Below are 144179 nucleotides of genomic sequence, written 5' to 3' on the forward strand. Positions count from 1 at the left end.
TAATCATGTTTATGCCATTAAGAAACAATATTTTGGGACTTCCCTGGTGGTTCTGTGGTTAAGACTCTGCACTCCTGATGCAGGGGGCAGAGGTTCAATCCCTGGTGGGGTAACTAAGATCTCACATGCCCCATGGCGAGGCCTAAAAAAAAAAGAAAAGAAAAAAAAAGGGAAACAATATTTTTTACAGTAGTAGAAAATGGCATCAATATAAAATCAAAGAAGTTAAGTATAAATATTGTAATCTTAAATTTAAAATATTGTGAACTTGTATTTTCTTTTAAACAATATTTATGTATTTCCCAGCTCTGTACACTGAACAATGACCAATGCAGCATCAGTAAACATTCCTAAAATCCAGATTGTGATCTCTAAGTATTATTTCCCAATACTGGGCTCCTTGGAGAAATGGATAATTTGAGTTCTGGAGCAAAAGATGTCTAAGATGATCTTGAAATATCTTATACAAGAAAACAATGAGACTACCAAAGACTGCTGAAGTTTGTCAAAAGGATTCAGGAGCCAAATTGATGAAGTTCCTACTAGTCAAAAAGTGGCATAATTTTGAGTAAAGATAATTACTGCAATGGATTGAAACATATAAAAACATTTTAAAAAGTTCAGTGATCACCCATGGAATATGATACAGAATCAGCTCATTATGCTGAAAACTGATGAGGAATAGAGTATTTTGTCTTTCTCACATGAAACTTACTGCTGGGTAACTAAAGATTGTGCGAGGAAGTTTCTCTTTAGAGAAGCATCTCAGCCAGTAAATGAAGAAGCAATGGTAGAATATTAACACTTTATAACCACTAATGGTATAATGGATCTATTCTAAACAATGACCATCACCAGCTATCAACATCACAAAAAAGAGAAGACAATCAGACTTTATGTGCTTCCTGGTGGAAGTGCCAATACTTCTCATGAAGTAGTCTTATAAAAAAGCAAACCTGAACATAAGAAAGCCAAGCCTTGAAATCTAACTATAAATTTATAAAAAGTACAGGAGACAGAGTAATTATTAGGTCAATGACTGTTTCTTCAACAAATATATTTCTGGAAAAAGAGAGGGCAAGGAAGGAACAGAAGGATTAAAAGAAACTTAAGAGACATATCAACAGTTGCTATATGTGGACTTTATCTGGATTCTGATGTAAATCAAGAGTAAAAAAAGAAAAATAATTATGAGCCAATTACCGATATTTTGATAAAGTTTTTAAAAAGAGTCCTTACTTTTTAGAGATGCATACAAAAATATTTGTGCTTAAAATAGTATGGTATTTGAGATTCCTTCCGTAATGATCTAGTTTGGGGTGTGGTGGAATGGGTAGGAATATAAATGAAACGAGATTGACCATGCTAATTGTTGAAGCCAGGTATTCTATTTTTGTACATGTTATAAATATTCCATATTAAAAAGTTAAAATTTTTGTTTAAATGAGGGAGATGAAGATGCCATTTCCTGACATTGTAATATTATAAGGAGGACCAAATTGGGAATGGGGAAGAGATATAGAAAGAGAGAGATTAATAATTTAACTTTCAGTTCTGAACATGGCTTGAAGTTCTGAGCGACATGCGAAAGAAAATACTGAATAGTCAAACAGGTATAAGGTTTGAACCTCAGAAGAGACATCTGGACTAGAGATCTATATTTAAGATTTATCAGCACAGGGGTGGGAATTGATACAATTACTTAGGGAGAGAATGTATTGCAGAATAAAAAAAATAAAACCTACTGAATGTCTATTATGTACCAGGCACTATTCTGAATTCCTTAACTGTATTCACTTAATCCTCACAATAACCCCAAGAAGTAGATATTACTATTATCTCATTTTTATATATTAGGAAACTGAGGCATATAGGGTGTAAGTCTTGTCTACAGCGAGTTTAAGCACTGTAACCAGGATTTGGATCCTTGAAGACTGATTCTGTGTAAAAACAGAACATCCCAGGACTATGACCTGAAGAGCTCTGATATCTGGTAGAGAATAAGCCAGAAAAGTACTCTGAGAAAAGCCGCCAAGGAGATAATCACGAAATAGTTGAAAGCAGTGTCAATATAAACCAAAAAAAGAGAGCATATTCAAGAAAGGGAGTGGCCAATGGTCTTGAATTGTGCTGAGGGGTCAAGGAAGATGTGTGCTGAAATTAATTCTATCACTGATGGCCAGCTCAGCTCTGTCTCACATTAGTTTATTTCCATCAAGATACTTTTCAATAGTATGACTTATGGTGTGATTCTAACTTGATAAATAATAAAGAAGTTATAACTTCTACTGTTACATATATAATAACTTCTACTATAGCATATTTTGCCTTAAAATATGTGAAATACATAAATCCAAACACTCAAAATATAATTTAGAGAGAATTTTTCTGTGGTTAACAATAGAATTGCTTACTGAAATTATTCATCTTATGATTCTTTTATATGGGGATTTTTCCTAAGACGTTTAAAATGATTCAATTTTCAAATCAGTCGGACATGAAATTTTTAAAGACGTATCTGATGTGCAACCTGCACTATGATTTTTATGTATTTTAGTGCTTGCTAGATTAGGAAGAATTTAAACTTTCAAGAAGAATGAAGCTTAAAATCTGTTAAGTAAAAATGATTAGCTTTTCCCACCGCTGAAAGATTATCTTCTTTAAATTTTCAAATCTTATTTTCAGTTTCAGTGAATAAATTGTTAGCATTTATGTTCTTGGGTTCTTAGGGAGAATCTTCACATTCTCAGGAAATTTATTTGTCATATGGATAACTGTGAGCTCCATTTTCATCTGCATATACACAGTTCTTGAGGAATTTTCAAGCACCAGTTACACTGTACATGGTGGAAAATGAGTTAAAGATCTTCCTTTCAAATAATCTATTTGTAATCATCAGTGTAATATTAGCTTATGTTTTCACTTTGATGAAAGAAACATGTACCACAGAGTATTTTTTGGCTTGAATTTTTAAAACCTTAATAACAATTCTAGAAAATGGGAGATGATTACTTTCCCATCTATGTTTAAATGTTGGCCTAAAGATAAAGAAGCAATTATTAACCAGCTGGCTCTAATCTGAAAAAAAAAATTAGAAGAAATTGATGTGGTGCTTGACATGAACTGCATTATCTGAGGAAGCCTATGAAAAGTAAATGTACTACTTCTCTTCCTTTGTATCTACGGTAAGAGAAAAGGAAATAGTAGATGTATTGGAGTTGCCAACTGCAGGAGCAGAGCAGGCTCATCATCTAGCACAGTGACAGATAGTGGGTGTTCAGTACACAGCATAGAGCAAACAAATGAATAAATAAATAACAAAGAACCTGTGTTTACACCCATAATGAGAAGCAGGAGGCAGTGTGTTAAATAATGATAGTCAGTTTGTACTGTATGGTTTTCAAGTGCCCCACACTGTGAATAATTTTAATAGCCAAGATTCATTACTGCCTACCATGTGCTCTACTGCTTACCAGATTATTACTAATTGAAGCCTCAGTTGGTAGCATTATTATCATCATCATCTCTCACCATTTCATGTTACAAATGAGTACTCTGAAGCACAGAGAGGTTAAGTTACTTGCCCCAAATCAAAGAGCTGGTCAATGGTTGCTCTGGGCTTTGAAAAGCTTGTATTCAAAGCCTGCTCATCTAGCCATCAGGCCATATTGCCTACATTTGGTATGGTTAAAAACTCTCTATTTATTGCATCTGCTAAAATCCTTCCAGTTCATCCAAACCCTCAGGGTATGTCTTAGTACTAAACTCTTTCAAGGGGGTCTGTGGGGCCTGTCTCTGCTACCAGCAGCCTTATCGCCACTCCTGGAATACAGTTGTCTTCCAGAATCACTGACTTTCAGAGCTGAGTAGCAGCACAGAGATCAGTATAAGGTAGTAGCCAAATACATGGGTTTTGGCCTCAGGCTGGATCCAAATCATGGCCTTGCCCCAGTATCAAGAATTTCTTAAAGTTCTGTTTATTATTATCCCACCTTGGAAAAAGAGGCAAGTATAGTGAGAAGAAAATAGTTGCGTACCGCTTACCAGCTACTGATGATGTTGGTTCAAGTTCCTACTTTTACTAAACTCTGTCTCAGTCAGCAAAACAGGGCAATCTGGTCATTCAGGAGGGGGTCCCTGCTTCTAATGAGTGAGCCTTGTTGTCAATGATTCCTTACTTCTGATGAAGCAACTTTGAGAAAAGGAGCAGTGACAAGCTATCCCAATCTTCTGACAACAGAAGGGGAAAAGTCAAGATCATATTAGTACTAAAATCTAGTCTCATGGCTTTCTAAATGCAATCTGCATACTCCTGGGGTCTCCAAGACACTTACAGGAAGTCTGCAAGGCCTAAAATACTTTAATAATAAAACTAAGATGTTATTAGGAATTCCCTGGTGGTCCAGTGGTTAGGATTCTGGGTTTTCACTACTTGGGGCCCAGGTTCAATCCCTGGTCGGGGAACTAAGATCTCTCAAGTGGTGTGGCTAAATAAATAAAAAAAACTAAGATGTTATTTTTCTTCTTCATTAGGTTAATATTTACTAGTGGTGCAAAAGCAATGGTGGGTAAAACCGTTGGTCTCTTAGGAAGAATCAAAGCAATGACACAAAACTACACTGGTAGTTACATCCTTCATCATCATGCACTCTCAATAAAAATAAAATGCCAGGTTCACTTAAGAATGTCCTTTACAGGGCTTCCCTGGTGGCGCAGTGGTTGAGAGTCCACCTGTCGATGCAGGGTACACGGGTTCGTGCCCCGGTCCGGGAAGATCCCACATGCCACGGAGCGGCTGGGCCTGTGAGCCGTGGCCGCTGAGGCTGCGCGTCCAGAGCTTTTGCTCTGCAACGGGAGAGGCCACAACAGTGAGAGGCCCGCATACCGCAAAAAATAAAAAAGAATGTCCTTTACAGAGAATTCCCTGGTGGTCCAGTGGTTAGGACTCTGCACTTTCACGGCCCAGGTTCAATCCCTGGTCGGGGAACTAAGATTCCACAAGCTAAGTTCCATGGCCAAAACCAAAACAGAACAAAAAACTGTTTGAAACCTGAAAAGAATGTCCTTTATAAATCAATAAAATGATTACTTTATTAAATCTATACATCTTATTAATGTTCTGTATAATGAAATGGGAAGTACACATAAAGCCCTTCAGCCGCATTCTGAAATAAGAAGTTGTCTCTAGGAAAAGAAATTCATGCAATTGAGTAACAAATAGAACCAGCTTATGTTTTCATGGAACATCATTTTTACTTGAAAAAAAGACTGGCAAACAAATGATGGATTATCAGATTGGGTATTTGGTACACTTTTCAATTTTTTTAATTAACAGGTAAGCCTGTCACTTAAAGGAAAACAACAGATGGTATTTTTGCCTCATAAAATTTGAGAGAAAATTAAAATTTGGAAAACTTGAGTCCACCATGGTGAACTTTACAATTTCTCAACAGTTAAAATCTTTTCTAATGAGATTCATGATGGTATTACCAGAAAATTTTTTTGGTATTGTATAATGAAATGGGTCAACGTTCATAAGATCTGAATAAGTCAGGGAACAAATATTTTCCCAATGACCAATGAATAATGTTACAAAATCATGCATTAGTAAAAGATCCATTCCAAGTTTGAGATAGATCTGTAGATTTTAACACAACCAAGTACACAAAGTTAATTTATATGGTTTCAGATTCCACATTGCTATTAACCTTTAAGAAACTACTACTCATAAGGGTTTGGTATAGTATAAAAGATAAAACAGGGACAGATAGAACAAGTAAATTGCCCAATATCAGAAATAAATTGCTGAAGACCTGAGATTAGAAACTTGGCTCTTAAATCCATACCTCCCAAGTAAAAGTTTCTAATAATATTATCCTTGTCTTAGTGGTAGTTAGATCCTCAGTGGTAGTTATTAAGATCCTGAAGAAAGACATGGTTCCAACTTGATCTTTAATCAGAACATAAAAATTTAGAAAGAATTGTCCTACAAAATAATTTCCAACTTTTTAATGCTAAAATACGTTGAGGACTTCTACATTTAGTTCTTGTGTTTTGAGCATCCATTGACAAAATACTATAAAGAATTATATTCAGCCTATAGGCAATGTGCGGTATACATTTTGATTCAAGAAAACCGCTTTCAATGATCTAAATCCCACAAATTGGAACTCAAAGATCTTTATCTAAACCTTTGAAAGAGCTAATAACAGGGGTAGCCCTCAGATAAAGACTAACACAGCAGGCAATAATTTGTCCCGTCAGCTGTGGAGAAATCTGAATTATGTGTGTATGTGTGTGTACTTTATATTTTCTAACTCCTTGTTTAAAACTTCTTGTAACTTCTTGCTCTATGCATCCATTCTTTTTCTGAGTTCTTGGATCATCTTTACAGTCATTACTCTGAACTCTTTCTTGGGTAGATTGCCTATATCCACGTCACTTAGTTGTTCTTCTGGAGTTTTATTTTGTTCCTTTGTCTGGAATATATTCCTCTGTCATCTCATTTTATCTAAGTTTCTGCCTGTATTTTTATGTATGTGGAAGGTTAGTTATGTTCCTTGACCTTGGAGAAGTGGCCCTCTGTAGCGGATGTCCTGTGTGTCCCAACAGTACACCCCCCCCTCTCGTCACCCAAGGACCAGGGACCAGCTGGTTCCAAGGGTAGGTTCTGACCTGTATTTGCAGACTTGGTTACCCAGGCGACCAGATCATAGTTTTTTTGCTTCTGGTGTCTGCCTCCCTGGTGGGTGACGTTGGTGCAGAGGTTTACGCAGGCTTCCCGGTGGGAGGGGCCAGTGCCTGCTCACTGGTGAGTGGGCAGGGCCAAGTCAAGGGGCGTGTCTAGAGGTGGCTGTGGGCTTAGGAAGTCTTTAGACAGCTTGTCTGCTGAGGGTGGTGTTGTGTTCACACCTGTTGGTTGTTTGGCCTGAGGTTTCCCAGCACTGGAGCCTACAAGCTGTTGGGTGGGGCTAGGTCTTGGAGCTAATTATCCAAGCAAGATGTCTGCCTCCAGCAGGAGTTCAGGTCGATGAACACTCCCCGATATTTCCACCACCATCTTTTATGACCCCAGAGAGAGCCACAGCAGCCCCCTGCCTTTTCAGGAGACCCTAGACCCTCTAAGACCAGCAGGTAGGTCTGGCTCAGGCTCCTATGAAGTCACTACTTTTGCCCTGGATCCTGGTGTGCAGGAGACCTTGTGTGCACCCTCCAAGAGTGGAGTCTCTGTTTCCCTCATTCCTGTGGAGCTCCTGCATTCAAACCCCACTGGCCTTCAAAGCCAAACGCTCTGGGGGCTCCTCCTCCCGATGCCAGATCCCAAGCTGAGGAGCCTGATGTGGGGCTCAGAACTCTCACTCCTGTGGAAGAACCTCTGCGATATAAGTATTTTCGTTTGTGGGTCGCCCACCCAGCAGGTATGAGATTCGATTATATCGCGAGTGCGCCCCTCCTACCATCTCTTTGGGCTTCTTCTTTATGTCTTTGGATGTAGAATATCTTTTTTGGTAGGTTCCAGTCTTTTTTATGGATGGGTGTTCAGCAGTTAGTTGTGATTTGGGCATTTTCGTGAGAGGAGGTGAGCTGGAGGTCCTTCTACTCTGCCATCTGTCTCAAAACTTTGGCCAAAATGCATGATGCATGCACAAAAGATGGGTGCAGGCTATCTTTCTCTGCCATCAGCTCAGGCAAGTATTTCTCCTCTTCCATAGTGCAGACTTCGGACCGTCCCCGGGAAGGCACAGGGTTCCCCACGGTCGGACACAGGTTGCTGGGCAGCCCTCTCCCGCCCCGCACTGTGCACCTGCTGCAACCTCACGCCACCTGGCTGTCTAGCCGCTGTCCTTCCTGTATGTGTGTGTAGAAGGAGCAATTTTCCCAAGAGGAGTCTGTGTGATGACTTTCCAAAGTTATAGCTGCTTGGGATTGGTGGGAGAAATGGGGCTCAATCTAATCTCCTTTGTGAAGACAGTATGACTCCGGCTTTAACCTGTGTTCCAGATACATCCCATTTCAACTTGAAAGATAAAAATGTACTGCATTATTCCATTGCCAAACCAAACCTGAAATCAAAACAAACAGAGATGCAGAATACAAATGGCTGTGCACAAATATGAGTTGTCAGTGTCTGGTCACATCCTGCCCAACATTTAGATTCAGAGAATTTCAGATTCAGCAGAAATCTTACACATCATCTTGCCAATCCTGTTTTGAAAGATGAGGAAACTGTGGCCCAGAAAATCTAAGTGTCTTGCTCAAGTTTTTACAGGGAGTTAAGGCCAGAGACAGGACTGAAAATCACAGGCTTTTTTCTATACCACAACTTAATCATCTAATTGCTTTTTTTCCTTGATTGTCAGTTCCCTATCTCTAAACCTAGACTGAGGGTTTCCTAACCACAAGAAAAGGGACACAGCGTGCTAAAGAATTATTTAAGTAGAATCAAGGCATGCTATTTACTTAAAAAAAAAAAGATTTGTTAAATGCTACAAAGTTCATAATAGTCTAGTCATTTGTCACAGGTTCTTAGGTTTCAATTACAGGAAAACATTATTGCCACAGTCCACAAGTGCTACCCTAATTTTTCAGATTACTTCCTTAGAAAGTGTGCTTTTGATCTGCTCTTCCATAGAAGAATAAATGTGCAGACTTCAATGCTTAATAAAGTTGAAAGCTTCTCCCTGGGGTAACTGAAATTCTTATCAAAGGGGCGATAGACCTGGTTGCAGCTGCAACAAAGAAGTGCCATATAAAGCCAAGTGCAAAGCAGTTAAACATTATTGGTGGTATAGGGCCATTGAACACGGTCATATTAATTGGAATCTATTGCACAGGACATTCCACTACATGCTGGGCAAATGACCCTGAAAGTTTTGAGTTTCTCTGGTGTATAAAAAAAGTTCAGATGTAAAAATAATCATACAGATGGTGGATTCTCTATCCTTGAATGGGCATAGATACCCTGAGATCTAGGTGGCTGAAAATTTTCTTTTTTAAATAATGTCCTTTGAGTGAGTCACCATATATGCATCTTCTTTTACAACCATTTGAAAACTTGTCCTCTAATAATTTCACACAGAGCTTTCAGCATAGCAACATTCAAAAGAATGAAACTAATGAAACACAGCAACTTTTACATTTTTACTTTTGTGCTTTGGGAAAATTCCAATTAAAAGATACACGGCAGTTCAAGTGGGAATTTCTTTATTGCTTCCAAAATGAATAATCTCTAATCTAATAGAAAAATTAGAGAGATTTAAAACCAAGGTAGTATGGAACATGTTTCAGGTACACCAGTATGCAACCCTCTGCACTTATGATTTAAATTTTTGTATCCTTAGATGCTCCTATAGTTCCTGATTGCAGGTTGTATGTAAAGAGCAATCACTGTATTTGTCTTTTAGGCAGAAGCCATACCTGAGCTTCATTACAGGCTCTTTATCTTACTCTTTAAACTAAGTATTAAAAGAAAACACCACAAGATATAATACTATCAATGGGTAATCTTGAAATGTCAGAATTCTCATTAAGATATAGCTACCTGATAAGAATAATCCCTTACTCAGCTTCCCAAAGTTTGCCCAATTTTATAAATAAATGGTCTATAATACAAATCAGTGGAAACATAAGCCCTAGCTAGATGATGACCAGAGGGTGAATGTCCTTTAAAAGTATTGTGCTTTGGGCTTCCCTGGTGGCGCAGTGGTTGAGAGTCCGCCTGCTGATGCAGGGGACGTGGGTTCGTGCCCCGGTGTGGGAAGATCCTACATGCCGCAGAGCGGCTGGGCCTGTGAGCCATGGCCGCGAAGCCTGCGTGTCCAGAGCCTGTGCTCCGCAGCGGTAGAGGCCACGACAGTGAGGGGCACACGTACCGCAAAAAAAAAAAAAAAAAAAAAAGTATTGTGCTTCAAGCCAACTTTCATTTAGTCGAAACTGGAAGCCCCAACTTCTCATGAACATCAATCTTTTTATCAAGCTATATAACACATACTAAAAAGATGCTGAGTTTATAATACATCCAAGTTCTTGTCTCCCCCAGGGATCAACACATAATGTTGACTGGATTTTTGATTAACATATTTATCTAAAACATAACATTCACGAGAAGTCCAAGCACAGAAATCAACTCATTTGCAAGAATCTTTTCTTAAACTAATTAAAGCAAACAGAATAACTGTGTCTTTTTTTCTTCCATAACCATGACTAGTATCTTCTTTACATTTACCTTTCTACAAACAGGTAAAATTTCGATGATTTCTACCTTTCACAAGATGATTACTTCAGAATCAGTTGGAGCCCCCAACAGGTGGGCATTATTATTGCCAAGGAGATATTTACAACAAGAGCTCATTAGAGAAGAGTATCTATGGAAAACCTACCTCTTTGCCAAGTGTCAAATATCAATGAATATAGTATTTAGGTAGCAGCAACATGACCTCTTGAGTCACACTCCATTGGGTAGAATGGAACTGATAAAGGATAAATGACATACAAAAGAGTATGAAATTCTACTCTGGGCCTTGCTTCCCCCTGGGTAATATCTTGTATTGAGTGAGAGCCAGAACAAGATTTAAAGGAGATTACAAGATAGACATATTAGACCCTGCCAAATTCTCTCCTTATAATGAATAACTCTGGCTGTCACTGGTTTCACTAATGATTACAGTAATAATCCAATGTGACTATCACTGAAAAAATGGTTAGCAGGACATTAAATGAATCATTTTCCTACCGAGTCATTATATTGTTCATAAAGCTTTCTCTCACAGCCCTCTACTAAAATTGCTGTGGCCATAATATTCTGTGAGAGATGTGAACAAGCACTATTCTATAAGTAGTCTCACCATAAAACACAACAGTAGATAGAAATCTGTAATAGAAATAAGCTTTTCCTAGATTATCTTTCATAAATGTATATCACCTATTATTACCTCAACACTTTATCTGTATGCATATTGGGTAATCAAAGTAGAGAATTTTCATCCCCAGAGTACAAAGGTTTTCAAACAATCATGTTATTGTTGTATTATTTTTTTTAGTTACTGGTAAACTGTGATAATTTTACCTGCCTAAAAGACCTACCAGAAACCTTTGAGGAACGTTTGATGGTCCACTTAACTAAAAATCAATCATTGACAATATAACATAGTAGGTTTGGAACCAGACAAATCTAATTTGAATTCAAACTACAATACATATAAATTCTGCAACTTAGATCACGTATATAAATTCTCTACTCCTCAGTTTTTTCATTTCTAAAATGAAAATGACAACACTTTCAATACAAGGTTGTTATGAGGACTAAATGTGATAATAAATTAAAAACCCTTAACACAGTGTCAGACACATAGTAATTACAGGGATAAGCTATCAGGGCCACCAACAGACTTTACAGGTCTTTTGAATTAGAAAAAGCCCTGTGGAGACTCATTTTGGAAAGCAGAGCATGAAATGGATTTTAGCCTCCCCTGGCCTCCCCAGCCAGGTGCTTCTGTACAGTGTACAAACTGCACAGCTGTACTTAGAGGATTTGGGTGGTACTATCAACTACAGCACATGAAAGTTCTATCACTTAAATAATTCCTTGTGAATAAGTTTTCTCCTCTCTCTAGGAAGCCCCTGCTATTTTGATATGCAATGAAAATCAGAAGATGATGAGATAGATAATTTCACACACCACTGGTGGGAGTATAAATGGTGTAATATTTCTGGAGGAAAAAATAGTAAGAGTCTTAAAGAGGCTTATATCTTTTGGTTTAGTAATTCCATTTTGAGACCTTATTCTAGAAATAATCAAAGATACAGAAAAATATTTATATAGTGTTTATATAATAGTGAACATTGTAAACTATCTAAACATCTGATTATAGTTTAATGGAACACTCTGCATCATGTAAATTGCTTCTCAGAGAAGCTTTGATAAAATAGAGCAAAAAGCTTACTAAAATGTTGAGTGGAAAAAGCAGGATGCAGAATTGCATATTTATATGATTCCATTAAAAAATATATTGAAAAAATCCTGGGATAAATGACAACAAACTATTCATGGCATTTCTCTCTGAAGAGCAATCACAGGTGATTTTTGTGTGTGTGTGTGCCGCATGTCACGCGGGATCGTAGTTCCCTGACCAGGGATCAAACCCGTGCCCCCTGCAGTGGAAGCGGAGTCTTACCACTGGACTGCCAGGGAAGTCCCTTCAAGTTCTTCTTGACACATTCTCCTTAGATTGAGCATTTTTATTATTATAAGCAGAAAAGGAGTTATTTTTTTAATTTTTGAAAAATTAAATTGCTTAGAATAGGAGCTACATTAGCTCATTAGCATGGTCCGTTAATGGGTTAACTAATATAAAGCACAATGAAGGTTTAATGTGGTGGGAAGGAAGATAACAGGAATTCCTAGAACTGAGACTATTTTGAGTAGTCTGAATTACAAAGGAGAGGATGGCTGAGGCTTTAACTTGGTTGGGCAAATGGACAGTTAAACAGTGTGAAGGATGTCTGCTTCTGGTCAAGGTGGAATAACTAGGACCAGATATACCCTCCTGAAATAACTAAAAGCCTGACAAAATATATCAAATGATAGTTTTAAAGACATTGAGCCTTACGCAGGAAAGGATAGTGACCTCTGAGTCAGAAAACAATAAAATGAGTTTTACAATTGTGCAGCTTACTGCCTTGAGAAAGTTTCCAGGCTGTGACACAGGGAGAAATACCCAAGTGGTCCTTCCTGACTTGGAGAATTAAAACTGGGCTTTTGAGGGACCCAAAGAGCTAGAATTCACAAAGTAGAGTCCTAGAGAGGAGAAATCTGCATTGAGAGAGAATTTCAGAGGTCTGCACAGATTCCCCCTAGAGTATTTAGCTGAGTACTGATCAGTACATACATTAAGGAAACTACTGGAGACCAGGGAAAAACATTCAAAAGATTAGAGGTATAATCCTCAGACCTCACACAAGGCTGGAGAGAAAAAACAATTAATATAAACTGATCTAGAAATGACATAGATGATAGAATTAGTAGATAAGGACATTAAAATATGTATTACACACATTGTAATGTTCAACATTCCATATATTCAACAAATTAGAGGAAAGGTTGAACATGTAGAGATATGAAAGATATATATATATATATATATATATATTTTTTTTTTTTTTTTGCGGTACACAGGCCTCTCACTGTTGTGGCCTCTCACGTTGCAGAGCACAGGCTCCGGACGCGCAGGCTCAGCGGCCATGGCTCACGGGCCTAGCCACTCCGCAGCATGCGGGATCCTCCCGGACCGGGGCATGAACCCATGTTCCCTACATCAGCAGGCGGACTCTCAACCACTGCGCCACCAGGGAAGCCCTGAAAGATATTTTTTGAAAGACACAACTTGAATTTCTATAGATGAAAACTACAATATCTGAGATGAAAAATACACTGGATGGAATTAACTAGAGGAATACATTGCAGAAAAAAAAGTTAGTGAATGAAATAATGTGGAAATAGAAACTATCCAAATGAAAAATGCCAAGGGGAAGGGGGGAGACTAAAAAAAGTAGAAGAACATCTATAAGCCGCAGAAGAATTTCAAGCAGCCTAATATAAGTATAACTGAGGTCCCCAAAGGAAAGGCTAGATTGGAGGACAGAAAAAAATTAGAAGAAATATGGTGAAAAATTTCCCAAATTTGATAAATACTGTAAACCCATGAATCCAAGATTCTCAGTAAACCACAAGAACAAGACACACAAGAAAACTAGAGTGAGGCACACCATAAACAAATTGCTTAAAATTATTGGTAAAGAGAAAATCTTAAAAGCAGCCAGAGGAAAAAAGACACATTATGTACAGGGGAACAAAGACTACAGATTTCTCACTGGAAACAATGGAAACTGTAACACTTTTAAAATACTGAAAGGAATAAACTGTTTACCTAGATTTCTATACTCAGCAAAAATATCTGCCAAAAACGAAGGTAAAATAAAAACTATTTCAGATACACAAAAGCTGAAAGAATTCATCACCAGCAAGCAGAACTGCACTATAAAAAATGTTTAACGAAGTCCTTCAATCAAAAGGAAAATGATAATAGACCAAAATGTAGAACTACACAAAGGAACGAAGTACAAATGTAAGTGTACTGTTATAAAGTTGTTATACTATATAAGAAGTGATTTAATATCACTTGAAGACAGATTACGTTGACTTAAAGATGTATACTGTAAACTGTAAAGCAAACACTATATAACCATCAAAGACTTACAGCTAATAAACCAACAAAAGAAATAAAATGGAATTATAAAAATGTTCAATTAATCTAAAATAAGGCAGAATAAAGTAAACAAAGAACAGTCGGCACTAATAGAAAACAAATAGCAAGGTGACAGATTTAAACACAAACATTTCAATACTCACATTTAATGTAGATGGTTTAAACACTCCAACTAAAAGACAGAGATTGTCAGATTGGATAAAATAACAAGACTCACCAATATTCTAAACCTACTTAAAAAGAAAGTTAAATAGGTTCAATATTAAAGAACAGGAAAGATACACAATGTTAACACTAATGAAAATAAAATAAAATATTAATATCAGACAAAGTAAATTTCAGAGCAAAGAATGTTTCCAGGGATAAAAAGGGTCATTTTGTAATGATAAAAGGATCAATTAATCAAGATGACATAGTAATTCTAAATATTTATGTACCTAGTACCAGAGCTTTAAAATACATGAAGCAAAAATTGATGAACTTCAAGGTGAAAAAACTTACCATTAGAGTCAGAGATTTCAATTTCCCTCTCTCAAAAATTGACACGTAGACAAGAAATCAGTAAGCGTATAGAAGAGTTGAACAACACTATTAACCAACTTGACCTATTTGACATTTATAGATCAAACCACATAACGACAGCAGAATACACATTCTCTTTAACGAATCTGGAACATTAACAAAGCTAGACCATATATCCTGGGTCATAAAACAAAACTTTAAATGTTGAATTAATTAAAATCATTTAAAGTATGTTATCTGAATATTCATATAATAACAGAAAGATATCTGGAAAACGATGTAAAATTTGGAAACTAAAAAACACACTTCTAAGTAACTAATGGGTCAAGGAAATCAATAGGGAAACTATTTGCAACTATTTGCAAGTCTTTGCAACTGACATAATATGAGTATAGTATTGTGAAATTTATGAAATACACTTTAAGCAGTATTTAGAGGGGAATTTATAGCATTAAACACCTACTGTAGAAGAGAGGTTTCAAATAAATGATCTTAGCTTCAATCATTAGGAACTAGGAAAACAAGATCAAATGAAATCCAAAGTAAGCAGAATAAAGGAAATAATAAGACCATGGCAGAAATCAATAAAATAGGAAACAGAAAAACATTAGAGAACAAGCAATAAAAAAAAGCTGGTTATGTGAGAAAAATCAATAAAATTGACAAACCTATAGTAAGACTGATCAGGAAAAATGAGAAAGACACAAATGAAAGATCAAGAATGAGAGATGCGAATTAACTTCAGATTCCACTAAAAGGAGATACTAAAAGTATAATAATGAAGTATTATGAACAACTTTATGCCATTAAATTCAACAATTTAGATGAATATTAAACTCCTTGAAAGACACAAACTACCAATTTCCTTTGGAAATTCCAACTCTGCTCAGTTAGGCAAAAGCAGGTTAGTATATAATTGAAAGAGAACAGAAGCAAGCATGGAAAATTACAGGGCATAGTTATAATGATAGTTTTTAACACCCAGAAATTTTTAGTTCCTTTATGATAAGTTCTTTAGCAAAAAGACATCAGTAGAATCTGAGAATATAATTTTAAATGTGTCAAAGATATCATGGAAAGCATTTGTCTTTCTTAAGGCCGAAAAAAAAGGAGTCACTGTTTTACATACTTTTAAAATAAGATCTTATGCAAAAAGTAATGTTAATGCAGTGATTAAGGCAAAATTAATGATTCTTGTATTCACCAGAATTATCTTTTTATGAACTTGGATAAAATATCTATAATATTCATAAATGACATGAAATGAGTATCTATAACATATAAGGGGCTTCCACAAATTAACAAGAAAAATAAATGAGGCTATATAAAAATGATCAAAGGATATTGATACTGTGACAATTCACAAGAAAAAATTACAAACACCCATAAATTTAAAAATATTAGGGAGGGTGGGAGGGAGACGCAAGAGGGAGGAGATATGGAGATATGTGTATATGTATAGCTGATTCACTTTGTTATAAAGCAGAAATTAACACACCATTGTAAAGCAATTATACTCCAATAAAGATGTTAAAAACAATATTAAAGCATCTTCAACTTTACGAGTTATCAGAAACACGCAAATTAAAATGATGAGATAGAATTTTTCACCCACTAGATTGACAAAAAATAGAAGACCACAATAATAATCATTGCTGACAATGAAGAAATGGGAAGTTTCATAATTTCTTTTGGGAATATAAATTGCTATAGCTTGAGAAGAGCAGTTTAGCATTATCTATCAAAGTCTAAAATGCACATATGATGAAGAAAGGATGTACCTCAATGATGCAGAAAAAAGCATTTGACAAAATCAAACACGCTTTTGTGTCAAAAATACTCAACAAACTAGAAACAGAAGGGAACTTCCTCAACCAGATAAAGGACCTCTACAAAAACACCTGCAGCTAATATCAGCTTGATTGTGAAAGGCTGGATGCTTTTCCCTAAGATCAGGAATAAACAATATATCTGCTCTCACACTTCTATTCAACATCGTACGTACTGGAGTTCTAAGCATGGCAATTAGGCAAGAAAAAGAATAAAAGATGTACAGATTAGAAAGGAAGAGCAAAACTCTCTCTATTTGAAAATGATATACTCTTGTATGTAAAAAATTTTAAGAAATATACCAAAAAACTACAAGAATTAATAAAGTTCTGCAAGTTTGCAAGGATCAAGATCAATATACAAAACTCAATTACATGCACTAGCAATGAACAATCCAAAGCAAAATTAATAAAACAATTCCATTTATAGTAGCATCAAAAATAATAAAATACTGGGAATTCCCAGTCAGTCCAGTGGTAGGACTCTATGCTTCCACTGCAGGGGGCACAGGTTCAATCCCTGGTTGGGAAACTAAGATCCCACATGCCATGGTGCAGCCCCCCCAAAAAAATTAAAAATTAAAATAATAATAAATATGAATAATAAATTTAACCCCCAAAAAAGTCAAAGATTTGTACGCTGAAAATTGCAAAACATTATTGAAAGAGATTAAAGAAGATATAAATTAATGGAGACACATCCCATGTTCATGGATTAGAAAACTTAATATAATTAAGATGGCAATATTCCCCAAATTGATCTATAGATTCAACATGATCCATATCAAAATACCAACTGGAGTTTTTATAGAAATTGACAAGCTGATCTTAAAATTAATGTGGAAATTCAAGTGACCCAGTATAACCAAAACAACCTTGGAAAAAAAGAACAAAGTTGAAGGACTCACTCTTTCTGATTTTGTAATTTACTACAAAGCTACAGTAATAAAAATAGTGTGATACTGGAACAAGGATAGACATATAGATTAATGGAATATAATTGAGAGTACAGAAATAAACCATTACATGTACTGTTGATTTTTTACTAGGTTGCCAAGATCATTCAATGAATGAAACAATAGTCTATTCTTAGATAAATCACTGTTTTCATAGAGATGGACCACTATGATTTTGGGGGGTCAGAATCAAGTGCCCACTGTTGAGGTCAGGAATTCAGGGGCCCTGGGACTGACACCTCTGACATAGTGTGGGTGAAGAGCAATTCCCATACACACACACACTCCCAATGCTAGGCAGATACAAATAACAGATGTCAACTATACCAAACACAAATTTTTTTTTCTGACACTTTGAACTTGAAAGGAAGTAGAGAGGTCAGTATAGCTAAAGTGGAATGTGGAGATGAGGAAGCTTATTAGAACAGAAGTGACAAGTACATTTAAGTGCTTGTGCATAGTAACAAATAGTGAGCATTTAAAGATACAAAAGAAGTGGAAGCTAATCAATGAATCTAAAGAGTAATGATTCCCAACTCTCCCTTAGAAAGTGTATTCAATAAAAAAATTCCTTCCTTAATCCTTGGAAGATGACCCAGGCTCTTCCTTAACTTTCTTTTTTTTCTCATAGATTGATTCTATATTTTACAGGTATTACAGAGAGATTAAATATACAAATATTGTTCATGCCTTTACCACCTTTACATACATATATATATGAACATTTCAAACATATTTTGCTCTAGGGAAATTAACTTCTTCTTCTTGCTAAAGTAATACAATGTTGAATCACCACTTTAAATCACGTTGTACAGTCTATAGAGTCATTGGAACCTGAAATTCCAGTACCCAGGATTATATTAATCAGCACTTCAATCTTCATTAATGATAGGATTCTCTCCACTCACCCTTTTACCCAGAAAGAGCAAAATTGCAGGCAAGCCGCAGGTGGCCTTGGCAAAAGGGAACGTGGTAGGGCTTCTTTCTCTTGTTTGTTCACCTCCTCCCACATTCTTGGCTGCTATTGCTGACCCCTCTAAGTGGGAGTACTAGGGGGAAGGAGAGGAAAGGGAGGCGGAAAATTTCTTCCAGGATTGCTACTATTTTAAGATGTCGGGACTTCCCTGGTGGTCCAGTGGTTCTGACTCCCCGCTTTCACTACTGAGGGTGCGGGTTCAGTCCCTGGTCAGGGAACTAAGATCCCCGGTCAAAAAAAAACAATCTGCATTCTCTGGCTCAGCAGATATTTAAAGCCGAGTCCTCTCTCTCTCTCTCTCTCTCTCTTTTTTTAATGTGAGGCTTGCAGGATCTCAGTTTCCTGACCAGGGATTGAACCCAGACCACTGCAGTGACAGCACTGAATCCCAACCACTAGGCCACCAGGGAACTCCCTAGAGCTTGAGTTATTCTTCAAGATGGCTTTACAGATCCTTTGGCGACTAACCTGATAAACCCTTCCAACTGCAACGCCCATGACATAGGTCTTTCTTTCTGTACTTACAGCTACTGATCCACCCTTAGGTGCTACTAGAAATAACAGCCCATTTATCAGATTCTCTGCTGAAGACCAATCACCTTCCCAGGCAATCTTCTGGGATAAATTTCTTGCTTTGTGAAATTATAAATTTTCCTTATTGTTTAAGTTAATTGAGTCATAGTTTTAGGTTATCTGCAACCAAAGGCACTTTTACTGATAATAGTGTTACATTAACTTTTATTTTTCTCTTCCTGGTATTGTTTATTTTATGGGAAGGGAGTTGCTGATTGTGTGTTTGATTTCTCTTTAGGAAATTTCAGTGGTCCTGTTTTGGAAGCTTGAAACTTATGGCCTTCAAGGCCTCAGAGAATATTGAGAAAGCTAATAAATTGATTATGATTATGAATAAAAATTATAATAATGAATTATTTTAAAAAGTCTTTAGAATCTTATCCCCAAATAAACTAAGGGCAGGGTTCCCAGATTTTTCTTCTTAAACCTCCCTAAGTGAGTTTTTTCTGAGATTGACAGATTTTATTTTCACTGTATTTTGAAAATTAGATGCAATGCCCATGTGTTTTAAGCAGTAACTGTAGTATATTTGCCTTAAAAACTGACAAGAAACCAAAAGAACTAGAACAAAGAGCACTAATTTTGTACCCAGCTGCATGCTAAACACACAATGAACCAATTTGAACACAAATATAACTGCTATTTTCAGATGTTTGTTTAATTTCATAAGTAACACATGAATATATTCTATTATGAAAGATTCAATCTCCAAGTTCCTTTCCTTTTTATAAGTATTTGCATACATACACGCATATAACTTTAAATATTTTATATAAATGTAGTCATCATAAATATACTGTTCTGTGGTTTGCATTTTTACTTAATAATTTATTTTGAAAAATTTTCCAAGTCAGTATACAGAGCTCATTTTAACAACAACATAATATTCAATAATGGAGTGCATATAATTTATTTAACCATATCTAGTAACTGATACTTAGGTTCCTTCCAATTTTCAGTTATTACAATGTTGCAATAAACTACAGACATTTCTTTATTCATATTTTTCTGTAGTATTTTAAAAAATTGAGACAATATATACCTGGAACAATAAAATATCCTTTAAATCACTCCCAGATGCTTGCTTAAAGTTCTTGCTTCAACTATATGTAGAGAATTATCTAAAGCAGGTTATAATAGTATATCATTGGAACAAATAGATTACTGCCTGCATGGACATTACCTAAAGTAGTATACCTAAAAAATGTCTCATGTCTCAAAATGGAACTGCAACAGACAAGTTCATGACTAATGAACTTGACTAATCTAATTGGGAATGCAAGCTGATTTTAGTCATGGCCTATTAAACCAAATTTCCTTTTTCTCCTTTTCTTCCCTCCCTTCCTTCTTCTCACACTTATAGATATCACCAACAATTTATTAAATATATTCGAATACACCTTTCAAGTCTTGGTACTTCCATTACCAACTGAGGTTCATTTGTGTAATAATTATGACATATGGACAGCTACTAAGAGGTGTTTCTAATTTTCACAATCAGTTAGAAGACTAAAAGATCTTTTGAAAAGTGGTCCTCTTTTAAGCAGTTACAGAATTAACACTTGTCAAGCTGTTTGTTTTTCATTATAAGGGAAGACTTGCATTATATTTTTATTGCCTGAAACAAACCTTGGCCATGCTTTTCATGTTATCATGTAGTCTATAAATAGATTTTCTCATTCAGCAGAAAGGAAGCAGAAATTTGATAAGTTCTACATAAGGTATCAGATATTCCTGTGGTTCATGGGTCAACAAACCGAACGATGACACCTCACATATTACAGTCTGCATTAGCAGTAATTCTTAGTTTGGAAACCTAAGAAGAATATTGTAACAGAATCAAGGTCAGAAGGCATCAGAGGGTATTTTTAGACTTCTGTGGGGTCATGATCTGCTCTTTTCAGGTGTGGATTTCATGTATTAAAATTCAATAACTAGTTTTCCCAACTTCATAAAGCCCTTAAGGCAAAATGCATAATGAAAAATTCCTTGTCCTAAACAGTAACAAAGGATACATTTTCATTTTAATCCCAATATTGTTTTCAGCAGTTCTTCAACTTGTTTACTGTTGTGTCCTAGGTCTTCCCAGGCAGCAGGTTGTAAAAGGCTTCTGTGATTTGACAGTACAAGAGCCCATAATGGAATGAACAAGTTATTCCAGTTAGCACAAAGGCCAGGTTAGATATCAGCCTAGGGCAGATGTAGGTAACATTCCTTGTACACGTAAGGAACTTTTGTTAAACAAAACTTCCAGTCAGGTTGAATTAAATTTAACCATACTAGAGAAAGAAAACGTTCAGAGACTTTGTAAATAGCTTTCTTAGAAGGCTATAAATCTGGCTTAAGTCTCTCAGTTGAGTCTTTTTAAAAATCTTAATTATACTCTCTCAGCATTTTTGTGCTAACATCCAGAGCAGTCTCTTCAAACTCTGACCAAAGATTGTTTTGAAATGTAATGAGTTAGAATCAAGTTTGCATTTCTATCTGCAAAGTTGATTAAAAAAAAACCAGAGGAGATTTTCATTCTAATTCTGATTCTACTCTCAATAATCTTAGGTAATTGTCACAAGTATTTCATATCATTTGTGATTTATAAATCATAAATGCTTTCTCAAATTTTGATTGTATGATGACAGTGTTCCAATATTATTCAAATTTTTGAAGTGTGAATTTAACATGGTTTTATTAATCACATAGGAAAAGAATAAGTGACTACCATTGGCTCTTAATTTTGCAGCATATCCAATTTATTTGATTCCTGGTCAGTGGTGGCATGGGATTGGACTGTGAGAAGTGGAAGTTCCATTCATTATTCATTTTCCATGACCAAGGTTTGCCAAATTTCACCACGAACCCCTTGGCCACTGCCATTTTATAGAAAAAAAGCAAAAGGCATAGAGATGTTGAATAACTTTCCCAAGCTCACATAGCATTTTAGTGACAAATCAGAATTAGCTTTCTGGAAATTTCAAGATGTGACTTAACCTACCAAATGATCTTAAAATACCAATGTAGTGACTGAAAATAGGAATGCATTGTAGCTGATGCCATAGAGCAGTAGTGTAGAAGCTTGTCATTTTTATCATTTTTCCTAAGAGGGAAAAAAAAGAACAATGCATATAAACAGAATAAGAAATATAAATAGCCAATTAACATATAAAAATAGGTACCATTACTAAGAACTAAAAACAAGTAGATATACATGGAAAAAAGTCTGCCAGAACACACACCACTTAATAGTAGTTACCTTTGGGAATCAGGATTGTGGAAGGAAAGACTTTTATTTTTTACTTTAAACATTTTTGTATTGTTTATATTTGTTACAACCAAAATATATGATAGTCAACAAATATTTATTGAACTTCTATAGCACTGTATTTGGAATATATCAGTGAACAAAATAAAATTTCCTGTCTCCATGAAGCTTATATTCAGCTTCTGTTACACTGTAGTTCAAAAAACAGCTGAGGCATCTTTCATTTAAATTTAATTCAAATAACTGCAGCAGAAAAAAACAGAGGGAACTGCTTTCTCAAGCAACATAAGTTACACTGAGCCGGATTTGTTTGTTTGTTTTTAAAGACTATGAGGACAAAAGACCCATGTGAAGGTGGAAAAAGGAATAAAACAAAAAAATTAAAACAGACTTTGGAGATAGATAATATTGCAATATGTAAACTATATTTATTTCCAATATAGCCATGTTTTATGATTTCAAGAAAATATCTAAAGCATGAATCACAAAACTTAAAAGTAAAGCAAGAATAGGGGTTAGTGTTTTTTGTGTGTGTGTGTGGTACGTGGGCCTCTCACTGTTGTGGTCTCTCCCATTGCGAAGCACAGGCTCCGGACACACAGGCTCAGCGGCCATGGCTCACGGGCCCAGCTGCTCTGCAGCATGCGGGATCCTACCGGACCGGGGCACAAACCCGCGTCCCCTGCAGTGGCAGGCGGACTCTCAACCATTGCGCCACCAGGGAAGCCCGGGTTAGTGTTTTTATTTGTACTAGAACATGGTTTCTGTAGCACATTTGAGAGACTTTTTATTTTTATAACTTGAGTGTCAGATGACAGAAGGAGGAAGAAACCTATGAAGGAAATGAGAGTATAACAAAATACAATCTGAATCGGGGCTTTGAATCTTAGGCCAAATGGTTCAGCTAATGTTGAACAAAGTATTGTACATATTCCAGAGCAGGGGCATTTACTGCACTGCAACTGAATAAACCAGGTGGCCAAGTGATTGCTTCAAAATCTCCCTTTAATTAAAAATTGATTTGCTTCTTACAAGGCTGACTCATATTTCTGACTTTTTTATTAATGAATACATATAAATGTTTCAAATGTTTCCAGGTATATACATGAACACTACACTATTCATGGTGTGGTTTCAATCAGGTTTAATTTTTAGATGTTTGTAAGTTTATACTTGAAGATTTTCTTTGCTACATGATACATTTTTTCTGAATTTGATTTTGGATGCTGCAACAAAGTTTTCAAAATGCTATGTATACATTGTACTTGTTCAGTCATACTGAAGAGAACACTAGTTTCCAAGTACTCACCCAAAACAATTATAGCTACATTCCTATTGAATACAATAAATTATGCTATAAAGAGCTACTGTACTTATGAAGGTAAATTCTGTATCATATAGTCATTCAACTTTCATTCTGTTAATCTTAGATTCTGAAATATATACATATATATATTATATTCATATATAATATATTACATATACTAGATATCACATATGTTCTTTATATATTGTATGTATATGCTTTTTCTTCATTTATTTAACTAGTGAATAAGAAACAACCAAAATAACACCAGTGGAGAAGGATTTCTTAATAATATGCTTGGTGTATTTATTATTGCTATTTTTCAAATGTTAATACTTACCAGTTAAGCTTTCCACATTTTTCAAATCACATTTTCCTGGGAATGAGGTGAATTTTGTATTATAAAATGAATCAAAATACTCTTGATTCTTTTATACATGATTCTTCTAAAAGTTTCTTGGTGAAATCAAATAGTCATCCAAGAATCGGTAGACTTTTTAAAAAAAATTCTCTACGATCTTTTATTGTTGTTATATTTTTGTTTTTACCTCCTCAAAGCAGAAGCTCTATTTTATGGAATATGAACTAAATTGATATTGAAAATCCTGAACTCATTCCTAAAACTCTGAATTTATGAAACTCAAATTAATTGGACAAGTTGGAATGATTAATTTTGCTGAGGTGTTAGGAATCAGAAAGAGTAGGTGTTGATTCTCTTTCAATACTAAATTAATTCCATGTCAATGAAAAGACACACAAAATAGTTGCCTGTTGTTTAGTAGCCTTCAATAAAGGCTACCACGGGAAAGGAAAAGAGAAATAAGTAACAATTACTGAAGACCTAAATTTTCCAAGAATTGATACAAATGTTTTTCCTTAATTCTTACAGCAGTATTATGACAAAGGAAATGTTATTTAACCATTTAGAGGTGAGGGAAAGTAACTTTTTCAATGTCACACGATTAGTAAGTGGCTGTGTGGTTCAGCCAGTATTCGTGACTTCAGAACTCAGTTCTTAATGACTGTACTCTGCTGCCCATTTGATTGGTCTTAACTTCCTTTTGTCTCCTTGATTACTGTTAATTTCCTATTTTCATGTTTCTTTTTCTTTTCCCCCCATTTCCCTTCTTTCTTTCCTTTTCCAATACGAATGGAGAAAGGCAAGTAAACAACAAATATTCCTTCACTGCATTGGGAAAAATACATCAAGGATATCCTAGATATTTTGCCTTATTTATTTTCAAATTCCTTACGGTAAGGGAGGAATCCTAAAACAGTAATCCTAAAAGGTTTTATCATTTAGGTACTTGCAGGAAATAGATGGCATACTCAAATTGGATAATTTGAGGAGATTTTTTTCAAAAGAGACTATTTTAAAAGTATCATCAGGATATAGGGAAACTACATGAGATAGTGCAGTAAGAGTTGGGCTCCCTTGCCAGTGCTAGGCCTGCAAGGGGTGGAAGGCTATGGGGGTGAGGCTGGGTTTGTGGCTTCCTGAACCTAGGGACTCAGAAAGCTTTGTGAAGAGGGCCGTCTGACAGGTACTCTGATCTTCAGTCAATGCATGCAAATAGATGCAGGATGGTGGAACCAGTTCCCATAGCTCTCTACCTTCTTACCATTTCCTACTAGGGCTCTCTTGGTAGCCTCCACCCAAAGCTGACAGGGAAAGAAGCCTGTGATGCAGTCAGTGCAGGTCAGACTCCTAAGGCATAGAGCTGGCTGAAGAAGAGTGGAGAGAGAGCCTAGAGAGGCAAACAGAAGGCATCCAGCACAAGGTCCAAATTGTGATGAGAAGAAGCAGTGCAGCTACTCAAGCTAAGGGGTATTTCCTTGTTTTCCAAAAGCTTTCATTTTTGCTAATATCAGAAATAGCTTTCCCTGATTAATCCCATCAGTATTCATGTAATTTCTTTGTACAAATTGCAATGACTTTAAATATTTTAATGTGTTCCTGATTAATTTATCATTTCTTTCATGCGTATCATTATTTCTAAGTTTTTGCAGTGTGTATATGTTATGTATGCTACTACTGAATCAGAAATGGGCAGCCTGGGGCCTCTTAGGTCAGATGGCTAGGCCCTGGTACTACAAAACACAATATTTAGAGTAGCTATGGCCCCGAGACCATACTAGCCTCAGGCAGCCTGTACCACACAAAGCTTAAGAATAAGGGCACTGGGGCTCCCCCGGTGGCGCAGTGGTTGAGAGTCTGCCTGCCGATGCAGGCGACGAGGGTTCGTGCCCCGGTCCGGGAGGATCCCACATGCCGCGGAGTGGCTGGGCCCATGAGCCATGGCCGCTGAGCCTGCGTGTCCGGAGCCTGTGCTCCGTAACGGGAGAGGCCACAACAGTGAGAGGCCCGTGTACCGCAAAAAAAAAAAAAAAAAAAAAAAGAATATGAGATTCAAGGAAACTGACCATGTCTTTTCTTGCTCTTTACATACTTAGCACTTAGTAAATGCTTGTCATGTTGTATATATTCCAGAAATGTTTAATTGATAAATGAATGAAAAATTGTTTTTATAAGAATCAGTTATTCTTAATATTACACTAGAATTTTCAAAAATCCTGTCTTAGACTCCATGCAAATGTATATTTGGTTACATTGATTATGTTAACCAATATATCTAATAATGCCTGGCAGAGGAAAAAAAAAACCTTATTTATGGATAAAAACTAGCTTTATTCAGTGGACTGAATCCAATACACCCTCTACATCTGCTGTTCCTTTTTTTTTTTTAATTTATTTATTTTATGTTTGGCTGCTTTGGGTCTTCGTTGCTGCACGTGGGCTTTCTTTAGTTGTGACGAGCAGGGGCCACTCTTCCTTGTGGTGCACGGGTTTCTCATTGCGGTGGCCTCTCCTGTTGCAGAGCATGGGCTCTAGGCACACGGGCTTCAGTAGTTGTGGCTCGTGGGCTCTAGAGCGCACGCTCAGCAGTTGTGGCACACGGGCCTAGTTGCTCTGCAGCATGTAGGATCTTCCCGGACCAGGGCTCGAACCTGTGTCCCCTGCATTAGCAGGTGGATTCTTAAACACTGTGCCACCAGGGAAGCCCCATCCCCTGTTCTTAAGACTTCTTAATAGCAGTGTGTCATTAGTATTACTGCAACTCCTTTTTAAAAATCATTAACTTATTCACAGGGAACACAATGAAAAACTCACAGAAGGAAAAAAAAAAACAAAACAGTTAAACCAGGTTAAAAGATTCATCAAACCTAAGAAAACCAAAAATTTTTCTACCTATCCTCAACTAAAGCAGATATCTTCTTTCCCATTTTTGCCCACTGCATCTACCTGATTTAATGTTTATTTAGGAGTATCTTCCTCTTAACATTACCAAGGATAGATTTAAAGCAAAACAATTTTAATCAAATTCACGTGCAGATTATATGGGCTCCAGTCAATTCCTCTTATCATAATTGACCAGAACTGTGGTACTGCCGTGCTTTATAGAATTTTAGAATAATTTTCTCTGATGCACATTTCATATCATTATGAAATAATATGGCCTATTTAAAAATATGTTTTATAAAACCAATACCCTCTCCTGTCTTATTAACTCTTGAGAGACTGGACAGTAAAAATTTTTAAAAGATATGTATTTCCATCTTTTGGGCTTTGAAATATCCTTCATATTGGAAATTGGAGAAAATATTATTAAATTTCACATGTGTTTGAATGTAGTTTTACTTATCCAAAATCTTTTTAAAGTAATGCAAATCATATATATCATCTGCAGTTATCTTTCAAAATACCTCATTAGAAAAGTTATAGTCAAAATTAGCAAAAGTGGTTAAGTTCAAAATACAAGGAATTTTATAGCAAAACTGAAAATGCCTATCATGTTTTAAGTTTGCAAATCATCTTTAAAAATTTTATATGTATCATACATCATAAAAGCATGTAAAATCAGTCCAGAGAATAAAAATAACAATAGAATGAATGTTGATAAAGCCATTAGCCTAAAATATAAAACATTGCTAGTATTTTAGAAGGTCTTTTCATGTCCCTCCCAGATTGAAAATCTTTCTTTCACCCATCCGAAGAGGTAACTACTATCCTGACCTCTCAGCTAAATATTCTCTAACTTTTCTTTATAGTTTGTATCACCCATCCCTGAGCAATTTCATGCTTCTTGTTTAGTTTTGAAAACCTGAGTAACAAACCTGAACCTAGATGTATACAAAAAGGGCTATATTGCCACTGTTACATATACCTTCCAAGGAGAATAGCAACTGAACTGCATTTGTATGTTATAATCTTGCTTCAGCTTCCCTGAGAGTGTAAATGAGCCCTTTTTTAAGAAGTCGGTGACCAAGGCCATAAGTGAATAGGCAAAACATCTGTCAGGACAGTAATGTAGGTCAACTTGGAAGATACAGACAATGCAAGGCAGACAAACTTACAAAAGATCATTACTTAATAATATCATCAATATAGCCAAAACATAACAGGAATATTTATATGTTTAAATATATATATATGTATATTTCTCTGAAGTATATAAAAATATATACACACTATATTGCATCATTGCATACATGCAATGGGAAGTGATTAGGTCCTGAGAATTAAACCCTTATGAATGGGACTAGTGCCCTTGTAACAGAGGCCCCAGAGAGATTCCATGCCCCTCCCACCATGTGAGGTTATAGTGAAAAACAGTTCTCTATGAGGAGGTGGGCTCTCACCAGACACCGAATTCACCTGCACCATGATTTTGGACATCCTAGCCTCCAGAACAGTGAGAAATAAATTTCTGTTGCTTATAAACCACACAGCCTGTGGTATTTTGTTATAGCAGCTCAAATGGACTAAGACAAATATATATTTATTTGTTTTAGAAAATTAGAAAGAGCCTCTGGAATTTAAAAATATGATAGCAAAAATGAAAAACTCGATAGAGGAGTTAAGGAAATCTTCCGGAAAATAGAGCAAAAACATTAAGAAATTAACCCTAGGAGAGAAAAGATTAAAAAAGTAGAATATCAGTTTAGGAAATACTGCATCCAAATAGTAGGCATTCTAAAAAGCAAAAACAGAGAAAAAGGAGAAAGAGAAAGTATAAATGAAATAATTCAGGAACATGACCCAAAAAGAAAGACATGAGGTATCTTGTGTCCAACACATATATATATATAAATACAGTCACGCCAAGGCACATTATCATGAAATTCCAGAATACTTGAGACAAAAATAAGATATTATAAACTTCCATAAATAAAAGAATGATCATACAAAAAGATAGGGGATTAAGGTTTCTTCAGATTTTTCAGTAGCAACATTGGAAACAAAAAGACACTTGAGCAATGCACTTCAAACGTCTGAAGGAATATGATTTCCAATTTAGAATTTCAGAGCCAGCCAAACTATCATCGGCTATGAAGTAGAATAAAAATACTTTAAGACACAGAAAAATGCAAAAATTTTCTTCCCCACATTCTTTCTGAGGAAGCAACTGAAGTAAACAAGGGCCACTAACACAGAAGAGAGGTGAAATGAATCCCCAGGATGTTGGTGAAGCGAGATCTCAAGATGATATCTGTGTATCTGGTGAAGAGTATAGCAAGTCCAATTTAGAGAAGGTAAAAACATCTCTGGGAGAGACTTTGGAATTGAATTGTTGATAAGTAGTTAGAACATTAAGTTAAAAAAAATTTAAACTCTAGGAAAATATAAAGTCATCCCTGAAAAGTAATCCTCATTTATCTTATGGCTCAGATATGAATATATGAATATATATAATTGATATAACCTAAATTTCTATAAGACTAAATTGGAGGAAAACAATAGAAAGTGTACATGTTGTAGGGGAGGCAGGAGAAAGAAGAGACCTAAGGTCTCCTCTTCCATAGCAAGAAGTCAATAGATAATGTCCACATATGATTTAGAAATATAAAAGATAGCAAAATAATAAGCTAAAAAATTAAAAGTGTTGTCTCTGGGAAAGGGGAAATAATTATAGATGGGAGTGGGGCACAACAGTTTCTAAAATTCCTTGAGAACTAATTGATTCTTTAAATTACGTATAATTTTGGCAAAAAGAAAAGCTCAAGAGGAGATATATAATTTTTAAAAAGAAAGAAAGTGTATCCTGTGTGCTCTACAGAGAATCCAGGACTGAAAGTCTGAGGTCTGGTAGCACCAGAGGTGACTGAGAGAAGTGGAAGGATGTTCAGAAGGTCAATATACAATATATCGTTCTCAAGTTTAGATTCCTATTTTAACCTCAAGTTATCAAATCATTTTTTCGCTCTTAAGCTGACTTCCTTCACCATCTTCTTTAGGCAACTCATCATCTAATTCTTATGCCCATTCCACCTTAATTAGGTTGCTAATGGTATTAAGATGTAATATAGCAGTTAAGGGCATAAACTTTAGAATCAGAAAAACTGACTTTAAATTCTAACTTGATCCTTTATTTGTTATATGGTCTTTGGTGAGTTAATTAACACCTCTGAGCTTTAGTTTTCTCTTTTGTGAAATGAATAATAATGGCCACCTCTAAGGGCTAATGAGAGGATTAAATGAAGCAATATATGTAAAGATGCTGAGTATACTGGCATGTAATGAGTGCTCAGTTACTATCAATAAACTCTAGAAGAGTATTACTGTTAGAATCAATATTTTAATTTAAGTATGAGACAATTATTTGAAATCATTATGGGCATTTTGTGCTTCCTTTTAAACTACTCATCACAATTCATTGTTGGATCATGGAATCAATTCAGTGGATCATTATTAACATTTTAAAAACTATAAAACAGAGTAATAAGGAATAGACCAAGGTACTTTGTACTAAGAAGGATTTATTTAAATGTTTGAGAAAGATTGGCCTAAATGTTGATGGGAGGGAAGCATGCTATTTGAAGTTTCGTAGTGTTTCTCTCCTTTTAAGTAAAAGAACAGTTATGGAAAAATAAAGATGATATAAATAATTGTATATGTTTCTCAAATTCTTTGCTACAATAATAAATTATAATGAAAGTCTAGGGTCAAGTCCATGTTTACAATAGGTTAACTCCTACTTTTCAGGACTACCAAAGTCCAAAAAGGAACTTTTTGGAGTTCATTGCATCCTAGCTCATCTTTTATACCTAGGAATAAAATTCTGAAGTATTAAAAACAAGTTTAGTTTATAAAAATGTCTTTAACAATATTTTTATATTTTAAAAGAATCAGGGAATTCCCTGGCTGTCCAGTTGTTAGGACTCCGTGCTTCCACTGCCTGGGACCTGGGTTTGATCCCTGATCGGGGAACTAAGATCCCACTAGCCCTGCAGTCTGGCTAAAAATTAAAAATTAAAAAAATAATAAATGAAAGAATCAGATATATTTTTATTACCCAGACCTTGGTTTTTAAATACAATTCCCTAGTGAAAGGAACCAGGTTTCCTTGGAGAAATAGCTGGTTTTCCACAACCATCTGGGGGAATGGAAAGTATAAGAAGAACCTAGAAAAATTTGTGCAAGAAAATACAGATTGCTCAAATATTGATGAGCCACATTAAAAGAACTCACAAGCCAGTTTGAAGAGGTTCCCATTGGTTAAATCTAGGACAAATTATGAATCAAAAAATATTGGAAAAATATTATCCTTAGGCTGGGATACAGAAAATATAAAATAAGCGTGAAACATCTTATAGTAATATATTTTGATAAAACTATGTGCTCTCCAGCCTGAGTTTCTGGTCTTACGAGAGCCACATCTTTGTTTATTCTACCTTTAATGGATTCCCATTGTCCTTAATATAAAATTTACAGCTCGGTGCTCTGTGACCGCCTGGAGGGGTGGGATAGGGAGGGTGGGAGGAAGGAAAACGCAGGAGGGAAGAGATATGGGAACATATGTATATGTATAACTGATTCACTTTGTTATAAAGCAGAAACTAACACACCATTGTAAAGCAATTATACCCCAATAAAGATGTTAAAAAAAAAATTTAAATCCCTTGGTTGTTTGCCAGGGATCTCTAGCCAAGTTCATCTTTTGCCACATCTCCCCTGTGCTCTGTGCTCCAGTCATTCTCCCCTTTAGAAGCCTTCACACAATCTTTTTTTCTCTGACTAGTATACTGTCCCCTTTACTACTGTCCCCCTTCTACCTAGGTAAATCTGGAAAAAACTTTTTCAGATTTCAGCACAGTGGTGCTCCTTCAGAGAGGTGAATTGACTATATAGGGTAACCACAATAGAATTGGGCCTGCCATAGAGAGTTCGCTTGCCTTCTGGTCCAATATGCTTTCACAGTTTTCTTTCATATTAAATTACTTTATGAATTTAACTCCAAATAAATGCAGGAAAAAAAAGCAACATTCCAATAACCCTAACAAATTAAACTTTTTTCATTTGTTTAAGCTCGTCTTATTCTTATCTATTTGTGCATGTACATTTTACATAGTTGTCATAATTGTGCAGATCAACTTTTATATTCTGCTTTAGTTTTTATTCACATATTTTAAGCATTTTCCATGATGTTTCATAGGTTAGGTATTTATTTTTATTATTCTTATCTCCTGCATTCATTCATCATTAGAACCCACAATATTTTGAGTACTAGGCATGCTAATGTGCAGAAGCAGAAGTAAATCATTGCTCTAGGGGAGTTTATGTCTAGTTTACATTAGTCAGACATTTTGCTTTCTATCTTTTATTAATATTATTATTATTAGTCTATATTAATAAGATAATATATTCTCCCGTGCTTTGTGAATTAGGCTAAGTAGCCTCTTTTCCCAAATAGTCCCATTGATAAATTGCACTGACTGTTACTCTAATTTCTCCTCATAAACTTTCCCTAGGAAATCTCATCTGCTTTCCTGACCTTAAATGCTAAATATTCACCGGAGTCTCCCCAAACTTAATCTCTACTCTATACTTCTACTAAAATCTTCACTGAATGTTTTGAAGACACCTCAAATGCAATTATTTCTCCAACAGAACTCCTTATCTCCCTCCACAAATCTTCCATTATGTTCTAAATTAATGGTATCATTAGGTACCCAATTGTCCAAGTAAAAACTTAAATTTATCCTTGAGTCTCTCCTCATTTCTCATCATATATCTAGCTACTAGCTCCCATTTCTTCAACATTTTAAACATCTCAATTTTATCTCTTTTTCTCCACTCTCATCACTTTAGTTCATGTTCTACTTCTCTCTCCTCTATGCTTACAATAGACTTTTAAATGGTTTCTGCTTTCTCTGCTGCGGTTTTTAAATCTTTCTTCCTCTTTACTGATAAAAATTCTCTTTCTAAACCCCAAATGTGGTCAAGTGATCTCCCTACTTCTAAACTTGCAATGGTTTGTTCATTATCTGACACCATCACCATAATTTGTTGAGTACCTGGTATATATATCCTAGGCCTTCTTCTAAGTACTTTATATATATTATTTCATTTAATCCTCACATCAGCCTTTTTGGAGTGGTCACTATTTTCATCCCAGTTTTATGAATGAGAAGACCAGGGCACAGAGAATTTAAATAATTTTCCCAAGTTTACAGCAGTAAGTGGCAAAGCCAGCAGTTTGAATCTGGAGTCATTGCTCTTAATATTACATTACAGCTGCCTTTCAGAAATACAATAATCCCAAACCTCTTAATGTGGCTTACATTATTCTTCCCAGTTGGATCCAAAACCCATCCATCCATTCATTAATATTTATTAAGTACCAAATGTAATTGGAAATTTTTAAAAAAAACTTCCTTCAAAGAGTTTATGTGTTGGTGGAAAATAATATGAGAAAAATATTAAAGGGAAAATTTTGCAATTAAGTAGTATAACTCAATGAAATAGAAATAGTCTTAATTCTATGTGAACAGAGTGAAAAGCTTCAACTGGGCTGAATTTTCCTTCTTCATACTTTGGTCATTATTCTTGGTTTTGGGGTTTGGAATGAGTCTGTGGGTTTGGAATGAGTCCTTCCTTGACTATATGACAAACTATAGTTTCTTCAAGATGCCGCTAAATTGGGCTTCCCTGGTGGCCCAGTGGTTGGGACTCCGTGCTTCCAATGCAGGGGGCACGGTTTCAATCCCTGGTGGGGGAAGTTCCGCATGCCGTGAGGTGTGGCCAAAAAAAAAAAAAAGAAAAAAGATGCTACTAAATTGTCTCTGCCCTATTGGAACATACTGGATTCTCAGCACAGAATTGGCATTCCTCCTTCGTCCATCTTACATGGTACAGAGTAATACTAGATAGTCTGTTGAATTCTCATTGCTTATTTATGGGGCTGTCCCCCACCTCAACCCCAGACTCTAAACAAAGATCAGTCTTATTTTTCTTTGTATTCCTTTTTATTACATCTAGCACTGGGTATATACTATCAATAATTGTTTAAACCATAAAAAAAAATGACAGCAGTCAATACTGTTTACTACGTGCCTGGTTTTCTTTTTTTTTTTTTTTTTTTTTTTTTTTTTTTTTTTTTTTTGGTTTTCTTTTAACATGGATAAATGGATAGATGAATGAATGAGTAAATGAGAGAAATAGTCTGGAGAGAGGCTGACTGGTTAAAGCCGTGCTTCACCGATTCTCAGAGTCACCACTAGGTTCTGCTCTCTTTGCATTGTAGTAGGCAGAATTCCAAGATGGCCTTCATGATTCTTGCTCCCTGGTTATTCATGTTCTGTGTAGCTTGAACCTGTAACTTGCTGCTAACCAATAGAATATGGCAAAGGTATAGATTTGCAGATGCAATTAAGGTTTTGTATAAATTGACTTCAATTAATCAAGAAATATTATCCTGGGTGGGCCTAACCTAATCAGGTGAGCCCTTTAAAAGAGAGTCTGAGACTATGAGGGTTAATTTTATGTGTCAACTTGGCTAACCTATGGTGCCCAGTTGTTCAGTCAAACACCAGTCTAGATGTGGCTGTGAACGTTTTTTAAAGATGTGATTAACATTTAAATGTTAGTAGATTTTGAGTAAAGCAGATTACTCTCTGAGATGTGTTTTTTCCAACACGAACAATTCTCCAATTCTCAGTGGACAGTGACTGGGTGTCCTACGAATTTAACTCAGTTCTGACACTACCTGGAGGTAGCATCGGATCCCGTAGGTTAAAGGTTCAGTCCCACAAGTCTGCCCTCACTTCAGATGCCAATCTCAAAGTCCAGGTTGTCACCTGTGCTTCTGACCAACCTATAAATTGGAGAGTCCCACAACCCCCTCCTCAAGTTTGATTAGTTCACTAGAGCAGCTCACAGAAACATTTACTTATGTTTACTAGTTTATTATAAAGGATATTAAAAAGGGTACAGATGAATAGTCACGTGAAGAGGTACAAAGCGTAAGGTCTGGGAAGGTCCCAATTGCAGGAGCTTCTGTCCTTAGGGAACTAGGATTCTCCACACTCCCAGTGATTTCAGACACACGCAACAGTAAGTGGCAGCTTGCAGCAAGCAGCCGTGAGCAGTAGCTGGAAGCAAGATCTTAGTTCCCAGTCTGGGAGTCCTAACTGCTAGACCACAGAGGTCAGCGGCTAGGACATAAACCCCCAGTTCTTGCCTGCCTTGTCGGGAAAGAATTCAGGTGAGGAGGCAGAAGCTAAAGAGAAAAGTAAAAAGTTTATTGGAAAAGCAGAGTACATGCAGAAAGAGGTACAGGCGAACTCAGAGAGAGAGTCTCGCCTTTGGAAAGTTTCAATCCTTCATAAGGGGGCAGTTTTCCAGGTCTTTGTCTTCCTTCTGGGCAATCATCTTGCTTTGTCCCCCCTGGCTAATTTGTCTCAGGACCCTCCCCTTAGGTGCACACACACCTCTCAGCCAAGATGGATCTCGATGCAAAGGAGTCTGGGGGAGTCAAGACTCATGGCCTGGTGTTGTTCCCTGACTTTTGAGCCCCAAGGAGCCTTTCTGTGCACGTGTAGTGTTTCCCTTGCCCCAAGGAGGGGAGAAGCGGAGATCCCTTGATCCTTTACTCAAACAAGGTTTTTCCCCTCTTTCTTCTTGCCATGACTGTTACCTTAAGGCATCCACAATAGATGAAGTTTGGCTATTTACCCCTGTCCCTGTGGTAGCTTCCATTTCACAGAGTAAACAGGAGGCTGATTTTAAATGTCTTAACCTGGAGCCCATCTAACTTCTGTCTCAGTAAATGTAAATAGGAGACTAGTTTTTAAGTGTCTGGCCTGAAGCCCCCTTTTTCCTGCCCTATGAAATGTAAACAGGAGGCCAGGTGTAAATGCTTAACCTGCAGCCCATCTATCTCCTGCCTCACCAGCAGGCAGATGTGTTCACCAACCAGGATAACCATCAAATGTCTCTGTTCAAGAATTTTTACAGTTTTAATTTCCAGCCTCCCTGTTCCTCCTTTCTCCTTCCCAGAGGTCAGGGGTGGGGCTGAAAATTCCAACCCTCTGTTCAGACCCCTTCGTCTTTCTGGCAACCAGCCCCATCCTGAGGCTATCTAGGAGCCCCACCCTAAGTCAACTCATTAGCAAATACGCTGGTGTTACATCTCCTTAATGAATAACCAAAGACATTCAAACCACTCAAGTTGATGTGGCAGTCTTGAGTCTGAGGGCAGCCTGGAGACAGAATGCCTTCCTTTTGGGGAAACCTCAGTCTTTTAAGGCCTCAACTGATTGGAGGAGATCCACCCACAGGAGGGAGGGTGTGGTATAATACATATTGTGGAAGAAATTATGCTGTTTTAAGCCTCTAAATCTGTGGTAATTTGTTTTTTATGAAGCAAGAGAAAAATAATACAAATTTTAAATAACTTACCATGCCCAAGTAAGGATCCTGGTGATTGATATTTTGATTATTGTGGTTTTTGTTTTTGGAGGGACATGTCATTTCATTTCAAAAATTACAGTTTTTAAAAAATTATAAAAGGTAATACAGGCACTTGAAAAAATATATATAAAAGAAACCAATTCCCCCTCCTCTCACAAATAAACAGTTCTGCAGCTTATTTCTCTTAATGATATATGTGGAAGTTTTCCATCTTTGCACATATAGATGTACTACTTATTTCAAAGGTTCCCAAACATTCTTGGTTCATTGCATTCTCAGTAACTCAGTAGTCACTACACTGCCCAAATAAATACCTAATGATTCTGTTTATTAAGTAGTTAGATCTAAAAACTTAAGAAGCATTTATGTCATAACAACTCAACATATATGTGAAAAATAAATAAGTATAAGCTAGTAGAAAGAATACTTTAATCTCATTCTTAAATAATCCAATTTCTAGCTAATGGGATGTGCCTATCCATTGGTCACTACACACCTCTCTTGGAATCACAGAGAACATTACCACCCTCATTTCCTGTTTCATATTGATTTTTGCTTTATTGTTACATTAATTGCTAAAAGCCCATGCTTGCAAAGATGCGAAATCACCAAATGGAATGTAGCATGACTTAATGTTGAAACTGAAGTACCTTGAAATAGCAGTGTGCACAATGTCCAACAGGTGTCAAGCATCACTGTGTTTACCTAAAAAATATAAAATATCTTCAGGCACTCCTGTGAATTCACTGCCATGTCCTGGTGCCTTTTGTTGCTCAATTTGGGAACTCTGGCTGTATCCCATTCCTTTTAATGGGTGCATGTTAATCAATTTTATGGATTAAGTTGTTTTAATTACTGTTCTATTAAGGGTTAACTAAGGTTTTGCTGGCTTTTATTTCTTTTCCTCTTTCATTTATTTTTTTCTTAATTATTTTTGTGAGTTCCTTCCATCTATGAAACTTCCTTTATGAACAATCCTGCAACCTTATTGAGTACATCTGTAGAATAAATTCCTATAAATTGAATTGCTGGCTTAAATGTTATGATTAATTTAAATATTAATACCATTAAAAATATGTTTCTGAAGAGGTTTAACCAATTTACATATTTGTGTATCGACATGGCATTTTCCAAATTTTTTCTAACACTTGTTTCATGAATCTTTTAAACCTTTATCATTCAAAGAGGGAAAAAGTGGTATCTAAATGACTTTTTTTTCCTTTGCCCACGCTGCAGGCTTGTGGGATCTTAGTTCCCCAACCAGGGATTGAACCTGGGCCCTCAGCAGTGAAAGCACAGAGCCCTAACCACTGGACCGCCAGGGAATTCCCAAATGATGTTTCAATATGTATTTCTCTGTTGGGAGTTTTAGTTGTGAGCATTTTTACTATGTTTTTATTTATATTTAGTTTTATGTCAACTGCTCATGTTCTTTGTCCATTTTTCTGTGGGATTATTTATGTTTCCTTATGACTTATAAGAGATCTTGGGAACTCGCTGGCAGTCAAGTGGTCAGGACTCCACGCTTTCACCACCGAGGGCCTGGGTTCAATCCCTGGTGGGGGAACTAAGATCCCGCAAGCGGCGTGGCCAAAAAAGAAAAAAAAATCTTTAATAAAGAACTTAGTCATTTTTACTCCTGGCTAACTTTGACTCTGTTTTCAGTAACTTTTTTTTCCTTTGAGAAGTTTTAAGTGTTTATGTACTCAAATTTACAGTTTTTCCCCATTGGCTTCTGGGCATTTTGTAATGGCAGAAGCAATTAAACAATAGTTTAAAATTTATCTATATTTACTTGTACTATTTTCATGACTATTTTGCACTTAATTCTTTGTTTCAACTGGAATTAATTTTGATGTAAGTAGTAAAGTAGGGAACTGCATTTGTCAGATTAATTAATGCTACCTGCTATATTAAATAACCTTAAAATCTTTGTGGCGTAACATTAATAAAAATTTCTTTCTTGCTCACACAGAGTCCAAACCAGAAAATGACAGACTTCATTTGAACTTCAAATGGGCAATCCATGCTCTTATCTCTTATTAATTATTTTTCAAGTGGGTATGTAATCTAGTCTTTTTTGCTCTAAGTTCAATTTCACATTAGTTTAGGGCCTAGGGTGGAACGAGGTTCAGTTTCTGAGCAAAATAAAACCAGAATGGTCCCTTCCTTTCTTTTTCTCTTTTTCTTTCTTTTCTTAAATATTTATTTATTTATTTGGTTGTGCCGGGTCTTTGTTGTGGCAGGTGGCCTCCTTAGTTGTGGCTTGCTGGCTCTTTAGTTGTGGCATGGGAACTTTTACTTGCAGCATGCACGTGGGATCTAGTTCCCTGACCAGGGATTGAACCCGGGCCCCCTGCATTGGGAGCACAGAGTCTTCATCACTGCGTCACCAGAGAAGTCCCTGGTATGGTTTCCTTCTTCCTTCATCCTGGGTTGCCTATCTCATAGGGACTCTACAATATCAAGACAACTAAACTCAACAGTTTGGTTTAATGTAATTTTCTTTTATATTAATTCTTATACTCAAAGTCTGATAATATATTGTGATTAAAAAAATCAAAGATACCTATAGAACAAAAGTTGAAATATTTTAAATTATGACTCCAGAGTCTTTTATCAGCTATTTATAAAACAGGGCACAATTTGTTTTGGAAACTGTTGGTTAAAATATTAAGAGTTATTTTTATGGGCTTCCTTGGTGGCGCAGTGGTTGAGAGTCCGCCTGCCGATGCAGGGGACATGGGTTCGTGCACTGATCCGCGAAGATCCCACATGCCGCGGAGCGGCTGGGCCCGTGAGCCATGGCCGCTGAGCCTGCGCGTCCGGAGCCTGTGCTCCGCAATGGGAGAGGCCACAACAGTGAGAGGCCCGTGTACTGCAAAATAAATAAATAAATAAATAAATAAAAATTAAAAGTTATTTTAGACTTTCTAAATCTCTGTTTCTTGAGGAAGAAAAACTCCTATAGTCTCTATTTAGTCAAGTTAAAATTATTTTCAAGTGAACAACTTCGAGAAGATGTAAAATGATGATAGCATGTTTCCATATCACATTTCATGAAGACAACTCAAACTAAATAGAGTGCCACAAAATTGATCGAAATCTTAAGTTCTTAGTGTTCCAGTAGCTGTGTGTACAAAGTTTCATTATGTGTGTATTTAATTATATTTTTAAGGAACATTTTCCTATTTAATTTATAATTTTAAAAATAAGAAATACTTTTCAACGTAGAAAATTTGTAAAACATAGAAAACATGAAGAAAAATAATCATTCATAATGCAACTGCCTGAAGATAACCACTGTTAACATTTTGGTAAACATCTTTGTATTTTCATGCAATATATGTATATATTTTCTGTACAAAATTGATTCCATATACAGTATTTGACAGTCTTCCTTTTATAGTTACATTATAGACATTTACTCATATAATATTCCTCTAAAACTTTATCTCTAACAGCTGTGGAATATCCATGGTATAGTTTTTAAAAAATGAAAATACTTTTTTTTCCTGAGAATCAAGTGATATGTTCATTCCAAAAAATTTAGACAGTGCAAAAAAAAAATAAAATTCATGTCAACCATAAGTCCACCTTCTAGAAATATACAACTATTAATATGAATTTCCAAGCCATATGTATATGTATTGAATCTGTGCCTTCCCGCAGTGGAAGCGCAGAGTCCTAACCACTGAACCGCCAGGGAAGTCCTGCAGACACATTATTTTAAAGGTGATTACGTTTGCTGTTTTGTGACTTTTCCTTTCTTTAAAAGTTTTACTTATTTCCCAGTTTTATTGAGATATAATTGACATTCTTTTCCTTTTAATAATGAATGTCTTTTCAAGATGATGAATATAGATCTATAACAAAATTTTAAAATTTGTGTAATATTCTATTATGAGTATAACATGGGGGCAGCAAACAGGGTCGGGAGGTAGGCTTTGAAAATGGAAATGTGGGGGACATAAATCTAGTTCTGCTAACTTAAAACTTATGAGGTCTTAGGTAAATGACTGGTTGTGAGACAGGCTGGGTCCTGGGCCCCTTTGCTGGGACCTGGGCCCCTTTGCTGCAGTGCTTGCACCTGGACACACTGCTCCTCGAGCAACAAAATACAAAGAAAGTCTATGGGACTAAAAATAACTGCAGGCATGCACAGTTAGGGCAAATCCTGGACAAAAGATACAGAGACCAACATCCCAACTAACACTTTTGAAGAGCTTGGAGCAAAAGCAGGGTACTGAGCATGCCCCATGCACCACCTAAGGGGTGGGCAAACCAACTAAGGCACCCCTCTGGCCTGAGCCCTGGACACACCCCTACCCTCACCCCATATAAAGAACAAGCTTGCCTCCCCCTCCCCTCAGGGAATGAGCAAAAAAGGGAACGTGTTGTTTGTTCTCGATCCCCCTTGCTGCAGCAGGGGCCCCAATAAAGCCTTGCCTGGGTTTCTTTTCTGACCTCATCAATTTCTGTTGATTAAGGAGGCCAAGAACCCTGGTCGGTAACAGTTGCTGCAAATCTCAATTGCTTAATGGAAATCATAAGGTCTACCTAGCAGGAGTAGTAAAGTGTTGGTGGGAAGGGGTTTGGTGGGGTTGTCCAAACTCAAAATGTTTTTAGCATGCAAGACCTGAAGAGGACCAATCTTTATTCTTCAAAGTTAAGATAATTTGGCCTTGTTCCAAACGGAACTATCACAGCCCTACCCAAAGTCACTCACATTGAGAAACAAATGCGAAGGCCAAGGAAGGAAGAAGAAAGGAAGGAAGAGAAGGGAAGAAGGAAGGAAGATCTGTAAAACAAAGTAGGACACTCATACATTGCTGGTGGGAATGCAAATGGTGTGGCTGCTTTGGAAAAGAGTCTGGCAATTCTTCAAAAGCTTAAACATGGAGTTGCCATGAGTCAGCAATTCCAATTCCAAGTGTATACCCAAGAGCAGTTAAAAGATCTGTCTATACAATAACTTGTGTTGGAATCTTCATATCGGCATTATTCCTAACAGCTAAAAAAGTGGAAACGAACCAACTGGCCATCAACAGATGAATGAATAAGTAAAATGATGTGGTATATCATACAATGGTATTTTTGATAATAAAAAGGAATGAATAGTGGTATATGCTACAACATGGCTGACTCTTGAAAATACTATGTTAACTGAAAGAAGCTAGTCATAAAAGACCACATATTATATGACTCCATTTGTATGAAATGTCTAGACTAGGCAAATCTATAGAGACAAAAAGCAGACTAGCGGTTGCCTAGGGCTTTGGGAGTTGGGCTGAAATGGGGAGTGACTATCAACAGGTGAAAGGGTTTTTTGCGGGAGTGGTGAAAATGTTCTCAAATTGATTGTGGAGATGATTGCACAACTGTGTGAATATACTAAAAACCATTGAACTGTATGCCTTAAATGGATGAATTGTATGGTGCGTGAATTATATCTCAATAAAGCTGTTGGAAAAAAGCAAACTAGGGCATTGTAGTTCTGAAGGATCATAATAAGATGGTATATAAAGTGTTGGACACGTGAAGCCCTTAGTAAATGGTGGCTATTACTCATTGATGGGTTAGTGTGTTTGCGTTTTCCTCACAGTGATGAACATTTTATAAAGAACATTCTGTGCATAGCAATATGGTGCACTTTTGAAGCCTCCATTTCCTTTCCTAACCTTTGAAGATGTAGAAGTGCTGATGGAACGTTATGTACATTTTTAAAGGACACCCCCCCCCCCCGCGCCCCCTTTCCTCAGAAAGGCTAGGGCTAGGCCAGTGGGCATTTCCTTGAGGCGGTAGAGTGCCAGCAAAGCATCCTTTTCCAGAGTTTTTCTGTCAAAACGGTAAGACAACACGCAGAAAAGAATACTTCCACTATTATTTCCAAATGGCTTGCTTTGGGAAAAACTTTTATTGTTAAAACAAATATTCAAAGTATCTCAATCATAACGCTTACGGTATTGCTGCAGGTTCTGGTAGAAAAGCCAAATTGGTTCTGCTTTTATCCTGTTTCTGGAAGTTCGCGTGCACTGCAGCAGGGGAAAACTTGCTCTCCCTCTCTCTCGTTTCCCTGATTACCTTCTAACAATGATATTACCCCCTACATTTTGCTGCGGCTTGGAAACACAGCTAAGTTGAACTGGACGTAATTAGTTTGACTTTTTAAACAGCTAAAGTGGTAACAGGTGAGGAGAGAGCTGGGCCGAACAGTGTGGAGTCAGGTGGAGGCCACCGATTTTTTTTTAAGACCGAGGCGAGACAATTTAGAGCCCACTGTACATCCATTTTTAGGCTCCCTCTTTCCCCCAAAGTTTGTGCCAGTGGGCGTCTGAAGCCCCCAGAGTGGGGGCTTCTCTGGGTGGGGAAGCTACTTCAGGGTTACCAGAACCTCAAGGAAGTTTCAGGGCAGGATGCCCGAAACCGGCAGAACGCAGAAGCGTGGGACACGCGGCGCCCGCCGGGCCAGTTTAGTCCCGGCTGGCTGGAGGCCCGCACAGGCTGGGGCTGGTAAGCTGCGGGCACTGGGGGGCGGGAACGTAGGGGCGGGTCAACAAGGTCGGGCAATTTTGTCGGGAGGCGAACAGAACGTTGCGGCGGCGGGCGGAGCCGGGGGCTAGCGATGTAAGGAGCGGGGGGATCCCACTGGGAGAATCAGGACTGCGCGGTGAGACCCCAAGGGTGTGGAGCGGGGGATCCCAGTCCCCGCCCCGTTTTCCCCGTCCCTCCCCCTGCCTCCTTCACGCCCCTCCCCCTCCTCCTCTCTGGTTGGAAAGTTTCTAGAATCTCTTCCCAGCGGCCTTTGCGGTTCCAACATGGCGGAGCTGACGGTGGAGGTTCGCGGCTCCAACGGGGCTTTCTACAAGGTACCGACCCTTTTGCCGCTTTGTCGGGTCTTCTGGGGCCTGGGGCCGGTTTGAGGGAGGGTTGGTGGTCCTGGAGAGTGAGGTTTGGGGTCGAAAATGGCGGCTAGGCCAAAGCCCGAGGCCGCTAGGTTCATCGCTTCTCCCCCCTCCACCCGCGGTTTAACGGTCTCGGGGGCCCGGGCTCCGTTATGTTTTGAAACAACACGTCGGATATCTTTTGCGTATTCCTATTTATTAATCTTCTTCTTGGATGCTCGTGTGGCCCTTGGCGGGCCGGTGAGGAGAAGCCGAATGGCGGCAGGGAGCTCCCTGGGAGCAGGCCCGAGCTCCGGGAGGTTGGGGGCAGTCGTGAAAGGAGGTGGTGGGATTGTGTGGTCACAGCCGCTCCCCCGCCCCTCGGACTGGGCCGAGCGGGAGCGCCTCGGCCCGCTGCTCCGACCCCTCCCCACCCCCTTGGTGGGGGGGGCGCCTCGCGGAATCTTAGGAATTCACCTTTGTACTAGGGTTTCGGGCTAATAAACTTCTGTGTCTGAAGGGGGAGCGGGTGCCGGATTGAGGGTTAGGATCGAAGAGAAAACTAGAAAATCTTGAAATGTGGCGGGTAGAAATATTTTTTGCGGCCTGGGAAATTGGGCGGCGCCTTAGCTCCTCTATTACGGAAGAAAAGGCGAGAGTTCTAGGCTTTAAGATTTAAAATGTGAAACGGATTAAGGAGACACAGGTGGGGAGGTGACTAGTTTCTTTATCAGTTAGTACCCAGTGTTTGGGGAAGGTGTTGACCCCCCCCCTCGAGGTTTTTTGTTTCCATCGGGTGGAAGGAGGTGCATTACTGTGGGATCGGATCTGGAAAACGGAAGAGGAATTCGAGAGTAGAGGAATTTAGTAGGGGCTTCCAGTGTAGGGGTGACATAGATGAAAATGAAATCCTTACAGTTTAGTTTTGCCATTATAACGGTCCTTTCTCCCGATTCTCCCTTTCTCCCAAAGTATGCCACGAGGTTACAAGATCAATACAAAATCTCCCCAGCTGTTGTCTGTCAGTCAGTGTCACTAAGCCAGCATCTCAAATGTTTGAGAGTCCTGGCTATTTTTATGAAGGGCCTTCTCCTAATACAGGAGTAGTATTGTGAGTACGCAGAATGTATTCTCACTGGGTTTCGTTTCAGCGTGCCTTTTATCCCGCACAGAATTTTTTTTACTACGTGGTCATAATTCCTAGTTTCAGCGTTGCTTTTCCTTTCCTAGTTTGCTAATTAGCTATGTGGAATTGGTTTAGTTATCACTTGGTAATAGCATGGTGGGGAATCACAGTTGGCTCTGAAGGATCTCCGTAAAATCTTAAGGTGGTTAGCATGAAGTAAAAACTGGGACTGCTTGGTGGAAAGGAGTCCTTTAATCCTTTAATGTGTGACTGGTTACATTATCAGTCTAGGTTTACAACTAGGTGTCAGAGAAAAGACTTCAGTAAAATTTGAGTAGATACTTAATTAACTTCTGTTCTTTATTTAAGATTTTCTTTGATGTGGACCATATTTTAAAAGTCTTTATTGAATTTGTTACAACTCTTGCTTCTGTTTTATGCTTTGGTTTTTTTGGCTGAGAGGCATGTGGGATCTTAGTTCCCCTACCAGGGATCCGGCCCATACCGCCTGCATGGAAGGCGAAGTCTTAACCACTGCACTTCCACGGAAGTCCCCTTCTGTTCTTAAACCTAATGGCTGCCTTCTCTGAACGACAGCAGATACAATTGTGGCACAATGCACAAAGAATGGGCTTATACTTTTTCTTGTCAAGGGTAGATAAGGTTCATCATATTTGTATCATTTTTACTATTTGGCTATTCAGTTCTTGTGTAATGGAGGTATGCATTTTTTCCTGGCATATCGAAATACAGAAAAGATTATTTTGCCTTAACAAATTATTTTCAGCATGTTGATGGTAGATACAACACCATTTCTTTTTATCCAAGTATATTTTATTTATGTTGTTCACCTGCTATACATTCATTATTTTTTTTAATTCATAAGGTTGAATAAGATCGTCAGTTTGAATGTTTTAGTAAAGATTGTTTACCATCTTACTTCGGTTTCCCAAAGTTTTTTTGTTGTTTTATTTTGCTTTTGGCAATTCACGAATCAAATGCCGCCATTTTGGAACTCCAAAGTATTTTGTTGTTGATACCTATCCATACTCTACAAAATCTGCTTGATTCTTAGACTTTGATTCCATTACCCATTTTTGTCTAACAAAGTAAAGAAAGGTGGTTTTTTGGCAGAGGTTGGGAAGGACCCTAGTCACGTTGTCTCTACTGAGATAGCACTTGAACGTTTGGAATTTTATGTCCTGCCATATTCCATTTGTACATGCACTATGTGTAAACTACGGTCTTCGAACTCTGAAATAGTGAGCACGATGAAGTGGAAGGAGCCGTGCATTTGAAGTTAAACACATGGGAATTCTAGGTCTGTACATACTTAAGCTTACTTAACATTGTCTAGCAATGCACCCTTGACCAAATATCCTTGGGCTATAGTCTTTTGTATAAAATGAGGCTTTTGAAGTAGTTCAGTAGTCTACAGTATTTTTTTTTTTTTTTTTTTTTTTTGCGTTACGCGGGCCTCTCACTGTTGTGGCCTCTCCCGTTACGGAGCACAGGCTCCGGACGCGCAGACTCAGCGGCCATGGCTCATGGGTCCAGCCGCTCCGAGACATGTGGGATCCTCCCGGACCGGGGCACGAACCCACGTCCCCTGCATCGGCAGGCGGACTCTCAACCAATGCGCCACCAGAGAAGCCCTACAGTATTTTTTATCCCATGAAACTGTCCGCTTGGAAAAAATATTGGGTCACCGCAGAAGCAGTTTTATTAATTTAATTACATGAATTTTTTGAGATTAATTTGCATATGGTAAAGTGCATCTTTTTTGTCATACAGTTATGTGAGCTTTGATAAATGCTAACAGTTGTGTAACCACTACCACTAGCATGGAGGGATAGAATAGTTCCACCATCCCCTTAATTTCTATCCTGCCCCTTTGCAGTCATCCTCTCTCCACACCCTCAGAACCTGGGGTGGTTTCTGTCCCCATAGTTTTGCCTTTTCCAGAATGTCCTAAACATAATCATACAGATACTGTGTAGAGTTTTCAGTTTGGCTTTTGTTTAGTGTGGAAGTAATTTTATTTTAAGTAATTTTTTTTTAATTTAAAAAATAATACATGGTCAGTGAGGGATTTTAGAAACTATCAGAAAAAACCAGAAGTTGCCTTGAGATAACAGCAGGTAACATTTTGGTGTAAACAGCAGGTAACATTTTGGTGTATTCTTTTCTTTCAGTGGTGGTTTTCAATATACAGGTGATTGTGATTTTCCTCCTCATTTTCTCCCCTTTTCTCTGCCCTGCCTACCCCCAACACACTTGGCTGTAAATGCGAATTGCCATTGAAGAATTTCAAAGTCATGGGATTAGTAGCCAGTATCATCATGCTTGAGGCAGTGCGCTGTAGATATTGATTAAAGATTTTTAGTGGAACTGAAACTTAATTGCACAAAATAATTGGAACCGGTGAAGAAGATTCAACCCCAAAATAGGATAGTTTCTTTTTTCCCCCCAAATATTTACACAAATGATTGCATACTAAATACTTTGTTCTGCATCCTGCACTTTTACTTAACAGTGGATCTATGGTAGTTAAAGACATAAAAACTTGATATACTCTTGTTTGAAGCCAGATAACTCTATAGGGGTTGGGAAGAATGGGAAATATGGTAATTAAGCACTTGATGGGGGATGTAATTTTATATAAAAATTCGCTTTTATAGCCTTTTTTATCTGGAGTGAGGCATCATAGGGTTTATACTACTGGTCATTTAAGATGCCTTTTTTCTTTTTGTTTCCTTTTTAAAGCTTTCAGATGGAATTTACATTCTCTGGTAGTGTATTTACAGAGTTGTGTAACCATTACCACAATCTTATTTTAGAACATTTTCGTTAACCCCAAAAACGCCTTGTGCCCATTTGGGGTCATTAAAGTGCTTTTTAACTGATGTATATGATTTTAAGCTTTGTAATAGCATTGCAGCTTGCATAGCCATGAGCAGAATATAATTTTAAATAGAAGTTGAAAGTAAGTCACTCAGTTTCTGGCTCTTGGAGAGGAAAGTTTCCATGGTGTTCCAGGGAAATGTGTGATCTCTAAGATGGCTGAATGAATTTTCAGGCCTTCTCTGTAGAAGATAGAATTACTTTTAGAGCTCCGTGATTTCTGGTTTTGACTGTGTAATTGATCAACTATAGAACATTTTAAAGTGCTATAATATTTGCAAAATTTCCTTTTTGCTTTAGTTTAATATTTAAATGAAATTTGAGAGTAAATTATGTAATAGGTTTATTATTGCTAATGATGATGGTCTGTAGAGTTACAGTAAAGGAGTTGTGTTTTGAAAATGTACTGACTTCAGGTTAGTGTAGAATATTGTTGATTTCTTTGTGGAGATTAGTAATTGAGGAAAAGATGGTTGCTCTCTTACTGGGGACACTATGAAGTTAAGAACATACAGTTCCAGATGTTACGAAGCTGTTTTTGTACATGTTTTAAAATGCAGTTTTTTAAATATGTAAAAGAACTAGGATTTAACTAAGTGAAAAGGCCACTTAATTTTTTTTTTTTTTTTTTTTGCGGTACGCGGGCCTCTCACTGCTGTGGCCTCTCCCGTTGCGGAGCACAGGCTCCGGACGCGCAGGCTCAGCGGCCATGGCTCATGGGCCCAGCCACTCCACGGCATGTGGGATCTTCCCAGACCGGGGCACGATCCCGTGTCCCCTGCATCAGCAGGCGGACTCTCAACCACTGCGCCACCAGGGAAGCCCTAATTTTTAAAAATTAAATTTAAATACTTTTCCTGTGAAGTTTTGTTTTTGTATTACAAGAACAATGTGTAATTAATGAAAAATCTGAAAACACAAAAGCAAAGAAAGAAAACTGTAATCTCGGCACTTTCCTGGTGGCGCAGTGGTTAAGAATCCACCTGCCAATGCAGGGGACACGAGTTTGAGCCCTGGTCCAGGAAGATCCCACATGGCGCGACACAACTATTGAGCCTGCACTCTAGAGCCCGTGAGCCATAACTACTGAGCCCATGTGCCACAACTACTGAAGCCCACGCCTGTGCTCCGCAACAAGAGAAGCCACTGCAATGAGAAGCCTGTGCGCTGCAACTAGAGAAAGCCCGCGTGCAGCAACGAAGACCCAACACAACCCAAAATAAATAAATTTATTTAAAAAAACAAAACAAACCGTAATCTTACCTATCTAGAGAATTTGTTGTCAAGGCCTTGGCTTTACTTACAGAAAACATACTTTTTCCATATTTTTCTTTCTATGCACCTTTATATTTTTTATATCTTCAGATATTTGTGTGTATTCTGCGAGTAAAATAATAGTTTACTATTATCTGTTTACTGTGTATTCTTTGAGGCTTGTACATGTATTTCCTGATTTTGTTCTCTCAGGGACTGCATGAGGTATGTGTTTTTATCCTCATTTTACATATTAGGAAACTGACAATAATGATTAAATAACGTCCCAATTACACTGTAGCTGAAATGAGATTTAACGCCAGGGCTTCTCACTTCCAGTTGCCTAGTTCAGCATAGCATGAGAGGTTCGCCAAAGGAAATCTCACGGCAGTAAGCTTATGTTTTAGCTAGGAAGACACGGCAGACACTTGACAGGATAATAACAACTCAAGAACTGAATTCTCTACCACAGTGTTAAGGATGTAGCAGACTTGCTTTTTTGTAGTTGAAGAGCAGTATGCATTCTATGATTGACCCCTAATTCTCGTACTAGCTAGTTTGTTAGGGCTTAGGTTTTTCATCCGCAGTATGAGGCACTTGGATTTCTTTTGACAGTTTATCAAGTGGTGGAATCTGCTAGGTTGTTAGTTCACTAAGGTCCTATCTAGCTCTAACAACAATAACAGCTATTATCTACTGAGCACTCAGACTATCAGACTGTGTAGGTACTTTACATGAATTTATCTTACTTAGTCCTCTCAGTCACAGTGAAAGAGATAATGTTACCCCAGTTGAGGAAAGTGAGGCTAAGCGAATCTATCCATAAAATTAATAGGCTGATTCAAGATTCATAATGATGTTTTGGACTTCAGAGAGCCTGATCTCTAACCATTATGTGATTTTTTTTCCAAGTACGAATATATGGCTTATCAAATTATTAATTATAAATTCTGATCAATACAGTGGGAGTCAAGAGGACTGAATTGGGAGGATTCCTGGAGAAATGATTTGAGCTTTGCTTCACATTACAGAAATCTGCCCTTTCCGATGGTAGCCACTCATCATGGGGCTGAAATATACTAGCCTGAATTGAGATGTGCTTTAATTGTAAAAGTTATACTAGATTTCAAAGACTTAGTATGAAAAAAGGAATGTAAGACTGCAGTTTTACATTTTTGATTACATGTTGAAATAATATTTTGGATATATAGGGTTAAAATTATTAAAATTAACTTCACCTGTTTCTTTTTACTTATTTTAATATACTTAGAAATTTTAAAACTAGACATATGGCTCAAATTATAATTTGTGCTGGATAGTTGTGATTTATACCATCCTTAATTGCTAGCTTTATAGTGTTTGTTATATGTAAGGTATTTTGGGAAATGTTTGAAATGCTTTTTTATATGTGTATATGTATGAAACGTCCTGTTCAAATTTTAAGGTGTGACACAGTAGTTATCAAAAGGCTTGAGAATATTCTTTGGCAGATGTTTAGCTAATAGTAGTAAATTCTATTGTGACGCTGGTGTAAAATTTTCTAGGACCAAATCTAAATTTTCTAGGACCAAATGTAGAATAGCTTGAGCAAAACAAAATTAAGTAATGCAAAGCATTACTTTTGTTATTTAATCTGTACGTGTAATATCTATTTACACGGACAACAATCTCTTCAATTTATTTTTCCTTACATTAAAGAGGCTGATAGCCATGGCAAAGTTGAACCAAAGTTAAATCTAAGTTAAATGTTAGTTGTTATAACTTGTCTTCCATACTCTAGCCTCAGCATTTTTTGCTTAGCTTTTTTGGGAGCATGAGTAGAGGTCTCCCCAGTAATAACTATGAAATTTATAGTTGTTGTTGGCAAAGCAACATGGCATTTCCCTGTTAGTATTTCTTCAGAATCAGGAATCTCATTTTTCGGGTTCCTATCTCCGTGCCTTTCTTATTCTGGCTAATTAATAATAGTAAAACTTCTTGGGACTTCTTGGCGGTCCAGCGGTTAAGACTCTGTGCTCCCAATGCAGGGGGCAGGGGTTCAGTCCGTGGTCGGGGAACTAAGATCCTGATGCTGCACAGCGTGGCCAAAAAAAAAAAAAAAAAAAGTAGAACTTTTCTTGCTTCATAGCTTTTTGCTTTAATAGTTTTCCAGGTTATTTTCAAGTCTTAAGTTTTCCAGTGACTTGATATGTATAGTTCATTAGTAGACCTTCAGTACATATTTGTTGAATGAACAAATGGATCAGTCATTCTTGGTTTCTAGACACTCTTTTGACTTGTTAATATTTGTATAAATGCATATATACAAAACTAAATTATTTGTGATTTTGATTCAAGCTGAACTTAAATTTTTTTTTGAGGGGTTATACATTGATCCTGGTCAAGCTCAGATATGTCCCAGAACTTAATGCATATATAGAATTATAGAGAACTTCAACTCAGCTCTTGGCAACAGGAAAGTCATTATAGTTTTGTGAGACCATTTGAAACCTCTGAGTCTTTCTATTTCAGGAACTGTTGGATATTATAAACTTGTGAAATTAATAAGCCAAGAACATTACTAGTATGTAAGCATTAGTAGATATTTATGTATTCTTATGAAATCCGCACATTTTCATTGTCATTTTTTATTCAGAACAGTTAAATGTTCAGTACTAAGGGATGCTGAAGGCTTGCCTTGAGTAACTTTTTTCCTTAAAAGAACATACTCCGTAATGATGCAATAATTTCTGTAATACATAATGTAATTAGTAAATTTGTGGATTTTATTTGTAGAACATGTGTCCATTGATTGGAAATAATTTCCGGACATAGATGTAGGTCCTTTAAAATAAAAGTGTGTATTGTTTGAAGTTAAGAAAATTTTTGATTGCAGCAGTCTTTTTTGGGGTACGCAGGCCTCTCCCTGCTGTGGCCTCTCCTGTTGCGGAGCACAGGCTCCGGACGCGCAGGCTCAGCGGCCATGGCTCATGGGCCCAGTCGCTCTGCGGCATGTGGGATCTTCCCGGAGCGGGGCACGAACCCATGTCCGCTGCATCGGCAGGCGGACTCTCAACCACTGCGCCACCAAGGAAGCCCGATTGCAGCAGTCTTGAATGTGCTCGTTACTGGAATCAAATAACAACCCAGATCTTTTAGATGTTGTATGTAAACATCAAACAAACGAGTTTATTACTTAGAATGTGGATTTGAGGTCACTAGAGATGGAAAAATTAAAAAGATGTGGGGAGTGGTAATGTCTGTATATATGTGCTGTATGGAAATAGTGCAGATTGACAGAGTATTAAGGATAATCTCAACTCTTTAAAAATATTTATACATGCATATGCAAGTGTATAATTTTATACATATGTATAAGCATATACAGACTTGCTTTATTGTAAATTTTTTTCTTTTTCCCTTGGTTTCCCTTTTCCACATGATCTCTCATTCACAATCCATTTAGGTAGCCTGTTTATAGCCAAGTATACATTGTGCCAGATTTTTCTTCATACTCATGGAATGTACATAGATGCACATTCAGATACAAACGTAGGTGTTTTTCAGTATTGCTCTATAGAAATAAGATAATCTACATCTTGGCCATTTTCTGTTGGAGTGTAATTTATTTTTTAATGGTTACATATTTCACCATAAGAATTACTGTGAAATCCAGCCATTCCCTAGTTAATAGACATTTTCAGTTTTTTTTCTGCTCCATGTGTGTTTCCATTGGATAGGTTTCAAAGAGCGAGATAGCTTGGTGGAAGGGAACTTTTACCTGTTAACTCTAATAAATGTTAACAGATTGCATTCTGAAAGGCTTAACACTTTGTATTTTCTCAATTGATGAATGTCAGCTTTTTTTTTTTTATTACATCCTTGCCAGAAATAGGCATTATAATCTTTGATTTTTGTGAATCTCTTGGATGTAAAGGTTGCAACTTTGATTTGCAAATCCCCACATGGGAATTTTAATGTTTGTTGGCCATTTGGATTTGCTTTTCCATAAATTACTTGTTTATCCCCATTTTCCTTCTGGGATGTCCTTTTTTGCTTTTTGAGATTTCTTAGGACTCATTATATGAATACCCCCTCCCCATCTATAATTGAACTCTCTGGTATCCCGGGCCATAGAGAAGTTCTGTTTTTTACATACTGAAGTACTTTTTCCCTGTTAAGGGTTCAGGGTTTCCAGCCTGGTTAAGACAGCCTGTGTCCAGATTATACATACAGTTCCTTAGGTTTTCTTAAAGTGTTTTATTTGTTTATTTCATATTTACTACATCAAGTCTTATTTTGAATATCATAGGCAGTTGTGCTAGCACCATGTATTAAATAATAATTCTCTGTTTTAAAGTTTTTTTTTGTTTCGTTTTTGTTTGCACATGGGGAAATTAGGTACTGTACTCATCAGCCAGATCTTCCTCACTTCTAAGATTGGGATGGGAGGAAGTCCACCATCTAGGAGAGCTGGGTCCCATTCAGGATTGATAGAACCTTCTGAGAATTGCTCCAATTGCTCTCTGGGGTGCTCTGGGAAGACCATAAAGAGTTCCTAAAGGAGGATATTGTGACTTGCTTTTGGGCAAGTAAAGCTAGTTAAAAGAGTCTTATTTTCTGGGCCCTCTCTTCTTTTACCTACTGCATAGTAAGTAGTGGATCTGAGACCAGTCTTAACAGTAAAACCAGTATATTGTATTGCTCAGTAAGTGTTTTTTTCTCTTTCCCTAATAAGGAGTTCTTTCTGTATCTGTTAAATGTATACACAGTCCAGAAACATAAAGTGTTTATTAAATTCTTTAAATTACTTGACATAAAAGTTCCAGGAAGATTAACCGTAGTATTTTGGGGGGAGGAGTGGCTTTAAGTATTCTTGGCACACCTTTGAGTGCCTAGGAATTACCTTAGTTTAAGAAGCTTCAACTCCTTCAGTTTGCAGACTGAGACTCGTGTAAAATTGCTTAGGTCTGGGAGTCCCTAAGTCAGTTTTCTCAACCTTATAGTTTCTCATCTGAACTATAAAGCTGAGGAGCACCGTTTTCTCAATTCTTCCAAGGATTGTGCATGGCTAGTACTATTCTAGATGCATGGGGGAGAAGTTCATTACACACAATGAATGACTTAGTGATTGGGCTGTATTCTCATAGAACCCTGATTAAGAAATAGTTTGCTGTATTCACTTTTTTTTTTTAATCCTGTAAAATGGATCATACATGTGTAGAGTGCAAAAGCAGGACAGCAGATGATACTGACTGTTGACATGTTGATTGATTTTAGGTATAAAAGTAAGCCATGGGTAGAGATGTGTAATTGGAAGTTGGGTTTTAGAGTCCAGGGAACAGGTTATTTTTCCATATGTAGATTTGGGAAATCAGGGAAGAGCCATACAATTTCATTGTATTTAAAATGGCATCCAAAAAAAAATAAAAAAATGAAATGGCATCAGTTGTAAGAGGCACTAAAAAAGAAGAAATGTTGCCAATTGATTTATGAGTGGTAGTTTTATCTTTTAAAATTCTTTTCTATATCACCTGAAAGATTATTTTTAAACATTTGCATACATAAGGAAAATAGAAGCAAAATAAATTGGCTAAAACATTTTCAGGTTCAGATGATTGTGTTTCTTCTCACAATATCTTCCTCAGTGCCATGGAGAGCATTGATGTTGCAAGCATACTTTAAAAGAGCTCTCCTCTATTATCTCCAGGATTTTCTTCCAAGAATTTTCACCCACTCTGCAAGTTTTGATGCTGGTGCTTTCTTGATTTTATCAGAAGGTGTCAACAGAACAACCTTCTGGTAAGAAACCTAAATCCTTCCTAAAATGTTACTTCATTGGTTTGCTGAATGAACTATTGAGGGGTTGCAATCAAGTGCCACAGAAAATTGCAAGCAAACCAAGTTTGAGCATGCTTAACAGTGACATTTATATCCTGGCAGCCATTCAGCTATTGGCTATTCTAAGATGCCATCAATTGTAGGAAGCATCCTGATTGCAGGGATGCAAAATTGTTAGAATTGATGGGCTGGGAAAGTAGACTGGGGCCAGAGAATGAAACACTAAACAAACTGATAATTGATCAAAGAATAACAAGTCATCATCCATTTTGTCAGTTCTTGAAAAACAAAAACCTGAGGCGAATTTTGCATAAATTATGCTATTAACTTTTCTTTTCTCATGGGTTATAGTTTTGTAATTACATTTATCCACAGCAGCAAATTTTAACTGTGGAGTTTGGGAAAATGGAGAGTTTACCCAGTCAGAGGAAAGGCCCTACAGGATCTGACAAACTTGATTCCAGTGCCTCTTAATGTTCTGAGAATTTATTTTAAACAGTTTATTTTTATTTATGTTTTAAAATTTTTATTTTATTGAAGTAGAGTTGATTTACAATGCGTTTCTGCTGTACAGCAGAGTGATTTGGTTATGCGTATATATATTTTTCATATTCTTTTCCATTATGGTTTATCACAGGACATTGGATATAGTTCCCTGTGCTATACAGTAGGACCTTGTTGTTTATCCATTCTGTATAAAATAGTTTGCATCTGCTAATGTCAAACTCCCAATCCATCCCTCCCCCACCCCCCCTCCCCCTTGGCAACCACAAGTCTGTTCTCTATGTCAGTCAGTTTATTTTTAGAAATACAGCATTTTATCACAAATTTGCTTCAATAATTGATCCATCAACTGTAATGTCTTAATACATTGGAAAAGGGAACTAAAATATAGTTATTTGACTGTTGTGCCAAATAAATATAAAATTTTTAAATGTCATACCAGTGATCCTGAGAAAGACTTTAAAGAGAAAAACTGGAGTAGATCTTAAATTATATAAGAATACTTGATCAGGTTTGAAGGAGGCAGTAATGTGACTGAGAACTTTTTGCTTGCTTAGGAGAATAAATGTGAACTAGAGGTTTGATTCCTGATGAATCCTTGCTTTTACCACTTGAGATAAGAGTCATTGAAAACATAGCCTCCATTTAGGAAGCTTGTTCTGTGTCTTGCTGGCCTTTTTTGCTCAGTCTATTGGCAATCAGTAAACTCTTCTAACAAGAATTTTGAGGTTTAAGAGTTACAGCTTTAGGGTTTAAGTGTTGGGTTTTTGGGTATGGGCTTCCACTTTAAACCTCATTTTGAGGATTCAGGCTGTCTGACTTCTGGTAGTAGTTTGCTGAGTATTAAGGTTTTTTTTATATAAATTTATTTATTTTTGGCTGTGTTGCGTCTTGGTTGCTTGCACAGGCTTTCTCTAGTTGCGGCGAGCAGGGGCTACTCTTCGTTGAGGTGTGTGGCCCTCTCATTGCGGTGGCTTCTCTTTTTGCGGAGCACAGGCTCTAGGCACATGGACTTCATTAGTTGCGGCGTGCGGGCTCAATAGTTGCGGCTCACGGGCTTAGTTGCTCCGCGGCATGTGGGATCTTCCCGGACCAGGGCTCGAACCCACGTCCCCTGCATTGGCAGGCGGATTCTTAACCACTGCGCCACCAGGGAAGTCCCAGTATTAAGTTTTTTTAAGTTTCTACTTCCCCCTTTGTAAGATATGTGAATTTAGTGTTGTAATGAATTGTAATAATGGGAGGTCATTAGTGGATTTTTGAAAAATCTGAAGTAGCAGATGAATTTGAAATGATACTTTTCAAAGGAATTTTTTTAGACTAGGATGATATGTTCCTAATGAGTTTAGTGGGAATGTTCTCAAAGGGATTCATGGATCTCTGTAGATTGCTCAGCCATCACTTAAGCAAAGCCTCTGATAAATTGATTAGTATATTAAACAAGGTAGCTGCCTTTCCAGTTGTAAATTAGATTTTGATATTTTGTTCTGGGACTTTGCCTTAAATAGGCTTTTTAGGAATGGTGCCTTATTTCTTCATAATAGTGTTGCTGCCAGACGTAACCTTTTAGAGTTTAAAACTGTGAATTAGCAAAAGCATTTTGTCATTTAATTGATAATGATTTAATTGAAAAGAGTTCCAGACAGAAGATGAGGTTTTATTTATTTTTTTAAAACATACATTCATTTATTTTTTGGCTGTGTCGGGTCTTCGTTGTGGTCCCTGGGCTTCTCTCTAGTTGTGGTGCTCAGTAGTTGCCTGGTGTGGGCTTAGTTGCCCCGAGGCATGTGGGATTTTAGTTCCCAGACCAGGGATTGAACCATCATCCCCTGCATTGCAAGACCGATTCTTAACCACTGGACTACCAGGAAACTCCCAGAAGATGAGGTTTTAAATTCAGTGTTTACAACCTCCTAGGGAGTAAAACTTTGGGGCTATAATAGATGTATATAGTTTCAGCTTCTCTTTCTCTAAAATGAGGGATCTGGAAGGTCTGTAGAAGAAATAATGTTTCTCTTCGGAGTGGTTTTCCCACAGCCATCTGTTCTGACTTTTGACTGTATTTATAATCTCATTCTTTCAATTCTTGAAGTTCATTCATACCATGTGTATTATTGCTTATCAATAGGATTTTTTCTCCCTGTGACTACCCTCATCGAGTTGAAAAACATTCTTTTCAGCTGTAGTGTTCTGTAACTTCAAAAATGTGTGTTTAAGTTAGGCAGATATCTGGAATGCACCTTGTTCTTTCCACAGGCCATTGAAGCTCCCACCTCAAAATTGCCAAGCACCTTGTCTTTTTTGTCCTGATTATTGTAGCTTTAAAATAACTTTCAGTGTTTGGTACGGATAATGTTTTCTCATTATTCTCTACCCCCATTTAAAAGTTGCCTTACTGAATGCCTTCTTATTTGTTTTTAAGATAGGCTTTGATGTAATTTTATTAAGGTTAACTCCTATTCCCTCAACAGAATTACACATTCCTTTGTGTTTTAGTAGGATCCCATTTAGGGGCATGTTGAAAATTTTAAAATATCAAGAGTGCTTTACATTTCCCTAAATAGTCTATTTCTATTCATTAGTCAAGTTTCAGATGTCTGCACGTAGGTCGTGTACATTTTTTTGTTGTTGAGGGCATTTCTAGGACCTTGCTGTTAGTAGAATATTTTTTTGTCTGTTTTATTTTCCAGTGCTTATTTTTAGCTAGAAAAGCTAATTTGGTTAACTTGCCACCTCACTGAATCTTTGAGTTTTCTTTTTAAAGTTTTATTTTAGGCTAGATTGGTTTTGAAAAAAAAAAATTCTTCAGTTAGTGCTTCCAGGGCTCAGAGATTCCTGCTATTCCCTCTGTTCTTCCCTTACTCCTAGTTTACACATCATTTTTGGCATTCCTGGGTTTTTATTGTATGATGCTGTTTGTTATTTTGTCAGGGATAGCATTCTAAGATATTTTGATTACACTTTAAATATGTTAAAGTGCCTTGTTACTTATCTATAATTTTAAATTATAGTTAAGAGTTTCAAGTGTAAACATGTACCAGGCTTTGTGAATGAACAAATTAAGGGACCATTTTATGATGGCTTGGGCTTCCATGTTTGTAGGTGTATGGGGAGAAGAAAAAGAAATGTCAGAGTATTCTAAGAAATACGGGTTCTGGACCAGATGAGTATGAATAGGAAAAGAGACCAACTCCCCGAAGGTTGGACTAAGAAGAAAGACAGAAGTTATGGAGACTTAGTCATAAAGCCACCCCCCCTCCCGCCCTCCACCCACACCATGTGCAGGAAAATGCTGCCATTGTTATTTGGTGTCTCCTGACTCAAACATTTTGGCAAAGACATAACCCTGCCGTTTGCCATCTCTTGAGTATATAGGGACCTGCCATTATTCTGGTGAATTGAAAAGTGTTGACTGTGTCCTGTATCAAATGCATCAATTTTATAGCAATCTGGCCATTAGAAACCTCTTATCCCTAGAATCTAGGGTTTGGGGATTAGAACATGTTTTCTGATTATTCACTACAGTCCAAATACTTTATTTGGGTGTCAAGTTTTTAGCTTGTTTAATCTGATGCCTGAAGATATTAGCAATAAGAGTAGGTTCCAGAGCTGTATTTTTTCTTAAAGTGTGTGAACAGTGTGTGCACCCAGACAAAGATGATGCTGATGTTTGTGGTGGATGTAAAGTGGGGGTGGGGAGCAGTATAAGCACTGATTTTTAGATAGGAAAAAACCTTTTTATTATAACGAGGAGTAGAATTTCCCAGTGATTTGGAGCTCTCATTTGCACTTACGCTGTATAAATTATACAGAAATGATAAAGATTAATGAAACATTTCAAACTATGAAAATTGTTTGTGAAGGACTAGAAAATGTTAGTGAAAGTATAAATAATGACTAATCTGTGATGGAAAGATGTTTTACTCTGATATTCATGAATTTGGTAATTCTCAGGTTATGAAAATAGTCCTTACAAATGGCAAGGGTATAATAGAGATGGATTTGCTGGTAGCATAACTATGAAAGTGCTGACCAAAATGATTGCTGAAAGTAGATGTGCGGATGAACTAGTAGAAATAGAGAAACTGGCCAGGAAGTCATTGTTGTAGCATGATCAGATAATCACAACTTGAACTAGTTGGCAGCTCTTAGTTTTTAGCTTTGGGAGGAGAAAGAAGAACAAAAAATGTCTTCAGAATTGCAAGGCAAGAGCTACTTTAAATTTTCTGGCAGCCACTATATTTCTTTCATAAGTTTATTTTCGGCTGCTTCGGGTCTTCGTTGCTGCACACGGGCTTTCCTCTAGTTGCGGTGAGCGGGGGCTGCTCTTCCTTGCGGTGCACAGGCTTCTCATTGCGGTGGCTTCTCTTGTTGTGGAGCACAGACTCTAGGCACACGGGCTCAGTAGTTGTGGTGCACAGGCTTAGCTGTTCTGGCATGTGGGATCTTGCCAGACCAGGGAACGAACCCACATCCCCTGCATTGGCAGGCAGGTGGATTCTTAACCGCTGCGCCACCAGGGAAACCCCAACTATAGCATTCTTGAAAGTATCTTGAGTTTTAGACCTCACATGAAGATATATGCATTGAAATTTCCCATAATACACAAGTTGATCACAGGTATTTCTAGCTGGAGAGAGATCAAGGCCAAATTACAGATCATAAAATTTAGTAGCAAATATGGGAGGAGGGTACTGAGAGACTGGATACATGACTTATATACATTCTGTGATTGGTGATTGAAAATAAAATGATTTTATTTTCAGCTTCATTGGTTACCTTTTCCTCTATAAGACTTTCTATATTCAGTTCCAAAGATTTTCTGGGGTGGCAGTGCTGATCTGTTTGCTTTTTGGTTTTTCCACCGTCAGTTTGTTTCTTAGTCTTTGGTTTGTTAATTTGCTTAAAATAATATCTGACACATAGTGTTTAAATATTTGGGGAGGTAGATGAGGTAAACAGATGTACTCATTTTTGCCATGTTTTAACCAAGTACTGCAAGTATGTGTATTTAATTAGTTTATAGTGTACATTATGGAGTGTAGTATGATAAAGACGTTTCAGAAAAGTTTTTGCTGAGTACCAAGTGGTTCAGAGTGTGTAAGCATTTGGCTAAGGTTGAGAACATTGCTCTTCTGATTGACAGTAGTACAGTGTCATTTAATGTCATTTGTAATCATGAAAGAGAGAGGTTAAGTAATTGCCAAGGTCAAACAGCTCATGAATGATGGAGATGGAAATCAAACCCAGATTAGCCTATTCCAAGCTCTGGGTTATTATTAGTACTCCATGTCATTTTTGTAGCTCTAATATAGTGGTTTAGAGTTAATGTAACATTTAATTGAATATTTATTTCCTTTTAATTTCTTTATAGGGATTTATCAAAGATGTTCATGAAGACTCTCTCACAGTTGTTTTTGAGAACAAGTAAGTTATTTTTTTATTGATAGAGATCCTAATTTTGAAGATTGGTAGTGCCAAACTGTTTGCTTTTGGCTGTTTCTATTGCCAGTGGAAAATGAGTGTGCTTTTGGGTGGGGGTCTTTGGTTTGATTATCTTTGAGTTCAAATAATTTTAGTTCTTGGTGACTTCACCTGGTTTTCTGCTCACAATTCACTTGGCACTTCTTCCATGACCCCTTTCTTTGTCAAATCACATGTGGACGTGAATCAGTAAGTAGTTTTTGCAAAAATAGATGGCACGAATGGGATTATAATATGCTTCTTAAAAACGCAGAATTTTGAAATTATGCTGTAGATAAGTATTAGGCTGTCTTTAATTGCTTGATTATTCATAAGGAATAATAAAAAGTTGTATAGATATTGTAAAGGTTAGGTAAGTTGTGCTAAAAACGTTAAAGACTGTGTTCTGGGCTTGGTTAGGAAGGGTTATAAAGGAGCACTATATAATTGAAGGTCAGAAAAGAAAACTGGTTAACTTTCACTTTTATGCTGCTTCTGTAACTGCCTGAATAGATATCGGCCCAACAGCTGTTTCTTGTAGAAACAAGTGTTGAGATGATTTCTGTCTTTTAGCAGCTGCCATTTAGACAGTAAAGATGAAAGAAAGCACTCAAATGTCTTACTTGTCTCCTTTTTTGCCCAGCGTTGGCACAGGGGAGCCATAGGAGTATTTTACGTGCTGCTCTACCTCCCAGGCATGTGAATGACCTATTAGAACTTAAAGTAGGAAAGCATTTTAGCTTTATCAACTTAGTTATAAAATACAACCCACAAAAAATTAAGCAACAGCTCAAGTAGTAGTTTTAACACATTCGTATTTGCTACAAAGATTAAAAGTAAGTTTTCTCTAGGTTTTAATTACAATGTATGTGTTCATTGTAGAAAAGAAATTCTATCTGTGTAAGAAAATTAAATCCTTTCATAATTTAGCTATTCAGAATAATTGAGTAGTTTTCTATATTTCTGTGAACATGTACACTAAGAAATTATGCAGCTTATATTTTATAATCTCTGAAATTGTGTTCCTTAATAAATCATTGAGTGGTAAAAGTGTTTGTAATAAGTTGATCCCACTATAGCAGTTCGTTACTCTGAACTTACCCTACTTCATTTGCAGAATAATGTATGTACTGTTACCTTAGGATGAGTAATTTGGAAGCAATGTATAATTGTCAATGATGTTAACTATTTATAAACTTCACCAAGAGCCATGCAAAATCTGTTCTACCTCAGCAAACTACTTGGAAAAAGATTTAATACAGAGGTTGTTTTTCTTTGGGGACAGCTAAATGATTGATTTGAAAAATATACAGTACTAAGCATAGACTACATAGCTTCTGTATTAGGGGTACTAGAATAATGTATTTTAAAATTGTTAATTCCTTTTCTAATCCTTCAGTTGGCAACCGGAACGCCAGGTTCCATTTAATGAAGTTAGATTACCACCACCACCTGATATAAAAAAAGAAATTAGTGAAGGAGATGAAGTAGAGGTATGTATTTACAAGTTTATTTTCTTGTGTGCATACTTTTTTGTTTCAAATAAATATTCTTGTTGGAAAATCTGTTTAGCTGTTAGAGAATAAATCTAATTCCTTTTCTCCATTCTTTCTATTGGTAATGGCTGTGTAATGTAGCAATGCTTGAGTTTTGGAGCCAGAACTGGGATTAATGTCTCAATGCTACCATTTTTAGGTTTGTAGCCTTGGTCAAGTTTTTTTGTTTTTAATGACTAAAGTGAAAATAATGTGAGAACTAAAGACGATAGTGCATTTGAGTTTTGCACAGATTCTGGCGGAGACAACTATATGACGTTGGTCATTATTTTCCTTTTTTGCTGTTTTGCCTTGTGCTTTTTCCTCAGTATCTTTGTACAGTATTAGTAGCTATCCTTTATTGTAGTGATCATTAATATAGTTCCTGTGTAACAATATGAAATATTAGCATACTGCCTTTTTGAATATTCTAGAAATATTCAGAAAAATTTAAAAGGAAAAAACCAAAATCACTGTCCAGAGATAAAAACCACATTTCATGGTTTACATATTCTCAGGCTCTTCCTTTTTTCTCTTTTAAAAAAATAAAAATTTCACTGCTTCTTTGTATCTTGCTTTTTTCACACTTAGTAGGTCTTGAATGTCTGTCTTTTATATTTGTTTTTGATTAACATGCCTGCTGTTATGTAAAAAGAAACTTGGAAATAATTGTCAAATAGAAGCATAATGAGTTTGTTGGAGATAGAAAATTTGATTTTCGATTTTTAAGAAGCTGATACCTCCAAGGAGCTCAAATATGCTAAAATGTATTTCTCACAAGGAGTTGTCTTGATAGTGTTGAAAGAGATTTTCAAATCTCATTTGTACCTAATTTATGTAGGCTGGGGTAGGAGAACTGGGAACATGGGTCAATCTTTAATGATGAAACAGCTATCTAAAAACACTTAACAGTATGTACTTTGTGCCATACACTGTTCTGAGTGCTTTGCACATGAACTCATTTAGTTACTTGCCATTTTTATTCTTCATAATTTTTTTAATGGTAAATTTTCTTTTGAGTTAATTGTAGATGTTAGGCTAGAAAGTCAAATTGTAGGACTTTAACTCCTAACAACTTGAACTCACTTTCTAAAATTTTGCCTAGATTTTAATTCTTGCTCTAGGTAATTAGAGCAAGCATCCTTCTGCTTTTGCTAAATCAAAGCATGTTATAAACTTTAATTGTGTCAGGGTGCCACATGTGTGGCGGTCATTTCTGTGAGTAGTGCTTTTCATATTTTAAAAATTGTTGTTCAGACAGTTATTGTTAATGTAAAGGCTCAGTTTAAAGGAAAAACTTGGAGCGCTGAGGGTGTTGTTACAGTGTGCTTTTCCTCAGTCTCAATCTGGGAAGATCCTGTCCAGTTCCTGGACCATCTTTATGGCTCGCCTCCCCAGTTGTATACAAAACTTTATTGAATGATTTGGAAATTGATGATTACAGAGTGTTTTATTTCACTTTCTGTTTTATGGTTCAGTCTTGGTGAAATTTGTTCCTTAAAATTAATGAGAATCATGGTCTGGAATTAAGATATTACTGTTACTTTGTAATTTTTTTGTGCTTTTGAAATTTTTGAAAATTTATATAGGGAAGAAGTTTAAAATTAATCTTGCCACCTGTGGATTTCTTTTTTTGTTTTGCTTTTTTGCCAGCGTTAGGAATTTATTCTTATGCCATGGAATGAATGCTTAGGAATTATGGTTGTTAGTGCTTTATATTTTGAGCCAAATAACTTTATGTAAGCTCCCCACCCCCCAAATTCAAAGTAACAAAGCTTAATATAAAAAGTGAAATGATACAGAGTTACATAAAGTAAAAAGTGAACCTTTCCTCTTAGTGTAGGTATCTAGGTGTGCTTATCTGCCCACCCCAGCTTAAGTCTCATTTAAGAGATGTCTCTTTAGATTTTTTTCCTTTGAACTTATAAAGAATATGTGTGCTTTTTTAAGTTACAAAAATTGGGAATACATTTTATTTGTGATTTTTGTAGTCAGTTAATTAAGATACCATAGACATTTTCAAGTCTGCACATACAGATTTAACCTCATTTTTTCTCACCACCCACCCCATGATACCTCTCCGTATAGGTGTATCATAATTAGAAGTTGCTGAAATTATTGAAAGTTGTTTCTTGCTTTTACCACCCCCCCCCCAAAAAAAAGCAAGAGTTAATGTCCTTATGTAAATCATTTTCTGTTAGTATAAATCTTGGTGGTTCAATTGCTGAATCAAAGGCATGTATATTGAAAATTTTGATAATAGCAAAATATACCATTTTGTCCTCCAAAAATGCTTTTTGAATGACCACTTCATAGTTTTGCTAATACATTAAGGTGTTTGTTTCCTCATAGATTGACTGGCTGGATTATTATTAATCTCATCTGTAAGTTTTCATAAACATGATAGAAGGAAGCTGTTGTCTTCTCTGTTTTCTGAACCTTGATTACTAGTGATATGGAGTGTCTTTTAAATTAGTTTATTGGCTGTTAGCCCCTTGTTCTGTTTATTATCTATTTTATTTTTTGCCCATGTAGTTTTCGATGTTGGAAATGTGTACATTTTATGGGTAAGTTCCTGTTATATATTGTGTTTTCTCCCAGGCATTCTTTAAAAAGCTGTGCTTTAGTGGCTTTTGCCATTAAGAATTTATATTTTTACTTATTCAGATCTGCCAATTTTCCCAGATTCAGATCTGCCAGTTTTCCCAGTGTGGCCTCCAAGATAACCCATTTTAGTACTTCTACAGAGATGCCCCCCCCTTTTTTAAAGAGTATTTAGGTTTTTAATATAACTTGATTCTTTTTAGGGTAATTTATTGCATAGTATATTGATTTTTTAATTAAGTCATTGGCTACTGTTCTTTTTATGCTAGTCGTAAATACTATAATAGCAGTGATAACAGCTGACACTAACCCATATAATATATATATAACTAACTGGCTTTTTAAACACATTCTATCAGTTTGACATAATAGTCTCTTGAGGGCCTCTTCTAAACTCTATGACTACTTTAATTAACCTTTCCAAGGTTCATGTAGCCTGAAGGTTAGGAAGTTGAATAACCAGTGTAAGTTTTTGTCCTGAATGTTATTCTTTCTAATATGTCATGCTGTATTACAGGGTGTTGTCAATTTTGTGCCACATTCCCAACTCTTGTTCTTTTGCAGCTTCTAGGAACCCTTCCTCTTTGAAGAATGGAAAGGTGACTATGATTTGGCCATTAGTAATTGATTTAGAACAGAAATGATCCAGAAGGGAGCTTTTCATTAAGCTGTCCAGGCATTTATCTAAAGCTCAGCCATACAACAGAAGACCTAAATAGACATTTTTCCAGAAGACATACAGATGGCCAACGTACAGATGTTCAACATGTCTAATTATTAGAGAAATGCAAATCAAAACTACAATGAGATACCACCTCACACCAGTCAGAATGGCCATTATCAAAAAGTCTACAAATAATAAATGCTAGAGAGGGTGTGGAGAAAAGGAACCCTCCTACACTGTTGGTGGGAATGTAAATTGGTGCAGCCACTATGGAAAACAGTATAGAGGCTCCTTTAAAAACTAAAAATAGAATTACCATATGATCCAACAATCCCATTCCTGGGCATATATCTGGAGAAAACTGATTTGAAAAGATATAGGCACCCCAGTGTTCACAGCAGCACTATTTACAATAGCCAAGACGTGGAAGCAACCTAAATGTCCATTGGCAGATGAGTAGATAAAGAAGATATGGTGTGTACACACACACACACACACACACACACACACACACACACACACACAATGGGATATTACTAAGCCATAAAAAAGAATGAAAGAATGCTATTTGCAGCAACATGGATGGAGCTAGAGATAATCATACTGAGTGAAGTAAGCCAAAGACAAATGTTTTATGATGTGACTTACTTTTTTAATATTTTGGCTGTGCCAGGCGGCATGTGGGATCTTAGTTCCCCGACCAGGGATTGAACCCATGCCCTCTGAATTGGAAATGTGGAGTCTTAACCACTGGACCGCCAGGAAGTCCATATGATCTCACTTATATGTGGAATCTAAAATATGACATAAGTGAACTTATTTACTAAACAGACTCATAGACATACAAAACAAAGTTGGGTTACCAAAGGGGAAGGGGTGGGGGATAAATTAGGAATTTGGGATTAACAGATACACACTACTATATATAAAATAAACAACAAGGACTTACTGTATAGCACAGAACTATATTCAATATTTTGTAATAGCCTATAATGGAAAAGAATCTGAAAAAGAACATATACACATATATATATATATATACACACACACAGAGATATACACATATATATATACAAAACTGAATCACTTTGCTGTATACCTGAAACTAACACAATATTGTAAGTCAGCTATGCTTCTATTAAAAAATAATAATAACTAAAAAATTCAGCCATATGAACTTCCCATTCTTGTAGGTCAGGTATGGTTAAATATTGGCGATTTCACATGGCTTACTCTAAAATTTTATTACTTTACAAACATGTTTGGCTACTTCAGGCTTGCCCTTTCCAGCCAATTTATGAGACTTAGATGAAATTATAAAACATAAATTAGTGTCTGGTAGTGACCTCAAGAAGACGTTATATGGCTTATAATAGAAAGTTGGTTTTGAAAAGTCTAAGACTCAAAGGTTTATTTTTAAACCTAATTGGTGGCTTTGTGTTGATAAAAACTGGCATATATTTTCAAATCTTTAAAGTATTTAATATAATTAATTTTTTTTGATAAGTGTCTGGTTAATAGTTGATTTTGTTAACTAAAGATTGCTAAGAAAATTGGTAATTCCCTGGTGGTCCAGTGGTTAAGACTCTGTGCTTTCACTGCTGAGGGCCTGGGTTCGATCTCTGGTCAGGGAAATAAGATCCCACAGGCTAGCTGCGTGGCATGACCAAAAAAGAAAGATTGCTAAGAAAATAATTCTCAGCTTGTAAAGTTGGAGATAATGGGAAAATGAAGAGTTCTTTAGATTCTCTTAAGCTGGATATATAGTATAATGTTCTGGGATATTGGAAGGGCAGTAGAAAGAGTTTTTACCCAGTGATTTCACATGTGAGGTGCCTTATTTTTTATTATAAGATGCCTACCTTATTCAGCAAGTTAGTAACACACACAAACGTGTTACATAGGAAGCCTGATATCTCAAGCTAATAGATAATTTTATAAGACTTTTTACGTTTTTCCTCTTGGGCTTAACATATTTGATATATAAAAACTTTTTTTTTGAATTGTGAAGTCTTCTGGTTGAAATACGGATAGGCAAGTTTTTGTTCTTGTGACATACGCCTTTTCTTCCATCTTTTATGGCAGATAGACATTATGGTTCTACATCTTTATAATTTAGTTATAATCTTGGGATAGGTCCCTTGAGAGAAATTTAATAAAGGGATTAAGAATAATTTGTTGTAGAACACTCCCTTACCTGACAATTTCTTTTTTTAATTTGGCCATGCCGCATGGCATGCAGGATCTTAGTTCCCTGACCAGGGATCAAACCCGAGTCCCCCTGCAGTGGAAGCACAGGGTCTTAAACCACTGGACTGCCAGGGAAGCCCCCTTACCGTACAGTTTTTTAATTTAGTATTTTACTTATAAGACAAATACAATATGCATGTATAATTTACATCTTACCTTTAAAAATGTATCAGTTTGATTCTTGCAACCAGTCTGAAAATTTTAGCTGTCTGTAGTTAGTCTTTCTCATAATACGAAGTCAGCATTGTTAGTCTTAGTGCTTGAGAATGCTCATACGTTAAAGAATAGGTGAACATATTCTTTATTACTTGTACCTTTTTCTTTTGGGGAATGGGCAGTTTCCAAGACTTATGAAACCCATTTGTTAAAGTATCAGCCACAAATACTAATGAGATAATAACTGTTGTGTAAGTAGATAAATCACATTAGTGTTTTCTAGATGTTAAGCTTGCTTTCCTAATGTACATTTTCTATTTCTTCATATATTGTAATGAGATAAAATAGATATGAATAGTACTCAATAAATGTCTTTCATGTAGTTGTAAAACAGGTCATTATGATTAAGCATTCAGTTTAATGCTTAACATTATTTAGAATTAGGTAAAAACTGGTAGAAATTGTCTACTGGTGGTGTTCACATTATTTCTATTTGGTTATAACTTTGAAAGGCATCGTTGAACATTATTAACTTGAATGAAAAGCTGATAACATTAGGATCCAGACTGGAATTCCATTTAAGTCATAATTTGGTTGTGTGCTGGAATTTGGAGGCCAGTAAGGTTTGACTTGGATTCATTTGGTAGAAAGAATACTGAAATAGGCTTTTGGAATTTAATTCTTCCATGAAACTGTAACCTTCTTCAATCTGGGTACTGTTGTGTTTTTAGGTCTCTCATGGGCACTCCTTAGTCTTTTTTTAAAGCTCTTTCTTGGATTTGAAGAAACTTAGAATGTTAGAGAAATGAGGGCCATTGCCTTAGAGTGTGAATTGCTTTCTTGGAATAGTTTGGGGATTTAAGTGAGTTGAAATCTGAAGTAAAGGAATTTCTGTGAGGTGCTTTTACTCCAATGATGTAGTCATAAATAAATTCAGTAATCTACATCTTGGACGTAGTATGCTAGGGCGCGGTTTTAACACTTGGTTATTAAAACGACTTTTTATTGTGTTGAGTACACTGTTCACTTTGTAAAGGATGTTATTTGACCCACAACACAAAAGTGGAGGCAAATTCATAGCATTTTGATTTGAGCCAGGAGCTTAGATTAATTTGGCTTTATGAGAGAGGCTTTGTCTTTCAGGGATCAGTTATTAATGAAGTTTACAGAGATGGATGTAAGTATAAAATGGAATCCAGCATTTTAATGTTCAGTGAGAACTAAAGCTGCAAGACAGTCCACAATGTTTTATTCTTTTTTGTAGGTAAACTTACATAGAAAGCCAGATTCCTAGACGGGTATTCTTTGGTGAAACAGAACAGGTAGTTTAAGACGCATTTTTCAGCATTCAAGCTTGAGGCACCCATCCACTGTAGATCAACAAGAGATATACCAGTCTGTTTAGCTGAACTGCCTTTCTAAGATAGTGCTTGGAAAGGGCACTTTCCTTCTTGTTCTCAGGGTTTTCTTTTTGTTTTTTTAATTCTCAGTATACTAGGGAAAATAGCACTTACCATTTGAGTCTAATGGGCCATTTTTATTGTTTTTTTATATTTTTAAGTCATTTTACATATAAGTTTACAGAAGTAAGAATAAAAGGATGGTGAAGATAAACATTATTAGATATTTTAATAAGCATTTAAACAAAGAAATCCAAGTTTTTATTTCATGTTTTCCTGGTTTTTGACGATACATGTACCTAAAATGAGCAAAGTTTTCTGAATATTAACTTATTGCTCATCAGCTATCATGCATAAACCCAGAACATACCCGTCTTGTAAATGCTGATATCAGATTTAAAGTCCATCTCTGGTATGTTCTAGTTTATCATTTCTTCTGTTTCATCTTACACACTTGAATTATCAGAATGCAGTGGTTTAAGAATACAGTTGACTCTTGAACAACATGGGTTTGAACTGCATGGGTCCATGTATACTCGGATCCCCCCCGTGCGGCTTGTGGAAGTCTTAATTCCCTGACCAGAGATTGAACCTGGGCCCTCAGCAGTGAAAGTGTAGAGTCTTGACCACTGGGCCACCAGGGAATTCGCACTCAGATTATTTTCAATGGAAAGTGCTACAGTACTGCATGATCAGTGGTTGGTTGAGTTTGCAGATGTGGAACTGCATATACAGAAGGCCGTCTGTGTTACACTCAGCTTTCAACTGCATGGAGGGTTGATACCCTTAACCCCTTTGTTGTTCAAGGGTCGATTGTATTTTGGAACTTCTGATGGCTTCTAATTTTATCGAATAGAATGTTAGCATCTTTACCCTATAATTACACCACTCTCATATTTAACCAATTGGATTGACTAATGTGCATTTCTTCGTCATCTGTTTCTTTCTAGTCACAGAAGATGGCAGAGTATTTTAGGATGTAGGAAAAATAAGGTTCCTGGATTCTGTCTTAGATTTATGTAAGGGTTCATTGGATGCTTAATAACAATTGCAAGACAGAATGAGTTTTATTCTATTCTAAAAAAAAAAAGGTAAAAATTTCTTTTATTTTGGAAGATTTGAAGAAAGGATAGAGTCAAGAAATAGTTAGATTTACTCATATAAGAAATGCAGAAGCTAAAATTGAGTTCACTGGAGCTTCATTGGTATATAGGCGCTTTTTTCCCCTCAGCTTTTCTCTAATCATGGTATGCAGTAAAGTTGATCATGAAGTTTTGGCTTATTTATTTTTAGTTCCAGTATTCCACCACTTGGAAGATTACTCATTATCTTCTTGATAGAAGCTTCAGGCTTTCCAAAACTGTTTGCCTATCAGTAGTTGTTTACATTATTTCACAAATGGCTGTTAACATGTATTGATTGGTAGATTTCTCTGTCCACCTGTGTAGGGGCAACCTTAGTTTAATCAAGATTTTTGTGAGTGTTTCTTAGTCATCTCTTCCCAGCCGCCCACCCCCCACTTTCTCATGTATTGAAAATATATCAAACAAACTGCTGTGTCGTAAGAAATAACTCTAATTCTCAACGGAAACTTTTCTAATGTATTATATTTCAAAATACTTGATAATTATAGAATACGTAAGATACAGGGTTTGTTTTGCATAGGAGGTTTTGTAAGGTATGTACTCTGCTAGATGGACTAAATGTGTGTATAATTTTTTTGTTAGACTTTTAGTACATTTAAGTTCCTCAGCAAGGGATTTAAATGTCATACCTTGAAGGAATTTTAAAATAGGAAGAAATCTTAAAAACTTTCTAAAAACAGTTCTTAATTTCAGCATTTTATAAATACTGATAACAGATTTAAAATACATCTTATTAAGGTTCTAGCTTATCCTTACTTCTGATACTTGAATCATCAGAATGCCATGCTCGAAGATGAACAGTGCTGACAGAAACTGAAAGACCTATGTTTTACACTATATAAAACTGTCTTGTAAGAAGCATTTCTTTAAAATAATACTTATTGGGACTTCCCTGGTGGCACAGTGGTTAAGAATCCGCCTGCCAATGCAGGGGACACGGGTTCCATCCCTGGTCCAGGAAGATCCCACATGCTACGGAGCAACTAAGCCCGTGCGCCACAACTACTGAGCCTGCGCTCTAGAGCCCGCGAGCCACAGCTACCAAGCCTCCGCGCCTAGAGCCCGTGCTCCGCAGCAAGAGAAGCCATTGCAATGAGAAGCCTGCGTACCGCAATGAAGAAGCTCCTGCTTGCCACAACTACAGAAAGCCTGTGCAGCAACGAAGACCCAATGCAGCCAAAATAAATAAATAAATAAACAAATAAATCTCTTTAAAAAATAATAATATTTATGTTTAGTAAAGCCTCTTGAATTTGGAATTCGATTTCCAAGGAGCCAAATTGCCCAAAGAGGGTTCAGTTTTATTTTTCAGTAGTAAAATTTAAGCGTATATAACTTTTATTAAACCATGTTTAGTACATCAGTTTCATTTTGTTCACAATATTTTTTTTTGATTAATTTATTTTGGGCTGTGTTGGGTCTTTGTTGCTGTGCGCGGGCTTTCTCTAGTTGCGGTGAGCAGGGGCTATTCTTTGTATTATTCTTCACAATAAAATTTTTGATTCTTGATTTTAATGGAAGTTTGCACTTCATTGTCTATAGTGTTGAAATCTTTTTGGATGAAGGAATAAGGGCATTTTTTTTCTTGTCAGGTGTATTCAAGAGCAAATGATCAAGAACCATGTGGATGGTGGTTGGCTAAAGTTCGAATGATGAAAGGAGAAGTAAGTGATGTTGAAACTTGCTTTGTGACTGATTTTCAAGGAAATACCTCCACTCTTGGTTCTGTAAATGTTACTCTAACTCTTAGTTGTTAAAAGCCTACTTCAGAAATAGTTAATCATGCCTTTCAAAAAGTCATGAGACCAGTAATTTATATTTGTGTTCTGGATTTGCAAACACCAAAGCTGCTCTCCAGAGGTATAAATAACGCAGGTGTGTGAGGACCACCATAGTTCATGCTTGTAAGAATGTATAATCTAGTTTAGGCAAATCAGATTGATGTAACTAAGCTGTGCTTTAGTATTTGTGCCACAAGGGGGAGGGTCTACTGGTTAAGCTGAGCAAGGTAATTAGAACTTCATTTAAAGCTCATTATTTTTGTTCAGATGGGATTTTTAAAATATTTTGATGTCTTTTAGTTTTATGTCATTGAATATGCTGCTTGTGATGCCACTTACAATGAAATAGTCACATTTGAACGACTTCGGCCTGTCAATCAAAATAAAACTGTCAAAAAAAATACCTTCTTTAAATGCACAGTGGATGTTCCTGAGGATTTGAGAGAGGCGTGAGTAATTTTGTTTACTGTTGAATTGATTTGTGAATCAAGAGGATTTTTCAGTGCTACAAAGAACTTTTTTCCCCAGACGCCCAGTCAAAAACTGTGATAGAAAATCTTTTTAACAAACAAAAGTTTTAATGGGTGGTGGTAAAATGAAGTACTGAGTTTTCATTATAATTGCCTTCTAAATTTAACCTATTATTTAGGTCTTACCCATGAATTACTTTCTCCCTAGGTGTGCTAATGAAAATGCACATAAAGATTTTAAGAAAGCAGTAGGAGCATGCAGAATTTTTTACCATCCAGAAACCACACAGCTAATGATACTGGTAAGGTAACTCCATATTTTAAGGTAGATAATGAATATTGTACAGATTTTATAAATATTTCAAAAGATAAAAGCTAACTTGTTTTATAGTGACCTTATTAAAATACAGTGTGGGAGAAATTTTTTTGCAGTTATAAAGTTAATTTGTAAATTTCTCCTGGAGTAAGGAGGAAAAATCAATATAATATTCTTTACATCATAAAATCCTTAATATATGGGATCCTGGATTCTACCTGCGCCCCCCAATCATAATTTGAAGAGCAGATCTAAGTAATTATGGAAATTAAGAAAGCAAAGTAAGATTAACTTGTGGCGAGGGGCGGTGCATGTTAGGTGAGGAGAGAAGTATAGTAGACGAAAATCAAGAAAGGCCTTATGTGGAAGGTTGTGTTTGTATTACCTTGAAAAAGGATTTAAGTTTTTGAGTGATTAACTTGTGTGTTTATAGTCTGCCAGTGAAGCAACTGTTAAGAGAGTAAATATTTTGAGTGACATGCATTTGCGAAGTATTCGTACGAAGTTGATGCTTATGTCCAGAAATGAAGAGGCCACTAAGCATTTAGAAGTAAGTGGGTTTACTTGTAAAAGGTTTTTTGCGTGTCCCATTTAGTTTCATGAGTATATTATTCAAGTTCCATGGCTGAAACTACTTGACTGTTAGGTAAGGCAACTTGGGACCTGTTTTATGGCTAATAACTGGAGTCATTGTGTCCTTAGAAGAATTACTTTTTTCTATTACTTTTGTCAAACATAGCCTTTTGTCTGCTAAATTCCTGTTATTTGTTAGAACTTGGATGACAGGTGCCAAAGAGCTTAAAAACTCACTAGGGATTTCCAGTAGAACTTTATTGCTGGTTTTTACTGTCCTGTATCAGTCACAATGCATTTCCTTAGTAACTGGTTCACTATATCAACAACTGGGTAAGAAGAGAGGAGGATACGTGGCTTATAGTTTTAAAAAAGAGCCTGTCATTGCTTCTCTCCATCCTAAGGTATTCCTGTTTTCTCCTCTTCTTCGCTGCCATACTATTAGGAGATGTGTTCCCCCCACCCCCTCCCACACGCACTTGTGCACACACGCTGTCTTAGAGAAATTGGGGTACGTTTATCTTTAGGATAAGTACACGAATGCCCTTATTACTTTAAAAGTTCGAAACAAGGGATATGTGAATGAGTTTTGAAACATAAATCATCTGAATTGGAGAGCTTCCTGTATCAGTAATTCTGGAAAATTGTTTTAGAATTACTGTTTTCTGTGACCATGATTAAATAGATGGGTCGACCTTTTTTCCCCTTCCATTATATGACCCCAAATGAATTTCCTTTATTCCTTTTTTCTTAGTTCTTTTTCTTTTTTAAAAAAAATTATAGTGAAATAAACATAAGATTTACCATCCTAACCATTTTTAAGTGTGCAGTTGATAGTGTTGAGAAGTGTATTCACATTGTTGATCAACCGATCTTCAGAACCTTTTCATCTTGCAAAAGTGAAACTCTGTGTCCATTAAACAACTTCCCATTTCCCCTTCCTCCCAGCCCCAGCTCACCACCGTTCTACTTTGTTTCTATAAATTTGAGTACTCTAAATACCTTTCGTAAGTGGAATCATGTAGTATTTGTCTTTTTGTGACTGGCTTATTTCACTAAGCATAATGTCCTCAATGTTTGTCCATGTCATAGCATGTATCAGAATTTCCTTTTTAAGGCTGAATAATTCTGGTTTTACTCACATAATCACATTTTGTTTATCATTCATCATTCAGTGGACAGGTGGGTTGCTTTTTCCTCTTGACTGTTGTGAATAATACTATGAACATGGGTGTACAAAAATTTTTTTTGATCTTTTATAATAAAGTATAATTTGCCTCTTTTACTAGTGCACAAAGCAACTTGCAGCAGCTTTTCATGAGGAATTTGTTGTGAGAGAAGATTTGATGGGCCTGGCAATAGGAACACATGGTAGTAACATACAACAAGCTAGAAAGGTTCCTGGAGTTACAGCTATTGAGCTAGATGAAGATACTGGAACATTTAGAATCTACGGCGAGGTAAGCTGTTTGCCCCCCACCTTGGGTAACTTTCCTATAACATATTACCTATTGTCTGGAATTTCAGTTTCCGAAGGGTGAAACGCTTTAAATTAATCAGCCTGGCAATCGTTGCATGTATGTAGGTGGATTAAAGGTTGTGTTTCATGTGTACTCTTCTCAAAAGTTACTTAATCAACTGCTTCTGAATTTTACTGTTTTATGTGCATTACAGATAATTTATTCAAATATTTTTTGAGTGCTTACTGTCGGGCACTGGCAGTTATAAATAGCATATAATAGAATAGCTTTTGTAGAACTTGAATTTGAATAATATTTTGTCACTGGTTAATTGTGACATCTGTGTGGACAGGAAAATAATTGGAAAAATAAATCAGACTTTTCTTCATTGAGACCATCCTTCACATTAGAGAAAATGAGTTTTTTGGGGGTGATAATTTCAAGTCTTGACTTTTCATTTGAGTCATATAGTAAATCTTACTAGAGGCCTGATTTTTACTTCCGAAACTGTTAGAAGTGGGCAGTATAACAAAGTAATTGAGATGAAAGGCTTTGGAGCCATACTGCCTGAATTGGAATTTTGTCTCTACCACTTTGAGGGGGCTTGGAGAAAGTTACTCAGCTTCCCTGCGTAATTTTCTGAATTGTAAAATGAGAATATTAATAGTGCTTACCTTACAGTTTATGAGGATTAAGTATGGTTTAAAATTTTTTGCTGTGTATAATACAGGGAGCACACAACATACTTGACCTGTGGTTATTAAAGGACAAACATTAGAAGTGGAAGTTAACTGTTACTAGACTATAAATTCCTTTTGGTGAAGACACCCCCGCCCCCATCTTCTGGTCTTTTAAAATCATAACCATTAGCGATTAGGAATTTTAATGATGTTATCAGTAGGTAATTTTTTTTTAAATGCATCTGCAGAAACAACCTTTTAAATCATTTCTTACGTTGAGAATGAAAAAACAATGCAGATAGTACAGACAACATGAACAATTTTTTTTTTTTTTTTTTTTTACGGTGTGTGGGCCTCTCACTGTTGTGGCCTCTCCCGTTGCGGAGCACAGGCTCCGGACGCACAGGCCCAGTGGCCATGGCTCACAGGTCCAGCTGCTCCGCGGCATGTGGGATCCTCCCGGACTGGGGCACGAACCCGCGCCCCCTACATCAGCAGGCGGACTCTCAACCACTGCGCCACCAGGGAAGCCCTGAACAATTTTTTTTTTAACATTCACCTGGAGAATTCAGCATAGGAGTGTGGGCCAGATGTATTTAGGATTGGGTTAAATTTGGCTACTGTAAGTAAGTTAAACTCTCTTAATTTTCTCAGGAGCTTAAAAGGGACCTTAGAGATGTCTAACATATTTTGGTTGTAAAAGACTCTTTCCTAGCTGTTCAGTGATTACTGTGACTTTTTTTGGAAAAATACTTCATGAATTATTTGACTTGAAATGTCACTCTGGTGGTCTGAGCAGAATCTTGTACTAGAGCGTAATAATTCAGTTTTTCTTATTTTATTTTTGTTGTGGATTGTGGATTTCTTCAAGGTTGAATTTCATGTTTGTTTCCCCTCTCTCCCCACCAGAGTGCTGATGCTGTAAAAAAGGCTAGAGGTTTTTTGGAATTTGTGGAGGATTTTATTCAGGTTCCTAGGAATCTTGTTGGTAAGTACTTCTGCTAAATGTTAAATAAGTTAAATGTTACTTAATTACGTATAGTGACTTAATTGAAAATTAGAGTTTTCTGATATCTTAAAGTTATGTAGAGTATTATTTTTATAACAGTTTGTCATTATAGTTTTTCTTAAGCCTTTTCATCCTTTGGCCTCTTTCTTAATATTTTCATTTGCTTGATGTCTTTATCATTCATATATCCACCAAAATTGTCATAGTACTTTTTGAGAAGGTATTTGTGGTAATTTTTTTCTTCTGTTTAATGTAGAAGAAAAAGTAAGAATGGACTAACAATAGGGTAATAAACTTCTACACAGTAGGCCTCGAGTAAGTAATAGTTGTTGCAAAGGCATAGAATAAAGTTTAAGAAGTCATAGGCAGGAGAGAAGGATGGTGATGATGATATGAGGGGAGGTTTCACTATTAAGTTTTTGACACTTAGTGAAAACTGCTGCGCCCATGGGTTATTAAGTTAAGTGGCGATTTTTGAATTTGAAGGTGCAGTTAAATGAGAATTATAGCTTGGGATTAGTTGTTTAACAGCTTTGTTATTATCCTCTACATCTGTGCTGTCTTTTAAAATGCTGTTTGAGACATATGGGAGAAGCTTTGGTCACATGTTAAATACTTAGTGATTATCCTAAAAGTTTGACATAAATAAAGCATCAACATGATGTAGCAAAATTTACTAGGGGAATGGTTTTTTATGATTTTTTTGGTCATCTATTGAATCTCACTAGTTTTTTGACCTTAAATAGTTAGAGCCCCTTGGGCTCCATTTATATATAGTTACGCCTATAGGAAGATTCTATACATGTTTTACTTGTCAAATTCCGTAAAACATTAGTAGGTGAAAATTAAAAAAAAAAATACTTCCACTATTAAAAAAGATGTTTGTTTTGGCCAGTAAAAAGTAGTGCACTTGGGATAATAGTGTACAACACAAGAATTTGGACAGTTTCATGGTGTTCAACTATATAAAAATCTTTTCACTTCTGCCCAAACGTTTGGATGGGTATGATATATACTACCAGTTAAGAAAGCTCCACTTAATCTGTTCTTAGAAACCACTGTTCACTGTACACTGAATTGCTGGAGATTATGAGTTGAGAGGTTACAATTAAATGTAAGTCTCAGGAATTGTACATAATTTTAATAAATGTTAAGATAACAAAAAGTTACCAAATGTTTATTGTTGCCTAATGAAATTGCCTTTGACAAGAAAGCTGCTTTTGAAAATGATCCCCTTTGTTGTTTATATAATACTCTATTATTGACAGCTATCAGTACTAACATTTTGGTTGCTGCTTTTACAGAACATAATTTAACTTAAGATTTCTTCACTTGTAAAAATGATTTGGAGGTGAGTGTGTCCAAGGGAGTCAGGGTTCTTTCCAGCCCAACAATTCTATAGAAGATAGCCTTGGCCTTGTAGAATTTGTGGTAGTGTTAATTTTAAGTAAAAATTCCTGATACTTCAGAAATAAGGAAATTGGGTGTATTTGTAGCTCTCAGATTTTTCTCTTTATTCATTTATCTGTGCAGTGATGTGAGTACCTGTCATGTCTCTTTTTTTCCTCCACCCTGGCTTGGTTGGCTTTGGTGATTTGGGTTGTTTGTTTACTGTTTAGAAAATAAATATTAGCAACTATTATGCGTTGGTGAAATACTCAGAAGTAAGGACTTCAGTTGGTTGGTGTGTATAATAGTAGTACTACATCTTCCTCCAAAATGTTTTCTGGTTGAAGCAGTGTTTTGAAAAATAGTACCTTCTCAGTCCAAGTGAAAGAGAAAAAAAAGAGGACTGAGACATAAATGGGAATGAGGACTACTTGGTAGGTAAGTTTCAGAGAGGATTTCTGCACATATTCAGGTTCCAAGGGTTCTAGACTTGTTGACCATTCCCACCCTTCCCAAATCGAAAGTATTACATGAACATTGATTTGAAAATTAATTGAAACTTTTCACCTCCTGGAAGCCTTCCTTAATCACTTCTCTACTCTGTCCCTTCAGCATTTATGCTCAGTGCTCAAATTATACTACAGGTCTGCTTCAGTTTGTCAATATGCTTTGGAATTTAAACTGTGGAAATGATCAGTTAAAATACTGAAGGTCTCTGGTGGGACTAAATAAAACTTGCAGGTAGGTCCTTGCCACAGACCCCAGAAGGGTGATGGATATTCACTCACCACTGGTATAGTTCACAAGAAGGAAGGGGTAAAGATTTGGGGGAGGGGGTATGATATATCAATCTGATTTTTGTTTTTTCGAAAAGATATTTGCTTATTTTTAGCAGGGTCAAGGATGGAGTCGCTGCTTGAGCTTCACTGTGTTAACATGAAGGTTGCTTTTATATGCTGCTGCTAGGGCTGCTCAGAGAAGACATACATCATGTGACTTCCCTGTCCTACTCCTTTGTTTTTTCTTTTTACCTGTTAATTGCTGGTGCTTTTAAATTTAGGGTTATTGGGCAAGGAGGTTTGAAAATCCTATAATAGTGTCTGCTGTATTGACCGGCTTATTGTTGCCATTGTTTCCTTATTTATCTCCTTCCCCCCTTATTTATTCTTTATTGAGAACTGTTCTCTCAAGCATGCAATAGGAGAAACTTACATTTTAACCTCTTTCAACCAAAATGAATTTATTGTGGAAATAGATTGCTGATATAGTATAAAATTTTAATTAATTGAGGATTTGGACTTAACAAATAAGATGTTGCTGTTAACTTAGGATACATCTATTCCATACACTGGTAGTTACTTGAACATTTACTTCTGTTACCAGGTAACACTACCCAGTATTGCTTTGTTACTTTATGGGTGTATGTTAGCTTTATAACAAGTGAGTTCCTAAGGGGAAGAGCATCTTCGTGTCCTCCTTTTAGTTTCTCCTCTAATTATTGGATACTCAATAACTGCTATGTGACAGACTTACAGGTTAAGTGTGGAGAAGGTAAATAATTTGAATTTATGTCATTTTACAGTATTTCGTATCTAGGAAGACAGCAAACCATATACATGTTGTATGTAGTTGTACACTTCTGCAGTACTTTAAAAACTTACAGGTGTAAAATGTAATACTTGTTAAATGTCAACATTTTATTTTGGTGAAGAGAATATTCATTTTAAAAGAATCTTGAAGTCACAGGTGTCTTTTGAACAAGTAGGAACTTAAAAGCCAGATGGATGACTTTGTTAGTTGTTTGAATAATAATATATGTAATATGTCATAAATGTAAACAAATTGATGTGATTAATGCCAAAATAAAAGTTTTCTTTTTGCCTTCATTTATATATCCAAGTTTTTGAAATAAATGGATATGACTTGATATTTTAAAAATAATATAGAACATATTAAAAAATACTTAGACATTGAAAATGGCTTACATTGTGAGTGGCACTGTCAATCTCAGTTAACAGTAGTTGCCTTGGGAGTACTGAAGTGAAGTTTTCATACCAAGGATAAAGTTCCTCAGTGGTCTTTAGGGTGAGTTAATTGAGAGTAAGAAGATGAAGTTTTGCTTGGTTTTTATAATTTGATAGTAAGTCAAATTATTTGGGCTGGTGTTGAAATGATAAGCAGTGTTGGTTTTTAACTTACCATTATATATGTTTTCTCTTATTAAAGGAAAAGTAATTGGGAAGAATGGCAAAGTTATTCAAGAAATAGTAGACAAATCTGGTGTGGTTCGGGTGAGAATTGAAGGAGACAATGAAAATAAACTACCTAGAGAAGATGTAAGTATTTAAAACATAATTTGCTTGTGTCGTGTGTCTCCCTCCTCCCCCCCCCGCCCCCCATTCTTTTTCTGGTTGACTTACAGTACTATTTTTTATATTTTGAAAATTGTTTTAGGAAAGTTATATCCGGTGAACTGCTTATGCTCTGCAGCAGATTTTTCTTTTTTAAAAAGTTCTGTTCCTTACAATGTTGCTTAACACACTTAGAAAACAAGTCATCTTTCAGTTGTTGGCCTTGGGCTCTTGGTTGGTTTCTCAGTATGTCAGTAAAAAAGCCAGTTTTGGGGGGAGAAATAAAAAAGACTGATAATCCAAACAGTTCTTTTTTTTTGTACTAAGAGTGTAAAGAATTTGATATTCTAAACAAAACAGTCGGCTGTGAAGGAATTCTTGATATGTAACACTTCCTTGACTTTTTTTTTAGAATTTGTAAGCCCTAACCATTTTTTAATTGAAATCTTTAAGCTTTATGTTGCTAGTAATTCTGATACCAACTTTCTGAAATTTCTTTTTCAGTCTTTTTCTTACATGTTGATGTCTTGTCCACAGTGCTGTATTTTTCCTTCTCATCCACCACTGTAAGCATCTCTCACCTTTGTGGCTCCAGTGGTCAACTCTGTATAAGTTGCATGTCTGAACATAAGGCAAGGATTTTCCCCCATATTATCTCCCAGAAAGCAGTACATTCACACCTTCCTCAGTTTTGCACGATAACTAGAGAGTTTGTTTGCCTATCGGGCAGAGTAAGTTTTTTTTTAAATAAATAAATAAATAGAGACACACACACACACACACACACACACACAGAGAAAGTTGTAGATTTTGGCTCAGATAAATAGCCTCACAGCTGGTATTTGATGTTGTAAAGATGCCTATGAAAGATACCATTTTCTTTATTCCTTTTAATTAGTTAGAATGTGGAGGTAAAATACACACTTAAAAACAAATGAGAGAAAAGAAATGTCTTACTATTATACAAATGAGTACTTGTGGATTGATTTCATCCTACACTGCTTCAAAAACTGCTGTGAACCTCAAGTAATTTTAACTTATTCTTAAGCAAACACCATGCACCAAATGGGGGGGAAACCCCATTTTTTATTGAATTTAAGATGAGGATTAAAATTGAGGGCGTCATACTGTTATAATTGGCACTGTCCCCATTTATACTTACTATATAAAATAATGGTGATCCATTTGGCATACAACCACTGCCTAAAATTGATCTGAAGATCAAGGTGTTTACTGGGCAGGGTCATTAATGACTCAATTATTAATTTCTTAGCTTGATACTAATATCTAGTCTTCCCTTAGCTTGACTTATTCCCAGTTGCTTTCTAGTATTTACTATCTTGTTGCAAGCTAATTCTTCTAGGCCCTCCTTCATAAATTAAGAAGTTATTGTACTTTCCTTTGTTTGTAGTTTTGGTCATTGTTACCTCCATTTCTGTGCCAGAGTTAAGAAATTTAAATGCTAAAAGATACCAAGCACATTATGTAAATTATGAAGCAAGTTGGGATGTACAAGATAGGAAAGGGAGGGCACACTGTGCCTTTCTATAAAAGAAACATGCTGCTCACGTTTAATCTGGTTGCTGTGTAGGAATGCATGTATTATGTGTTGCTGTTTCTTCCAATATTTTAAAGAAAAGCTGGAAACCTAAACAGTACACAAAATTTTTCAATTTTCCAAACATTGCATGTGAAAACAAATCTGAAGGTTGATATTGGCTTATTTGGGGCCACCATTTCACAATTTAAGCTGTCTAGGGGCATTCCCTGGCGGTCCAGTGTTTAGGACTCTGCACTTTCACTGCTGTGGGCCTGGGTTCTATCCCTCATTGGGGAACTAAGATCTCGCAAGCTGTGTGTCGTGGCCAAAAAGAAAGAAAGAAAAGAAAGCTGTCTAAATCCCCTGGAGACTCAGTTTATAACTTGTTTACTCTGAAGTCTTCGGTGACTCACCTCTAGCCCAATATGACCTTTCCACCTGTATACCATAGCTTTTATTGTCTATATAATTGTGTATTTAATGATTTTCTTTAAGTCTTTTATTTTGTTTTCTGGTTTATCTTATGTCTCTAAGCCAGGTTATGGAGCTCCTTGAAGTCAAGAAATCAAATCTGAATTCTCATATTCTCCCTTCTTCCCTAGCATAATGAACTGTATAGAGTAGGCACCTGGTAAATATTTAAAGTCAGTTAATTAAGGTTTTTTAAGATTAGATTTGAGTTTTTAATTGTAAAAGAAACACGGTTTATGTAAAGGTTAGAATAGCACAGAAAGGTATGGTGTAAAAAATAAATTATATTTATGTCCTGTCCATGTCTTTCTCTTTCCATCATGTCTAATAGATTTTAGACTTGTCAGGTTGCCTTTTTGTGTCTTCTGCTCTTAAAAATAATGTTGCAGCAAAGATCCCTTGTGACTGAAGAGTAAATTCCTGGAAGTGCATTTGTTAGATCAAAGGCTATATGGCATTTAAATTTTTAGATCTTGTTAGTTTTCCCACACATTCCTCCACCAGTATAGAAAATGTCTGTATTCCACATATTTGCCAATACTGAGTTTTATCACAGTTTAATTAGTGCCATTCCAGAAGATGTACATATTATCTTTCCATTTGCTTGAAAGACATTTTCTATAAACAGATTGTCCTTTGCATATTTTTTGTCATTTTTTATTACTGAAGTGTGTAAGCTTTTGCATTTTGAGTAAGTTAGTCTCTTTATGTATGTGGCAAATATTTTTGCCTTCTGACTTCTGCAGTTTTGTGTCATGTTTGGCAGGTCATAGATTGTTCAGAAGTGCATTTCTAGTTTTTTCCCTCCAGTTTTTTTTTTTTTTTTTGGTGTAATGTTATCAGGAGCAGGATCAGCGTTATTTTTTTCTGAGTGCTAGTTTATCTCAGTGTCACCTGTTAACTATAAATAATCAGTTTAAAAACTATTTTTAAATCTAGAAATTTCACTGAAATAACTTAGATGTAAACTCATATATTCAGTAATAATCATTTACTCTTTACTCCAGTTTTTTTGTTTTAATGGGTTATAATACCTATTAAAATAGTCGGTAAAATACGTGCAGTTAAGGATGCCTTTTTACTGCTCCTTTTCTTTGGAGGTAACTATTGGTTACTATCTCCAGTTGGGGGTCAAGGCATTCTATTTCTCTTAATCCTTGCAGATCAGCTGTTCGGAAAGACTTTACTGTTTTTATCTACTTGTAAAATTCTATTTATTTTTAATATTGGCTTTAAATGACAATAATACTCTTATGAATTCCCCTAAATTTCCACATCTGGGATGGCATAATTCACATTCTACCTAATATTCCTGTGCTTTTAAAGTTCATATCATTAATGCTGTACAATGAGATTATTACAGGAAGGTTTATTATCTTTTCTGAGATTGTGATTACCTTTAGAACAGGGACTTTATTTATCCTATTCCTTAGCATAGGTTCTGGCAGTTAACACGTGGATGTTGTTTAGAATTAAGTAACTGGATATGAAATTGGCTGGGAGCAAATAGTTTTCTCAGCTGTAGAATTGGGATATTTCTTAAAGTGAATTTTTAACGAACATTAAATAATGAACGTAAATAATATAGTCCCAGAAATACAGTATGTGATTAAAACTTTTAAGATCTCTTTTTTTCCCCTCCCCTGTGTCTTTTATTCACTTTATATCCTCTGTTTTCTGCATGTGAATTTTTGAGGACACTGTCAAGACTTTCTCACTTCCTAATAAGCTTAAGTTAGAGTCCCTTGTTTCATGCCTTCCTAGTTGTAATTACTTCCTTATAGTCACTCGCTTTAAGCTCCATGATAGCTGTGCTCTGTACTGTAGCTTTAGCACCTGCCCTGGTCCATTTCTTCTTTTTGATCTCCCATACTAAAATTCAATTAAATTTTTAAAAAATTATTTTGGGGCTTTCCTGGTGGCGCAGTGGTTGGGAGTCCGCCTGCCGATGCAGGGGACACGGGTTCGTGCCCCGGTCCGGGAAGATCCCACACACTGCGGAGCGGCTGGGCCCCGTGAGCCATGGCAGCTGAGCCTGCGCGTCCGGAGCCTGTACTCCGCAACGGGAGAGGCCACAACAGTGAGGGGCCCGCGTACCACAAAAAAAAAAAAAAAAAAATTATTTTGAAAATAAGTCACATAGTAGTTTCTTACATAGAATAAAAAGTTAAGCCACACTTAATTCCATATTTAGAATCCAAAGTTAAGCCAGTTTGTTTAGATAACTGTTAGGAACTATTCTGTAAAATTAAGAAAATGAGGAAAGACACTGTGATTGGGTGTTTACTTAGGATCTGTTCATTGCCCTTAGCCAGTAGGAAGCTGGAAGTTTACTTCTATAAAGGAAAAAAAAATTATCTTACTCTCCTCCTCACTTTTTTAAACCTTCCTCTTTTGAAATTCAGCTAAGTAAACCAGGTCTGGGTTAATCCTTTCATTTGTTTTAATAACTGGTGACTACTTGCCCATATCAGTAATTTCTTTACATTGTGTAAATATTGAGAGTCTGTAGATGATGCTTCTATTAATGATCACGAAGTACTCCTTCCATTACACACATGTTGAAAGTTTTGCTATCTGAGCACATAATATAGGGATAACCTGGCTAATGGGTTTTATTACGTTTTTAAGGAAAGCACTACTAAAGTGATATATCTAGTCTGAAAATTCATGCCAGTTTGATGGTAAATTTCTTTAAAAGTTGGTTTATATACTTAAAAGATTAGATTGAATTAGAAATTAGAAAACATAAATATTAAATACTGAGGATGTTGTGTTTTCTTACAGGGGATGGTTCCATTTGTATTTGTTGGCACTAAAGAAAGCATTGGAAATGTGCAAGTTCTTTTAGAGTATCATATTGCTTATCTAAAGGTTTGTATAGTGTTCATATCATGTTGCTCCACACGTTTAACTTTATATTTGTAATAAATTTTAAGTCTTTAAATATTTTTGTTAATTCAGCTTCATATTTGCCCTTTCTTTCTGCGTGAGAATATTAAAAGTCCTTTGCTGTAGTAAAATGATTGGCCTCGTGTACATTTTTTCTCTTTCCCTCTGTACTTTTACATTTCTTTCCGTACTGTTTAAGACATGGTCACTCTTGTGTTTGATGCAGATAGGACACAGAACCAGGAATGAAGGTGGGCTTTCTTGGTAACTGATATTCTCTGAATCATGTGTACTACCCCCATAGATATCAGTTGATAATCCTTAACCATTGTTTTTAATATAGTCTGTCTGGGTTGATGAATAAAGAGAAAAGGTTTTAGAAAAGAAATTCCCTATAAGTTGGAATTGTCATTTTCTACTCTTCTTATTCCTGCTGTTTTTTTCTTGTTTATAGTATCTCAACTGCTCTGTCTCTAGTTATGTTTTCCTTTTAGTCACTCATATCGTTGGCTGCTGTGTTAATATTTTGAAAGCACCCCTGATAATGTCATTCCTTTTTTTAAAACTCATCTTTCCAATACTCTGCCTTTTAGCCAAGAGCTTTCTCTAGACACCTTACGTTCACATCCTGTAATGACCTCATTCTCTGAATGACCAAGTCTGCCAGTTCATCTAGGTCACAACTCAAGTGTCATTATTTTGATAGGAAAGTAGGTTATTAATAGTACCTGTCATAAATGGTACCTTACCTCATTTAGCAGAGTTTTTACTCCTGGAAGGCTAGATCTGGTAATTTTATGTAATTATTAGCTGTTTAACTAGGTTATTTCAGCACTTGTCTGTTGAACATCCCCTAGGTTATTCTAATGCTTGTGTGTAAACATTCCCTTGAAGGAGAAGAGTCATTGTCTTTTTATTTTGCATACCTGTAGCACTTAGCATGGTTGGCACATGATGCTAAGGCATTTGTAAATGCTTGGTGAATTGAATTAGCAAATGACCTTGTAAATTGTGTTCACTAGGAATACAGTTATACTTTGCTGAATAACTGCCCAAGATCACAACCTTCTTTCATTTGTAGGACTGGAATATAGCTCAAGCTCTGGGCTTTAAGAAGACAAAAAAACACATGTAAGATTTATCCTTTTTTGTTTTGGTTATAGGAAGTAGAACAGCTAAGAATGGAACGCCTGCAGATTGATGAACAGCTACGACAGATTGGTATGGGTTTCAGACCTTCTTCCACCAGAGGGCCTGAAAAAGAGAAAGGATATGCCACTGATGAAAGTACCGTCTCTTCTGTACAAGGTTCTAGGTCTTATAGTGGAAGAGGCAGAGGTCGTCGGGGCCCTAATTACACCTCCGGTTATGGTAAAAAAAAATTTTTTTTTTTTGGTAGTGGTTTCGGTGGTCCAATACATTTTGCTTATTATTGTTTTTGGGTTGTTTTTAGGATTTATTTTTTATTTCATTTTATTTATTTATTTATTTATATGGCTGCGTTGGGTCTTCATTGCTGTGCGTGGGCTTTTTTCTAGTTGCAGCGAGCGGGGGCTGCTTTTCATTGTGGTGCGCAGGCTTCTCATTGTGGTGGCTTCTCTTGTTGCGGAGCATGGGCTCTAGGCGTGTGGGCTTCAGTAGTTGTGGCGCACGGGCTCAGTACTTGTGGCTTGTGGGCTCTAGAGCGCAGCAGGCTCAGTAGTTTTGGTGCGTGGGATTAGTTGCTCCGTGGCATGTGGGGTCTTCCCAGACCAGGGTTCGTACCCGTGTCCCTGCATTGACAGGCGGATTCTTAACCACTGTGCCACCGGGGAAGTCCTGCTTATTATTGTTTAGTTCATCACTTTATCTTGGCTTTGAGGGCAGGAGATAGTTCCGAGGTACATGTTTTGATAGTGACAGCATGCTTTATATTAATGACAGTAAAAGGTTTATAGTGTTCAAGTAAAAGGTTTGTGTGTAATGAAATGAAACATGTTTTTGTTAAGTTTATAGCTCATGATCATGTTTGTTCTAAATATTTAGAATAAATATATATGCAACTTGTTTTCTCAGGTATTTTCCCTGTACAATTATATACATTTTCCAATAAAAACCTAGCGATGGTGGTGATATTACTAGGATTTATCTTTTGCCTACCCTCTAGGAAAAGTAAAAATGAAAAAATATGCTAATCACTGTGCCATGATTACATATAGCAAATCTGTACTGGTTTTTAAAATATACTATATTGGTTCATTTGGCAGTTTTGAATATTAATATCTCACATCTGGAATTATTTTGTGAAATACAGCATTTCAATAATATGAGAGCTTTAAAAGTTAGAACCTAGTTAACATTTTATAAATGAACATTTTTTAAAATGTGTTTCACTGAGAGGATGGGGCTTAACCTATATAGGAAGGAACCAGTGGATGGTGATTGTCAGCAATTCTCTAATCCTAAATTTCTCAGTTTGTCTTCAGCTTTGGAGTTGTTCCATTTTTCTGCATTTGGACTTGGATCTTAGCAGTGACCTGATTTTTTTCTTCCCTTCTCTCTTTCCTTCTCTCTTCTCTTCTCTCTTCTCTACTCCCCTATGCTCATCCTAACTGCTTTGGGAAAAAGTTTCATAAACCTTTTCCAGAATAGAAGGCATTTAGGGAAAACAAATACATGAAAGCTTTACAGTGTGCAGATTCCACTTCCACATTTCATGTTTAACCAAAGGATCATCTGATGATGCCAGAGTTATATTAGATTTGTACTGTTTTTCATTTGTTGTAGAGTTGGATGGTCAAGTTTCCCTTCCCCTTTTTTCATTATTTTAAGGTTAACCCTGTATTGAAGCCTGAAAAGAAGAATTCCAGTTACTGTGTTCAGTATGTGAAGGACTGAGAATTGAGAACTATTAAAATCCTGAAAGCACATTTAATACAAAAGACAATCAGTAGTTAAATAGAAATTAAGTACATATTGAATGATTTTAGAGGTACAAATTACTAGTACAAATAATCAGATTTGGTTTTTTGGTTGATGAATTCATTGAACAATTTTATAAGCCTCTGGGAAGTCCACTTATTGATGAGAGGTCACTCTTTGACAAAATGCTTTTGTTGACAGAAATAAATGAGAATGGTGGAGGAATATCATTTGGATTGAAGAAAGCTATGCAGATTGTTCAGTAGATGGCACTCTTACCTCTGAATCTTTGCCAACTAGTAACATTGTATTTCTTGAAATAGCTGTTGAACTTAAAGTAGGCTCCAGAGAAATAAAAATTATTTGAATTTGGTTGTAGATGTTCTTGTTCAGTTAATAGCAGAAGGTTTTTTAGGTGGTGAATATATATATATATATAAGCTGTATAAGAATTTAACATCTCTGAAGTTATATATGTTACAATGGATGATGTCTTACAACTTTAATTGGCAGCATTTTCTTTAAATGGCACACAAAATATGACTTAATGTTGGATTTGATAAAATGTGGGGCTTTAGCTGTTAATATTAAGTTCAGCATATGTGTTCATTTAAAAGGATGTGAACAGGGGCTTCCCTGGTGGCGCAGTGGTTAAGAGTCCGCCTGCAGATGCAGGGGACATGGGTTCGTGCCCCGGTCCGGGAAGATCCCACATGCCACGGAGCGGCTAGGCCCATGAGCCATGACCGCTGAGCCTGTGCGTCCGGAGCCTGTGCTCCACAACGGGAGAGGCCACAACAGTGAGAGGCCCGCTTACCGCAAAAAAAAAAAAAAATCTATAGTTTAAAAGGATGTGAACCATCTTCATAAGGTGATTTTAGAAGTTTTAGGGGAAAATATGAGTTAAAATTCTGTTAAAAACAGGTCTTTTTATTTGTTGGAGCCATTACAAATTGAACTGGTTTCATGGATCATTTATAAAGCCTCCCCCCACCCTGACTTTTTGGATTCATGAAATTATATTTTACAGAATTGAGATTGGAATGATTGCAATGATTTTAACAGAGTATTTTTCTGTTGATTATGCAACAAATCATAATTTCAGAGGCTTTTACAATACTATTATCTCATAGTTCTGTAGGTCAGAAATCTGACATGAGTGTCATTGGGCTAAAATCTAAGTGTTGGCATGTCTGTATTTCCTTTTGGAGGCTCTAGGGAAAAATTTGTTCCTTTGACACTTCCAGCTTATAGAGACAATCTCTGTTCCTTGGCTTATTGACCGCTTCCTCCGTCTGATAAAGCCAGTAATTACAGAGAGTCCTTATGCTGCCATCTCTGGTTCTCTGTAGTTGAGAATGGTTCTCTACTTTTTAAAGATCCATGTGATTAATTTGGCCTTACCTGGATGATCTAGGATAATCCTCCCACCTCAATATCCTTAACCTTAATTACATCTGCAGAGTTCCTTATGCCATCTCAGAAATGTTTAATATGAAGGAAGTGGAACACTAGCCAGTTCATTAGCTTTTTTTGTTTTTGACCTTAATAGCTGTCTTTATCTACTGAAATCTATTTATGATTTAGACACCCTCTTTGAGTATCTTGAGTATTAGATTTAGGTTAAACCTAAGAAAATTTTTTTGCTTATGATACTGAGTTAAATACTACACTGTATTTCTAAAGGTAATTTGAAAGGAACTTCTGTTAAAAAATGAGATACTCATCTAACTTCAAATTTTGGTAATGTTTTCAGGCAGGATATATAGCTTTGTAAATAAATCCCAAAGTTCTGATACATTCCAAGGTTTTTTTTGATTGTTTTGTTTTGTTTTTTTAGCTACTCATGAAATGATAAACTACCCTTATTCCACCAGACCATGACATCAGTTAACAAAGTTCTTTTTTGTCATTTGGAAAAATAAGTGTTTTAATTCATTCTCTACTATGAGACTCATTTCTTAACAAAGATTCGAACGTCACTACTAGAAGCGTGCTATATTTTTCTTAAAATGTATGTCTGACGTATCCATTCTTATATAATGACTAGCTATATCTATATTTAATGGCATATGGAGAAAAAAAGATGATAGAAGACTTATCTTTAAAGGAGAAAGGAAGTTGGTAGGCTTGTTTTTAAACTTTACGTTTTAATCCCTGTACTTTAGTATGTAGCATTTTGTGTATCTGAAGAGCTCTTGTGTTTTGCTTTTATCATTAAATGACTATGGAGTTAATATAGTGTATTTCTAGTTTATCTGTCTTATTTGGGAGTTCAGTATAGGAACTTCAAAATCATGCAGCAAATTCACATCTCAAGAGAAAATTGATATGCATGTTGCTAGGCTTCTGGGGGCATTTAGAGATATAAGACAGAGCTCTCCCCTTTATTATATTGTAGACCAAGTGGGAAGTAAATCCACACTGGAGAAAATAGAAAACAACACATGACAATACTTCATGATAGATACACATTAAGGAAATAAGGGGAGAGGTCTGTTTTTAGTTATATTGGTTGGAAGCTACAGACATTGAACTGGGCCCTTAAGGAGATAGATTTGCATGTATAGGTTTCCCACACTATCAGAAAGTAGAGTTTTCCTGTGAAACCTTTTGTAAGCTGAAATGGCATAAAGTGAAGAAGCAATTACCTTAGGACACATCTTGCTAATAGATGCACAAAATAACGTGAGATAAAGCACAGATGCTCACCGACACAGGTCAAAACTATGTTGGCTTGATGCTGAGTTTAGTTCCTGAGGAAGGAGCTGGGGTGTGCTGCTGTCACTGTTTGGGGTGCTTGCTGCCTCTATAATGGCTTGCTGCAAAGCAAATGCCGAAGGCTATTTTCTCTTCGTGCCTTTTTTTCCTAAAGCAGAAATCCTCTTTGATTTCTTTTGGTTAGCGAAAACAGGTATTTGTGGAGGTCTTTTGTAAAAGCAAAACGGTGTAAAATGGGCTTCCCTGGTGGCGCAGTGGTTAAGAATCCGCCTGCCAATGCAGGGGACATGGGTTTGAGCCCTGGTCCAGAGACATCCCACATGCCGCGGAGCAAAGAAGCCCGTGCGCCACAACTACTGAGCCTGCGCTCTAGAGCTCACGTGCCACAACTCCTGAAGCCCGCGTGCCTAGAGCCCGTGCTCCACAACAGGAGAAGCCACTGTAATGAGAAGTCCACGCACTGCAATGAAGAGTAGCCCCTGCTCGCTGCAACCAGAGAAAGCCCGTGCACAGCAACAAAGACCCAATGCAGCCAGGGAAAAAAAAAAAGGTGTAAAATGAACTTTTGAAAAGCATAGGATACCTCTATGCTAAGAGGAAAGGATGAAAAAATGCCATCCCAGAACTAACAAAGAATAGAAGTGGGAATGAGTATGATAGTGATTGGGTCATATAAATCTGACACATTAATTGTGTTATAATAATAATGATGTAAGCTTTCATAGAATCTTTGCAGTGTTTACATTTTTAAAAGGTCACTATTGAATTTGGCCATTGGGATGTTAGAAAAAGTCCATAAACTTTTAAAGTCATGCTGAAGTTTTGTTTCACTGATAATGGCTTCAACTCCATTGATTGTCAGGTTGAAGCTGTCTTTTCTTAGAGTAACCTAAAATTTGTTCAGTGATTTCAAACGCTGTATTCTTCAAACTTAAGACATTATTGTGCGAAAAACATAATTTTATGTAGAGCTACTAAAAATACACTCCCAGTTCATGAGACCATCAATTATAAGAAATATTCTTATTTCAGAGATGTTAAATGTGAAAAAAAGGTGCTGCCTAGAATCAGTGAAATAATGGTAGAATACAGTATGCAGATAAAGTACTCATTCTTCTAAATATGATTAAATTTGCTTTTAAATATTGGATAGTGGTTATTTCTTATTATATTGGGTTGCCAAACAGTTCGTTTGCTTAGTGAATGCATTGTGCAGTAAAATTCTTGGTGAAAATGAAAAATGTGTCTTTTATTTTTACTTAAAACCAAATGAACTGTTTGGCCAACCCAATACTAACAATTTGTTAAAAACCTAAAAATGGGCAAAATTTAAAAAATATTTCCCTATATTAAGTGCATTTTCATATTGTATATGTGTAACGTTTTGTATGTTCTTTGCAAAATTCTATTGGCCATGTTTCTGCGCATCCAGACAGTTCAATTTTTAATCTATCTGACTAGGTAAATACTTTATTACTAGTATACAATATTAACATTCAATTATTTCTTAGTTAATAAATTTCAAATTCATTAACATTTTTATTTCTCTTTCTTTGGAGCAGCCAATCAGTAGGGTTAAACAGTGATTAGCAGGAAATAATGTTGAAAAATTTCACTTTTTTCTTTAATAGAAATATAGTTGGCTTATGTTTTCTTCTTTCCCAAGGTACAAACTCTGAGCTGTCTAACCCATCTGAAACTGAATCTGAGCGTAAAGACGAGCTAAGTGATTGGTCATTGGCGGGAGAAGATGACCGAGAGAGCCGGCATCAGCGTGACAGCAGGAGACGCCCAGGAGGAAGAGGCAGAAGTGTTTCAGGGGGTCGAGGTCGTGGTGGACCACGTGGTGGCAAATCTTCCATCAGTTCTGGTAGTCTTTTATATACTATGTCAGAATCCTTTCTTGGTAAACAGTATAATTTCATATACGTTAATTCATTTACCAGGGCCACTCATTTTTGGAAGTTTCTCTTTTAACTGTCTGAGGAAAATAGTAGAATATATATATACACACACATACACATAGCAACATAAGGAAAAGCACTATAGAGTGTTTCTCAGTGAAAGTTTAGCTAGAATATTCAGAATGTTCTTGCTTAGTATAATGGGCTGGGGGGAGAATTGAGAATTGTCAGGGATCCATGGACTAGATCCATAGCATATTATTGTATGGCAACTTTTAATAAAACCACTCTTAATAAATTTTTAAAAAAGGCTGGATCAAATCACACCTTTTACGGGACTTTAAAGTACTCTCTAGTTCTAGTGATATTCTTCAAGTCCTAAAGTTCAGTTTACAGACTTCCAGGGAAATAGTTTTTTATATTTTAGTATATTGTTCACTCTTATCAAGGTTTATAAAATTATAGTATGCTGAATTACAAAGTAAATGTACTTTACCTAGTGTTTATGATTAATGGATAAACTTAGTGTCTTTTGCAAAGATGCTAGCTTGCTAGCTGTTACCAAAGGAAACTTAGAAAGGAAAAATCGTGATTAGGTGAATTTCTTCTATAATTTGATTGGTGGAAGCAATAAATGCACATAGGTAAGATGGGTATTTTTTTTTCTTATAAATTATATCTTAAAACCTTTCCTTTCCCACCCTCACCCCACCTTACTCCACCTTCACTCTTTCTTTCTGGAGATGGGAGTACTACTCAACATTCATTTCCACATTTTCCTATAACCAGTTAGAATTTCAAATTTTTTAGTATGCTTTTTTGTGTAGACTTGTTTTGCTTGCTTCAGTTCATAGTAAGAGATTTCTATTATGTCATGGAGTGCAGGTGTTGAGTATTATTTGGAAATAGTTCATTAACATTGGCACAAAGAAGCAGCAACCACATTGAACTCAGTTATGGAGACAAAAAGCTGTTTCGTGGAATTGATTCATTTTAGCTGAATATTTGTTTTCATTTTTATTTCTCTAGCCTCTGGGCAGGATTAGCTAGGAATGTGAATGTAAAAAGTAGCATGTAATAATATACTAGTTCCTAATACGTTTTCAAAACAAGTCAAAGAGAAATGGTAGAAAGCCAAGTTGTCTGCCCTTCTTCTGTTTTAATATTTCATTGCCATTTAAAGGTTTTTATATTTGTTGTTTTTCAGGTAAAATAGTGATACAGAAAACATTTTATCTGAAGACAGAGAGGGTATATTTTTACCTGGGGAAAATTGAAGTTTCTTATCATTAATTGATATAGTTCAATATAGGTCGGAGTATTCCTAATAACTGCAGCTCTCTTAAACAAATATTTCTTGCCTCTGACATGCATATAGTGCTCAAAGATCCAGACAGCAATCCATACAGCTTACTTGATAATACAGAATCAGATCAGACTGCAGACACTGATGCCAGCGAATCTCATCACAGTACTAACCGTCGTAGGCGGTCTCGTAGACGAAGGACTGATGAAGATGCTGTTCTGATGGATGGGATGACTGAATCTGATACAGCTTCAGTTAATGAAAATGGGCTAGGTATGTAAGCACTTAGGGAAAAGATATATATTATTGTATAATATTGTTAATGTATGAAGCTTTTTTTAAAAAAAAATCCCAAACATATGCAATTCACAAGTTGAATTTTTCCTAGTGTTTACTTCAGACGAGGTAGATGGCTTTGTGTCTGTCTTAAATGTCTAGTTCTCAGATTTGTATAGCCAAATAATTTGAAACTGGGAGGGTTTATTAAAGTGCCCTTCAATACAAATATTCAAACTGCAAGGCACTTAATACTCTTACTGTTCTAAACCAAAATTGGGCTTTCAGTTTGCCTCTTTAAATGTTATAAATGACACTAATGAAGGTGTGTATACTGAGTAGGAATTGATTTCCAGAGGGCTAAAATGTCATTAACTTTGGTAAAAAAAAGGAAAACTTTATTCCTGAATGATGGTAATTAAGTCTTAGAGTTTGTTTAATCAAGAGTTAAAACCCTCTTAATTTCTGGATGATAATTCCATATTTAATGTAGTAGGAATGTTTTAAACTACAAAAGTATTTTTCCTGTGAGTAATGTGTATTGTTTTATTTTTCCTGTTTAATTAAAAGGTTCTTTTCCCTTCTTTAAATCTTTGAAGGAAAGAAGTTTTTTGTTTTTTTATTTTTTTTGCTTTGTTTTTTGCTTTGTTTTTGTCAGAATAGTTCATGGTGAACTTTGCAATTACAGATGATAGTGAAAAAAAACCCCAGCGACGCAATCGTAGCCGCAGGCGTCGTTTCAGGGGTCAGGCAGAAGATAGACAGCCAGGTAACTTGCGTGGACCTGTTGCCAACACCAGGTTACAAGCATGAAAAAAAATGTCATGTGTCTGCTTTCTAAATATATTATACTTACATGTACACCTGTGCATATACATTCAAGATGTGCATTGCATAAATTGTTTACTCAACTAATACGACTACTACTCTTAAGAAAATGCATTCTTCCTTCACACCGTAAATGTGTAGTAAACCCGTCTAATTGAACTAATGTTGTGTCTCAATTTTTTTACATGGAAATACTGTTGAGAATACCGTTATTTTGTCCACTTGGCAGATTCTGCATTCTTGAGTTGGGGCCTGCCATCCCAGGAACTATGTTGTAGATTGTGATTGAGGTTGATTGGCAAAACTGGGCAGCTTTTGCATGGTGCCTGCTTGCTATAACTGGGTTCAGCACCTCATTTTTGTGGGGTTTCTCATACCCACAGTTTAAAAAAAAAGTATAAATGAAAAAAATACTTGAAAGTGTCTTTTTCCTAGTAAGAGGAATGCATGTTATGTTTTTGTTTATTGTAGTGTGATGCCTTTTCCCTTACACCTACTAACTATTCAAATTAATAGTACTTACTTAGTTTTAGAATGTTAATTTAAGTAGATATAATTTTTAGTAACTTCAAAGAAACTTGTTTGCTGTGTCTATACTATCTTGAACATAATTCCATTTCCTTTGTATGGAGAATCACATGTATATTTACAATGAAGAAACTGTGTGCACCAGAAATAAACCCCTTTTAAACTAATCAATTTTGCATTCTTTCCAAAGCAAATTCTTGTGTTTTCCCCAAATAAAGAATGTAAATTCCAGTATCTTTATTTAGAATTTTAAGTTTAGTGGTTGTGGAGACATTTGAGAAGACTGGTTAAGGGTATTAGTTTCCATTCTTGGGGAAAAAAAAGTTGATGTTTTAAAGATAGTTGTAAATTTAAAAGGAATTAAATATTGTCAAAATAGGTTCCAGGAAATGTTACTGTTTTCTCTTCTTTTCTTTCTCTTTAGTGTTAGAAATATCTTTTAGATGAAGAGATTGTATTTATTTTGTTTTTTGAAGCTGGCATAGCAGTGTGTACACTTTTTGGCTGTACTTTACAAATAAGGAAATTTAAGCTGTTAGTAGGTTGGGCTTGAGATAGAATAAATTACAACATAATTTATTAACTAGGTGGATGGTGGTTCATTACTGAGTCAAAGGACATAAAGGGAATAACGTAAAACCTTTGATAAAGAAGAGGAAGAGATTTCTGCATGGTATTAATTGAAACTTGAGTAATTTAGAGTTTTAAATAATTAAGCAATGATTTGTGTTCTTTACTGCATTTATTCCTATTTTACTCTGTTCTTTGGAAGTACTAATTTCCTCTTTAGAACTCATTGCCTTTCTCAGCGTGCCCCCTGCCCCCCAAACCAACACACACACGCGCGCACACACACACACACACACACACACACAATAGGTGGAAAAAGCACATCATTTTCTCCTTTGCCCCTGGAAGGAGTTCTACGAAGGCAGCTTCTATCCAAAGTTAATGTCAACATTCTCTGAAATAAACAAATATTTGCTCAGAATTTCTTGTTGCCCTTAGTATAAATTAAGCAGTGAGTATTCTTTACTAAGAAAAGAATGACAGTATACTGGTGTCCAGTGGATTAACTTTGGAGCCCTTAAATTCTAGAGTCCAAATTTATGCTGCACAAATTGCCTCAGTTTTTTTCTAGATATTGTAAATACTTATTAATCTGTTTTGAACTTTTAAGTGGCTTTTATTTTAAAGACTGGCTATAAACAGGTTTTTCTTTGAATTAACTGAGGTTATTTTTAGTTTTACCTCCCTTTGGTAGGGGAGGGGCACTGATAAATTTTTACCTTTCCAGCTAAGTGCCTATTAATTGATAAACTGTATCAAAGTATACTATTCTCTGTACATAGTGGATGAAGAGTTCTAAGAATTGTCACGTGTTCAAATTTAGCAGTATGCATGTCTATGCATCAGGGTTTCCAGGTAGCTGAGTTCTTCCAGGTGTCACTGAGGGCTCAACCATGGAAACAGAATGAATTCATTAAGGTGCTCTCCAAATTAGAATAGGATGCTTTTGCTTCTGTGTATGTAGATATAATGATGAAGTGGATTTGATAGTATCCCTCTCCCCAATTTTGGAAACTATTATTAAATGTATTTATAAATTTATTTACAGTGAATTTAAATGACCATTTATAAAGCTCCAAAATGAGTACATTGAGTTTCTTATAATTTGGAGGGAAAGAGACAGTTTTAGACATGAAACATCTTTATTTAGCGGTGTTTCTAAAGATGTGTATTAGTTCTGAATTAAGTTGTTTCCTTGGGATTTAAAAAGATTCATTTTAATAGTTCTATCTATGTCAGAATCCTTTCTTGGTAAACAGTATAATTTTAGAAAGTTCTTGAAAGTTCTAGAAAGTTCTTGGATCTTATAAAGAAAGGTGTTAGCATGTTAATTCATGATTAAGAAAAATGAATTGTAAATACAATCCAGCTTTTTATTATATTAAAATGATTTATTTTCATATAATTTGAACCTGATGGACTAGCTCTTCCTGTACATAGTGACTTTAAATTTTAAATTTACCCGAGTTTTAATTCTTTCGTAATTTACCTGCTTCCATAATTTAAAGTACACCGTATTCCACATAATCAGGGATTTTCCTTCATCAGTTTCTGAGGGAAAGTAAATACTTTGAAAGGAAGAGGGTGATTATTTTGATATTTCTTCAAATCAGTGAATTCTAAGTTGCAGGTCCTTGAAGAGAAAGTTCTGCAGTGTGAGGCCAGTCCAGTGTACTAGCAGACCAGAGGTAGTTTGTTGCAGTTGGGTTGGCAGTAGGGTGTTAGTGTGGGTTAGTCTTTTCGCCTTTGCGTTAGTCTTTTCCCTGTATCCCTACTGCCATTGTAAACACAAACACCTTTCAGTCAGTCGCTTGAAAGATTGGCAAGATGGGGAAAGGGAGTGGTTACTGAATTAATGGTGGACCTTTTCCCACCATGATCAATGGCAACATTTTTAGGTTGGTGTTCTGTCATCTTTAGTTTGCTTGCAGTTTTTTTAGATTACTCAGAATGGTTTCTAGTGTGAAATGTGAAAAAGGAACCATAAAATACACTTGGATATCTTACTGTGCTTTTAAAGAAAATGTTAAAAAAAAAAAAAAACCAGAACAACTAATTTCTGAGTAAATCTTTTACATCTTTGATGAAAATTTCAAATTGAAGCATGCTACACCACGATTTGACCCAGTTTGCCCCATTTTTTCCCCCACTGATAAGTGCAAACACTGGGCTTACAATGCTGCATTCTCTATTCTTGGTTGTGGATTTCTATGTCAGACTTACCCCACAACTGTAGACTAACCAGAAGCAAATGGCTGGACTCTTGTTGAAGAGGACTTTAATCTAGGCTTCCTTGCCTCTCCAGCTTGAAATCTTCTGTAGTCAGCACTAAACCACAGGCACATTTTTCAGGGTTAGTTTTTGGTTGGAGGTGGTACCCAGCTTAAGAAAATTTTGAATTGGGTAACCCACCATTAATTTATTTTAAAAGTAAAATTACTCTTTATCCATAAATAAACTTTAGAAGTACTTTTTCAACACCTGTAATTTTTTTCTCATCTTCAACAGTCACAGTTGCAGATTATATTTCTAGAGCTGAGTCTCAGAGCAGACAAAGAAACCTCCCAAGGGAAACTTTGGCTAAAAACAAGAAAGAAATGGTAAGGAGAATTTAACCTGTAGGTTTTGGTGTTTTTGTTTTTGTTTTCGGTATGGTTTAGTTTTATTTTCACTTCTTAACTTACTTGTATGATCACTTGTTTCCCCAATTAGACCAGTAATATTTTAGTTAAAGACTACTCTTGATTTTGTTTTTGGCCCCAGGTAACTGAAGATATGCATGCTTGAGCCTGAAATACTTTTCATTTAGAACTCTAAATAGCATTCGTAAAATTCAGTCTGCCCAAAGATACTGGGCATAGAGACTGTTGCCTTAATTTGGGGAACAATAGGCTGAATATACCTCTTCTCATTGGTGGATAAAGACCTTTAAGTTTCAATTCTTTTAAATATTTTAAGGGATTTGATATGTAAATGTCAGTTCCAAAAAAAAGGTGAGTAAGTAGGTGGTTATTTGCGTTACTTAGGGTATTAATGTTTATATCTTTTATATGGTGAGCTTTCCAGTGGTTAAAATGAAATTAGGTGCAAGTTTTCAGTAAACAGGTACAGATTCTTCCTGTGGTTTATGCACCGCTAGATACTAGAGATAAAGAGTTGAAAAGCCCAGAGAGGTGGAGTACATTGGTATTTGTTTTGAATTTTAAGAATGTTTTAATTCTTTGATCCATTGTGGTATGTGAAAACTAAAATTATTTATTAGCTAATTAATGTTTATGTAGCTATTGTCCTCCTCAGCTATAGATTTCATTTATAAAGAAGTTGAAAAAGTTGTCTCCCTTTGGCAGGCAAAAGATGTGATTGAAGAGCATGGTCCTTCAGAAAAGGCAATAAATGGCCCAACTAGTGCTTCTGGCGATGAAATTTCTAAGCTACAGCGTACTCCAGGAGAAGAAAAGATTAATACCTTAAAAGAAGAAAATACTCAAGAAGCAGCAGTCCTGAATGGTGTTTCATAAACTGAAGAAGTTCCTAGTTTACAGTTCTTTTACATTACATTTTACAATAGTGCTTGTACAAGCTTGCCAAAGATAGAATATGGATCGCCAGTCTTTACATCGCACTTTCAGTTCCTCCATTTGGAATTCAGAAAGGGGAGGGATCCTGAAGAAATCATATGTTAAACATACTTTGACACCTACTGTGTTATAAAATATATCATCAGATGTGCCTTGAGAATAGTATATGTAACATTAAAAAAAGTTGCTGGCTATAGGAAATGTTATTTTGTTTTCAAAATATGGCAGAGATGGGGGGAGGTGGGTGGGGGGTGGGATCCCTAAGGGAATATTCTTTATGAAAGCATTAGCTGCTTTTGTTACATTTTTAATAATATGCAACCACTTCTTCACCTGAGGAAAACTAGAGTGAAATGCAGTCTAAGATATTTTGCACTGAATTGTAATTTCGTCATTAGTTTAGTCTGGAAACTGGTCTGTTTTAATGTGTTTTTAAAATGCTGTATGTAGAGGAAAATCTGCAGGCCACTGGAATACATTTGTTAAATTCTCATCTGCAGGGACACTGGGTGATATTGGCAGTGACTGTTCTACATTGAGGCTTTGTTTGGTTTATTTATTAAAGTGTACAGTATTTAAAAAATCAAACATAGCTTTAGTTAAAACACTAAGCTGAATTAGTCATGTCCATTCAGACATAACCTGAACTACTGAAAAGATCAATTTCCAGAAGGTTTATTCTGTATAAACTACATGTTAGTCTTCAGTAGAGTATCTTTTCCTTTTCTTTTTTCCCCCTTTTTCTTTTTTTTTTCCCTTTTTTTTTTTTTTTTGATTTTGGTTGTTTGATGTGCAATATGTTTTTGTATGCAGGTAGTAAATAAACTTTGATCTTCCATTTGCTGATTTTTAACTTTCTACTTTTTATACCAACTGTTGAAAAGTAGTTGGACCTACTTAAAGGCCTAGAGTAGTATTCTGATTGCTTTTTAAGATGCATTTATACTTGCTCATAAGTAGTAAAATATTAGCTGGTCAATTTATCATTTTGTAATGAATCCTCTGAAATCTTAGTACTTAAAAAAATTTAGTGTGTTAGAATAGAATGGTTTAGGGAATTGATCAGAGATTTGATATTAGGAAAGTCTTTGTAACAAAATTCTAATCATAGGCAACTTTTGGAAGGCATTGGGGTAAAATCCAGAATTTTACTTTTGCCTTTGATTCTTTATTAAAGTTATTTTTATAAAGAAGTATAATGAGCAGTTTTTAAATAAGGAATGTCACGAATTTGATTTTTGGTTCTCAAGGAAATAATTTTAAAGGTTCTTATACTAATGAATGGATTTTTGGTAAATATTTTAGCCAGATGTCTTAATTTTAGGAAGATACAAACTTAAACGAAGTGTGTTGCAAGGTGATATCAAGTAGTTGTGGGTTTATGGGAGTTGCTCTACAATATTATATAAAGACTACTGAGCAAGAAGAAAGCTCTTTCACTTGGCATCTGAAAAGTATTTTATGTGCATAATTTATGTTAATTTACGTGCATAAAAAAGCTAAGTGATGTTAATTTATGGCTGAAGGACAATTCAGGTTATAGTTAAAAATATTTGCCAGGTCAGTGTATGTAAAACCCTAGCCCTGAAATTTATTACTGTTGAGGTTAAAGTTGTGATGATATTACATGCTTTTTCCTAAAACCCTGATAACTGAAAATTTTAAGGTGTAGTGTGAATAGTGCAGTCCGTGAACATTGAATAAATAATATCAAGTAATTTCATATCTTAATAAAATTACCCACAAATGTCTTTTTTTTAATCCACCAAAGTCAGAAACATGTAAAATTGTTGGCCTTTTTATTCTTCTCTTCAGTAGTAGAGTTACAAATTAATTATAAGGTATGAGAAGAATTTTCATTAATCCCCAAATCGGTAAATATGATATAAAGAAAATACGATTTTTCATTTTCTTCCAGGTAGAATATTCAGTAAAATCCTCCTGTAAAGACTGTTTCAGTGGGAACGGAAGAAACACAAAATCATCTTAAGTGGGTTTAGCCCAGGGAGTTTTTTTAGAACTAATAACCTGATTCTAGGAAATAAGTATTAAGATTTCATTATTTACAAATGACTAATCCCAATGTCCTTTAGAAATATGTGCTGCAGAATCATGATAGGCCTTTTATCTTTTTTTTTTTTTAATAGCACATGCTCCGATTCAGAACTGAAAAGCCCACTCCCAAAGGTAACTATTCCTGATAGAGGTAGCCTTCCAAACTTAGTTTGACAGGAGTGCATCTTTTTTGGCTACAAGTTACATGGAATGTTGCTATGGGAAAACTTGCCAGCCCCCCAGCCCCGCCCCCCCAAAGGTTTTGTGCAGCTTAAGTATTGTTTCAGCATACATATATGAAATCGTGTATGATATCTGAACTAAATCATGAATTAAGAACTGAGATTACATGGGGGTAAAAATGGTCTTTTCCTGAAGACTTGGGAAGCCTAGGATTCTTGGGTTTGGCATCACTCTTTTAAGCCTTCCACGGGCCTAAAACTTTCACAAAATGGTATGGGTTTCTGTTGACAGGTCAGTCACCACTGTTAAAATTATAATAGGGATACATAAAAGTATTAATTTTAAGTAACTATTTTAATGTGGAGGTAACAGCATATCAAACCAGTGAGTTCATGAAAACTGAGACGTTGCTTAGGACAAGGCTGAGGGAGGTAGTAGCTTAAGTAAATATTCTTTAAAAAGCAAGTCCAGGTATATACAGACAAGCAAAATAACCAAAGAACAGGAAAACACTAAGCTGGTGTTTTACTATTTGTCCTGGATCTCCATTCATGTCAGCCGTTCTTCTGTGGCTGGGATCCATCACCTTTGGAAGTATTTTTGTAGCTACTGTTTGCTATGAGTCTAGTGTTTAACCTCAGAAGGGTCTCTGCAAAGTTGGTATGTTAACTGAATGTTGCTGGTAGATTGGGAAATAGTACCTACCATTTGTGTCCTCTGCAAACAGATCGACTCTTTTCAGGTTGAAACCAACTAGTTAATATTCTTATAGGCTGTGCCTACAATGAGCTTATGCCGTAAGCAGATGATTGGCGGTTACTGGAAATGAATAAAGGAAAATTACTTTTATATTTAGATTTTCTAAGGCTTCAAGGAACTTGAATTGGATCTATGGGTTTGGCAAAATTCCAAAAGGCAACAAGTAGGGTGTTCATTGTAAAGCCTCAGTCTCCCTATCTTTGCTATTTACAACTTGGATCCCCTGTACCCTTTATAAGGATATCTGATATGGTGAATTTGCAGGTCCCTTATTTTAAAATTTTAGTTTTTTACTAGGATGCTTGAATGGATAATATTCACTTATAACCCATGATTAACCTATGACAGCATTTGGGTTTTATTTCAGGGAACTGTTGCAATAAAGCAATAATTGCAATCTGCTATAGTAAAACTTTTGGCAAGTGGTGGTAATTTGAAACTGCACTCAACTGCTGGTTGAAAACGTCAGTTATGTTGAACCACAGGAAATTGCTGGGAGCTGACCAGTTTTGACCCACAGAAGAGACAACCTAATAATACGTTTTAAGGTATAATCATTTACTCCAGAAATCCAAGCAAGGGTCTAATCATCCAGAAAAGCCCTAATTATTGGATGAGGGAGGTGTATATAATGAAAATATTAATTTTGTTTTTTAAAATGGTTTATCAGTGGGTCACTTTAGATTCAGATTCATCTGTATCTTCTATATTACTGTTTCAGGGTACTGAAGCACAGAATTGGGAGTTACTATCTTAGTTGTACAAACTTTTTCTATATTCCGTTTCATCCAACTAGAGAGGCCTAGACTAGGTGATCCCATAAAGGCCTTTCCAATATAATATAACTAGAGTGTAATCATATGTTAGACCCTGTGTGATACTTAACCATGTACTCTTAAGGAGTATGCTGAATTAAAATGGTGTTTGTTTTCTATTTATATCTGTCCCAGACATTTCCAGCTATATTGTATACAATCTAAAGATAAAAGAAGGGCAGAATTATTTTTCACTAACATTCTCAATTTCAAAGTCCCACTATTAAGTATACTAGTTAGCAGTTTCTCAAATTAGGGTGAAACCACAGGGATATTTTCTGAATGTTTCGTACCCTTTTTACTTGATGGATTGTCAAATGTAGCTACTCATTTTCTAGGTTAGAGACTATTTTCATTACAGAAATTTTCCCATAGTTTTTCTAGATGAACTAATCTATGCTTAATTGTTCCCTGGAGCTCATACCTCAACCTCTTTGAACTTCATTTTTCACCTTGCTGTTTTCAGGTTGTAAAGAAAAATACGTAAATACTTCACTTGAAATTCCATTAACTGAAACAGCACTAAGGTCACAGCAAGTGTTAACTTGTTCCAGATTATACCCTAACACTGGACTACGACCTTGTCATTGGGTCAGGAATAACAGGTTAACACTGGATAGCTCTTTCTATATCCTGTTGCTAAAGCAACAGTTGGCTCTAAGCAGATACACAACACTGAACAGCAGTGCCAGCAACAAAAAGCAGAGCTTAAGTCATTTAAGTTTCCTGGTACTCAGGGTTACTCTCAGTCCAGGGTTCTTTAACCAAAAACCTATTCTAGCATTCTAAGTAAGTGCTTTTTACTTTACCTCAGATTTATAGATTTCTTTCTACCATATTCTGGCCTTTTAAGTTTTAGAGCCAACTTCTAAATTTTCATTGTAATTAACGTTTGGGGGATCATTTATGCTGAACAAAATAATGACCCCATCACACACTTCTGAAATGCAAAACAACTTTTATAGGTTGTTAACAACAGAAAGGTGCCTTATAAATTCTCACTGAAACAGTAGAACTCATTATTTTAGCCTGAAGTGTTTAAACTTAAGCTTGGTTAACTCTTAAATGAAGCATTCTGCCTGGATTAATTTAAATTACTTCTGATACAAGGTTTTCTTTTAAGGTAGAAAATAAATTTTCAGTGTGCCGAATACTACATAGCTTTTTAGTGTGGCATGGTCCAACATGTTTAGGTTTTTACCCTGCGTTAAGATACTAGTTATCCAGTTTCTTCCACTTCTCATTTTACATCTAGCTGCCTTTTACCCTTCTTGCTTCTGTTTGTTGTGATTTAGAGCACAGGAAATTAAGGATAGCAGAGAAAACTATATAACCAAGCTTCTAGAATCAGAAAATGGGCTTGTGTTCCATTTTCATACATGTTCTCAATTATTTCTTGAATGGTTTGGGTCTGTATGACTTGTTAAATGCTTCTATAGATATTCCCATCATTTGTAAAACAGCTGAAGGCAAGAGAATTTGCTTAAAAATAAGGGTGGGAAAAGATTCGACTTCAGGACCACCCATTACAGCCTACTTTCATCACCAAAGCAGGTTTTTATTTAAGTAGCATAGGACTCATCTGTTGTCAACCTAGAGGCCCAGTGAAGGCAAAAGGAAAGAGGCTAAGTAAGGAAACTAAAGCTCTGGTATGCCAGTTCTAAACATTAAGGCTGTGAATAGGCATGTATTAAGGACTAATATATAGAGAACCAAATTATAAATGAAGCTAGTAAATTGGAGAAGATATTCAGGGCTTATAGTTTCAGTAGCTGTGCAACTTCAGAAAGCATTTGCTCTAGTTTTTCAATTTCCTATCCATAAAGTGGAGAAATCTTAACAATTTAAGTTGGCTGTTATTTTTTTTTCCCCTCTTAACAGATGAGGAAGCAGAGCCCTAAGTGCATAGATACCTTGCTCAAAGTTGCCTGGCTATTATAGCAGAAGTTTCACTTGAAACCTGTACCTCCTATTCCTAGTCCTATATTCAACCATTATCTTCCTCCCTTTTAAAGAAGTCTATATCTGAAAGGACCCGTGGATAAAAAGGGCCCAAGGTAGAAGTGTAATGACAAGTACGAGACACACATTTCAGTACCACCAAGGAAAACATCCCTGGGTTATCAGATTTGTGAAAGGTACCACAGTGTGGAGGTTAACAGCGTAGAACTTCGGGTTTGAGAAAGATCAGTTTTCTCAGCCAGCATGTTGCTTTGGGCAAGTATCTTAACCTCACTGAACTTCAATTTCATTACTTGTAAAATGTACTTTAATAGTAACTACTACTGGGTAAGGGGGAAATGCTTAGCTCAACGCTAGCACATTGTAAACAGTCGATAAATGTTAATAATACACAAGCATTTTGTAAGAAAATACCATTAAAAGATGAAGGCTCTCTTACAGATCATCATACTTGCATCAATTACCATGATCTAGAGCCCTCATAAAAAAGATGACTTTTTTACCCAAGAAAAATGGTAGGTTTGCCTAACGGCTTTCAGTGAAATATGGATTCTTCTACTTGAAAAAGGTAAGCCTAGAGAAAATAAAACATTACTATGAAAGAAAAATGTGGTCTGCTGTGCTCCTTAGTATTATTGTAAAGTGGTATCTTAGAAACAGGTATGCTGTGTTTGCATTAAACACTCAAAAGTGTACCTTCAACATGACGTTTTCCTTTTTAAAGTTAATGCTTGATTGCCTTTGGGCATATCTTCTATTCGTCTGAAAAATTTGCTTTTTAGTTGATAATATCTCTTTTCCTTAATTAAAGCTCTTGTTCATAAACATTTTTTTTTGACTAGTCCAAAGGACTGAAATAAAAGGCTAGTAAGCCAAAATACAATTGATCCTCATTATTAGCGGATTCCTTATTTTCAAGTTCATACCTCCAAAGTCAACAATCACGGCGATTTCCTGGTTGGTTGTGGACATGCAAAGTGTGAAAATGAGTCACCCGGTACCTACAAAGTTATGCTCTGCCTTGTTTCAGTTTTCCTACTGTAAATAAGCATCCTTTTCATGGTCCATTTAATGCCAAGTTTTTTGCATTTTTGTCCTTTTTATTGGTGATTTCACTGTTTAAGATGGCCCCCAAGTGTAGTGAAGTGCTGCTGCCTAAGGTTCCTAAATGCAAGAAGGCTGTGATGGATTGGCATGAGTTATGATGTTATTGGCTGTGAATTTAATGTTAATGAATCAACAATATATATTAAATAAGATGTCTTAAACAGAAACACTTGTAAACAAGGTTATATATTCACTGGTTAACAAAAATATTGTGACCAGAGGCTCACAGGAAACCCCTATGAACAGTGGTTCAGGATTCACTAATTTAGTATTCTCAGTGTCTTTATACAACACAACTACTTTGAATAACATGGATCAGCCGTACCTTCATACCCCCTTGTCCCTGGAAATAGCCAAGTGCTTCGTCATACTCTAAATCATGGCAAATGAACTTGATCAGATTTTGAATGAGGAAATGGGATGGAAAATAAAAGCAGATACACCTCCATTTTGAAATGTCCCTAAACACATTCCAGTGCTAAATATGACCACCTCCATTATTTTGACCTTGAAAGTCTTTGTGTTCCCCATTAACAATTAACTTTAGGAAGATTGAAGAAAGTTTAGATTGTAGGTAGTAGTATTTATCATCTTAGAACTGAAAATTAAGTATTCTGGCTGACCACAAAATAGCTATCTTAACCTCACATGTTTTAGGTAGGTCCTCTGGTTATCCTTAGATATTTTTTGTTAGACCAATAGCTATTTACCCTGAAATGTCATTTAAATATATCAGTGTATGAATTATCGAGTCCTTCGTTATATTTTGATAACTGAGAGCTTTTCCGTTTCACTAATTGTGTTTTAACAGATGTGAAACTTGATTATGTAAAAAAATAACCAATTAAAGTAGTTTATAAATGGTCAGTCTCTTTAAGGGGTTAGCTAAATAAAATATACATACTTTCTTGATTAAAAACAGGACTTGTATTCTCAAATCTTTATCATACTGTTAACAGTTTTTACTGTATGAAATCGGAAACAATTCAGATTTATCACTGACAAAGTGATAAATACATACCTAGATCAATTTCTCAGGTTAAGTTGTGGCTAAATTCACTTTTTTTTTTTTTTTTTTTTTGCGGTACTCGGTCCTCTCACTGTTGTGGCCTCTCCCGTTGCGAAGCACAGGCTCCGGATGCGCAGGCTCAGCGGCCATGGCTCACGGGCCCAGCCACTCCGCGGCATGTGGGATCTTCCTGGACCGGGGCACGGACCCGTGTTCCCTGCATCGGCAGATGGACTCTCGACCACTGCGCCACCAGGGAAGCCCTAAATTCACTTTTAAGTTCAAGGTTCTAAGTGGCTGGGGGAGTCCTCTGTACCTTGAACAGCCACCTGTCTTAATGAGATGAGCCCCTACTACAACAACCTGTGCTAATTCCATCATATTTATCACATTGTATTTTAATTATTTTCACATTGTATTTTAATTATCAGTTTATCAATCTCCCATCAGATTGGGGATTCCTTCAGAGAGAGACTATCTTGTTCACTTTGTCTTGACATAGGTACCAAATTACTTGACAAATGAGTAACAAACACTTCAAATGGCATGCACTTATCCATAATCATGGAGTATTAACCTACAAATATTCTATAATCCGATTTTAAATCCTCAAATTTATACCAAGGCTTTCATTTAGCTTATGTTAATTTTTAAAATGTGTAGCTTTGAGGCATTTTATTATAAAAAGCTGGTACTCATATACATAAATGAATAGGAACTTAAAATTCATCATACATTTACTTCATTTTTTAGCTTGACCTTCTAGTAAATCTTTAGCTTCATTGATTTTGGCTGCTATATAAGGAGATCCTCCTACAGGAAGAAAAAAAAGGAATAGTTATAATATGGACTCTCCAATTTCTGCTTGGTGAAAAGCTATTCTCTTGCTTCAAGAATTCCTATGCTTATCTAAGAGGTGAAATGAGCAGAAATGAAATTTTGACTTTTTAAAATAACTATGACACTGGAACTGGATGACCAAAAACATGGTTAATATATTTGACCAATGGGAGGGAGATTTCCACAAAAAATGGCACCTTCTGAAAAAGCTTAAACTGATAGAAATAAAATTTTAAAAAATTCTCATACTTATGTGACTTTGAAATAGTGTAAGTTACCTTTTCATGACGATCACAAGTCATAAACACCAATTTATTGTACTGTGTTATTTTAAAACCATGAAATTTTCAGAGGTGCTGAGCTTAGTTGGGAAGACCCCACTTTGCTTTATATCCTTTTCCTGTTACCAACAGTCCCTTCACGATGTCACCTACATCTCCTTTCCTACTGAACTGCAGCAGTGATTTGAGTGATTCTCAAAGTGTGGCCCTCAGACCAGCAAGCACCAGCAATCAGTAAAAAGCTTAGTTAGGATGCAAATTTATGGGCTCCACCCTAGACCTACAGAATCAAGAGCCTTCCAGTTAGTATAAGCTAAGTTTTGTAAAAGGTTATGCAGTCAGATACCAAACAATTACAACCCTGTTTAAACTCAAAACACTCTTTCTTAAAGAGAGGCTTCTCCTGTAAAGTAAAAGGACTTAAACACTGGAATGTGGATTTTGTGGTCTACATTTTGGTATTCCATTTGATCTTTCAACTCAGCCTAGGCTGCTTAGAAGTGTATCAGAAACTAATACATCCTATAGGTTTCTAACTAGGTAACCACTAGTTAAAAGGTCTAAATGTATAGGAAAAAAGTTAAAAGTTTTATTAGTTTCATTAACTGAAATTCAACATTTTCCTTAGGTAAGAATGTAGACACCCCCCACCCCAAACAGTAGTAGTAGCAGTATTTGAGACTCACTACTGTAAGTCACATCACAACTGCAGATCTCAAAACACAGTTAATGCTTATCACTACTTCCAAATTATAGTAGTTACTAGATCTGCTCATTAGTCTATAAATTTTTCACTCAAAACTTACTCTTTTAAGATACCTAAACAAATGGATCCAGCCTGGGAGACAGTGCTCACAAACAGATCTAGGCATTTCCCTTATAATAGCCAAGAATTAGATACAAAATTATCCCACTAATAACAGTTACTCCAACAAAATGTGTTAACAATAGTTTAATGATACTTACCCTTGTCTGGGTGATTTAAAAGCATAATTCGTCGATGAGCATCTCTTATTTTTCCCTTATTGGCAGTAGGGCTAATTTAAAAAGGAAAAGGTATACTTCAGAGTAGATCTGGGTCACATTAAAAAACTATATAAAGGTCGATTAAAAATTGTGAAACTGAAAAAAAACTGAAACTGGAGTAAGTCAACACAACAGTATGAAAAGCTATTTGGGAACCTCTAACACACTAGGAAGATTAATATTCTGAATCACAGAACTAAACAGAGCTCCTTAGAAAAATAAGGCATTCTTAAAAATTTAGTTGAACTTTTAACCATTATAACAATCCTTTTATCGAAAAGTATGTTTAAGTATTTGGAAATGAAGGCAGAATTTCATCACAGAAAAATCTGTTACTCCGTTATAGAGAACAATATTGAGCACTGTGATTATCTGTTGAAAAATCTACCTTCAATGAGTTAAAAAGTACTCATGTGTCATTAGACCTTCTCATTGGACTTTTGTAGGGAATGTTTAGATCTTAAAAATGTAATAGATGGAACGTCCCTGGCAGTCCAGTGGTTAAAACTCCATGCTTCTACTGCAGGGGGTGTGGATTAGATCCCTGGTCAGGGACCTAATATCCCGCATGCCACACAGTGCAGCCAAAAAAATAATAAAAATTAAAAAAAATGTACACAGTAGAATAACTCTCCTAATAAAAGAGAGAAGGTCTTTCTTACACTTGCTTATAGCTCTAAATTTGGAAGAAAAATACTAAAAATGTGAGAAATTATTTTACCTTACACCTAGTATTAATGCTGCTTCCCGTTTTGTCATTTTGGGTTCAAACCCACCTCTGTAATAGCCACCACTGAAGGCCTGAAAGTGGAAATACATTTGTAAGAAAAGATTATCAAAATAAACTGAAAGCTGCTAAAAAATGTCTATAAATGTTCATAGAACCAGCAGAAAAACTAAGACACTTCAGAAAACTAAGTGCAATTCCTATGGTATATTTTTTTTTTTTTTCCCTGTACGTGGGCCTCTCACTGCTGTGGCCTCTCCCGTTGTGGAGCACAGGCTCCGGACGCGCAGGCTCAGCGGCCATGGCTCACGGGCCCAGCCGCTCCGCGGCATGTGGGATCTTCCCGGACCAGGGCACGAACCCGCGTCCCCTGCATCGCAGGCGGACTCTCAACCACTGCGCCACCAGGGAAGCCCCCTATGGTATTTTAACTCTATAAATAGCAACAAATATTTTATTGATCATTAAACATCCATTCCCCCCCCACAACCCCCGGACCATCTAAACTGTCTTGAAGATACAAGACAAAATAACAGTGCCTTAAAGCCAGTTCTTCTGGGAGTGAAGGGAAGAGTATTCCAAGCTAGCCATGTTCTAGATAAAAATTTGATCTCAGAATATGACTACATGTTTTAGAACAAGTGCTTTAGAGGATTCAGAGATCTTTTGAGACAAGTGGTTCAAGGACATTTTGAGGTTCAAGGCAACTACTAAAACAAGACTTTAAGATATATATTGAGAAAATCAGGCTATTAGATCCACTGACCTTGGTATGTCAGAAATTATACTGGTAAAACCTACCATTACTCTACTACTCTGTCACATTCAATCGTAACAATAAAAAGCAATACTCTACAGGTTGTCAAAATCATATTCATTCTGAATTTTGACCACAGAATGTATGATCACATTCAGTCATACTCTAGAGCCCAATTAACTGAAGTGTTACCCAAGTAATCTCTGTTAGGGAGTGCCAGAGCCACACAGTAAAAATGGATCACTTCAGACCCCTAGATCCCTCTGTGTTTGTGATGCAGAGCAAATGATGCTGAAGGTAATGGTGTATGAACACTAAAGTGATATTAACTTTCATGATACTAAAACTGTTAACACCTCTTCCCCAAATCTGTCACACGTAACATTTGATTCTTTAGGGTAGCACCATTACAAAGCTCAGAACTTCTAAACCTTCTTTGCGGGAAGCAAGAGAAGGGGTCCAAAGCAATCACTTAGAACTTCATGGATGTCTGGCTCTAGGCTTCATACACAGACAGTAAAGAATTAGCAAAAATGGTGAATAAGAAGCCTTACAGATTTTGGTAGACTTTGAAAAACTTGTTTTACTTGAGGCTCCATATGCTTCATGGCTTGCAAAGCGTAACGGCCTAAAAACAAAAGCAATAAAATAAAAAGTCCGCAACCTCCTCTACTTCAGTTCTACCCCCAAACCATAAACAAACCTGCAAATCCTGCAGCAGCAATGGTCAGTCCAACTGCTACCACTGTACTGGCCTGGTAAAGGGAAGCAGAGTAAATATTCATTTCTCCCATTCTCACCCTTCCCTATCATGCCCATTCTCCCATTCCAACTTATTACAAGTTTTATTTCAACGGGATTTAATTTTAGGATGAAAATTTTCTGCCCAATGATCCTGCAAATTTTATATCCAATGCATTTAAAAGGTATGGGATTTTTCACTAAGGAAAAAAAAAGCAAGTCGATTTGCTTATTTACTTATACAACAGTGAAAAAGATAATTCCCCTCCCCTTGAAAACTTCTTTCACCTCCGGGCAAGTGAAGTCACATTAAAATTCAATCAAGAGCAACGGAAATAAAGTTTCTGCCAGAGAAGGGAGAACTGTTTACAGAGGATTCCTGTAAATTCTGATTCACCGTTAAACGTAGGCTTAACTAAGAGACTAGCTTCTCATAGCACCTTCGGCCAAATATGTTCAGGAATCGAGAAGAGGTGTGTCAGCAAGAGAAAAGGGGAAAGACAGAGCGATGTAGAGAAAGGGCTGCGAGGATGTGTTAGGGGACCAGCAGGTATAATCAAATGCGTTTCCACTAACCTCCGAGCCCCATGGACGGCAGGCACAAAGGCCCGAGAGGGGTGAGGCAACAGCTCTGTGTCCCAGAGGGTGACTCGCCGGGGCGCTACACCCCCAGCTCTGAGTCGCATTAGGGAGACATCTGCGGCTCCTCTCCTCCCAGACCTTGAGCAGAGATTAAGGCCTGGGCCTGAGATCGCCCAAGAGGCCGGAAGGCGGAACTCACCATGGTTCCCGCTCGGCTCCTCTGCTTCCACCGGGAGCGCGGTACATCCCACCCCACCAGCTCTACGCCTCTACCACAAAGCGACGCGGTCACCACCAGCATGTGCAAACCGCCCAGACACGGGCGCCCCAGGAAATACGGCAGTGGCGGCCGTAAACTAGGCCGGAAAACTGTCGTAAAAGGGGACAGCGGACGGGAATGAAAAGGTCGCTCAAGCCGTGGGCAGGTGGAGAACACGACTTCGGATTGGTTGGTGGGTGGGCGGATCACCTCCGTACTGGGCTCAAAGGTGGGGCTTCTTGTTTTATCCTTTGCGCCTGGGCCTAGAGTATTTGGAAATTCTTTCGGAGAACGGTATTGATATCGAAGGGCATGAGCAAATACTGTGTAGCTACACTCTGAACTTTTTTTTTTTTTTTGTCTGCATCTTAGCATCTCCATTTGGCATTTATTTTGTTTATAACTGCCAAGAGTAATGAATATTCTTAAACATGCCGTAACAAGTCCACCATGAAGCCAAATAAGTATGTAGCGGCACAGTATAGCAAAAAGATGTTCCAGAAAATCAAAGGAGCAAACCACATTGTTTCGGGGGTTCTGTAGCATTCATTTATTTAGAATAATTTGTTTAAATATGTGACTTGACAGGAACTTGTGTGAATGTTTGGGGTTTGGTTTTGTGGAATGGAATTACTACTTAAAGGACAGTTAATACTCTGATCATGGGATCTCAAAATCACCACAACTGAAAAATGCTATTTAAAATTTCTCCCCTTCTCAAAGTAAAAAGTAGGGTTTGGTTTTGCCTTTACAGAGTATCAGTTTCATATATCCCTACATAAAAGGAGAAGAGAAAAATAATGGAGACAGTAATGGAAATTTTACAATGTGATGTTTGGATGATCAAAATAAATTTGGAGTTAATTCCCATTTCGAACTTACAAAGTATTAGGAGTCTGTTTACATTGCAATGATATTCTGCTTTGATGAGGTCGTTGGTTATTAGACAAATATGTGAATTTGTTGGCTTTCTTTTCCTCATGTAAAAAAAGATTCTGCGTTTGGATCTCCAAGATAGCCATGAGATTTTTGTAATGAAATTTATTGTCAACAAACGATCCAGCACTAAGACCCTAGTGTTAAGTGTACATCTTCCTCTTTTGCCCCCTTTTATCTAGTTTTTAACCCAACAACTACAAAAGAAATAATCAAGTGGGACATAAGACCTTGGGACCAAAATGGCCAGAAAAAACTAGACTGCTACGTTCAAAACTTCCCGTATGTATAGTTTTGATATATACAAACTATGATATGCAGCTTGCTTGAGGAACACAAACCTAGCCTCAGGAAACCAGCGGTGGACAACACAGGGAGACACTTGAAGTGGAGATGGCTCTGTTTTTGGAAGCAAATCAAGCTAAATGCACAACCTGTCTCTGTCACTTACTAGTTGTGTGAGTTTGGACAAACTTGTCCAAAAGGAATAACTATTCCTGACTCTGAGTTTTCTCATTTGTAAAAGAAGGGTAATGCTGGCTACCTTGCTAAATTTTTGTAAGGATAGAGATGTACATTGTGTGTTCTATACATAATTATCACTCAGTGTAGCTGTTATTATTATGAGGGAAGTCAGAGTGCATATTGGTGTGCAAAGACCTTCCCAATTCTCATGACACTTCACTCATGGTGGCAAGCCTAGTAATCCCTTCCCTACCAACTAAGGGCATGGAAAGAACCCTTAAAAGCAATTTTTAAAAATATCTATTAACTGGGACTTCCCTGGTGGCACAGTGGATAAGAATCCACCTGCCAATGCAGGGGACACGGGTTTGATCCCTGGTCCGGGAAGGTCCCACATGCCTCAGAGCAACTAAGCCCGTGCATCACAACTACTGAAGCCCGCACACCTAGAGCCTGTGCTCCACAAGAGAAACCACTGCAAGGAGAAGCCACTGCAAGAAAAAGCCCGTGCACCCCAACGAAGTGTAGCCCCCACTCGCCACAACTAAAAAAAGCCCGCGCGCAGCAACGAAGACCCAATGCAGCCAAAAATAAGTAAAAAATTAAAATCTTAAAAAAAAATGTCTACTGACTGATGAATGGATAAGTAATCACTCCTTATTTCTTCTAGCTTATGGTGTCTGCTAGCATACCTTGACTTGTGACAGCATAACTTCAATATTCAAGGAGGGCCAGTGTCTTGAAATCCCTTTCTACTCTGTTTTCACGTTGCCTTTCTCCTCTGTGTGTAGAATCTCCACTGCCTCCCTCTTAAAGGATACATATAATTGCATTTAGGGCCCACCCTTATAATCCAGGATAATATCCCCATTTCAAGATCCTTAACTTAATCATAGCTGCAAAGACTTTGTCATATAAGGTAATATTCATGGGTTCCAGGTTTTAGGACTCGGTATCTTTGGGGGCTATTATTTCATCTACCATAGAGAATAAGAGAAGGCAGAAGAGGAGACTAGCAGGGACAAGAGAATGAGAAAAGACTCAAGCACATATGCTCAATTTCTCCTCCCACATTTGTCAACCAGGCAAATCACTTCTTGGGGAGGAATAAGTGAGAGATGAGAGGAAGTAGCTAGAAGTACTCTTGGATTGTGGCTTTCAAACATTTTCTGACCATAATTCTTAGTAAGAAATATTGGGTTGGCCAAAAGGTTCGTTCATTTTTTTCCTGTAAAATGGCTCTAGTAGTGCTTCGTTGTCTTTCTTTTTAAAAAAATTTTATTTATTTATATATTTATTTTTGGCTGCATTGGGTTTTGTTGCTGCGCTTGGGCTTTCACTAGTTGTGGCGAGTGGGGCTACTCCTCATTGCGGTGTGTGGGCTTCTCCTTGCCGTGGCTTCTCTTGTTGTGGAGCACGGGCTCTAGGTGCTCAGGCTTCAGTAGTTGTGGCATGCAGGCTTAGCAGTTGTGGCTCGCAGGCTCTAGAGCACAGGCTCAATAGTTGTAGTGCACAGGCTTAGTTGCTCCGTGGCATGTGGGATCTTCCTGGACCAGGGCTCGAACCTGTGTCCCCTGCTTTGGCAGACGGATTCTTAACCACTGCTCCACCAGGGAGGCCCTGCTTAGTTGTCTTTAGCTTCATTTGAAACAATTTTTTTTAGATTGTATTGTGACAGCTGTCATATCAGTATGCATTGTAAAACAAAACTTATCAAAATTGGTGAATTTTTTTTTTTTTTTTTTTTTTTTTTTTGCGGTATGCGGGCCTCTCACTGTGTGGCCTCTCCTGTTGCCGAGCACAGGCTCCGGACCCGCAGGCTCAGCGCCCATGGCCCATGGGCCCAGCCGCTCCGCGGCATGTGGGATCCTCCCGGACTGGGGCACGAACCCGTGTCCCCTGCATCGGCAGGCAGACTCTCAACCACTGCGCCACCAGGGAAGCCCAAAATCGGTGAATTTTTCTGTAGCCATTTCAATATTGAAGATGGAAGAATAAAGCAACACTTTTGGCATATTATGCTTTATTATTTCAAGAAAGGTAAAAACAACTGAAACACAAAGAAGGATTTGTGCAGTGTATGGAGAAGGTGCTATGACTGATCGAATGTGTCAAAAGTGGTTTGTGACATTTTGTGCTGGAGATTTCTCGCTGGACAATGCTCCACATTCGGGTAGACCAGCTGAAGTTGATAGCGATCAAATCGAAACATTAATTGAGAGCAATCAATGTTATACCATGGGGGAGATAGCCAACATACTCAAAATATCCAAATCAAGAGTTGAAAATCATTTACACCAGCTTGGTTATGTTAATTGCTTTGATGTTTGGGTTCCACATAAGTTAAGCCGGGGTGGAGGGGCGAGACCTTCTTGACTGTATTTCCACATGCGATTCTCTACTTAAACATAAAGAAAATGTTCCGTTTTTAAAACAAATTGTGATGGGTGATGAAAAGTGGATACTGTACAATAGTGTGGAACAGAAGAGATTGTGGGGCAAGTGAAATGAACCACCACCAACCACACCAAAGGCCAGTCTTCAACCAAAAAAGGTGATGTTGTGTATATGGTGGGATTGAAAGGGAGTCCTCTATTATGAGCTCCTTCTGGAAAACCAAATGATTAATTCCAACAAGTACTGCTCCAATTAGACCAACGGAAAGCAACACTCGATGAAAAGCGTCCAGAATTAGTCAACAGAAAACGCATAATCTTCCATCAGGATAACTCAAAACCACATGTTTCTTTGATGACCAGGCAAAAACTGTTACAGCTTGGCTGGGAGGTTCTGATGCATCCACCGTATTCGCCAGACATTGCATCTTCGGATTTCCATTTATTTCGGTCTTTACAAAATTCTCCTAATGGAAAAGATTTCAATTCCCTGAAAGACTGTAAAAGGCACCTGGAACAGTCCTTTGCTCAAAAAGATAAAAAGTTTTGGGAAGATGAAATTATGAAGTTGCCTGAAAAATGGCAGAAGTAGTGGAACAAAAGGGTGAATATGTTGTTCAATAAAGTTCTTGGTGAAAATGAAAAATGTGTCTTTTATTTTTACTTAAAAACTGAAGGAACTTTTTGGCCAACCCAATATATTTTACCTTCTGACCCTAGGAAACAAATACACAGTTAAATGCGTGTGCGCACGTACACACGCACACACACACACACACACACACATGCATTGAATTTAATGTGAATTTAAAGGAAATTAATGTTTTTGAGACAATACTTGCACTTGCTTCATGAGATGCATGCTGGTCTTTTCTAATTCTTAAAAAAAAATGGTGGGAAACCCATTAAGTTCACAGCCCACTAATTGGTCATGATCTGAAGTTTGGAAAACATCACTCCATAAAAATCCACCTTTGGAAATATGATGCCAGGCATATAAAAGGTTTTTTTTCCCCCTAAAAACTATGTGCCAGGCATTGTGCTAAATGCTTTATGTTGATTATTTCACTTCACTCCACGACAGTAATATTTATTTGTTTTGCAGATGAGGATATTTTGCCAAATACATTTGTTTTCCCCTCCAGATCCCTTCTCTACTGTTTTCCATTCTGCTCTGTGTCCCAGAGGAGCACAGGAGGCTAGGAGGATGACCTTAATGGACTGCATCAATGGGCCCCCTTGTCTTCTGGCTTGGGGTTCAGTTATGCCTGTGATCAGAAGATTGGAAGGCAGGAGGACAGTGAGTTCATGGTCTTCATTTCTCCATTTTCCTTTCTGATGGTTGCCAAAGGCTGGCTGAGTTTTTCCACTGAAGAATGCAGTTCCTGTTGTGTATCTTCAGGTAATTACTCCCACTCTTTTTTTTTTCATGTATGTCTAAGGATAGTAATGACTCCATTGGCCTCCAAAGCCATGCTAGACACTGGACACTTGACCATCATTTGCTAATTTCCCTTAGTCCTGTCCACACCTTCATAAAGGGTCCTTAATTAAAATTTCTTCAGTTACTCTATTGGGGGATGCCATCTGTTTCCAACGTGGATGGTGACTGTTATAAGAGGCTACTGCAATCAAGTAGGAGATGATGGTAGCTGTGGAAGTGGAAAGAAGTGTCTGGACTCCTGCTTATATTTTGAAGGAAGAGCTGAGAGAATTTGTTGATGGATGAGATATAGTATGTGTGTGAGAGAGAAAGGATTCAAGAGTGACTCCCAAGCAGTAGGCTTGAGTAGCTGAAGTCTGGAGTTGCCACTTAATGGGACTGGAGAGACTTCAGAAAGAGCAAGCTGGTGGTGGGAGCTTTTGTTGTGTTGAGTTTGAAATAGCAACTAGATGTCTAAGGAGTTTCAAATAGGCATTTGGATATTCAAGTCTGGTGTCAGGACAGAGGTCTGAGAGTCATCAGCCCATAGATAGTCTTCAAGGCCATGGAACAGATGAAATCATCCATTGTATGAGTGGAGAGAGAAGAAGAGGAATAAGGGCTGTGCTTTTGTACCGTTCATATTTGGAATTTGGGGAGATGATGAAAAGCCAGAAACTTAGATTGAAAAAGCGTTGCCAGAAACTAGGTGACTGTGGTGTCCTGGAAGCCAAATGAAGAAAGTGTTCAATGGAGGAATTGTATAAAATACTGCTAATAGTAAAATAAAAGAACAACTGAGCATTGGCTACTAGAGATCTTTGGTGATACTTATGAGAAAAGTTTCTGCAACACAATTGGGACAAAAGTCTGATTGGAGTGGATTCATGAGAGGATGGGAAGAGAAAGAGTGGAGATATGGATTATAAGACATCTCTTTCAAGGAATTTTGCTGAAAAGGGAATTAGAGAAATAAGAAATTAGAGAAATCAGACAGAGAAGCAGTATAAGGAGAGTTTTTTTGCTTTTTTTTTAAGATGGAAGAAATAAAAGCATTTTTATCTGCTATAGGAATGAACTTACAGAGGGAAAAATTAGACAAAATTCATTGAATTATATAATTTAAGAATGAGAAGGAAATGTAGAGACCCTTTCACCCTCAATAGCTTTGTTTTATAAGTGAGGAAACTGAGCCTCAAAATGGTTGACTGACTTTTCTAAAGCCCTGACAGAGTCTAGTAATTGCTCACCTTTATTGTCCACTTTCCAGATGTATATAATGTTTGGGTCATGAGAGGGTCATAGAATTGCCTTTCTCTATATTTCCTTACCACCCTTAAGGAATTTGCTCGCATCTGGGTCAATGGAGTCTACGTTCCTGACTAGCAGCCACTTAGCCCATAGAATCTCTTGTAGGCATCTGCTCACACAATGCTATATGTAAAACTAAATGTCACTCAGTACATATTTAGTTCCCTTCCCTTCTCCTTCATTCCACCCCTTTTTATCTTCTTCTTTTCCTCCTTACCTTCAGTGATCCTACCATGACCTGACAATCTACCAATGGGAATTCATCCTATTTTTCCCTGTTTGGAAGTGAATATTCTTAGTAAATTATCATACTGAGCTATGATCAACAGACTGTTTCATGAAGTGTTTTAAGAGATCCTTTTGCTATTATAGCTAATAAAAGGAATGCTCTAATTTTGGTGCAGAATGGAAGGAAGAAAGGAGATATTTAGAGCAAGTGGGATGGAGGACAGGCCTGGGTAGGAATATGAGGGCCTAGGGCAGTGGGGAAGTGGAGGGGATGCTGGAAAGTCAGAAGGGAAGCCTGAGGTTCAGCCACCCTGTCCTCCTGTCGGCCTTATCTGCATCCAAGTCAGGTGATCCCACCCTGCCTTGTGGCTATTGTAAAAAATTTATAACTATTTCTCCTGTGATTTTCTTTCCTTTTTCTTCAACTTGTTTTATTTTTTCCTTGCTGCGTCTGTTTTAGTCTGACTTCCTACTTTCCTTTCTAATTACAAGAACTGTTGTCCTTATAAAAGTCCAGAGCATGTGAGTGGAGGGCCAATCAGAGAATTGCAATGTGTCTGACCAGACTGACAGCACCCAGAAGGCATGTATTTCTGGATAAAGGCTCTGCTATCTTCTCAACCTGTGAGGGAGGAAAACAGGCATTCAGGATTTCAGCGGAAAGTTGGAAATTGGGGTGGACTAGATGTGTCTTTTCCCAAATGGAGATTTCCCAACCAACTGCCATTTCATTCCACATTGCACGTCTTTTTCCATTGCTTTCTCAGTCATTTCCCCCCTCCCCTAGCCCGAGTTCCACTTGTATGCAGCAGCTTTATGCATTGAATAAATCGATCCCTCCCTGCTGAGCTGTCAGCAAATGGAACTGACCAACAGAACAGTCTGTGTAAGTGTGTCTTGTGCCTGGGCTAGACAGACAAGTGCAATTATTTGATTGCTGGAGATTGCCACTAAATGAGGGTGAAATAGTGGGTCTGAGACTTGTTGGTGAATATTATTAATAATATAGTGTCATGAATTAATAACATAGTGTCATGTGAAACAAAGCTACACTAGAAAGTCTGTCTGAAATCCCATTTTAAATCACATTTTCAGGGAGCTAGCTGGTGGAGGAAATGGGAAATAATAAAGCAAGGTGTCTTTAAGCAACTGGTTGGGAGTTTCAGTCTGACCTAGGCTGAAGTTAAGAGAATCTGCATTGCTGTCATGAGTTTTTTGGTGGCTGGAGTGAAGCATGGGATTCATCTCTGGCTAATTGTCATAAAAATTACACTACTATAGTGCTCCACTATGAAAAATCATCTTCATTCTCATCATTAGAATCCTTGAAGAGAGGCCACTGCAAAAACTGCATGAAATTCTTTCTGGCAACTGTGATGTCCTCAGTTACTGCATAGTCCATTTCCTTAGCCCACCTACCACAGACAACCCTTCCAGACTCCTCCACTTCTCCCTTCATAAAACTCCTAGTCATGCCAAATAGGATCTGTCACCATTATTCTCAGATGTGTCCTGAAGTCCACTGCCCCTGGGCTTGAGTAAAAGTAATTCCCTTCATTCCAAGTGCCCTTCCCCAACCCCAGCTCTGTCCATCAGTTGAAGGTCTAGATCAAATGTGACTTCTATGAAGCCTTCTTTGTTCATTTGTCTGGAACAGGTGTCCACAAACTTTTTATGTAAAGTAACAGTAAAATTTTAGGCTTTGCCACATGCAGTCTCTACATTCTTCTTTGTTTTATCAAAATGTAAAGACTATCCTTAGCTCATGGTCCATTCAAAAACAGGCCACAATGAATCTGGCTCATGGACCATAGTTAGCCAATCCATGGTCTAAGGTGATCTCTTCTTTCTCTGAAGTCCTATACAATTTTGTTTTGTGTTATACGTGCCACTTATCACATCTAGCCTTGTATATAAATTATTGGTATACAAGTATTTTCTCTATTCGACTGAAGATCCTTGAGAGTAGAAATTAAATCTTGTATACTTTATTTAACCCTTACAACATCTATTATGGTATCTGAACACAGAAAGTGCTCAAAGGATATTTTTAAATGAATGCATAAATTACTTATAATATCTTCCAGCAAGAACATAATTTATTTCCCAACTCTTCCAAGCCCTTAATTTTCTGATAGGTAGGTCTTCCACCTTTATCCTGATCCTGGACCCCTTAATAAGGCTATGAGCACCATAAATGGAACTGGTAATTAGACACAGAATATTGTTTTCATTTATTAAATGTTGTATTCATTCAACACTTATTACATGCAAATCTCTGAGAAAACGTCAGTGGCTAGACAGAAACTTCAGCTGCTGTGGTGCTTTACAGTCTAGGCTGAGAAGCATGAGCTTAATATCAGCTCTCCTCCTGATATGTCTCAATTTCACTTTCCTAGTTTTACATGTCATTTACATAATAATAATACATTTTGCCAGTTGGTTTGCCAGGGTGTAGGAAATTTTAAAACTATAATAGTAGGGCTCTCCTGGTGATGCAGTGGTTGAGAGTCCTCCTGACGATGCAGGGGACACGGATTTGTGCCCCGGTCCAGGAAGATCCCACATGCCGCGGAGCGGCTGGGCCCGTGAGCCATGGCCGCTGGGCCTGCGCGTCCGGAGCCTGTGCTCCGCAACGCGAGAGGCCGCAACAGTGAGAGGCCCGCATACCGAAAACAAAACAAAACAAAACTATAATAGTAGAAGCTGATATTTATTGTACACCTTAGATAGTTATAGATATTCTTATTTAATATGTACCACCACTTAAGGAATTTAATGAAGTAATTCACTGCATTTATTTATTTTGTTGTCAATCTGGATAAACTGGTCATCACAGCTGTCACTTAACCAGATAACAGGAGATAAATCAGTCAACTGGAGGCAATATCTTGATCACAAACTAAATTAAGCAACATCATTTCGAACAGGCATATTGTGCTTAATAATTGGTGGAGGTTTATAAAAATAACGGACTTAGTAAATGAAGGCGTGGAGATTTGATTTCAGGTCTGTTTGAATCCTAAGCCTCATCTTTACAATGTAATCAAAATATTGTTGGATCACATTGAGTTTCATTCTGAGCACAGATTTGCACTGAAGTGAATGACAGTGAAGCAAAAAATAAAAAGAAGAAAGAAAAACAACTACACATACAATTAGCTGAAAGAAATTAAGATATTTTATGGCAGTCTCTAAAGAAAATATCAAAAAAGGGAGTAAGTTCTTAGTAGTCAGAAGAATTTCCTTGAAGTCCTCCTTCCTTATTGTATCTTTCTGTCTGCCTCACGTAAAGTCCATTGCCAGACAAAACTCTTAACTCTCCCGATTCTCCCCCAAGCCTGTCTGCCCAGCTCTTTCTCCTCTTGCCACCACTCCTCAATCACTCTGATTCTCTTCTCCAGTTACTCTCTGCCCATCCAAGGTTTTCCCATTCTTTTATATTCTTTCCCTTTCTGCAGTGCACACTGTGGTAGGTCAGAAGCTAAGATAGCAGCCAGGATTCCCAGCCACTGGTGTACACCCCCTGTATGATCCTGTACCCTTGGGTGTGGGCTGGACCTGTGAATATGGTGGGAACATGGCCCCCTTGATTGATTACATCAAAGTGGCAAAGGTGATGTGATAGTTCACTTCTGTAATTTCACTTTATGTAAGACCGTTGTAACAGACTGGAGTGAGATTCTCCTGCTTGCTTTGAGGAAGTAAGCTATCATGTTTTAAGAGGCCTTATGGCTAGGACCTGAAGGTGGCCTCTAAGAGCTGAGATCAATCTCTACGAGCTGTTAACAGTAACAGCTATGACTGCAAGAACTGAATTCTGCCAACAATTTCAGTGAGCTTGGAAGACACCTCCAACCCTCAGATGAGATGGCAGCCCTAGCTGACACCTTGATTTCAGCCTTGTAAGACCCTGAGCAGAGAATTTAGATACAGTGTGCCTAGACTTCTGACCTAGTGAGAAAATAAATGTCATTGTAAGCCGATACATTTGTGGTAATTTATTATACAACAATAGAAAATGAATACATGTACATTAATTTGGTTTGTGTGATAAAGTCCAAAAATATCAGGGGAAAAGGAGTGTATTTATGTTTCATACATTTCTATTTTTGTGTTTGTTACATCGTTATTCCAATGGTTCTACTCTGTTTTCCCCACTATAATACGTAAACAATACACCTGAAGAATGTGATACATTTCCATCACAATAGTGGCTCCCTATACCTGTAAATCTCCAAGGGTGGAGCTAAGGCTTGTGTAGTTTGTCAAAGTCCCCTGGTGGCTGGGATATGCTTTGGGTTGAGAACTACTGCACTATAATATTTTAGGGACTGCTAAAACTGGGTCTACTACCCATCTCTGGACTAGATCATACATTGACTTTATTTGATTTCAATGAGCCGGCAATTTGAAGTTATCAAAGTCAGAGACCAGTGAGAAAATTTTCACATGCCCCGTCTTCATGATAAAACAAAGTGCTAGACGTTACCTAGATATAATCTGCCTTTCTCCTGCTCCCTACCTAAAGAAGGTATTCTTCAATCATCAAATCAGTTCTGGGCTTCCAGGAAAGTTGTTATGGCTCTCTGGGTAATTACAGGTAGCTGGTAGGGGGGATACCTGCAAGCATCCACAGACCAAAAGGTGTCCTATTTGAGAGAGGTGCTGGTGGAAGTGGTGAAGGCATTATGGCTCCTTTCATTTAGTTTGTTCAGGGAAAATATTGTAGATTAAAATGACATCTAACAACTCCTCTTTCTGGTTGAGGATGTAAGGAGCTGTGTTTCTCCCTATTTTTTTCTCCCTTTTTCTTTGGTCAGTGTTCATGTGGAGAATTAAACTGATTTCTTAAAGTTAGGACAGTTTTGCATTCCTCAGCTGGATCATGGTATATTTATTCTTTTTATGTATTGCTGGATGGGGTTTGCTAATATTTTATTTAAGGTTTGCACATACGTTTACTGAAGATATTGGCCTATAATTTGCCTTTCTTGTACTGTCATTTCAGGTATTGATGTCAAAGTTCAGCTGGCCTCATAAAATGAATTGGGGTGGGTGGTAGGCTAGAAGAATGGCTCCCCAAATGACATTCATGACCTAGTCCCTGGAATCCATTAATACCTTATTTGGAAAAAGAGTCTTTGCAGATATGATAAAGTTAAGGATCTTGTGAAGAGATTATCCCCACAAGAGAGAGGCAGAGGGAGATTACACACAGAGGAGGAGAAGGCAGTGTAAGAGGGAGACAGAGATTGGACAAGCCAAGGAATATCAACAGCCTTCAGAAGCTGGAATAGGCAAAGAAGGAATTCTCTCCTAGAAGCTCCAGAGGCAGTGTGGCCCTGCTGACACCTTGATCCAGTGAAACTGATGTTAAAATTCTGGCCTCCAGAACTGTGAGAGAATAAATTTCTGTTGTTTCAGGCCAGTTTGTGGTAATCTGTTACAGCAGCCATAGGAAACGAATATATGCAGTGTTCTTTATTTATTATATTTTAAAATTCTCTAGAAGAATGTGAAAAATTGATATAATTTCTTCCTAAAATGTTTGGTAGAAGTCACCAGTAAATACTTCTGAATTGAGGTTTTCTTTTTGGGAAGGTTTTAATTATAGATTTAATTCCTTTTATAGTTATAGAAATGTTGACATTTTCTGTTTCTCCTTGGTAAGTTATGTATTTTTTAGGAATTTTCCCCTTTAATCTAAATTTCTGAATTTTATGGCATAAAGTTATTTAAAATATTCTCTTATCTGAATTATCCATAATGATGTCTTCTTGGGATGGCTATGCCGTCTTTCTTATTTCTTGATCAGTCTTGTTAGACATTTATCAATTTAAATAGTTTTGTAGAGAATCCAAATTTAGCTTTATCTTCATTATTATATTTTTGGTTTTGATTTTATTAATTTCTACTCATATTTTTGGTATTTCCTTTCTTTTATTTGAGTTTATTTTGCTCTTCATATTCTAACTTCTTGTGATGTTTGCTTAAGTTATTACTTTTAAGCCTTTCCTCTTTTCTAATGCATGCATTTAAGACTATAAATTCCCCTCTAAGCAGCGCTTTAGCTATATTCCACAAATTTTGATATGTAGTATTTTTATTTTCATTCAATTCCAATTTTCCTAATTTATATTGAGATTTTATCTTCTTTGATACATTGGTTGTATAGAGTGGATTTATTCATTTTCAAACTTACGGGGTCTTAAAGTTACTTTAAAATTTGACTTCTTGCTTAATTGCAGTGGGTCAGAAAATATTCTATATTGTTGATTTGTTTGAAATTTCCTGAGACTTGCTTTATGGACCAGAATATGGTCACTTTTAATAAATATTTCATGTGTATTTGAAAAAGATATGTATTCTGCCATTGTTCAACATATATCATTAATTTGTTAGCTAATAATGTTCAAATCTTCTATATCTTATTTATTGTCTGTTTGTTCTAGCACATTCTAAAAGAGGTAGATTAAAATATTCTACTGTAGTTGGAGATTTTTCCATTTCAGCTTTTAGTTTTTTTGATTTCTGCTTTATGTGTTTGGAGGCTATGTTAGCATGCATAGAAATTCGGAATTATTATATCTTCCTGTTGGATTGAACTTTTATCCTTATGAAATATATTTTTTATCTCCAGTAATATTTCTTGCTTTAAAGTTTTATTTTCTAATTTTAGTGTGGCTATACCAATTTTCTTTTGGTTACCCTTTGCATGCTGTATCTTTTCATATAATTTCACTTGCAACCCTATTTTTTCTTTCTTCCAGTTTTATTGAGCTATAATTTACATACAGCACTGTATAAGTTTAAGGTATACAGTGTAATGATTTGATTTACGTACATCATGAAATGATTACCACAATAAGTTTAGTGAGCATCCATCATCTCATATAGATAAAAAATAAAAGAAAGGCAAATTTTTTTTCATTGTGATGAGAACTCTTAGGATTTACTCTCTTAACAGCTTTCATATATAATGTACAGCAGTGTTCATTATATTTATCATGTTGTATAACATATCCCTAGTACTTATTTATCTTATAACTGGAAGTTTGTACCTTTTTGACTGCCTTCATCCAATTCCCCATCTCCCCAACTCCACCTCAGGAATCTCAAATCTGATCTCTTTTTCTATGAATTTGTTTGTTTGTTTGTTTTTGAAGTATAATTGATATGCAACACTATGTTAGCTCCTGGTGCACAACATAGTGATTTGATATGTCTGTACCTTACAAAATGATCACCACAATAGGTCTACTTACCATGTCACCATACAAAGATATTATATTATTATTGACTAAATTCCCCACACTGTACATTTCATACTCGTAACTCATTAACTGGAAGTTTATACCTCTTAATCTCCCTCGCCTATTTCTGTCATTCCTGTTTCTTTAATGTAGTCTTGTAAGCAGCATATAATTGAAGATTTAAAAAATTCCAATCTGATAATTTTAGTCTTTTTCTATTTAGCCTACTTATATTTAATATAATTAATGGTATATCATTTGTTTTCTACTTGACGCTCCTATTCTATATTATCGTCCTTTTTTCTTGTCTTCTTTTATATTAGTCAAGTGTTTTGTTTTTAAAATTCCATTTCTGCTCCTCCATTACTTGTTGGTTACACACTCTTTTACAATTCTTCTAGTGTCAACTCTGATAGTACAGCATGAATCTTCGACTTATTAAAATCTAATACAAATTAATACTTTTGCTATTTCCTAAAAGACTTTTCCCTTTTCTGCTTTTGTGTTTTTGTTGTTATGCATTTCAATTATACATGTATTTTAAATACCAGAAACTTTATTTTTATTTTATACAGTCAATATTCGTTGAGATTTACTCAGATATTTACCTTTCTATTGCTATTTATTCTTCTTCTTTCTTTTCTTCATTACCATGCCTCTGTCTGTGATCATATTCCTTCCACCTGAAGAAATATTTTTAGTATTTCCTTAATTGTGGGTCTATTAGTGACCTGCAGTTTTTGTTTGCTTGGAAATATCTTTATTTTATTTTGTTTATTAAAGGATATATTCACTATATATACAATTGTAGATTAATAGCTAATTTCTTTCACCACATTAGATAGATCATTTCATTGTCTCTGGCTCCCATTGTATTCTGGTGAGAATCTCAGTCTAATTTTTCACCTTCATCATTTTTCTTTGGGTGCTTTTAAGTTTTTTTATCTCTATTTTTCAGTAATTTAAATATAAGGTACCTATAAGGGTTCTTTTCCTTAGTATGTCATTTAGATATATATCTGTCACTGGAAGACACTGTTCTTTAGGGGCTATCCTGGCCTCCACCCCTGCTTTATTCCATAGTCTCCTGATTTATCTAGGTTTGTCTTCTTTTTTCTAAGAGCTTCTACTGTCAGCTCTGCCAGAAGGACACATCTATGATTAGGTGGTTTAATGAGAACTGTGCCCCCTCCTATCTACCTACCATGAGTTTTGAACTTCATATTCTCATTTAAACACATGGTACTTTTACCTCTTCCTTATTTTGACTTTATGGTGTTAATTTTTTGATACCTAGTCTCTCTGGTCTAAACAGAGTCTCAGTGCTACTCAGCTCCTGGTCTTCTCTGTCTTGTTATCTTTGCCCTCAGTTCTCACATTGAATTGGTCACTACATTTTGCTAACTGTAGGTTTGAATTCTCTTCCCTTTTCTTCTTCTTTGCTGGTACTGCCTTAGTTTAGACTCTCATCTAAACTGGATTATTACGGTAGCTTCCTAATTGATCACTTAGGCCAATCTGTGTGTTTGTGTGTATTGTGTTTGAAAAAAAATCACAATTCTCTGGGCTAGTGTTTGAATGATACACATTCAACACAGCAGTGGAAAGAGTATTGGGATGGAAGTAGGAGACCTGGGTACTAGCTAAAAAAGTACGTGACCTATGGAAATGATATGGTGGAATAAATGGGATTTTCCTGAAGGAAATAGACTTTTTCCACTTGAAGGGGAGAAAGGACAATTTTTTTCCTATTTTCCTTTTCTCCTTTTAGTAGGAGTAAAGGGGTATTAAACACAAAGTCAGAGGTACAGGATTACATGGAGATTCCACTGATGTGAGTTGAATGGCTTTTGCTTCACAAGCTGTTCTTGCAGGAGCCAAGCATGGATTCAAAGTCAGATGGTACCTTAAGACGTCTATGAGCTATTCTAGTATAAGCCACGTTCTGTGTTGAACTTCCTATCTTCAGGTCTTCCATAAAGTCTTTTAAAAGTGCTACTCTAAAAAAAAAAAGTGTTACTCTACTGTGGAATTTAGGGGAAGCATCTTTTCCTCTCCAAGGCTAGGGCGGGGACATCAACAGGCTTTCTAGTGAAATTATCCTCAGCAGAGCAGCAGTCTCCAAAGGAGCAGTCCTGGAAGAGGCCGTGTACTATAGTGATGAGATGAGAGGGCAGAGCAGAAGATACAGGGGAAATTATTCGGGAGCATGCTTGTGGTAACTCATTAGGGAACTCCCAGAAATTATTCTGGGGGTGACAGGACCAAGAGAAACACTTTTAACTTCCAGATAGTAGGCCAGTGGGGATCATATCATAATAACTTGAGTATTAACAAAGTAATTTCTGATGGTATGCACAGGCTGGTGACTTACGGGTTCTTCTTTAGTGAATAATTTGGAATTACTCTGGATCTCTTAAAAATGGTTGTAGATTCACTATGGCTTATAAACAGAGATGTGCAAACTGTCCAAGCCTAAGATGTAGAAGAAATACAGTTCTATATTGCTCAGAAGGCTCTGAGAGTTTCACCATTGTACACCACTGTATTTCCTATAACTGGTTGATCATCAGCACCTGGGGAGAAAACATACAGGTTCCTGGGCCCCACCTCACACTTCCTGAATCAGCAGACTGTTTTGACTTAGAAAAAATACTCCTTTAGGGAGTTCTTCAAGTTGAAATGAAAGGACACTAATTAGTAACATGAAAATATATTAAAGTATAAAACACATTGGTAAAGGTAAGTATACTCTCAAACTCACAATACTTTAATATTATATTGATGGTGTGTAAATCACTTAACTCTAGTACAAAGGTCAAAAAATATAGCTAAAATAATTTTTTAATGGATACATAATTTTAAAAAATGTAAAGTGTGATATCAAAATCATAAAGGGGGGAGTAAAAGGGTAGAGTTTTTGTATGTGACTAAAGTTAAGTTGTTATCAGCTTAAAATAGGCTGTTATAAGTTTTTTTTTGGTAAGCCTCATGGTAACCACAAAGCAAAAGCATATAGTAGATACACAAAACATAAAGAGAAAGGAATCAAAGACTATCAATACAGAAAATCATCAAATCACAGAAGAAGACAGCAAAAGAGGAAGAAAGGAACAAAGGAACTACAAAACAGCCAGAAAACAATTTAAAAAATGCTAATAGTAAGTCTATACCTATCAATAATTACTTTAAGTGTACATGGATTAAATTCTCCATTGAAAAGACATAGAGTGGCTGAATGGACAAAAATCAAGATATGTATATATGCTGCCTGCAAGAACCTCACTTCAGCTTTAAAGACATATACATAGGTTGAAAGTGAAGGGATGGAAAAAGACAGTCCATGAAAATGGAACCCAAAAGAAACCAAGGGTAGCTATGTGCATAACAGACAAAATAGACATTTAGTAAAAATCTGTGACAAGGGCTTCCCTGGTAGCGCAGTGGTTGAGAGTCCGCCTGCCGACGCAGGGGACACGGCTTTGTGCCCCGGTCTGAGAAGATCCCACATGCCGCGGAGCGGCTAGGCCTGTGAGCCATGGCCACTGAGCCTGCGTGTCCAGAGCCTGTGCTCTGCAATGGGAGAGGCCACAACAGTGAGAGGCCCACGTACGGCAAAAAAAAAAAATCTGTAACAAGAGACAAAAAAGTCATTATATAATGATAAAAGAGTCAATTAATCAAGAGGATAAAACAATTGTAAATATATATACACCCAACATCAGAACACCTAAATATATTAAGCAAATATTACCAGATCTGAAGGCAGAAATAGGTAACAAAGCAATAATACTAAGGGACTTCAGTAACCCACTTTCAACAATGGATAGATCATCCAGATAGAAAATCAATAGGGAAAGATTGGACTTGAACTATACTTTAGACCCAATAGACATAACAGACATATACAGAACATCCATCCAACAGTAGAAAAATGTGAGAATATACGTTTTTCTCAAATGCACACATAACATTCTCCAGGATCGGTATATTTTTGGTCACAAGTCTCAAGAAATTTAAGAAGATTGAAATCATATCAAGTATCATTCCAAACCATAAGGATATGCAACTAGAAATCAATAACAGGAGGAAAGCTGGAAAATTCACAAATATGTGAAAATTAAACAACACCCTCCTGAACAATTAATGAGTCAAAGATGAAATCAAAAAGGAAATTTAAAAATATCTTGAGAGGGACTTCCCTGGTGGCGCAGTGGTTAAGAATCCACCTGCCAGGGCTTCCCTGGTGGCACAGTGGTTGAGAATCTGCCTGCCAATGCAGGGGACATGAATTCGAGCCCTGGTCTGGTGTGAGACGCCGCCAGGAAGGAGCTGGATTCTTGGTCCAGAGGAAGGCGAAATTACATTGTTGCATCTTGCTTGCACTACCCGGGAGTGCCACGTAAGGCGCCACGCGTACATCCCGTGGATTGTAGGTGTAGCAATATATTGTCACATGTACTGACACACACCAATCCAGGGCTGTTGTGTGGACCTTCTGGCCAGTATAAAGCCTGCCATATTCTGCTGCGTAGGGTCTTCCTTCCATCTTTCTTCAACCAAGCTGTGCTCCAATAAAGTGTGATACGAGAAGAATCTTGCGTGTGGCGGCTCGTTATTCTGCTGGTCGGAAACGGCCCGCTGCAGTCTGGGAAGATCCCACATGCCGCAGAGTAACTGGGCCCGTGAGCCACAACTACTGAGCCTGTGCATCTGGAGCTTGTGCTCCACAACAGGAGAGGCCACAATAGTGAGAGGCCCGCACACCACAATGAAGAGTGGCCCCCGCTTGCTGCAACTAGAGAAAGCCCTTGCACAGAAAATGAAGACCCAACACAGCCAAAAATAAATAAATTAAGAAAAAAAAAAGAATCCGCCTGCCAATGCAGGGGACATGGGTTCAAGCCCTGGTCCGGGAAGATCCCACATGCCATGGAGCAACTAAGCCAGTGTGCCACAACTACTGAAGCCTGTGCCTAGAGCCCAGGCTCTGCAAAAAGAGAAGCTGCCACAGTGAGAAGCCCACCCACCAAAACGAAAAGTAGCCCCATTTGCTGCAACTAGAGAAAGCCCGCATGCAGCAACGAAGACCCAACACAGCCAAAAAAAAAAAAATCTTGAGACAAATGAAAATGGAAATATACCAAAACTTATGGGATGCAGCAAAAGCAGTTCTAAGAGGGAAATTCTTGGTAATAAACACTTACATTAGGAAAAATGAAAGATCTCAAATAAAAAAAACCTTGCTTTACACCTCAAGGGACTAGAAAAAGAAGAATAAACTAAGCCCAAAGTTAGTAGAAGGAAGGAAATAATAAAGATCAGAGTAGAGATAAATGAAATAGAGACTAGAAAAACAATAGAAAAATCAATTAAATTAAGAACTATTTTTTGAAAAATAAGCAAAATTGACAAAAGTTCAGCTAGGCTATGAAAAAAAGAGAAGACAAATAAAATCAGAAATGAAAGATGAGATATTACAACTGATAGCACAGAAATTCAAAAGATCATAGGAGATTACTATAAACAATTATATGCCAACAAATTGGATAACCTAGAAAAAATAGATAATTCCTAGAAACATACAGTGTACCCAGACTGAATCATGAAGAAATAAAATATCTGAATATATGTATAACTAGGAAGATTGAATCAGTAATCACAAATCTCTCAGCAAAGAAATGCCCAGTACCAGATGGCTTCACTAATGAATTCTTCCGAACATTTAAAGAAGAATTAATGCCAATTCTTCTGAAACTCTTATAGAAAATTGAAGAGGTGGGAACAGTCCCAAACTCATCCTGAGGTTAACCTACCAAAGCCAGACAAGGACACTTTAAGAAAAGAAAATTTATCAAAGAGGTGAAAGATCTGTACACTGAAAACTGTAAGATATTGATAAAAGAAATTGAAGAAGACACAAATAAATGAAAAAATACCTTGTGTTCATGAACCAGAAGAAATAATATTGTTAAAATGTCCATATTATCCAAAGCAATCTACCAATTCAGCACAATCTTTATCAAAATTCCAATGTTATTTTTCACAGAAACAGAAAAAACAATCCTAAAATTCATATGGAACCACAAAAGACCCCAGATAGCTAAGGCAATCTTGAGGAAGAGGAACAAGCTGATTTCAAGCTGTATTACAAGGCTATAGTAATCAAAACAGTATGGCACTGACATTAAAAACAGATACATGTATCACTGGAAAAAAATAGACAGCCCAGAAATAAAGCTGCATATATACTGCCGACTAATCTTTGACAAAGTTGCCAAGAACACACAATGAGGAAAGTCTCTTCAATAAATGGTGTTGGGAAAATTGGAATGAAATTTGACCCCTATCTTACACCACTTACAAAATTAACTTGAAATGGATTAAAAACTTCAATATAAGACCTGAAACCATAAAAAGCTTCTGCACAGAAAAGGAAAGAGTCAAGAAATGAAAAGGCAACCTGTGGGAGAAGATATTTTTAATCTGTATATCTGATAAGGGATTAATATCTAAAATATATAAAGAACTCATACAACTCAGTAGCAAAAACAAAAACAAGGAACAAATAATCCTATTTAAAGTGTGCAAAGGGGGACTTCCCTGGTGTTCCGGTGGTTAAGACTCTGTGCTTCCAATGCAGGGGGTGCAGGTTTGATTCCTAGTCAGGGAACTAATATCCCACATGGCATGCAGTGTGGCCAAAAAAATTAATTAATTAAATAAAACTTTTTTTAAAAGTGCAAAGGATCTGAAAAGACATTTTTCTGAAGAAGACATACAGATGTCCAACAGGTGTATGAAAAAGTGCTTAACATCACTGATCATCAGGGAAATGCAAATCAAAATCACAATGAGATATCACTTCACACCTGTTAGGATGTCTATTATTAAAAACAAAAGAGATAACAAATGTTGGTGAGAATGTGGAGAAAAGGGAACCCCTGTACCATGTTGGTGGGAATGTAAATTGGTATAAGCATTATGAAAAACAGTGTGGAAGTTCCTCAAAAAATTAAAAATTTAACTATCATGTGATCCAGTAATTCCACTTCTGGGTATACATCCAAAGAAAATGAAATCAAGATCTTGAATAGGTATCTGAATGCCCATGTTTATTATAGCATTATTTACAATAGCCAAGATATTTTCCATATACCCTGTGTCCCCACACATGCATAGCCTCCCCTATTATTAACATCCCCTACCAGAGTGGTACATTTGTTACAATTGTTGAACCTACAAATAACACATCATAATCACCCAAAGTCCATAATTTATATAATGGCTCACTCTTGGTGTTATACATTGTATGGATTTGGTCAAATGTTTAGTGATATGTGTCCATCATCATGGTATCATACAGAGTATTTTCTACTGCTCTAAAAAATTCTCTGCGCTCCATGTATTAATCCCACTCTGCCAACCCCACCGACCTCTGGAAACCACTGCCCTTTTTACTGTCTCCATAACTTTCCTTCTCCAGAATGTCAAATATTGGAATGGCACAGTGTGTAGCCTTTTCATATTGAATTATTTCACTTAGTAATATGCATTTAAGATTCCTCAATGTCTTTTTTTTTTTTTTTTTGCGGTACGCGGGCCTCTCACTGTTGTGGCCTCTCCTGTTGCGGAGCACAGGCTCCGGATGCGCAGGCTCAGCGGCCATGGCTCACGGGCCCAGCCACTCCGCAGCATGTGGGATCTTCCCGGACCGGAGCATGAACCTGTGTCCCCTGCATCAGCAGGCGGACTCTCAACCACTGCGCCACCAGGGAAGCCCCTCTTTTCATGTCTTGATAGTCCGTTTCTTTTAAAGACTGAATAATATTCCATTGTTTGGATGTTTACTAATCCATTCACTCACTGAAGGACATCTTGGTTGCTTCCAAGTTTTGGCAGCTATAAAAAAGTTGCTATAAACATCTGTGTGCAGGTTTTTGCGTGGACAGAAGTTTTTTATTCATCTGGGAAAATACCAAGAAGCATGCTTGTTGGATCATTTGATAAGAGTATGTTTAGTTCTGTAAGAAACTGCCAAACTGGCTTCCAAATTGTCTTCCAAAGTGTCTCTTACATTTCCATCAGCAATTAGTGAGTTCCTGTTGCTCCACATCCTAGCCAGTATTTGGTCTTGTCAGTATTCTGGATTTTGGCCATTCTAATAGGTGTGTAGTGGTATCTCATTGTTGTTTTAATTTGCATTTCTCTGATGATTTATTATGTAAACCATCTTTTCATATGCTTAGTTGACATCTGTATATCTTGTTTAGTAAAGTGTTCAGATAGTTTGCCCATTTTTAATCAGATGTTTGTTTTCTTACTCTTGAGCTTTAAGAGTTCTTTTTATACATTGGATAAAAGTCTTAGATATGTGTTTTGCTAATATTTTCTCTGAGTCTGGGGCTTGTCTTTTCACTCTCTTAACAGTGTCTTTCACAGAGCAGAAGTTTTAAACTTTAATGACATCATTTTTTTCTTTCATGAATTGTCCTTTTGGTTTCATATCTAAAAACTCAGTCAAACCCATGGTCACCTAAACTTTACCTGTAATATATTCTCCTATATTGTATTTTATATATAGCTTTGTGTTTTACATTTTTGTCTATGATCCATTTTGAATTAATTTTTTGAAAGGTGTAAGATCTGTGTCTAATTTTTTGTTTGCATATGGACGTATAATTATTCTAACACCATTTGTTGAAAAGACTATCCTTTCTCCATTAAATGGCCTTTGCTCCTTTGTTAAAGATCAATTGACTGTATAAGGGTGGATCTATTTATGGGCTCTTTAATCTGTTTCTTTAATCTACTTGTCTATTCTGTCACCAATACAATACAGTCTTAATTACTGTAACTTCATAGTAAGTCTTGAAGTCAGGTAGTGTCAGTACTCTGACTTTGCTTTTCTATTTCAGTATTGTGTAAGGGTATTCTTTGTCTTTTGTGTTTCCATGTGAACTTTCATATCAGTTTGTCAATATCCACAAAATAATTTTCTGGTAGTTTGATTGTGAGAGCATTGGAGTTATAGATCAAATTTGGAAGAGTTAACACCTTATTCATATTGAATTTTCCTATTTGTGAACATGTAATATCTATACAGATATTTTATTTTTCAGCTCAATGTTTTCCATTTGTTTCTTTTGTGTAGTTTTTATTTCTGTACTGTGATATATATTTGCATTTATTACAAACATATTTTCCTTTATATCCTTAAGTATAGTTTTATAACTCCTTTAAAATCATTGTCAACTAATTCCAACATCTGGGTCATCCTGAGGTCACACTTCATTTACTGCCTTTTCTCTTGAGAAAACAGATTTCTTTCTTCATATGTTAACTAACTTTGGATTATATCCTGGACATTGTGAAAAATATGTTGTGAAGACTCTGGATTCCATTATTATTATTATTATTATTTTTTGCCCTACGCGGGCCTCTCACTGTTGTGGCCTCTCCCGTTGCGGAGCACAGGCTCCAGACGCCCAGGCTCAGCGGCCATGGCTCACGGGCCCAGCCGCTCCACGGCATGTGGGATCTTCCTGGACCGGGGCACAAACCCGTGTCCCCTGCATTGGCAGGTAGACTCTCAACCACTGTGCCACCAGGGAAGCCCTCTATTATGTTTTAAAAATATTTTTTACCTTTTGACTCCTTCACTCATTTCTCTCACCCCCAAAGTCCCGCCTCTGGTAACCACCAATCTATTCTCAGTATCTATGAGTTTGAGTTAATTAATTAATTTATGGATTCCATGTATAAGAGAGATCATACAGTATTTGCCTTTCTCTGTCTATTTCATTTAGCATAATGCACTTGTGCTCCATCCATGTTGTCACAAATTGCAAGATTTCATTCTTTTTTTGCTTGTTTTCTAATAACAGCTTTATTGAGATATAATTCACATACCATAAATTTCACAATTTTAAAGTCTACAATTCAGTGATTTTTAGTATATTCAGAGTTATACACCCATTACCACTAATTCTAGAATATTTCTATCACCCCAAAATGAAACCTTGTACTCATTAGCAGTCCCTTCCATTTCCTCCAGCCTCTGTATACCACTCTTTCTATCTCTATGATTTAGCCCATTCTAGACATTTTATATAAATGGAATCATATGAGGAAGCCATTCTTTAGTAGAAGTGACTAAAGCTGACACATAGAAAAGAAAGAGAGAGACAGGGACAAAGGGAGGGAGAGAGCAAGAGATTAACTCATTTAACTTATTTTGTCCATTAAGTAATTCACATATCTTCCCTAGACTCTCACCCACTAATCAAGAGGAAAAAACTGTTCAATATATTTTAAAGATTAGTCCAATACAATAATATAAAGCAGCAGTGCAGCTAAAACTCAGATTCTTTTGAAGAAATAGGCAAATCCTTGGTAATATGAATCCTCCCTTTGTTCAGTGGACAGAGAATGTGCTTTGGAATCAGACTACTAGATTTAAATTCATGTTCTATCATTTACCAACTACATCACATTGGGCTACTCATTTCCTACCTTGGAGTCTCAACTTCTTTTTCTGATAAGTCAGGATAATAATTCACAGAGCTTTTGGAAAGATTAAGTGAGATAACGTATGAGAAGAATATAATACAGTTCCTGGAATGGATGATAAGTTCCATTCTTCCTTGGGAGTTTAGGCATAAGTGGAGAATGAAGGAATGGCAGAGTCTACCAGAAAGGAGTATTTTCCCTTTTATAATGTGGAGTTGTTGTTGGGAGGCAGTTGTTCCACCAGGGACTATATATGTATATATATTTTTTTTAATTTAATTTATTTATTTTTGGCTGCGTTGGGTCTTCATTGCTGTGTACAGGCTTTCTCTAGTTGCGGTGAGTGGGGGCTACTCTTCCTTGTGGTGCACGGGCTTCTCATTGCAGTGGCTTCTCTTGTTGCAGAGCACAGGCTCTAGGAGCACGGGCTTCAGTAGTTGTGGCATGTGGGCTCACTAGTTGTGGCTTGCGGGCTCTATAGTGCAGGCTCAGTAGTTGTGGCAAACGGGCTTGGTTGCTCTGTGGCATGTGGGATCTTCCTGGACCAGGGCTTGAACCCATGTCCCCTGCATTGACAGGTGGATTCTTAACCACTGCATCACCAGGGAAGCCTGGGACTATATTTTTTGACTTCACTTGTGTAAACTGGCTGTGAGTTACATCTCTCTAGTGATATGTGGGTGTAAGGAATGTGTGTTGCTCTGGGCCAGGGTTTTATTTTATTAAAAAAATTTTTTTAATGGAAGTATAGTTGATTTATAATGTTGTGTTAGTTTTATATATATATATATATACACACACACATATTCTTTTTCATAGTCTTTTCCATTATGGTTTATCACAAGACACTGGATATAGTTCCCTGTGTGCTACAGTAGGACCTTGTTTATCAATCCTGTATATAATAGTTTGCATCTGCTAATCCCAAACTCCCAATCCTTCCCTCCCCCACCCCTCCCCTTTGGCAACCACAGTCTGTTCTCTATATCTGTGAGTCTGTTTCTGTTTCATAGATATGTTCATTTGTGTTGTATTTTAGATTCCACATATAAGTGATATCATGTGGTATTTGTCTTTCTCTTTCTGACTTACTTCACTTAGTATGGTAATCTCTAGGTCCATCCATGTTGCTGCAGATGGCATTATTTCATTCTTTTTTATGGCTGAGTAATATTTCATTGTGTGTGTATGTATATATACACACACATGTATACACACACACACACATATATATATACACACACATACACACACACATCACATCTTCTTCATCCATTCATCTGTCGATGGACATTTATGTTGTTTCCATGTCTTGGCTATTGTAAATAGTGCTGCTATGAACATAGGGGTGCATGTGTCTTTTCAAATTATAGTTTTGTCTGGATATATGCCCATGAGTGGGACTGCTGGATTGTATGGCAACTCTATTTTTAGTTTTTTGAGGAACCTTCATACTGTTTTCCATAGTGACTGTACCAGTTTACATTCCCACCAACAGTGTAAGAGGGTTCCCTTTTCTCCATACCCTCTCCAACATTTATTATTTGTAGACTTCTTTTTTTTTTTTTTGCCACACTGCACGGCTTGTGGGATATTAGTTCTCCAACCAGGGATTGAACCTGGGCCCCGGCAGTGAAAGCACTGAGTCCTAACCACTGGACCTCCAGGGAATTCCCTATTTGTAGACTTTTTGATGATGACCATTCTGACTGGTGTGAGGTGATACCTCATTGTAGTTTTGATTTCCATTTCTCTAATAATTAGCAATGGTGAGCATCTTTTCATGAGCCTGTTGGCCATCTGTATGTCTTCTTTGGCAAAATAATCAGTTCAGAAATTATTAAATAATTTAAAAATGTGTAGAAGTACCCATTTTTAAATCAGATTATTATTATTTTCTATTGAGTTGTATGAGTTCTTTGTATATTTTGGATATTAAACCCTTATTGGATATTCCGTTTGCAAATATAATATCTTCTTCCATTTGGTAGGTTGTTTTTTCATTTTGTTGATGGTTTCCTTTACTGTGCAGAAGCTTTTTAGTGTTATGTGGTCCCACTTGTTTATTTTTGTTTTTGTTCCTTTTACTTTCGGTGTCAGATTTAAAAAATCATTGCCAAGAACTGTGTAAAGGAGTTTACTGCCTACGTTTTCTTCTAGGGATTTTTATGGTTTCAGGCCTTAAGTTCAAATTCTTAATACATTTCAAATTAGTTTTTGTGTATGGTGTAAGATAGTGCTACAATTTCATTCTTTTGCTGGTGTCTGTCCAGGTTTCCTAACATCACTTATTGAATAGACTGTTCTTTACTCATTGTATATTCTTTGCTCCTTTGTTGTAAATTAATTGACCATACATATGTGGGTTTATTTTGGGGCTCTCTATTCTGTTCCATTGATCTATGTCTGTTTTTATGCCAATAGTATACTGTTTTAATTATTATAGCTTTGTAATATAGCTTGAAATCATATCAGTGAATGTGATGCTTCCAACTTTGTTCTTCTCAAGATTGCTTTGGGCCATTCATGATCTTTTGTGATTTCATACAAATTTTAAGATTGTTTGTTCTATTTCTGTTAAAAATGCCATTGGAATTTTGATAGGTGTTGTATTGAATCTGTGGGTTGCTTTGAGTAGTGTGGAAATTTTAAAATATTAATTCTTCTGATCCATGAACATGGGATATTTTAAATTTTATTTGTGTCTTCCTCAATTTCTTCCCTTAATGTCTACTAGTTTTCAGTGTATAGCTCTTTCAGTTCCTTGGTTAAATTTATTCCTAGGTATTTATTCTTTTTGATGCAATTGTAAGTGGGATTTTTAAAAAGTTTTCTTTCTGATAGTTTGTTATTGGTGTATAGAAACACAACAGATTTTTGTGTATTGATTTTATATCCTGCAAGATTACTTAATTCATTTATTAGTTCTAATAAACAAATTGTGGTAAAATTCATAAAACATACAATTCACCATTTTAACCATTTTAAAGTATACAATTCATTGGCATTTAGTACATTCACAATATTGTGTAATTATTACCACTATTTTTTTTTTTTTTTTGGCCCCATCGTGTGACATGCAGGATCTTAGTTCCCCCAACCAGGGATCGAACCTGCACCCCCCGCAGTGGAAGCAGGGAGTCTCAACCACTGGACTGCCAGGGAAGTCCCTATCACCACTATCTTGTTCCAGAACATTTTCACTGCCCCAAAAGAAAACCAGCACTAGTTGATCACTCACTTCCCATTCCTCCCTGCCTTCATCCCCTGGAAATCACTAATTTGCATTCTTTCTCCATGGATGTTTTATATAAATATATGAATAATATAATATGTGGCCTTTTGTGTCTGCCTTCTTTCAAGTAGCATTATGTTTTTAAGGTTAATCCATGTTGTAGCATGTATTCTTTCCTTTTTTTGTCTGAATAATATTCCTCTATATCGATATGCCACATTTTGTTTATCCCTTCATTAGTTGGTGGATGTTTGGATTGTTTCTACCTTTGGGTACTATGAATAGTGGTGCTAGAGACATTCATATATAAATATTTGTTTGAATAACTGTTTTCAGTTTTGGGGGGATATATACCTAGGAGTACAATTGTTTTGTTACGTGTTAATTCTTTATTTAATTTTTCGAGCAACTCCCAAACTGTTTTCCAAAGGAGATGCATAATTTTATATTCCCATCACTCTTTAGCACTGAGAAAGCTCCAAAATGTACAGGGGTAGAGAGGGAGTAGATAAACCCCTGAGCTGATCTCTCCAGGAGCCACCGGATAGGTCAAAACACACAACCACAATCCTTTGAGAACGATGTCCATATTGTTCCCTCTGGCACTGTCAAGAGTCTGGGCCACCATCTTCATGGTTGCCACTTGAGCTAGCAGGTGGGAGATTTTAGGTTAAAAATGCCACAACCTTCTCTTAACAGAATTCAGTAGTTTCTTTCCTCATAAGTGTTCTCTTGGATGTTGCAAGGTTTTGATTAGATTCCAGAGTTTTGAAAAAGTTGATTCTGACATTTTTTTAAGCTTAATCATTGCTTTAATGGTGGGGTGACGTTTTGGAGTTCTCTACTCTGCCATTTTTGGTAATATCACTCCTGTTATTTATTTTTTGAATATATTTATGTCTTTTGTTTTATCAGTTTGGCTCAGCTCAGACTGAAAGTTTAGTCTTTTCTGTAGCGAGCAATAGCTGAAATTTTTCAGTTCTGCTAGCCTTATCTAGACCGATTGGAATTTGTCCTGTGCAAACATTGTTCAAGAGTTGGCCAGAGATTTGGGCAGAGTTTATACACAGAATTTTGGACACTCATTTCTGGTTCTTTTCTTTCTGGGATGTCTTTTCTTTCTAGATGTTGTGGTTAACCTGGAACCTTTACTTAACACGTCAAGCCAGTAAGACTGTGTGCTTCTATCTAGTTTTTAATGTCCCAAATATCATGTACTTGTGCCTCAGTTCTTTGCTTTTTAAAAAAATTTCAGAGAAGTACTTAAAGAGAGGTTTCAGGCATCATCTAATTGGTATTGAGTATTTGGCATCTATATAAATCTTCTAGATCTGCCATAACAAAATACCACAGAATGGGTAACTTAAACAACAGAAATTTATTTCTCACAGTTCTGAAGTCTGGAAGTCCAAGAGCAGAATGTTGGCATGTTTGACTTCTCCTGAGGCCTTGCTCCTTGGATTGCAAATGGACACCTTCTTGCTGTATCCTCACATGGCCTTTTCTCTGTTCATGCATAGCAGACCCCTGGTGTTTCTTCCTCTTCTTATAAGGACACCAGTCATATTGGATTAGGATCCCACTCTTATGACCTCATTTATCCTTACTTACCTCTTTAAAGGCCCTGTCTCCAAATGCAGTCACTTTGGGGGTTAGGACTATAACATATGAATTTGGGGGGGACACAATTCATCCCAGGACAGCATCTTTTAGTCTCATGACATAACTGAGATGTAGGAGAGCTGTGCTTATTCCTCCTAGTCAGGGATGTAAAATTTAAAAATAAAAAAGAAAGAAAAATTCAAAATCAGCTTCCCAAAGAAAATACCTGAATTATGAGTGTCAAGGCCATCCTTAGCTGGCTGAGTGACAGTTGTATACTAGAGCTCTCCTTGGTTTTGCTTTTCTGTTAGTGAAAACAAAATTTGTCATATGGAAGCAATCAGCTGAATATTTCCAAATAATTGTTAGTTCCCTTTAAAAGCAAAGAAGTGATAACAAAAGTTAAAGTTTATAGATATATTTTCTCTCTCCCTAAATATAGGCGCTGTTAGCAATGAGAAATCCAGAATGCCAGAATTATTTTACAGGGAGAAATGAAATTGTTTTATAAATATCATAGTTTCATTTTAGATGGTGTTGCTGGATGCACATAGTGCCTCAGTTAGAGAATGTTCTTTGAACACAAATATTGCAGACATTGGTAGCAGATACATATAGTTATGGTAAAACTAGCTAAGTGCAATGTCTTCAGAATGGGAGTGTACTCATGACTCACCAGTTGCTGGTTGCTAAATTAGTAGTAACATGCTACCTCACTGTGCATTGGTCCTCTTTCTATGAAACTGGCTTCTACATGATGTTAACCAGGAACTCATCTTTAATGCCAAATTCTAGGCCTGCTTCAAATATTTGGGAGCCCCCTAAGGGGGCCTTGTTGGTTCACTTTTGTGCCATGTCGTAGAGATCATGTTTCCCTAGCCAAAATATTGTGACTTATGATTCTGATAATGAGATAGAAAAACTGAGATTGAGACCATTCCAGCTCGTCTAGGGTATACGATATAGTGTAAGGTACCTATAAAGACAGGCCTAAGATGCTTGGCAAAGAAAGCCATTATATCGTCTACTGGCCGAACTGTTTCTAGAGAGGAGCTCCTATGGGAATGGGTTGACATGGGTATTCTGTAAGTCTTCAGAGTAACTTCAGCAAGAAACGAGAAGATTCTGGTTCAATTGGGACCTTAATTAAATTGAATTGATTAGAATATCCATGGGAAGTCCACAGCTTCCAGTGTACTTTTTGAAACCCATGACCAGTATGAACTTTGTTTTTCAAACTGTTTGCTAAAACATTTTAAGCAAACTAAATGAATCTTTCTTTTGACTGTGTTTCTAACTGAATTACCATCTGCTATTTGGAAATCATAATTAGTTTTGAAATTTACATTTAAATATAAATTGTGCACTATCACACTGATTGGTCTAAGATAAGGAGAAGAGAACTATTCTTATAGTTTGGTCTTATTATTCACTCCAATGCTTCATCTATTACATGGAATCCCAAATGTATCTTAAAAACCCTGATTGGTATATAGAGGCTTCAGCTGCTTATTATTCTTTCCTCAGCTCCTCATTTTTGCAGCATCTCTCATTCATTTAGAACACGGTTTTAATTTCCATGGCCACCGTGGCTTTTCTGTGTTCTCTTAAAGGAAAACTGCCAAGGTTGATAGGTTCAAATTTGACTTTTCTTCCTAAGTGTATTTATGCATTGCCAAGATCTTCCTGCTTCCTTACATGCTTTTAATTTTAATCGTTGATGCATTGCCAGTTGACTCAAGGACCAAGCAATTACAATAATGTCAGCCCTCAAATCTGATTGTGTAAATCCAGAACAGTACGCTGCTTTTCTTTGTACTTAAAGAATGTAACAAGAACAGTGCCCAGGAATCAATTTAAGAACAATAGGCTGTTGAGTTAAAGTATCATTATCATTAAGAGGTATTTTTACAATGCTTGGCATTTTTCAGTGCACTCCTACCATGGCTTATTAGGTCACCTTGGACAAGTCACCCTAATGCCTCTGAGCTTCCTCATTTGTAAAATGATGGGTTGGATTCGA

At 36.7% G+C, this 144179-nt stretch overlaps 2 protein-coding genes across 6 annotated transcripts; one reads left to right on the forward strand and one right to left on the reverse strand.

Moving 5' to 3' along the window:
* The first annotated feature begins 43159 nt into the window (after positions 1 to 43159).
* On the forward strand, positions 43160 to 100532 carry FXR1 (FMR1 autosomal homolog 1). 4 transcript variants are annotated; one of them, XM_082654890.1, is made up of 18 exons: positions 43163 to 43305; positions 60303 to 60355; positions 61791 to 61884; positions 71738 to 71809; positions 72227 to 72375; positions 72605 to 72698; positions 73146 to 73262; positions 74575 to 74745; positions 76335 to 76413; positions 80050 to 80159; positions 84973 to 85059; positions 86241 to 86298; positions 86386 to 86448; positions 92366 to 92569; positions 93982 to 94182; positions 94874 to 94954; positions 98620 to 98711; positions 99459 to 100532. In XM_082654890.1, exons 1-18 carry the CDS (start codon positions 43255 to 43257, stop codon positions 99627 to 99629), a joined length of 1947 nt encoding a protein of 648 aa, XP_082511016.1. In that variant the 5' UTR covers positions 43163 to 43254; the 3' UTR covers positions 99630 to 100532. The 4 variants fall into 4 exon arrangements, with proteins under 4 accessions (XP_082511015.1, XP_082511017.1, XP_082511014.1 ...); XM_082654888.1 differs by having other exon boundaries at positions 43161 to 43305; positions 86241 to 86448; XM_082654889.1 differs by lacking the exon at positions 94874 to 94954 and having other exon boundaries at positions 43160 to 43305; positions 86241 to 86448.
* A 6950-nt stretch (positions 100533 to 107482) lies between these two features.
* DNAJC19 (DnaJ heat shock protein family (Hsp40) member C19) lies at positions 107483 to 112884 on the reverse strand. Of its 2 annotated transcripts, none has more exons than XM_082654892.1 (6): positions 112733 to 112884; positions 111914 to 111965; positions 111765 to 111838; positions 110448 to 110527; positions 109667 to 109737; positions 107483 to 108392 (listed from the first exon to the last, which is right to left on the reverse strand). In XM_082654892.1, the coding sequence occupies exons 1-6, from the start codon at positions 112832 to 112834 to the stop codon at positions 108322 to 108324; spliced, it is 450 nt and encodes a 149-aa protein (XP_082511018.1). In that variant the 5' UTR covers positions 112835 to 112884; the 3' UTR covers positions 107483 to 108321. The 2 variants fall into 2 exon arrangements, with proteins under 2 accessions (XP_082511018.1, XP_082511019.1); XM_082654893.1 differs by lacking the exon at positions 112733 to 112884 and adding an exon at positions 112528 to 112726.
* Between the last annotated feature and the right edge of the window lie 31295 nt (positions 112885 to 144179).

This window comes from Grampus griseus, assembly GCF_964374135.1.
Source record: "Grampus griseus genome assembly, chromosome: 5".
NCBI lineage: Eukaryota > Metazoa > Chordata > Mammalia > Artiodactyla > Delphinidae > Grampus > Grampus griseus.

Coding starts and splice junctions, on each gene's coding strand:
- DNAJC19 (XM_082654892.1), bottom strand. CDS start 112,834: ATGCTGGTGGTGACCGCGTCGCTTTGTGGTAGAGGCGTAGAGCTGGTG. Junction 110,528..111,764: donor TTCAAAGTCTACCAAAATCT/GTAAGGCTTCTT, acceptor TTCCACTTTCAG/GCCTTCAGTGGTGGCTATTA. Junction 109,738..110,447: donor GCATTAATACTAGGTGTAAG/GTAAAATAATTT, acceptor TTTTTAAATTAG/CCCTACTGCCAATAAGGGAA.
- FXR1 (XM_082654888.1), top strand. CDS start 43,255: ATGGCGGAGCTGACGGTGGAGGTTCGCGGCTCCAACGGGGCTTTCTAC. Junction 72,699..73,145: donor CCACACAGCTAATGATACTG/GTAAGGTAACTC, acceptor GTGTGTTTATAG/TCTGCCAGTGAAGCAACTGT. Junction 86,449..92,365: donor TAATTACACCTCCGGTTATG/GTAAAAAAAAAT, acceptor TTCTTTCCCAAG/GTACAAACTCTGAGCTGTCT.